The sequence below is a fragment of the Wolffia australiana genome, chromosome 2, assembly GCF_029677425.1.
Source record: "Wolffia australiana isolate 7733 chromosome 2, ASM2967742v1".
NCBI lineage: Eukaryota > Viridiplantae > Streptophyta > Magnoliopsida > Alismatales > Araceae > Wolffia > Wolffia australiana.
Window position 1 is genome coordinate 8,274,801 of NC_135836.1, and position 141,306 is coordinate 8,416,106.

Here is a 141,306-nt window from a genome sequence, read left to right on the forward strand (position 1 = left end):
GTGTATGCACGACCATCTCTGTCACAATTAGTGATGATATTTCATAATGCCTCTCACTCCATACATGCCCACCGACATCAGCCATAAGTAGGCGCTACTAAAGAGATGGCTAACATATTGAATTTGAGTTAATTAATTATATTAAAAGCTTTCTTTATTCGTTTGATTGATGTCCTGCGTCTGAAACTTACCTTTTAAGTTTTAAGGTGAAGACTGACAACATATTGATTATTAAATTAATATGGTGAAATTTATATTTTTCATTAAAATAATAATATATGGACGTTATGAAGATTAATATCACTTCAAGATGTGATATGAGGCCATCGATACTGGCCAATAGTTTATAAGTTTATCTGAGACTGCAAAAGTTATTGGACCACTTTTTAGACTATGCTGAAAACCTTTGAAGTTCTTGTCCAACGAACTAATGGAGGCTGGATCTTTAGGACCTTCAAATCTCCAAAAGTCTACAAGTGCTTCCACCCATGTGTGGCATAGAAACAATCTCGTATGAGTCAATAACATCAGAGCTCTACAATTCATGGGTGAAAACTATCTTATTTAATCCAGATGTAATTAATTTCATCCATGACGTGTGATTGTTTATTTTTTCTGTTCTTCATGTTTATTTGCACTAATTTCAGTAACAAGCTTTTATCCCGGTACCCCATAGCCTAGTCTAGTGAACTTTAAAGCTTATTTGGTTTAGTTGGAAAGTTGGTCAAACAATTAAGGCTTATTTGACCCTTCTTGATCACACTTTTCCTTTGATGCGTGTATGAAAGATAGAGAGAGGGTCTCAAGGGTAGAGGTGATGGAGATCTCAAGAGGGGAAATTTGGGTGGTTGAAGTCTGGTGAGGGAACTTGTCTCATTTGTGCGATAGCCTCCTTAGCACAGGTCCTTTGGACTGAAACCATATATTACTTCAGTAGGAGCCAGTGAGATATCACGCTCAACTTCTGTTTCTCTGTCATCGTCGGTCCTCCTTAAATCTCCTCTGTCTCTTTATCTCCTCCTTTTTTTCTCTCTCTGTCTCTCTTTTTCAGTATCTATCTCTCCACTTACTCTCTATTTCTCTCTTTCTCTCTTTCCCTTGCCCTCTGTCTTTACATCTCTCCATCCAAATCTCTCTCTCTTCAACTCTCTTTACCATCTATGTTCTTCAGTTGACGGAGTGGGTTTCTCTGTCCCTCATTTTCTTACGTATGATACTGCTGAAGAAGTGAGCTTTCCTCGATCATTGAGTCTTCGTGCTAGCGAGGTGACTGTAAGGATCGAAAGAACAAAATTAGCTGCATTAAGGGCACCTAATTTACCAAAAGATGTTCATCATTCTTGGGACTAATCTGCAAGTCCAGAAAACGAGTCGACACAGAGAGAGAGAGAGAGAGAGATAGATAGATATATAGATAGATAGGCAGATAGATTGAGAGAGAGAAAGGAGAGAGTAAGGGGAGAGAGAGAGAGTAAGGGAGAGAGGGAGAGAGGGAGAGAGAGAGAAAGAGAGATATAAAGATAGACAGATAGATTGAGAGAGAGAAAGGAGAGAGTAAGGGGAGAATAAGGGGAGAGAGAGAAAGAGAGAGTAAGGGAGAGAGGGAGAGAGAGAGAAAGAGAGATATATAAATAGACAGATAGATTGAGAGACAGAGAGAGAGTAAGGGAGAGAGGGAGAGAGAGAAAGAGAGATATATAGATAGACAGATAGATTGAGAGAGAGAGAGTAAGGGAGAGAGGGAGAGAGAGAAAGAGAGATATATAGATAGACAGATAGATTGAGAGAGAGAGAGAGTAAGGGAGAGAGGGAGAGAGAGAAAGAGAGATATATAGATAAACAGATAGATTGAGAGAGAGAAAGGAGAGAGTAAGGGAGAAAGAGAGAGAGAGAGAGAAAGAAAGAAAGAGAGAGAGAGTAAGGGAGAGAGGGAGAGAGAGAAAGAGAGATATATAGATAGACAGATAGATTGAGAGAGAGAGAGAGAGAGAGTAAGGGAGAGAGAGAGAGAGAGAGAGAGAGAGAGAGAGAGAGAGAGAGAGATTTTGCAGAAATGGATACAGGTGTAATGTCCCTCTGAAGCTGGTCCGGACCCTCTTACTCTACGACCAGCTACTCCACGGCGGCACGCCTCACGCGCTAAGATAATCTTGCCATTTACCCGCCGCCCGGATGAGGTGGCTTTCCAAATCCGAGCTTGCGGCCATCCTCGTCGCAGAAAATCTTTAAGGACTCGAGAAACGTCTCACGGACGGGGCTGTCCTTCGGTGAAGGTCTTTATAAGGACTCGCCCTTAGAGGAATTCCCTCCATCTCTCCATTCCAACTTACAGGATGGGCTCGGGAAAGCTTCTCTTCTTCTTTTTTATTTTCCATGGCATTATCTCTCTTACTGCGCTCTGCGCCGCGACTCGTTATGTGTTCAAAGTCAGCCGTTTCTCTCGTTCCTACGTTCTTTCTCGTCTTGCGATCTTATTCTCGTTTTCTCCTTCTTTTAATCTCGTCTTCTTCTTTATGTGCTCCTCGCCAAATCGCAGATCGAAGAAGCCAACTACACCAGGCTCTGCGTGACGAAGACTATCTTGACTGTAAACGGACAGTTCCCAGGGCCAACGATATCTGCCACTCGGGGGGACACTATCTTCGTCAGAGTCCTCAATCGGGCGAGCCAGAACATCACCGTCCACTGGTACGCGCAACAAGGCGAGAGAATCGTCATGATTTCGACGAACAAACCACTAAAAAGAACTCATGATAAGAAACAACAAAATCATAACATCGAAGGCAAGAAATATATTCAATCCTATTCCGTTTGATCGTTAAGTTTCTTATCTTATCTCTTAACGGGTCTTATGAAACAAATTGTGATTTTATCGTTTCCTTTTGTCATTTCTTTGGGCGCAGGCACGGGGTGACGCAGCAGAGAAATCCATGGTCAGATGGGCCGGCTTACATAACGCAGTGTCCCATTAAACCTGGCGGCGAGTTCCATTACAAGATCGTCTTCTCCCACGAGCAAGGAACGGCGTGGTGGCACGCCCACAGCGACTGGGCTCGAGCCACTGTGCACGGCCCGATAGTCATCTACCCGAAGCCCGGCTCCTTCGTTCCCTTCCTCGAACCAGACGCCCACATCCCCATCGTTCTAGGTCTCTCTTCTCTTCCACAAATCTCTCTTTCAGCGGTGTTTTTCTCAGACTTTGAAACGCTATCTTCTTCTCTCAACGAGGGGAATGGTGGAAGCGAGACGTGAACGCGGTTCTACAGGAGATGCTCCGAACGGGGGGAGCGCCGAACGTATCCGACGCCTTCACGATAAACGGCCAACCGGGAGATTTCTATCCATGCTCCGACAAAGGCGAGACAAACTTCACCATTCAAAGATAAATTATCGTCGTCTTATCTATCTTCTTCTTGATCGCGGCAGAGACGACAACGATAACGGTGGAGTTCGGCAGGAGATATCTCCTTCACCTCGTGAACGCGGCTCTGAACGAGGAGCTGTTCTTCGCCATAGCCCGGCACCGGCTCCTTCTCGTGGGGGCCGACGGAAGTTATTTAAAGCCGTATCTTACGGAGTATGTGATGATATCTCCGGGCCAGACCATGGACTTAATTCTGGAGGCGAATCAGTGCTCGTCGGAGGAGTATTACATGGCCGCGAGGGCCTTCTCTAGCGCAGCGGCCGTCGCCTACGATAATACTACCGCCACCGCCGTTTTGAAGTATTCTGGGGAGGGGAGAAGCGGAAGGCGGCCTGTTTTTCCTGGAGCGCTGCCGGCGAGCAATGACACGGTGGCAGTGACGAGATTCACCGCCGGGCTTCGCGGGTTGGGGATTTTCGATCGTCCCGAAGGGGTTCCCTTCACCGTCGATGCCCATATTCTCACCACCATCTCCATTAACGAGCTTCCCTGCCCAGAGAAGAACTGCGAAGGCCCCAACGGCACTCGGCTCGCTGCCAGCATGAATAATATCTCCTTCGTCACCCCGCAGGTTTTTTTTACCTTGTTTCTTTCTATTTTTTATGATAATATTTTGTTATCTTTTTTATCTTTATCTTTTTCCTTTCTCTTCTACAGTTTTGTTTTATTTTTATTCTTACTACTTTCTTATCTTTTTCAATAAAATTAATCTTTCGTTGTCTTCTTTAATCTTTGTCTTTTCTTATTTATTTTCATTGATGTATTTTTCTTTTTTTCTTCTTGATTTTTATTTTCATTATACTCATATATATTTATTTCATTTTTATTATTTATTTTCATATTTAATTATTATTACTTCTTATTTTATATTTTACATTTTTATTTCTCCTTTTACTTATCTTTTATATTCATATTTAATTTTTTTGACGTCTTATTTCATAAAAAATAAGTAAAAAATCAACGTAAGATAGAAAATGATAAAGATTAATTTAGTATTTATTTATTTTTTATTTTCGTTTAATTATTTTGACCTTATATTTCATATTTTAGGTATTTTATTTTCACTTGTACTTATTTTTCATATTTAAATATTATTATTTCTTATTCCTATTTTTTATTTTTATTTTTTCCTTTTTATTCTGTATCATAATATTTACTTATTTTATTTTTTATTTTTACTTTCCTTTTTCCTTATGTTTTCATATTTATCATTTTATTTTCCTTTTTCCTTATTTTATTTCCTTTTATTTTTTTATTTTTTATTAAATTTAGATGTATTTTTTTTGCAAAGGTGGACGTACTGGGGGCATACTACAGGAATATCAATGGAGTTATCAGAGGGAAATTTCCATCAAAGCCGCCGCTGTTCTTCAACTTCACGGCCGATGATCTTCCACCAGAGCTGTTGCCAGCAAAGAAGGGGACAAAGGTGAAGTTCATTGACTACGGCGCTAGTGTAGAGCTAGTTTTCCAAGGCACCAGCTTGGTCGCAGGGCTGAACCATCCCATGCATCTCCATGGGTACAACTTCTACGTAGTGGGCTGGGGATTTGGAAACTACAACAGGAAGAAGCACACACCGCTGTACAATCTGGTAGATCCACCATTGATGAACACCTTTGGAGTGCCCAGAAATGGATGGGCAGCCATCCGATTTAGGGCTCTAAATCCTGGTGGGCCTTGGAATTTTTCCCTAGATAGTGATTTTTTTACGTAGGTGATGATGTTTGTTTTTTCTTATGTTGCGCAGGGGTCTGGTTCATGCATTGCCATTTAGAGAGGCATATGACCTGGGGCATGGACACCGTCTTCATTGTGAAGGATGGGAAGAGACCTGAGGAACGTATGCTTCCCCCACCTCCTGATATGCCTCCATGTTAGAGGATGTTGGAGAATGGGGAGTACTTAACTTATACCTGCTTTTCATTACTGCATTACATCCATCATATTGGCAGATGAATGTACTAAGTTGTGCTACCATTTTATAGAATATTTTTAGAAAAAACTGAGATCTTCATCTCTAAGGAAAAAAGGCAGAGAAATGGGCAGCAAGAATCACAGGAATGTAACTGTCAATGAGTTGATAAATGGAATAATTAGTCTCACCAACTTAGAGGAATAAAGACTCTCTTCCCAAATATCAAGAGATGCCTCTCTAATATTGTCATAAGAACACCTTCCAAATATATATCCTGGACATCTATAGAACCTCTTACGAGACTTGGTAGTAAGCACATGACCCCCGAAATCTGGTGGAAACTCAGGCAAGCCACTGAAATTGCATAAGTTTAGTTTAGTTTCACGCATTGTACAAGTAAAAAGACCATGTACTAGAGTGCTATTAAAATATTACAGGGACACAATAATAGAAATTTCCACCATCATGTATTTATCAAACCTTATAATTTATTTTAACTTAAAATTAAAATAAAAACTGAAATTATAGCAAAGAAAAACTGAGCGATGACAACTATAAGCTTCCATTTAGAGGTGAATCTCAAAATATGTTTGATTCTTAATCTCAAAAATATGTCTGATTATGCTATGAAATTTTCAAACATGTTTATGTATTATTATCTTTATAGTTGGAAATGCATGTTTTTGTCCACTAGAATCTGTTAAGATATGAATGTGAGAGTCTCAAAATTGTCATATGGGCCATGACCTTGTAGTATAGTTTACTTCTTTGATACACTCCCTTATGCAAGTCCTCTCCATCAGATAAGGCACCAGCTTTTTTGAGGTTATCAGTGAAACTAACCACATGGAATTAAAGTATATTTTAGGATTAATTATGGGCCTACAATCAGAGTTAGGATAAACTGCTCATTATCCAAAAAATATGCCCAAAATTTTGATATTTGACACTAGGGTTCAAAACGTAACTTCTATTTCCTCTAGAAGAAGGATGAAAAAGAGAAAAATATTTTAAAAAGTTGTGCAAACATAATGCTAAATGTAAACCTCCTATCAGTTGGATATCATTGAAAACTCTATTTTTTGTAACCCTTGATATTCAATTCAACTTATTCATGAATCATAAATATGAACTTATGTCCTCTCAAGACGTCAATAATATATCTCCCATCATTTTAATGCTTTTAACAAATAGAGATTAGGCCACCTTTTGCCTTATCCATCGAATGGTGTACATGATGAATCTGATAATCATGGTACTACGGTCTCTCTTAAGTTTTCATTTTATTTTTCACAAGGATATCTACGTTCATGGATTTGGATCATGCAAAGAACCTTTTTATCTATATCTATATATTTGGATTCCCAATATGGGGTGCTTTTCCCCAATTCCATCATGGAAAAAGTATATTTAATACCCATTAGATTATCAAGGACAAAATTCCAACACAATTCTCAATGAGTAGAATGTTCTTTATGTACAGCAATATGAGAGTAATCATGCTCTCACTATTCTTCAGGTATACTCATGGTTCATCTTCATTATCCATGAATACATGAAATTTGACCATTATATCAAAACCATAATCAGATTTAGGAAAGCTTCATTCAGACCAAAATTAGACCATGAAACCTTTACACTTAAAAATTAGATATTCATGATAATGTAAAAATTTTAGGAAATTCATATTATGACTCAAAAAATTAATTTATTTTGAAGACATCAGAAAAATCCAAAAAAATGGCTAAAAAATTTCAAAATTAAACACATCATTCTAAAAAAATAGTCATCTTATGCTTGATGAATCACATGTATTGTCAAATTAGTGTAAATAACAATGTAAATATGTTCAATTAACTATTAAATATGCATATTATCATGTACATTTGACCAAGTTAAGCAATGACTCCTCATCCAATGAGGACATGATGACTTTTTATCTATACTGTATTCTAAGTCTACTTTTCTCCCACTAGCTTTTCATTGAAATTCTGTGTCTTCCTAGAATACATCCTTTTTTCCGACCAAAACCCATTTTTTCATCAAGATGATAAATGTAGTATCTAAAATTTCTAATTTGAATATCCATACAATAGATAACTCATAGTCCTCAACGCTATCTTATCTGAGTCATGCCTCATCTCGTGGCCTAGACATTTCACACTTCACTATAACTAAAGTTGGTTTTCAATCCTTTTTACACAACTCTTATGGATTATAATTCACATATTTACATGTTAAATAGTTCAATAAGCATGCAGCTATGATGAGTTCATACACACATGAGAATACTAAAAATTTTAAGTAGCTCGCACAGATTGCACTAGTTAAATATGGTATGATTCCACCTACTTGATAAACAGTTAAACTGAGACTTATGTGGCCAAGTTCTTTGATTAAATATATTATTATCCTCATGAACTATATAAACTCCATAGTCAAATATTTTTCTCCTCGATCTCATCAAAAAGTTTAAATACTCTTTCAGGTAGGTCGATACATACTTCACCCTCTATCAACCCTGATAGAGAATTTACATGTTCTCCATCTCTACTATTGGAGATACGGGTACTTTACCCATTAAATATGACTATCAAGACACATATGATTCAAAATCAAAAATGCTAACTATGCAGCACATGCATCTTAAGTACTTTACCTTTGTCAATGTTCCATAAGCTTATAAATACGTCTCATTCACATAGTTCTTGCTCTTCTTAGGAGCATTATCGTATTCAGATAATGTTAAGAAACATATAATACATACTTTCCTTGCCTATTGACGCCAAAGAAATTTCGAATAAATGGAACAACTATTTTCACAATACTTAGGAATATATACGTCTTTTCATAATAGATTTCATGTTCTTTAATTTTCTAGGAACATAATAAGTGTCTAAATACATCATATCTACAAAGGGAATCTTGAGGTTCACTATCCAAATTTTGATTATCATAACCATTGTATATTTCCAAGCGTCAGCTTCATATTGACTTTTCCTCAAATTTTTTCCACTTCTTAACAACTGAAACATCCTCATGCTTCAAGTTTCTCAGAGATATCTCAACTTGGTAGTACATGTAGTAACTCTACTAGTGACCTTTTGAAGCAATGTGAAACTGTATGCTTTGCATAAATCCTTTTATGGCAAATCTACCTTACTGTGGTTCACTATCTTCTTCTACACAAGGATATGGTATCCTTTTAATTGATCATACAAACTAAGAGATCATGAGATTTTCCTTCTAAAGGTTTACCCTTGGTATTATTGAACAATTAGAGTAGTTCAACCAGGTTGACTGAAAGCTTATTCATGCTAAGATTAATTATGAACTACAAATATGAGTCATGATGAATTGAATGATGAGGTAAATGCTAGTTTAAAGGGGAGGGTCATTCTCCAACCAGATCTCACCTCGTAGTCCATTCAATCATCTTCAGAACATCTGCATTTGCAGAATATCCTTCAACTATATGACCCTTGAAAATACTTTTGAGATTTTAACATCTATAAGTCATATTCCACTTATCAAAGACTCTATCGTGTAAGTTATCATGCAGTTAGATTCTACGTCTTCACACTTCAACAATCACAAACATCTCGCCATGTCAAAGTAAACTCCTCATTTCTAGTTCCTTCCTCATATCCCTTTAGCAACATTTAATGCCAACTCAACATTAGCATCATTTACAAGGACATTGGCCAAACCTCATACTTGAAAACTATCATCAAGTTCTTGAGCATGTCATAAATTTAGGGATACCTTGAATGGAATCCTAAAATATTTAGTTATTCAAGTGGTGTGATAAAATTCAGTGGCAAAATGTGTAGTATATCGAGCTGATTTGGCAGTCAAGCCAAAATCTATAACAAGAACCTTGAGTTTTCAATCTATAACCGACTAGATGATCCTATAGAGACTTGACCACAAATGAAAGATAAGCTTTTTGAGAAGTATGTGTCTAGCAACTTTCAGAATAATGGCATAATCTTATCAAAGTAAATGTCTAGTGAATAATTATATCATGCAGTTTGAATATTCCAAATGATATTTAAGGTTGAAGAGAGCCCTTTCGCCATTTCTCATATTCGGACAAACCTTAAATTCCTATATTGGGTTGTGATGAACCAAAAATTGGGGTTAATTTATGGCATTTAAGGGTTCTTATTTGTGTAGAAATATTTATATTTCACCCTTTCTAGCATAGAGTAAGGGGTAATAAAAAAGGAGAAAATACTAAATGGGTGAATCAACTTTAAGTTCCATTTATGATTTTTTATGTTATTTGAGTAATTAAATCTAATCAATAAAAGTAAACAAATAAAAATCACTTCATCCAAATTTTATAAAATAATTTTGGGAAATTTCTAATGAGAAATATTATTTGTATGTAATTAAATCCTTTGGCATTTGCTTCTGTAGTGTTAGGAGATGGTTAACATTTATGGGGTGAATGGATTGAGTGGATGAGTTTTATCCCTGCGGATATTGAAGGAGAAGGATGCAGGTACACCCTAGTGATTAGTAGAGTGGGGAAAGTGATGCCAATTTTTTCATTTCTAATGGTATAAACGGAGGCGGATACGTACCAATGAGTGATACAGTTGGAGGTCGGATGGTGACAACCTAGGCTATTGATGATGATAACACTAGGAAAAAGGATAAATATGTGACTTGGAAAAAGATGAAGACCACACTAACCTGATTCTGATGTGCTCCACAACCATATACTCGTTTTCCTTCACAAGTTTTCCTCTGTAATTAGATCCTTCAATGCTTTGCTCTTGGAATGCAAAAATGGACCCAAACGTGATTTTAAATAAGCAAATCACTCTACTAATCATAATTAGGAACACAATCTAGCATAACTTTTATACAAGGATATGGTTATATTTATATATCCCAGATGATGGATGGATGGAGCAGGTAAAGACAAAAATACCCATAAAATTTCAGCTCATAACTTCATTTTAAGTTGAACCAATCTAAACCATTTATTTTATCTCTTCTTCTTGATTTGTGTGGTTGGTTGTCAACATGGCAAAAGATTTTAGGAAGACCAGAAAATCTCAAAATACAATTTGAAATATTTTTAAAAATTCACATATTATTTTTCTTATTTTATTCAGGAATAAGCATCAATAAAATATTTTATGAAAAATACCCATTTAATATAAATAGGGGAAGGCCCTGAAAATTTTCAACTAGGCCAGAATTCATCCCAATGTGATTGCAGAGGTGTAATGATGACGACAGAGGGTGAATAGAGCTCATTAATGTGAAGAAAGAGATTCAACGTGCTGAGGATCACGTGGATACATCTATAGGTTGCACACATGAGCAGCTAGACATGATTCACTCGAGGATCGAACAAAATCACAAATATGGTACATGCCCAAGTGATTTGTTTCAATTATTTATGTCACTAAAATTTCATTTTAGGTATTTTATTGTGAATCATTATATGTTATCTGGTCTGAAATGACATGTTTCCAATGACAAAGGTTGGGTATAGAGCCTCATAATGCTCATCTAGATCATTGCACATTTGAAACTATTATTCCAAACATGACCATCCGATTGATGATCAAGCTATTAAGAAGTAATATTTCATGATTGGTGGTTATCTTGTTTCAAAATTTATTGATAATGATACTTGGTGATTTTATTTTTATCACCAATTTTCTTTCCCCCCTACCTATACATGACCCATCTTCTTCAGCTAGGAAAATATTCACTTCACTCTTACCCAGCTTTTCACAAATGACTTTACATTGAGGGTATCCATTTGTTATACTCCATGTTAATATTAGTGACAAGATGTGTAGGATATTATTAAAACAATGTCATTTCATATGTATTAATTTCATATTTGTGATTATCTTTCAGTTTCTATCCTCAGTGATATAATGTTTCATGAATTAATGCTACACCATTTCTGTGATAAATCAGCATCTCATTATGCTCAAAGTAAGATCATGGGAAGAAAAGGTTGAAGAAATTATATTGTTTTGCCCTTGGCCTTATGAGAATGATGTGCATCTTTGCGGTAGGAGTAACACCTGTTCCTTCATTGTTAAGGGCAAGAAGATGACTTAGCATCCTTACATCCTAAGATCTTTGGTGGCTTTCATATCAGCCACTATGAAGTCAACCTCAAAATGACAATGTTTTGTATTTACTACTACATCTTCCAACAATCCATAGGGTAGCCCAATGGACCCATCCTATAATTGAAGTTATAGAAAGATCGGCAAAATGTTTTGTATTTCTCTAAACCTTCAAAACTTCACTTTCTTTCAATTTGCCTCTTCAGGAGGAAGTGAGCTTAAAGATGTTCTTTACAAACATCGGGGGCTCAATTTATAGATCCAATCAATGTATAGATAAAGGATTAAAGACATACATACCCTAAAAAATTCAGCTCAATCCAAGATATGGATCATCTAGATATCAACCTAGAAGTTGGATGATTCCTAGATGTTGATTTTATCCAAATATTTCCCTCTCCTCATCCTCGTCAGCACCATCACATCATTCGGTTAGATGTTTATCTCATCTTAGTATGTAGATATTATTTTGGCTGAGATTTTTCCTCAGCATCTGCGATCAATGGTTCTTGTCGCGGCATGTATCACCCTGTGGAAAGAGACAAAAGAAAAGCATAAACATATTATTTAAATATATTATTTAATATTTAGCTCACATCTCATGTGGTAGTGTGTCTACACGCTCCACATAAGCATTCCCTCTTGGATTATCCAATGAGAGGGCTGCAAATAGGCACCAAGTGGACACATGTGTGCCACAAGTCATATGACAGCTCAGCGGGCGCCGCAATATTTTCCCATTCAAAGGAGAGAGGAAAAGTAATCATTTTTTGCCTCAGTCCACAAGCATTTATTACAAGAAAGTGTGCCTTTTTTATTCGTCCACAACATCCTATGCCAATAAAAATGAAGAGACAATGGTGTTATTATTAAAGGCAATATTGGCATTCCTAATCGTGATGCGATAATGTCTTAGTTAAAAGATTGGCCAACACCAATCATTAACTAGGCTTAATGCTTGGTTGTTGTCAATCATTATCCCTTACACTAATTTTTTGTTGTTTGATCTCCACTAAATTGTCTTAGTTAAAAGATTTTGATCCCCACTTGGAGAATGTTGGTTTCTCTGCTTATGTACAAGTGAGGGTTGTATGGTTCATAATTTTAGCGGGAGCCCTTATTAATGAATATAACATCTGCTAAAACTTTATAGGTCTTTTATTGACCAAAACACTCATCGTCAAGTAGCCCATTACATTGCATATTTGATGCAATTCATTGACAAGTAGATAACTTATGATGTGCACAAGAACTTGATGAGAGTCTTCAGGTTTAAAAGATTATCTTATGTCCTTGGCGTACAATGTCGATGTTGAGTTGACATTAGATGCCGGTGATGGGATAAGAGTAAGAAGCTAGAAGTGAAGAGTATGATATGGTTCAATGTTAACGCACCATCAATGAGTTTTTAGCTATTGAATTAGCATGACAACACAGAACCTAAGACCATGTAACAATATATGATAGTTTTTTGAAGAGTAGAATAAGACTTATGGATGTACAATCCAAAAGTCTATTCAAGGCTCACATGATCGAAAGATCTTATGCATATGAGGATGTGTCGAAGATGATTGAAATGACAAGAAAGTAAGATATACTTGGAGAATGGTTCTCCCTTCAATTTTCATTGATCTCATCATTTCATTCATTCATGACTCGTACTTAACTTGCTTAAGAATGTCAAAGGCAAACTTTTAGAAGGTAACATCGTGAAACAACTTATTTCCATTTCCTTGAGAAGGACAAAGGAAAAAAAACATGGTAAGGTAACCGTATCACACAAGGATATAAGCGACAACAAATGTTTGCACTATAGTCTAAAAAGTCATTAAAAGAGGAACTATGTATAGTAACACGTTAAGATTGCTCAGAAAAGTTGAAACATAGGGATGTTTTAATTTCTTCAAATGTGGAAGTAAGTGGAGGGAAATGAAACATAAAGTTCAGGCTAGGAAGTATCATAAAGGTTACGATGATCACTATATGGATAGTGAACTTCAAGTTTCATTTGGGAGATATGGTATCTTTCAAAGACAATCATGATCCTAGCATGAAGAAGAACATCACATTTGTTATGAACAGATTTGGATATTCTCCAACTATTTACAACATTAATTGTTCCATTTATTTGAGAAATAAATTGATTGATTTGACATTGATTGAAAGGGAATAATTCTACAAGATGATTCCTACTATTCTCTCAAAGTGATATTGCTCCTAACAAGAGAAAAAACTATGTGAACAATGTTCATCTTTATGAGCATACATATCATTAGTAAAAGGTAAGACAAATTATGATGCATAGGATGCATAATTAGCGCATTTATTTTGGGTCATATGCTAGATGTTAATCGTACCTTTTGGGTAAAGTACTCGCATAACTTATGCAGTGGGGAACATGTCAATGATTTGTTCTAGTCAATACATGAGGATATATGTTTCTACACACCTGAAAGAGTATTAAACTTCTAGATGAGATCGACAAGAATAATACTTAACTACGGAGTTCACATAGTTCATGCATGATAATGTTTCCTATCTTAAATTGCTCATCCACTAACGTCTGAGATGAATGGTTCATCAAAGAGATGGATTCACACTTTGTTGGACATTGTGAAATTCATGATGAGTAACTTACAATTTCTAATGATGTAATACGTGATAATCCAGGATCGATCGGCACGTATTACACTACAGATGTCATCGATGAATGCACCAGATATCTAGATGCCATGATGTAATTTGGAGAAGTAAAGACAAGTATGACAAATTAGCTTAAAAAGTATGAAGATCAGTTAAATTGGTGAAGCTCGATTGGGCACAATCGACTTCCCTACGTCCCTGTGGACCAAATTTGAAGCATGAGATGAGGGGTAGTCGCACTACCCGACAGCGTCCAATCTTCCTTGACAAGCAATTAGTGATTTACCGCAAGAAATTTAAGCTATCTCTCACTAAGGGTATTGAGACGGGTCAATAAGGGATTTCCTACTCTCGAGGCACGGATAGTAAATTTGATAAATACTGAAGGAAATATTGAACTGTAATGGGGGGGGGAGATAGAAGCACCTGAAGGAGCAACTTCCCGTCGTCGAAGAGAGATTCCGTGTGAACAAGCAGGTGGCTTAACGTCGCTCCATTTGAGCGTGACCAGGGTTCGACTTGACAAGGTGAAACGAGCAGGGCAGATTTGGTGCACTTGGAAGCACACGTGATTGGCAGCAGGAAACCCTTGGTCTTCATGGACAGGGTGTATGCGCGCTAGACCTGCAGTGCGCGCGCGACCAGCAGCGGGAGAGGAAAGGGCCGCCACACACACGTGTGCGTCACAAGCGGTGGGCACGCGCGTAAAGGCTACTTGAGGGCTTAACAGTGCCCATGTTTGTGGCGACGATGGAAGGTGTGCGCGATGAAAACACCACAGCGCTAGCAGGGAGTATGTGTCAGACGTAGCTGGCGGGCGCACATGCGCTCAGCGTGGATGGGCAGGAGCACGAGCGGGGAACTCAGAACTTGGCCTGTGATCTCCACGGTGTTAGACCTGGGCGCTTGAGCTCTCACGAACCAGTTTCTTGATTTTCTTGATAGTAAGTACCATCCCAAGGGAGTGGGTCTTGATCGTCGAATGCAAGAAACTCAAGAAAGGGGTTCAGGTTCTACTGGGCAAGAAACGATTCCTTCAAGAATTGTAGAGGCGGTAGGGATGGCGACTACGGTGTTGATCTGCAACCCCGACGGTATGGAGGTCTGACCAATTGGAATTTCTGATGCTTCAATGGGATTTTCTTGAACACTTTCTGGCAACGAGGACGTTCCAAAAGTGGGTTGTTCCTAGTGGCAAGATAATCTTCCAAGTATCAACGGCAAACAAAGGGGATGACTCACAAATCCTGGACGTGGAGGGAGGGCCACGTCCTACACCATCTAACTAGGCTTCCTAAGAACGATCTGTAAACTATCTATGGCTAAGAAACAAGATAAAAAAACAATACCACTTTGATTCTCAATGTCTAGTCTGTCTGTCCTCTTCGGCATGCCGTCCTTATATAGGGCTGTCGGCATGCCAATTGAGCGTAACTAGAGGGAATCATCTTAGGACGAGAGGTTCTCTCAAAATGACAAGAAAAATAAAATCATTTGAAATGGACAAGACAAAACATGACTGGCCCAGTCCACAATACAACAGGAAATTATAACAATAATAAAATAAAAATAAGCAAAGACTGAAGCGGCTTCAATTCATGCAGAATATTTGAACGATGTGTCGTAGGCGTCGGCTCGTGCGGCTCGATGAGGCTGCTGGCGCCATTCTGTCTTGATGGTGAGATGGTCCCCCATCATCTAATGAACCCATGTGTACCTGCACTCATTGTAGTTGCATGAATGATGACCTTGTTACCCATTTAATCTATGAATTCTATTCCATAAAAATGGAGAAATAGAGTCAATCAACGCTGTACAATTCAAAAAAAAGACTCAATAATATTGGATTCATGGAAAGGGAATGAGGCCCAACTTTACGAGTGGGAAGTCTAGCCCATAAGATGAGGCTTGACTCAGATAAGATGGAGTTGAGGACTGTGAGATTTGGATTTTAGGGTTATCCAAATTATAAAATTTTGGATACTACTTTTACCATCCTAAGAAGCAAAAGTGTTTTGTTAGCTAAGGGTTGTCTTGTTTGAAGACACATATCTACTATGAGAAGAAAGTGGGAGCAAAAGTAGTCTCATAAGGAATTCCTAGATTGAAAAATATCATAACCTCATTTGATAAGTAATTAGTCTTAAACTTCTTCACAAATATACCAAAGAAATTCATATGTTGAGTAGAAAGGACTGGATAACTCGATCATAATGTTGGACATCATGATTTTGAGTTATGTCAAAATACTCTATCTTAGAGATGGTTATCTCTAACATAGTCTAACTTTTGAAGCGGCTAGTCTAACTTTTAAAATGAGTGAGAACATATGGATTCTGAAATTTGGTCCACACACCTCAACCATTTTTTGAAATTGATCGACACTTTGAAGGGTATGGTACCCATTATAAGTGAACCTTTTGATAAAGATTAGGTGCTGACGGACAAATTGAAATTGTTCAAAGAAAAAGTTCATGGAGGAAGGGTTCACATAAGCTGCCATGATAAAGTCCACCAGAATATTTTTTCCATAGAAGCACACTATGATTATGGAATCTAGAAATAAATGAAGGTGTATACAATACAATCTAAAAGTATACATCCAAGTGCGCAAGCTGACATAATTTAATTATGGATTGAAACAACCATTCCTATGTCTTCATTGAGAATGAAGAGTAAGCCATCCAAGTATACATGAAGACCAGTGGGAGCATAAATACTATCATAATTCTCAAATTCTTTATGTAGAGTGCATTCTACTCAATGAGAATGATGTAGGAATGTTATACTCGATAAAAGAATGACTATCAAATATCTTCTCCATGAAAGGATTTAGGAGGAGTAACCTATGTGTTGAGAATACAAATCTATAGAGATAGGTTGAGAAGGTTATCAATATTTTCCAAATCCATAAACATAGATATCATCACCAAAAAGAATTTTGGGATGGAGAGCTCTGAGAGAGATTCATTGTACTATGGTAATATGATTAATCATGTACATCATTCTATGTGTGAGGCCTAAAGTGTCCTACGCTCTAACTATTATGAGCACTAAAAGAATATGAGATATGTTTTTATTGTCTTGAGAAGACAAATATGAGATATTTTAGATCATGGAGAAGATGGATTAAAACTTAAGGAACACATAAATTTTAGTTTTCAATAATATCAAATGACTAAAGGTCTAAATTTGAAGTTATGGTTCTATAGTAATGAAGTATCACCTATTGGAAAGTTTCCAAGTAGGCTAACTTAAAACTTGAGGAAGAGAATGGAGTACATCACTGTAGTTGGAGTCTCCAAAGAAGAAAGAGTGATTGAAATATTCATTACCCTAGATTTTAACTTGAACATAAACCCTATTCGATTATTGTGTGACACCAATGTAATTATTGCACAAGTGAAATAGTCTAGGTCTCATCTGAAAATAGAGAACTTCTTAAGACACTTCACTTGATGCGGAAGATTATTTTTAGTAGAAGTTTATAGGATAGAAGAATTCCATTGACTGATGTAACAGCAAATCCATGAACGGAGCCACTAGCTCAATGTATTTTGAGCATCACTCGAAAGCAAAAGCTTTGTTCACTAAGAGTGATTGCTTTTAGTCGAAGTGGGCAATTGATGGAAATATATATAGCCGGCAATTAAATCACATATTCCACATCTCGTTCTATGTTCATTAAATAGAACATATTCATTATAGTGCATGTGTGATAGTTATAATAAAGTCCATGAATACATGATCATACTTAGTGAATTATGATGAGATCATAATATGGAGATCACTAGTCTTTAAGCATGTGTTCTAAACATTCCTATTCGAAGGATACACGAGAAGGACATAAAGTATCTAAATAGATAGCACTATCTAGCCTCACTCATATGGTGAGTATGGCTGGTCATGTAGCCATTAATGTGGAGACACTAAGGATAGATAGTGGGTGCTCTTTCGTGGAAAGAGTTCACTGAATTGATACGTACGAATCCCAGAATTTTATTATGCTAAATTATCACTCATGTTGATTCACCTCATGGTTTTGTAAGTGGTCTTCAGTCTTGAGACACCAAAGATGTCTTGTGGACAAACAATTGTACTTTGACTATGACCTACGAGTCTCTAATCATAGGATTCTAAATAGCCTTTGTTCAAGTGAATGAAGAATTTCATGAAGATGATTGAGTGGTCAAGATGGGATCGGTCGCACTTGTAATAAGAAGTGACAAACGCAAGGAAGACGATGCGATGAAGTCCTTGGCCAAGGCAATGAAATATCGAGAGAAGAGTTCTCCGATGAGTTTCAAACTCATTAGTACTAACTCAGATGACTGATTAGGGTTTGACAATTGACCATACCCTAAGTCATCCTAGGAGCGTCAAGTGGTTGAGGGAATATATGTACAAGGTAACCGATGACGAACGGGTTCCATGAGTGAGTCATGTAGAGTCTTTTGTATCTTCTAGAGTATGAGGTGTAGCTTGGCACCCCACAGGTTGGAGACTAAACATGTCGTTCAGGTTAAATCAATATGACATTAACTAATATATATGATGATATAGTTAATTACTTTGGAAGGTCACTAGAGGTTATTCGGCCACTAGAGCTGTCAACTAGACTGATACATGGGCTTAGAGGGTCACACGCAGATGGTCTTTTGGATGTCGGAAGATATACTTAAGTTTTAGGGATTTTCATGAAAAATACTCACTCAATATAAATCAAAGAAGGCCCTCAATGAAATTCTCCTAGGCCAGAATTTGTCAAAGGCCTTCCCCTTCTTATCCCTTCTCCCCATGGATCCACTCCATTCCTAAATCTATCAGGACAATATAACGATGGCATAGGAGGTTCAATGGAGCTCGTCAATGTGAAGGAGGATATTTGATATGCCAAGGATTGTGTGGATATGTCTAGAGGTTGCACAAATGAGCAGCTCAACTCATCTCACTAGAGGATCCAAGAAATCAAAGATGCAATCCGTGCACTAGTGCTTCATTTCAAGTTTTTGTTGATACTAATATGATTCCATTTTATAAGTCTTCTGCTACATGGAATCATCATGTTCATCCAAATCAAGGCCTCTAGAACCCAACAAGGAACAAATCTGTAGCCTAAAGAGTGAATTGGAAAAACGGCTTTAAGATGAATGCATAATGAATCATTCTAGGTGAAATAAAGCCAATCATGAATGATATGAGGCTTCCAATAAATTTTTTAAGGTTTTTTGATAATTTTTTTCAAAAAATATTCATTTTCAAGCATTTACAATCGACAGTGAATGAACTAAACATAAACATCAACAGTTGTTGTGATTGTTTGTTTTTCAATGAACATCAATTGTTCGGTGCCAAACAACAAAGTTACAATCCCTATCTCTATCTTAAATATGTTGCTTATCTTTTTATGGTATTGCAAAGAGTATTTCTTCTTTGGCCATCTTTTAGGAACCAAAATTAGATTCTCAACGGCTTTTCATCTGCCAACCTATGGTCAAATTGAGGATAATGTGGGACATGAAAGCAAAATTCATGAAATTGTTGAATTAACAGCAAAATAATATCCATAAATTATTCTGTGAGGGTGATCCGAATGGGTTCAATCCAATAGAAGGGAACTAAGTTGGGGAGCAAGGATTTCACAAGGACAATTAGGGAATAGCTATTATATCCCTAACTTAATAGAAGTAGAAGATTCAAAATACCCAATCAAGTTTAGCACAAGGATTCAAAAGGTCAACAACCACTTCTAGAAAAACAACAATTATCATGAACCAAAAATTATCTCAAAGTTAAGATGTCACAAGGTACCTCGAAGAATGGAGCCAATAGCTTAGTTGTTATGTTGTTGAATGGTCTTGATTGACTTTGATATGATACTCCACAAATTGGTGAACAAGAATAAGAGAAGGTGTGGGAAGCCGATATAATGGGAGTGAAAGATTTTGTCAGCACGAGAAGATGTTAACGTGTAGCGAGAGAGGGGTGGAGACAAAGTGTGAAAAATGAACTCACAAGGTAGATGGGATAAGGCTTGATAGTTGATGAAGATAAGAAGAAGGGAGAAAATGAGAGGCTAGATGGAGATTATGAGGTTGAGATGAAGGTTTGTGCTCAATAAGGTGAAGGGTGAGATGTTAGGAAGATGATGGAGGATGATAAGGTATAGAAGAAAGGGAGGGAGAAAAGTATAGTCATTTATGTTGCTGTTATCACCAGAGAATCACTCTTCTATCATAAATAAACTTCACAATAATTCTCAAGAAAAATTGTTCATACAAGCACGCGCATAGCTCTTTTAAAAGAAAAAAAACATGCAGTTACAAAGCAAATAAACTATGGACGGTTTAAGAGAAAGTGGTAGAGAGAAGAAATTCATGAGAGACGGTAATGGAGATAGATTAAGAGGAAAGCTGATTTTGGAAGTTATAGTGAATATAGACAGAAAGAAAATTAGAGAGGGAAGAGAGTAGTGGAATATTCAGTAATAGTTGGCGGTTAAGAGGATGAGAGAGTGGACAGAAAGAAAGAGAAAAGGTGGAGGAGAAAAGTCAAAGAAAGGGGCTGAGTGAGGAGAGAGAGAAAGAAGGTGAGAGAGAAAAAAAAGAAACAAAAGTAGATAAGGTAAGAGAGGGAAATGCTAAACATTTCCCATCAGATGTTGTCAATAGGAGTCTAAGAAACCTTATATGGTCTTAGGTTGGAGATGACCTCAAATCTTGGGGCAGTCATTCTATGCTTCAAGATTTCCTAAAATGCATCTATCATCCCCAAAGCACTAACATGTGTCCTTTGAAATTGTAGAGAGTCATCTCCTCATGAACATACTGATTTGGATCCCATCTCCTTCAATGCTAAAGTATCAAATCATAGGAAGTCATTTGCAAAACATATTTGAAGTATGCATGAGGAAATTAATCATTGGATCATGAGTACCAATTGATTATATAAACAGGCCACAAGTTTGTATTATTATTTCTTCAGATTTTACTAAAGAAAATATGATGGTGAGGGTAAGGGCAAAGAGATTTTCTCTGGGGTGGGACACTAAGCTCCTGATCATAGTGTCAGACTGTTCCTGATCCTTAAATGAGTAGGGGTAATCTCTATGACATTGGTATACCCCTACATGGGGGATAAGCTCCACTTTCAATATCTTAGATTTGGTATTATACATAGCCCATTTCTTTAATTTAATGAACCTTCCCCCCGTGGCATTTTTAAAGACCAAGTTTGGGTTATCCAAATGTGAAGGGTCAAAGTGATTATGCACATTTTTGGTTTGATTTATCCAGTCCTATGTTGCATTTAGTCATCACATCCCCTGCCAAGCCTAGTAATACGATATCATCTGCCCATCCACATCCAATTTATCCATAACACACATACATGCAATCCATCCCCATCTAATATACATGTCATCATCATTTGCAGCACCCAATTATCACATTTATTTATATACATGAGTTAACTGTTCCATTAATATTTAATTATCGTCTCATCCATCTCATTGTATTCTTAACTTATTAAGTATTTTTCTCATCCCCTAATTTACTATTTGAAACAATCCCAATATATATGTTCCCAATGGAAACAATCATCACCAGCTAGTCAAATAACTTTAGGAATCAAGTTTTACAATTTTTTATTGATTTATTCAAATAATAACAAGAATTTTCACTCCAACTTTTAATTCATCACACCTTTGTGCTGGTTTTGCAGACACCTACATTCCATTTCAGTGTTCACCTATAACCACCCTATGACACTCCATGAACTTCCCTTTAGCACTATGCTAGCATCAAAGGCACAATAATTCCCCATCTTGGCTGATTAGTTTACTATATTTATTATCATCATTTTTGTTATCACCATCAGGATTTAGCAATCTATAGGTTATGTGTTCACCAGGTCCAAAATATTTACTTTTGACCAACTTGGTTTTCATGTACTGTGACATTGGATGACAGTACTCACATCCTCAAAAAAAAAAGGAGATGTCCCACATCCCTTAACCTATAAATTAAATATTTGAATCGTCTATGGTTCTTTATGGATGCTTATTTAAAATTCCCTAAACCACACAATTTTCCCTCCCTGTCCAACAACAGGGATGGCATTCTCATGGTCTAAATACTCAAGAATGATAACGAAGAGGGAGATAGAATATGTTACAAGGATGGGCTCAAAAGGAAGCTTAATATTGCTTTTATATTGACATTTGCGAATGTTTCCATGATAAAGGCTAATGTGAGCTATTTTTAATTCTATGATCATACATTATCGCGGCCTTCCTGTTGGTCCACTAGGCCTTTTAGTGATCAAGTTTCAGATATTGATGTGGGTCAACCTCCAACTATGAGTTTGTAGCCTTTACATTAGTCTATGTCACTGAAGATGGTCACCAATAGAATGGTATTGGGCCCTGTGATAGTAACCACATAAGACATAGTTATGTTCCAAGGAATTTAACCATATAATAATATATATTTGGTTAATAGGGTACTGAGCCATGAAACATATGTCTGACTAGATATGCTAAAAGCGATAATTATAAAGAATTTTTTGGGAGAATGCTAAAACCATTCTCCAATATGTTTTTGATTAATTCAAATGAAAAAATTACTCAGAATAAATTACTGAACCATAATGGCGTGATCAGATAATTCAACCCTATTATGAGGTATGAACACTTGAAAGAATATGGAAATAATTTTTGTTTGAAGAGTGATGACATCAAATTATATCAATAAAATTATTCTTTTATAATTATTTGACCACATATTTTAGAGTTTCACTAGTATTATTCACCATTTAGGGATAAATGATAAATTTATGATTTATTTTCTTAAGATCTATTTTTATATATTTTATGTATTTTTGAAACTAACCTCACTTGACTCCTTAGAGTTAAGTGGATTTCTCACATCTTCTTGGAGCTTTATTTGAAAAACAGTGTTTGGGTAAGTACAACGGTGAATTTACGATACAAACAAGAACAGAGTAGAAACCCAAGCTATATCAAAGATAATAAGAAGAGGCCTAATACACAAGGATCCCATTCTAGAAGCTCATTCAAATCTCCTTAAGAATCAGGTCAACTAAAGGCATGAATTGCGTAACTAACCCACAATTTGAATATGAAAGGCCTGTTTTCAAATTTGGGAAGGAGGGAACGTGGATATAGGCTGGCAATCATGTAATCGTACCCCTCAAAATCCTTGGAATTAAATCCAATGGTTGGGAGAGTTAGAGCACTTATATTTAATTTAATATCCCCTCTCTTTATATCTCATCTTGCAATTATGCTCCCAACTTGGTGTTGGAGGCCTCATGCATTAGATTGCTTTGATCCATTGTTATTCTACAAGACTATGGGATATAGCGTTCAATGGTCGATCAAGATTCTTGGAGAATGAGCCCCACTTGGCCCTTGGGGGAAGTGACAACACGGTTCACGTAATCTCCTGAATGTTTGATTTGAATTTTCTCATGTTTTTTCTAGGGAAATATTCCAGAGGATAGAGTAGACTTCAAGCTTTCCAACCCGTCAAACTGCATTGAAAAGTTTCTCCTAAAGGAAAAGTTATAGAGTTTTTCGTCTATCACCTTTGGTGACCAGTTCTCTAGAACAGGGAAGCACCATCGCAAGCAAATTCAGGCCAAATGTTCTCTACAATGTTAAATCTTATTTATTGCCCTAAAAGGTCGCCAAAAAACTCCTAAAAATATATCTAATTAGTAGAACTTGTCTAAAATAAATAAAGATATATTTAATTTATTTAACCTATTTTTTACTAGTTTTCATTTATTTCATTGATTTTCCTATTTAGAAATACTTAAAATCCATAAAATATAAAATCACCAAAAAAAATTTTCAAATATATCTGAATTGGAATTTACTCTCTCATTATTTGTCCTTGAGGATTTGACCCTTAACCTATTCTAAGTAAGAAATTTTTTATAAATATTGTTTCATAAATCTGAGAGTTAAAACAAGTTGTGTAACCCAAATTCTGGTTTATCAACAAAAATATGTAAAAATTGTTGGGTTAGGTGCGTTGGTTTGTCCATGGAAATCACATTTCCATGGATGCGGAAGCGTGGTCGGCCGATTCTCAATCAATCTTTAAAACAAAACATTTAAATTACCTTTTGGGGAAGTTATCCACCCTTGAATTTTCCACTCCAAGATCGTTCTGAAGCCGTTCACGTGTCTGGCCCCTAGAAGTATCCACGTGATCACTCGGCGCTTAGATCTCCACCTCTTCTTCTTCAACTCTTCTTGGACACGCTATCCTAGGTTGATGTAGAGAATGAAGAAAGGAGGGGGTCTCAAATTAGGCTAGCATGGGTGCTTCAAATGAGACCCCTTGCCATCTTTATATTTCACGTAAGGTTTTCTCAAAAACCCTAAGAGTAAAATATATCCATCCGCCAATGCCCTTATGACCTTATGTGTGTGATCCTCTAGGCCCATGTATCAGTCTATTTAATAGCTTTAATGGCCCAATAACATTTATTGACCTACCTTATTAATTAACTATATCAATATATAGATTAATTAAATAAGGATCGATTTAACCCAATCGATAGGTTAAGTTTTCAGCCCGTGGGGTGCCAAGATACACCTCGTGCTCTAGAAGATACCGAGTAGTTTCAAACTCTCTCATGGAACCTTTACCATCATCGGTTGTCGTATATGTATAATCCATCATCCGCGCGAGACTCTCGAATGACTTAGGTATGGTTTATCGTCAAACCCTAATCCATCATTCGATTAGTACTGATGCATAACGTGGATCATTAGAGAAAGCCTTATCCGATATCCTCACAACCCTGGCTAGGGATTTTTTCTACATTGTCTTCCTCAATTTAATCTCCTCTTATACCGAGGATGGATGATCCCATCCTGAACACTCAATCATCTCCCTAAGCTACTTACTACATCTGATATATAACTTATTTGAATCCCATGATTAGAGGCTTGTAAGTCATAGTCAAAGTGTAGTCGTCCACTCACGAGATGTCCTTGGTGTATCATGTCAATGGATCACTTATACAACCGTGACTTGAATCAACATGATTAACGTTCAGGTATAATACCATTCAGGGATTCGTACGGATCAATTCAGTGAACTCTTTCTCCAAAGAGCACCCACTATCTGTCCTTAGTGTCGCCACACTAATAGCTACATGATCAGCTATACTTATCGTATAAGTAGGATCAGCTGGTGTTATTCCATCTGGATAATTCGATGTCCGTCTCGACTATCCATCGAATAAGAATATTTAGAATACATGTTTAAAGACTAGTGATCACTATCTTATGCTCTCATCATAATTCACTACGTCATTGCACGTATTCATGAACTTCATTATAAACATCACACGGAATAATAATGAATGCAAATATTTTATCCAATGAACTTAAATAAACATGGCAAGGTGATTGGCTTGATGGCCACATAATATCCATCAAAAACTAGAAATTTACTCCCACATTATAAAAAAGAACGGCAAGGAAAAATCAGTCATGAATTCATGACTAAATTTTCATGTCTAAAAATAAAGTGGCAAGTCATTCGGGAGGAGACATGTAGTGGACCTATAGATGTCACAAAAGATGTTGTTTTCACATTTTTATTTTACATGGACTCTAATTCAATGTGCAAATAACTATTACTGATTTCAATTTGTTGATTTTTTCATAAAATCCACCCAAATTTTGAAAAAGGTAAAGGATGATATTTGATCTCATTAAATGAATACGCATACAAAGTATTATTTCTATTTGTTTCTAAATTCATATGCAAAAATGAATTCTTTTTTGTTAATAAGTTGAATAGTATCCATTTACATGTGCATCATTAATGCACCTGAAATGTATTCAAGACAAAACACTAAGAACTTCAAATGTTCTTATTTTTGTGGATATCGTTCACTTATTTTTACATTCTTCAAGTTTACAGATAAAAAATGCACATTGTCGGATTATCTAAGAATATATTATAATATTGAAGATTTTAAGATCTTAATGTTGATATAGGAAGGGCAGTTATTATCACGTTTAAAAAATTTTCAAATTTTGCCTAAACTACATATTTCCCCATTTCACCTTTTATAACAAAATATTTCAAGATTATTAAGCTTGTAAATTTTGTTTTGTTCTTCCACAATTTTCAGATGTTGAACTGGATTTGTTATGGAGAATGATGGAACTTAATCCTAGTAGATTTATGCTTTCAGATAGTCGTCTGATTCATATTGAATCAGTATGGTATATTTCTCACCTCTCTGCAACCTTACACATTATCAAAGTAAATATTTGGTATGTGAATGATCAACATCATATGATGTCATTTGATGAGTGTCATTAGATGATATCACATCACTAGATGTCACCAAAAAGATAGTTTATCGTATCATCATGATATGAAAAATCCAATCATAGATAACTAAAAAACATAAATCATAAATACACCAAATTGTACTCAGGGATTGAAAGTGTAGAAAATAAGCTGTGGTTTCAAGGGAGTGTCTAAAAGATGGTCTTAAATTTCGACATATAAACAATTGTTAATATTATAACGATATCTATGTCTTTGAAAACTCAAGTAAGATGATGTGAATCAAAAAACTATAATATCACCCTTTTTCATTTTGGGATGATGGACAGATCATACCATTTAAGCATTTTTCATGCTTTTCCAAAGGTTTGGAGAAAGAAGCAATTGACTTGAAATTGAAAAAGGAGCAGGTTTGAAAAAGGAGCTTTGAGTGTCTAGGTTTGGACGAGGAGGGTTTCTTTATGTGTAAGTATATATATATTCATATATTAGGCCAGGACTCTCGAGAACCTTAGGAATAAATAGCCCCTCATACTTGTCCCTCTTTCAAAACCCCCTTTCTCAAGAATTTTTTTCTACTGATTAGAATGTCCATCTAGTGGAGGTATCCACCCTCCCATGTCACAGGTAATTAGATCCCGCTATTGATTACAGAACTATACTGTTATCTTCCATCATTATATCAAAAGATTTAGTGTTCATTATTGTCGACATATGTTCAAATCATAAGTGGAAATACTATTTCAAATCATCATTCATATTTTACAAAAACATATAGTAATTTTTCAATAAAAAACTTTGAAAGTTACAAGATCGGGATATAATAGCATAAACCCATTAAATAATAAACCCAAGGCATATGAATCATAAAAGAACAGTAATATAATTAATTGTGAAACAATTTTGATTGTGGATATTCAAATAAATTGAATGAGGCCTTGATAAACTTATAACACTAATCAAGTATCACTTTGGAATCCTCTCAAATCCATAGATAAAATGATCGGATCCTATGGTTAAAAACTTAATTGGATTGATTGGGTTATAACACACACAACTTACCATTATTATAAAGGCAACGTATCTCAATCAAGATCGATTAACAACATAATGTTAAATTTTAGACATTATTTTTTATTAAGAAACAATATATGTAATGAGAGTCTTCTTTGGATTATTAAAATGTAGCCTTCTTTCCATAAAATATGTTCACAAATATTTGTTTCTTACAGCCTTAATAACTTACGCCGTGGTTTAATTACCCAAGAAAAAATTTGGCCCCAAATTAGAAGTGAAAATATTGATTTGCCCAAGCAAGCGTGAGTATAGCGCGGGGACACGGACAGGATGGTAATTTTCTCCGTCAACAAAAAAAATGGTCCCGTCCAGGACTTCAGACGATTGACCGGACGAAGTCTCGTTCTCCCGTCCCCGGACGGGACGATTGCTTCGTCCATGGATGAAATAACTGTACTAGGGCCTTGGGGGACAGGACGATTATTTCATCCTGTGGGAGTATAGTATGCGCCTGACACGTGCACATGCCTAATGCACTGCCGCGCCACGCGTCAATTTCTGAGTGGCCTACTGCTAACACCCTGTTCTTCCTGGGAAGTTGGATGGAATGAGAATTTCTTGGATGGGACGGTTCCGGATAGGATGGTACGTGGATTTAAAAAAAATGGGATGGGACGAACCCAGGACGGGACAATTTAGACGAAACTCTAAAAATTGGGACTTAGAATAGGACTAACTTTTTCCCATCCCGTCCATCATCTACGTCTGAGACGATTCTGAACTTTGCTGCGTGAGTATTGTTCCGGATCCTCCGGGACGTGGACGAAGGACGGGACGGGACGAATTTCGTCCCATCCTATGTCCGATGTTATCTCAGAGACGAAGGACGGGATGGTGTTTCGTCCACCGACAAAAACACCGTCCCGTCCAATAATCTCAGGACGGTGTTTCGTCCCATCCAGTCCTCCCGAGATGAATTTTCGTCCGAAAATTTGTTCCGGACGAAAAAATATATTTTATATTTTTAATATATTAATATAGCTTAAAATACAGGGACTTTGATGCAAATTGTCAAAGCGAGGCCACGTGGCAACATCTCAACCGTCGGATGTAAATCCAGCGGTTGTCCGTCCAGATTCGTACGTCCATCGTCCGGAGACCTCCAGAGGGACGAAAACCGTCCAGACGGTGGTCCTCGAGACGAATTTTCGTCCCGAAATTCGTCTACTATCCCATGACGGGACGATTTTTCCGTCCCGGGACGAAAAAAGCGTCCCGGCCGCGTCCCTCCACTATATGCGTGAGTTCAGGGTCAGAAGAAAAATCCCAAAGATCGCATTTTTATAGCGTAAGAGGAGAAGGGTATCCTTGTCATTCGCGCGGAGGAGCGTCCCCAGTCTTCAAAACCCTAATCGACTTCTTCGCCATAGACTTCCAGCATCTGGGCAGCGGCGGATCAGGCCAGCCAAATAACTCTCTGTCGTCGCGCCCCAAGTCGAGAATCGGAAGAGAATGGCGTACGCGGCGATGAAGCCTGCCAAGCAGGGCCTTGAAGAACAGGTGCTTGAACAAACCCACCGTATCAGGATCACGCTTTCTTCCAAGAACGTGAAGAATCTCGAGAAGGGTACGAACTCTTTCTTCTTTGGGGGATTTTCTTAGACGCGGGTCATCGTTTCTTTATTCGTTTTTCGGGTTTTGTTGCAGTTTGCGCCGATCTTGTGAAGGGAGGGAAGGATAAGCAACTCAGGGTGAAGGGACCGGTGAGGATGCCTACTAAAGTTCTCCACATCACCACTCGGAAGTCTCCCTGCGGTGAAGGTGAATCTCTATCTCTTTCTCTGTTCAAGTTTAATCTTGAAGAAACTTGGGGGGAAATTATCGTAGGAAATTATGTTGCGGTTGATTACGAAGGTTTCTGTTTATTTTAATGTCTGTCTCTGATCAGAGAGTTGTTTTGGTATTGTTCGACATTGTTCCAATGTAGAAAACGTCTTCACGAAATCTGTGATTAACTTTTCCTGGCGATTTGATATTTTAATTATTCGGTTACATGTCATCCATTGATTTCTTCGGCTATAGATGTACAGATTCAGTAAGCAATCGCATCCACTCTGACATTGTTTACTTACCTCGAGTATTTACCCTACTCGCGACTTGCATCCTGATTTACTTGCGTAATGGTTTTCAAAGGCGTTCCGAATTAGAAATCAGTTGTTCTTTGCCGCATTCCTGTGTTTATCTGTCTTTGGGAATGAAGAATATTATTTTTGCCCATACTATTATGAAATGATTTATTTACCTTCTACTTGATTCTTGTATAACGGTAATTGTACATGGGTTTTCTAATGGAATTTGTAATAGAAATCAACGGTTCTATCCATCATTCATGTTTTTTAATATAATCCCTTGTTTCCATGATTACATGAGAATGAAATTATTTCTTTCTCGTAACGTTATTAAGTATTGATATATTTGTGCACTGCTTGCTTCTTCCTGAACAGTGATCTCTTTTGACATTGGTTTCCACATGTATTCCATAATGAAAAGCATAGATCATATTTTTCATTTCTATATTTTGTCCTGTCCTTAAAGTTTTTTATCACAGCGAATAAATATATCCCTTTCACCAATTTTACGATAAATGATTTACTGACTACTACTTGTACGGTGTTCTAACTACTAACACATTTATTACTAGTTTTGCGGTGTACTATTTATATATTGATTTTGAATAGTTTTTTATTTAGAAATAGTGTTTCATAAACAGGATATACAGAAATAGTGTTTCAAATGTGTCATGAGAAAAGTTAACTTTCTTATTCTGCCTTGAACCATCATGGTTGATCTAATGTAATCAGTCAGTTGACTTGGGTAATTCATTCTACCTTGAATTAGGAACTAACACTTGGGACCGATTTGAGCTTCGCGTGCACAAGCGGGTGATCGACCTCGTGAGCACCCCCGAAGTGGTGAAGCAGATCACATCCATTACCATCGAGCCCGGCGTCGAAGTCGAGGTCACCATTGCAGAGGTTTGACGAGGGTTTTCAACTAGGCAGCGAGCTGTTTTTTTCAGAAATTTATGTGTTAGGCTTCCATACTTTTCTTCAAGTTATTTTATTTCTTGTAATATCTATTCTCAGACCGCTTCAGGGAATATGTTTTTTTGACACTTGAAGATTGAAAATCTCGTACTAAAGGTGCAATTGTCAGTCATTTAGCTTGGAAATGGTAATTTTATCTCCTATTAAGCTAATATTCTGGTAGTAGTTTATTTATCATTTATTTATCATTTGATCATCTCAGTCAGTAAGAAATTATTTCAGGGTAGTCACAAGACAGTGAATCTAGCAAAGTATATTGTATTACTCTCTCCATGTATGGTCTCCATGGGAGATATTTACAATTTGTTCAAAGTTGCTGGTGACTGCAAATATTAGTTAATTTAATTGTATCCCACTAAAAGTTGCACTAATATTGGAATTTGGAGGATCATTACCCGTTCAGCTCGCAATCATGTGTCTTGACGACGGAAGATCAGATTTTTTTACTTCGAGCATCAAAATAAAATACGATACTCAAATCAAAACATTAAAAGTGTGATGCTCATTGGATGTTTGAATAAAATATATTTCTCAAATGTTGAACTTTACATTCTTGCCTCCTGCTACAGGTTGAATAGCATCAAAAAATTAATACAATTAATGAATTTATGAATGTTGTACTATTCATGAATTTAACTCTAAATATTAGTACCATTAAAAAAATTATCAAGCCTGGTATTCACATTTCCTACAATTAATTAGTACTTTCTCTTATGAGAACTTTATATAAGTAAAAGTCAATTTATAACTCTTATTTAAATTGAAAGTTCATATTAATGGACTAACACAATGATAACTGCATTTGAACTGCAAGTAATGCTGATATTTAATGTGTGGAACTGTGAGCAACAGGCTGCATCTATACTACTACAATAGGAATTGGTTACCCTTCTGGCCTCTGATTGGCTGAAACGAGGGTGAGAAAGAAAAGAGAGAGTGAGAGAGCCTCTCCGCTGCCGCCCCGCCCTCCTCCCGGGGCCCCTCCTAAAATTTGCATCTTAATGGGAATCATCTGCTTCCATATAATCATACACTTATGAATGGTTTCCATTACTTGCTCAGTCTGATTATAGCCTACTATTCTCAGTCATCCTGCATCTTTCATTAGGTCTAACATGGGTTGAAGAATGGTCCATACTCAAGAAATCCTCCACCCTTTACCTGGTATAGCGCCCTCAAAGATCGAATTCCACCCGCACATCTGAGCAATCCTCAACTATAGCCCTAGGGTCTCATGCATGGACTGAAAAACGCAGAAATCCTTACTGTAGAATGCCCTCAGCTAACTAATCCCCTTGCCTAAACCAAAATAGTGAGCCAAGTTTTCCATTGAATTTCTCCAGACTCAGGGGAAGACCTGCCTTAAACCTTGCCACTCTAACCTCCAGCCATGTGTCATTCAGGACTTTCAATATCATATCCTTCACCAAATCATAAGTTTGCCCACCAACCTTGTTAGAAGTACCAGGGTCATTGTTTATACTGCAAAACCCTAGCCCCCCTAAATTGACATGTTTACAAATCACATCCGAAGAGACAAATGCCATCCCTCTACCCTCTCAGGATCTTAAGCCCTTCTAGAAAAACCTTCACATTAAGCCTTCCAATCACTTTCTAACTGCCATCAATATCTTAGAGACTGAGAGATTGAATAAAGGAATTGCAGATAGCACTGATTATGGTAGCACCGGGCTTCCCCCCTCAATAGTAATGTGGCCTGCCAACCCTCTAGCCTCCTCTCAACCCTCTCGGTCACTAGTTGTAAATGTGTTAGATAGTCAACCATCAGACATTGATGTACATGAGTCATTGAATGTGATGATAAAATTTATTTTATCCGTCCATATCTAATATCGATATCCGGATACCGGTTTCAATATCCGGATATCAAAATCTGATATCCGGTATCCGATACCTGTTTCGTCCTTACCCCCCCCCAATATCCGTCCAGACCTAAAGGATGGATATCGACCGTTATCCAATATCTGATATCAGACACCGTCCCGGTTTTTTCCGGGATATCGGATATCGGTTGTCCGATATCGGATATCGATTGGACAATCACTAGTGGTAGGCCCAAATAGCTCATGGATAATGTTCCCATCAGAGTCCCCAATACCTCAGAATATTGAACCCTTCCTCCTGCAAGAACTCTAACCCCATGAAAGCTGATTTGGCATGACCAATTAGGAAACATGAGAAATCCATAAATAAATCCAACAGCATGGAGGGATTCTTAGATTCCTCCCGGAAGCCCTCCATAAAAATAATGATATCGTCAGCATGTTGCAGTAATGGGATACCCTCTGGGAAGCTTGCCATCTGGAAACCCCTCGAAAGGTCGTGTGAGCAAGCCTTAGTCATACATATAGAAACGGTGCCAAGGGACATCCCGGCCTGAAACCTCTTTGCAGCTTAATTCAACCCCCCTCCAGCCGCTCATTTACCAAAATTGAGAATGATGGTGAAGTAATAAATCCCAGTCCAAGGACTAGTCCCCTTTCTCTGCCATGCATTTACTATCTCCCCTGCCAAAACAGCCTCATCCACCAATTATCTGCCCAAAAAGAAGGCATACTGAAAAGGTCCAACTATGTCTCCGATCACCACATGTAACTTCTTTGATAAGATCTTTGAGTGCTGAGGTATATGCAGTTGGACAGCGACCGGATTTTTACTTTGTTTGAAAACTATATGAAAATTTTCATCACTCGACACTGTTAAAATTAATTAAAATGTAAAGACATGTTGAAGCGAGTAAGAAACATGTTGCAACATCTTTTATTCACGAGAGAGAGAGGTCAAGAAAAATTAGAATAAAGAGCAAGTTGAAGGCTACCTAAATGTGGCAGGAACAAGAGAGGGGACTTGCCATGGTTAGTTTTTGGAGAATCTCTGAAGAACTTCGAAGAAATCCGGGAATGTCTTCCGAGTGCAGCCGGGGTCAAGAATGGTGACAGGGACGTCACTGCAGGCGGCGAGGGAGAAGGCCATGGCCATCCGATGATCATCGTACGTCTCGATTTCTGCCACGTCGAGCTTTTCTGGTGGGGTAATGATACAGTAGTCTGGGCCTTCTTCTACGGTAGCTCCCAGCTAGAGACGGGACACCAAAAGTAAAATTTAAAAGAAATGAAAGGTGATGAAACCTTCAACAGTTTTAGAGAGAGGATGAAACCTTTCTGAGCTCCGTGCAAATGGCAATCATCCTCTCCGTCTCCTTCACTCGCCAAGATGCCACTAGACAGAGAGAGAAAGAGGGCTCAGAGAGATCTTACAGGCAAGGGCATCATCGTGGAGAGTAAGTTTACAAGTGAAAAACATAGAGAGAGAAAGCACGGTAATCTCACATGCACGAGCGAAATCAAAGAAAAATGGCTGATAAGAGAAATTCTTAGAGAGAGAAAGAAGTGTTCACCAGTTGGGTTCACAAACTGAGACAAAAGCAAAGAAGAGAAATGGTTTTATAAGGCAAATGCTTGTAGAGAGAAAGAAGGTAATAAGAATGCACTAACATGGAGTAGAAGGATGGGTCTGTTTATCATGGAAACTTTGATTCTCTGACGTTATATAACAATCAGGTGCAGAAGAGCAGCAGAGGAATGGATTAACATGGGAAAAAATTAGAGAGAACTATCCAGCCCCAGATTGATCTAACGCGCAGGGCCAAAGCTGAGGGAAGTGGGCTTATCCAGAGAAAGTGACAGGTTCGGGCTCTTCAGATATGTAACAAGCTTGGGAAAAGTTACGGGAGAAGTAGATTTATTCAAAAAAGCAAAGTGAGAGAAAAGCGGATTCAAAAAGACATAACAATCATACAGACGGGCGACATAAGGGAAAAATAAACTGGAATCACTGCTTAGAGCTTGGAGAGACAAAAAGCTTCTCTCTAGAAAATCCTAAGAAGGCAGAATGACAAGTGAAATCTCATTGGATAAGAAAATTGTAGAGTGGTTACCGTCTCTTATGGCCGTGGGGCCATCCGCAAAGAGGGCAACGACAGCAAGCGTCATGGCCACATCCGGCATCTTGTTCATATTGACGTCAACTGCCTTCAGATGCTTACCGGATGACGTACCACGCGGTGGGCCGGTGACAGTAACACTGGTGTCCGTCCATGTCACCTTTGCCCCCATCATTTCAAGAACTTCCGCAAATTTCACGTCCCCCTGAGAGAACAGAGATTAAACCGTGTGGCACGCGGGCTCTGCACATCCCCACAATGTAGGCATGTGACATTGATATTGGTTGACGGTTGGCCAATGACGGCAACAAGATCGTCGTCATCCATACTTCAAGAAATTTTCCATCAACATCATCATCAATGGCCTATAGAGAAAATGGCCCGGGCATTTGGCAAACAGGGCATGATTTAAAACGTTGATACCTGCAGGCTGGTCAAGCCACAACCCTCTACGGTGACGGTGCCACCAGTGACGGCAGCACCAGCAAGGAAGTAGCTGGCACTGGAGGCATCACCCTCCACGTAGGCATTTCCAGGGGACCTGGGCACGTGCAAAGATTATAAGAGGGGCGAAATTCAAAAAGATGGTAGAATTTTTTATTTTATTAATTTATTAAGATGAAGGAAATTTAATGGTGAAAAACCCGTACTTGTATTTTTGGCCGCCTTTGACTAGGAATCGATCCCAAGAGTCATTGTGGTCAACGGTGACTCCAAAACGCTCCATAAGTTTAAGTGTCATCTCAACGTAGGGGATTGAGATTAGCTTGTCAATAATCTCGATCTCGACGTCACCCAGAGCCAGTGGCGCTGCCATGAGGAGAGCGGTTAAATACTGGCTGCTGATGGATCCGGAGAGCTTAACCTGCATAAATTTATGAAATAGAAATCGTCATATTTTGGAAATCCAGAAGAAAGCTGAGGAAGCGACAGACAGATGAGCTTAACAAGATGGATGGAATTATGGGCTGGGGTGTGGGGTGTGGGGTGTGGGGTGAGGTGGGCTGGGGTGGGATGGATGAATAGAGAAATAAACATTAGTAGATAAAGAAATGCACAAACAGATAGATAGAGAGATGAACTGGAAAGATATTTGTAGACAGAAAGATGGATAGAATGGACAGATAGATAAATATGCAGATGGATATAACAGATTGACAGGCAGACAGATGGATGGACGGATGGATGGGCAATATAGGCAGAGAGAAGGATGAATGGATCAACGGGTGGATGACGGATGAATGAACAGAGGGGCGGGCGGACTAATAAATAGTTGGATAGACAGACAGATAGGTATATAGAGAGGCAGATGAATATATAGATAGACAGAGACCAATCGATACATAAATAGAGACATTTATATTCAAATATACAAAAAAGATATGGAAAGACAGAGAGAGATATATGACCTTCCCGCCTGGAAGGCCCCCATTGGCATTTACAAGGACAGGCGGGCAATTAGTGCCCAAAATGCAGTCGACGTCCGCACCGAGTTGCTTCAAACCGTCAACCAAGTCTCCAATAGGTCTCTCCCTCATCCTTGGAACACCATCTAGAATGTATCTGGATTAAAAAATGCAGAATTTATTCATCTAAACAATACTATTGAAAATAAAAAAATAAAAAATCAGAAAACAAATGACCAAAACCTTGAATTTCCACCAGCAGCAGTAACGGCAGCGGTCAGCGGTCGCATTGCTGTCCCAGCGTTTCCAAGGAAAAGCTTGACCTCATTGGAAGACTTTCCAACCGGAAACTGACCTCCACTGCCTCCAACGATTGCTCTTTTTAGGGCACTGTCGTCCTCTACCGTCAGACCAAGTGTTCTTAATGCCGCAAGCATGTATTGAACATCATCACTGTATAGTAAGTTTTCCACGACAGTGGTTCCCTGGAAATGTTGGATCGTCATTTAAATAAAATTTCCGATGCAATAATGATTCAAGTAATTGTAAGATAGAACAATATTTCAAAACATAAATGCATATTCCAGTTAAGCAACCATACTGGGGAATGGCTGGCTCGCAAATTAACAGTACTGGAACCCCAAAAAAAAAGCGGAAAATATGATAAAGATTACTTCTGTTGAACAAATACCAAATGTGTTGAGGCTGGCAGATGTGAAAAATAAGGAATGACGATCAATTAAGAAAAAAACAGAATTGCAACGTGTATATGCACAATCGGAATAAGATACACCATCAAGACTCGCATAGAAAATTTTCTGCATTAAAAACATAATTCACATAATTCACACATCGCAAAATTCATAGTTTACAGGCCAAGTGCTTAATCAAACAAGTGCACTAACAAATTTAGACAAGGACAAAAAAAGTTCTGAGCCGGCGAAATCAAGATGCCAAAATCATGCAAAATCAATGAAAAATTTCCAGTGAATTCAGACAAACGACCTCCTTCCCAGAAAAAAAATAAAACCCACATAAAATCACCTCGGAAAGAGCCGCCAGGAGAAGAATCCGATTAGAAAGCGACTTAGACCCAGGGAGCTTGACCACTCCGGAGATCTCCTTGATCGGCTGCAGCACGATCTCAGGCACCATCGCAGGCTTCTCAACCGCGACGGCCGAAGAACCTGAAACCCTAAATCGGAGACGCCTGGGCGGCGATCTCGAGCGAGTTCCACCTACAAGGGCGCGTTCCTTCGTCGCGAACAGAAACGAAATAGCAGGCGGACAGGGCGAGCTCGACCTCGCCGATGCCGGGAGATCAGTGCAGAGAGAGGAAAGAGCTCCAAAACCGCCCTTCACGAAGCTGGCGTTCGCCATTACAGCTGCTCTTCTTCCCCTTCCTTCGAATCCTTCGTCTAGAAGAAGAAGAAGAAGCAGAGAGTACGAACTAGGAATAGATAGATAAACACCTACTTCTCTCTCTCTCTCTACTTTATCTCACCTAACAAAGGGAGTCCACGTCAGCGTGATTCTAGTACGTTGTGATTTTCACCGGAGCTGACGTGGTCATAGCGCCGCCGTCCGATCAAGATCTCCTGTACTCTCTCTCCCCCCGTGCCAGAGTGGTTGGTGGGGTTAGTTGGCGGCCCGAAAAGGATAAGTCGCCACGTGGCCGGTTCTGGGCCGACGGATTGTCCCTAGATGAAGATTAAAATGGTAGGCATATAAATATAGATATATATTTATATTTGTAGAGTAAGAGAGAATGGTATTTCGGGAGGTAGGTTGATAGATGGAAACAGGTATGATAATGGATAGAATGACAGAAAGTGATAGAAAAAATACGTTGATAAATATAGAGAGATAGATATTTAAGGAGAGAATAGATAGGCATGAAGATTGATTGATTGATTGATTGATTGATTGATTGATTGATTGATTGATTGATTGATTGATAGGTGAATAGGTAGCCAGGTGCTCAGAGACTGATTAATTGATTGTGATTGAGAGAGACAGAGAGGAGAGAGATATAAAATAGAACCATCATGTCACAGATAGAGAAAGATATTTATCCATTTGAAGCTAATAAAAGAGACCCATATGAAGCCAACTGATGTCAACTGAGGGGTCTAGTGACAGCAGAAAGAGATAGTATAGGTAGCCAGGTGCCCAGAGACACAGGAAAGAGACAGAGAGAGGAGAGAGATATAAAATAGAACTATCTTGTCAAGAGCATAAAGAGAGAGAACTATATTTATCCATTTCAAGCCAATAAAAGGACCCATTTGAAGCCAACTGATGTCAACTGAGGGGTCTGGTGACAGGAGAGAGATAGAAAAATAAGTGGAAATGGATAAAAATAAAGCGAATTTGAAGCCAATTTGATGTCATCAAGGAGGTGGTAAACCAAAGTAGCAGAGGCGGCGGTCCGAGGAGCCCCCACGAGAGCAGTCCTCGGCAGCCCAATACCGCGGCGCCAATATTTATCCAGACAGAAGACGAGAAGAAGAAGAAGAAGAAGAAGAAGAAAAGAGGACGAGTTCTCCCCTCCCTCACTTAGAGCAGAGACTTGGCAGTGGCGACGATGTTCTCGGCAGTGATGCCATACTCCTTGTAGATGGTTCCGGCGGGGGCGCTCGCTCCGAACCGGTCAATTCCGATCGCCTTCCCGCCAGACCCGACGTACCTCTCCCACCCGAACGTCGACCCGGCCTCGAGGCTCACCCTCGCCGTCACCTTCGCCGGCAGCACGCTCTCCTTGTACTCCGCCGACTGCTCTTCGTACAGCTCCCAGCTGACCATGGACACCACCCGCACTGCCCGTCCCTCCTTCCTCAGCTCTCCCGCCGCCTTCTCCGCGATCTCCAGCTCGGACCCCGTCCCGAGCAGGATCACCTCCGGCACCGCCCCCGCCGCCGAATTATCCGACACGACGTACCCTCCCTTCTCCACCGCCTCCACCGACGTCCCCGGCAGCTGCGCCAGCTTCTGCCTCGACAGTGCCAGCACCGACGGCCGCTTCCTGTTCAGCACCGCCACCCGGTACGCGCCCGCCGTCTCGTTCCCGTCCGCCGGCCGGAACATGAGGATGTTGGGCATGGCCCGGAAGCTGGCGAGGTGCTCGATAGGCTGGTGGGTGGGCCCATCCTCGCCGAGCCCGATCGAGTCGTGGGTCATCACGTAGATGACGCCGGCCTCACTGAGCGCGGAGATCCGCATGGCGCCGCGCATGTAGTCGGTGAAGACGAAGAAGGTGGCACAGTACGGGATGAGGCCCGGGCTGTGGAGGGCAATGCCGTTGCAGATGGCCCCCATGCCGTGCTCGCGCACGCCGAATCGCACGTTACGCTCCTCCGGCGACCCCTTCTGGAAGTCTCCGTAGGCCTTCAGCAGAGTCATGTTGGATGACGCCAGGTCAGCGCTGCCTCCCAGCAGCCCCGGAACCACCCCAGCAAGGGCGTTCAGGCACTGCTGAGATAGGTTCCGAGTGGCATCCCCGGGGCTCTCCGGCGTGTACCTCTGCAATGCATACCACGAGAATCAACGGCTGCGATCGACTGATGAATGATTGATTGATTGATTGATGAGATCAGGTTTGTGTGTTTACCGGGAGTGCGGCGTCCCAGCCAGGGGCAAGCTCGCCGGAGATGATGGATTTGAAGACGGCGGCGTCCTCGGAGTACTTGCTCTCGTACGCGGCAAGCTTGGAGTTCCAGTCAGCCTCCAGGGCAGCCCCTGCAGGGATGTGACGGCTCCAGTGGCTGCCAACAAGGAAGGATGTCGTCAGACGGGTTATACGCTCGTCAAAGTCAACATTATGACCCTTTTGATGATGTCTCAGTTGACGTTGACCGTCAAAGGTCAACTTGGTAAAATTCTAATTAAAATTTGTCAACCCCGTCAACGATTTATGTTGGCACCACCATAAGCAATGGAGCTCACCTTTTAACCTCGTCGGGGACTTGGAAGGGCTCGTAAGGCCAGCCCAGGTTGCTCCTCGTCGCATCCACCTCCTTGGCCCCCAGGGCGGCACCGTGGACGGCATAGGAGTTGGCTTTGTTCGGCGACCCGAAACCGATGGTCGTCGTCACCTGCCACATGGAAGGGCCAGATCTTGATGAGATCAACAGAGCATGACAAAAAAAGAGGGGAGAGAACGGACCTTGATGAGGGTGGGCTTGTCCTTGACGGCCTTGGCCTCCTCGATGGCAACGCGGATCTCGTCGTAGCCGGTGTTGCCGTTCTTGACCCAGATTGTGTGCCAGCCGAGGGACTCGAAGCGGGCGCTGACGTCCTCCGTGAAGGCGATCTCGGTGTCCCCATCAATGGAGATGTGGTTGTCGTCGTAAAGAGCGATCAACTTGCCCAGCCCCCAGTGGCCAGCCAACGAGCACGCCTCGTTCGAAATCCCCTCCATCTGGCACCCGTCTCCCAGGATCACATACCTTCACAGACACATGATCATTCGGATCAGCAAGAGTTAATTCAGAGTATATCATCACCCATGACAATGCCGAGAGAAAATGATGACGATGACGACGAAAACATCGACAACGATGATGACGATGACATTGATGATGATGATGATGACAACGACAATGATGATGATGATGACAATGATGATGATGATGGAAATGATGAAGATGACAATGATGATGATGGTGAAGATGAGATCTTGATCAGCATCATCCCTTGTCCTCGTAAGGATGAAGATGATGACATTGTCCACCAATTCTTAATCCCAATAAGATGATGAGAGAAAATGACAAAATCATCATCGGCATTCATCAGCGAAAGGATGAGGATGCTGAAATCGTCACCGTCGATTAACGATGAAGGATATTTGGATAGAAAATGAACGGATAGATGGATAGTTACGTGTAGTGGTCGACGATCTCGAGGTCGGGCTTGTTGAAGCGGGCGGCCAAATGCTTCTCAGCGAGGGCCAAGCCGACGGCATTGGCAATGCCCTGACCCAAAGGACCTGAAAAAGAACCCAAATTCACGGATTATAACCTTGAACAACGTCAAACAAATCCAAACTTCACATATTTTGTTGTTTGCTTATTCCTTTTTGAATTCTAATTTAGAAGAGAGACGAACCAGTGGTGACTTCAACTCCGGGAGTCTCAAAGTTCTCGGGGTGCCCAGGAGTAGTGCTTCCCCACTGACGGAAAGACTTCAGATCCGACTCCTAAAACACCAACACAAAGTCACAAAATCAGAACACAAGAACAAAAAACCCATCAAAAAAACCCCAAAATCAATCAACAAGAAACACAAAAATGGGAAAAAAACCCCCAAACCTTGACGCTATCGTAGCCGGCGAGGTGAAGAAGAGCGTATTGAAGCATGCAACCATGGCCGGCGGAGAGAACGAACCGATCGCGGTTGAACCAGTAGGGATTCTTAGGGTTGTACCGCATGACCTCGTCGTAGAGGATGTGACCCATGGGAGCACACCCCATGGGAAGACCGGGATGCCCGGAATTAGCCTTCTCGACGGCATCAATCGCGAGAAATCGGATAGTATTCACGGATTTCTCGACAAGCGCGGTCTCCGTCGACTCCACGGTCTCCACCGCGGCGGCCCGGACGGCCGCGCGCCGCCGTCCGATCCGCCGGCCGGGGGGGGTCAGGGCCAAGACGGACGGCTGAGATTTCACGGATTTCCCCGCGAGCGAGCAGAGAGAGAAGCCCGCCGGAATCGCCAAGTGCTCGGCGGAAGCTCCGCCATGCCCGCCGCTCGTAGCGCGAGCGACCACCGTCTGCGGAGCGAAGGAAGAAGCAGCGGCCATGGCGATCGAGCTCGGAAATCTCTTCCCGACTGCGAAGAAGAGAGAAAGAGGGGCGAGGCTTTTGAGCTCAAACTGTGAGAGAATATCAGGATTCAGGAAGAAGAGGTAGACGGGGAAGGCGGGCCTGCTGCCGTCCGATCTTACGCTCTGATCGAATCTCAGCCGTCCATGGAGGATAACAGATCCTCCGCCTCCCGTTTCGTAGCACCGTTCGTTGCCACGGATAAGGCTGCGCACCTGGCGGTGCCCCGCGCTGCGTACCGGGGTTTTTTTCTTCAGATAGTCTTTCCATGGCTGTGTTTCATTCATCATGTGATAATGATGGAATGTTCCCCGGATGATCCTCTGCCCTTTGGATCGAAACTTGATCGAAATATCTGTCGCTTTCCCTCGCCGTGTGGGGATGGATAGATGGTTGTCGTTGGACGGCGACGACGGCAACAGACAATGCCATGTATCGTTCCAGATCGTCCGGGACGTGGACGAAGGATGGGACGGGACAAATTTCGTTTCGTCCTACGTCCGATGTTAGCTCAGGGACGATGAACGGGACGGTTTTTCGTCCACCGACAAAAAAACCGTCCCGTCCAATAATCTCAGGACAGTTTTTCGTCCCGTCCAGTCCTCCTAGGACGAATTTTCATCCCGACGAAAATTACCCATTTTATATTTTTAATATATTAAGGGTTAATATCACGGTACAGCCCAAACCAGGTCGAAAGTCTGCGAGCTAACCTTAGCTTTTTATTTGGTACGGTATATCCCAAACTCACTAAGTCGTCTGCTATATATCATGGTGATGACGTGGAGTCCATCGTGGATGCCAGGTGGATCTCCGACCAGATTTTGACCTGGCGGAACCCACCTGGCAGCCACGCTGGATTCCATGACATCACCGGGATATGTCGACCTGCCAAGGGTTTTCCGATAAGAGAGAGAGGGGCATTCTAGAGAGAGAGAGAGAAGTGGCCTAGATAGAGAGAGAAGGAGAGAGAGAAATAGAGGTGTTCTAGAGAGCGAGGTGTTTTGTAGAGAGAGAAAGGGAGAGAGGCCCGACTGAAGTCCGGCAGAACGCCTCTCTCTCTCTAAAACACCTCTCTTTCTAGAGAGAGGTCGGGTCTCTCAAGAGCGCCTCTCTCTCTAGAGAGGTCCAACCGAAGTCTGGCAGAATGCCTCTCTCTAGAACACCTCTCTTTCTAGAGAGAGAGAGGTCGGGTCTCTCTAGAGCGCCTCTCTCTCCCTTTCTCTCTCTAGAACACCTCTCTTTCTCTCTCTAGAACCTCTCTTTCCTTCTCTCTCTATCTAGGCCGCTTCTCTCTCTCCCTCTCTTGAATGCCCCTCTCTCTCTTATCGGAAAACCCTTAGCAGGTCGACATATCCCGGTGATGACATGGAATCCAGCGTGGCTGCCAGGTGGGTTCCGCCAGGTCAAAATCTGGTCGGAGATCCACCTGGCATCCACGATGAACTCCACGTCATCACCATGATATATAGCAGACGACTCAGTGAGTTTGGGATATAACGTACCAAATAAAAAGCTAAGGTTAGCTCGCAGACTTTCGACCTGGTTTGGGATGTACCGTGATACTAACCCATATACTAATATGGATTTTTTCAAGTTTTTTAGGGAATTACTGAGGAGATAGAACGCAAATGGACATATCTACAATTATTTCTGAGTGGCGTCCATCCGCATGCACGTAAAAATACATGGACTTTGATGTACATTGTCATTGCGAGGCCACATGGCAACATCACATCCGTTAGATGTGAATCTGGCGGTTTTCCGTCGAGATTCGTCCATCCATCGTCTGAGACCTCCGGGCGGACGGTTTTTTCATCCCACGGAACGAAAACCATCCCGTCCGGTGGCCCCGGGACAAATTTTCGACCCGAAACTTGTCCCGGCACGAAAAAATCGTCCCATTGGCGTCCCTGCACTATAATGCCATGTGTGACGCGTATTGAAGATGGATGACGGATGATGGATGATGCTTCCTCAACGGCAAGGGTTTATTCACAATTTTGTTTTAAAACGCCGTGATTAATTCACAATTTCACGGAAATTTGGAGAAAATTATCAAGCTGCAGGCAGCGCAACAAGGAAGAGGGAAATACCAACAGGCAATACAGATTGTCTGTTCATCAACGTCTGCTCGTCAACATCATCTGGCGTACCGATCCCAGGCAATACAGATTGTCTGTTCATCAACGTCATCCTGACCTTCGACCCTGACACATGCATATTAGTTTGATCAGCCGATGCAATATTAGGCGGGTCCACGATTCAATTCGATCCGATCCGATCCAATCTGATTGATCCTTAAAGAGGGACCATGGGGGGAAAATTAGGGGAAGGACCTTGGTTGCGGGCAGCTTATTGGGCCAGTCTGGGCCGTTTGGGCCGAGGAATAGCGTCTCGAATGCCTTGGCTGGCCACCGAGAAGGAAGAGGACAAGGGCGGAAGAGAGGGCGACTTGTCGACCCGCGCCCACCGTTCGTTTCCTTGCCAGTAGAGAACTAACCTATTTGTGCACGCGTGCGACCAGCTCTCCCCTGCTCGCATTATTTTTTTTTCAAAATAAAAAATAAAAAAATTAAAAATTCATGAGTGTTCTAGAGAGAGAGAGATGTATATAATATTTAAGGAGAGAGAGATACCGAGAGCCAGGGTCAACTGGAAGGATCCATCAATGAATTTGGTGGTCACCTGATTTAGTAGCACGACCTGCTTAGAAGAAAAAATATTGATCAGAACCATAAGATTATGTCTCCTTCAGACAGAACCATGGTCAGATATATGTAGAGAGAGAGATACTTTTCTGGAACATTCGCCACAGGAGGCATGATTAAATCACGTCATGAATTTCAACAGATTTAAGGGAGAAGGATCCCAGAAGAAACCAATATATGAAAGGAGAGATGTTGTGATGGTACGCAATGAAAAGATAATAACAAAAATATACGGCAAAATCATTAATTTCGCACAAAGACTGAAGCTGCGATGGATCAAAGTAGTTTATTTCCCTATTTTTCCGCATTAAAATCAGAGAAGATGCCACGTCGAAAGACAATTACAAAGATTCCTGGTATTACTCAAAAAAAGTTGAGTTAATCGAGACTCACAGCTAGACCGAATCTTTTGGCGAGTTTCATCAGCTTCAGAGAGATTCCACTTAGCAAGCGCGTTCTGTGGGCGAAATCATCAAAATCTTGGCGAAAATGAAATGTTATGCTGTCGATGACAATGAGTTTTACCTGTTAAAAGCAAAACAAACAGGAAATATTATCATGATTAAAGTAAGAGGCCACAAAAGCGAGATATTTGGGGATTCAGGATAATGATAAAAATTACATCTTCATGCTCTTCCATGAATTTTTCCAAGTGGTTTATTACAGCGATTTGCTCGGTGCAGCTGCAAATACGAAAATAAAATATATTCGACAGGAAATTATTAGCCTGCATATTGTCTTCAACAATATGAAGATCAGTGATGCAAGCTTCCGCAATTTGGCTGGCCCGTTCGACCATAAAGCTTCCTTCTGTGTCTGTAAAAAGTGAACATCAACCGTAAACTGTAAGCCTACAGCCCTAAATTATAAACAAAGAACTTAAGCCGCAAACCCAAAACAAAAAATCTAAACTATATCTTGATGCTTAAACCCTAAACTTGAACCCTCAAGCCACAAACAATAAATTCTAGACCCTACATCGTACCCCAAAAATGTGTTAAAAATATTAAATCCTAAAACGCTAAACACTAAACTCTAAACCTTCAACCCTAAACCACCAAGGGACACTTAATTCCAACGGATGTGAAAAATACCTATATTAATTGCTTTTCTGCCAAGACTACCGTATCTAACTGGAAGCCTCGAACCCTAAATTCTAAAGAAAAAACATAAGCTCCAAACCCAAAACAAGAAAATCTAAACCATATATCTTGATGCGTAAACCCTATACTTAAACCCAAAAGCCTAAAACCATAAATTCTTTACCCTGTATCATAACCCTAAAATGTAAAAGAAAATATTGAACCCTAAAACCTTAACTCTAAAACTTCAACCCTAAACCACCAGGGGATGCTTATATTCAGAGGATGTGAAAAATACCTATATAAATTGCTTTTCCGCCAAGACCACCGTATCTAACTGGAATCTGGACGTTGACTGCAAGCTGGATCCTGTGTGAGGCGGCAACTGATGAGAGATATATGGATAGAAATCATACAGATGTTGCCAGAAGGAAAATACCCCAACTGAGTCTTTCCAATGCCTGGTACTCCACCTGTGGAAGAGTATCTAACAGAAATTGAAGAAATTTTCAAGAGACCCCCATCAATTTTGAAATAAAAAGTAATCTGGAAGTATCTTGACTAGCTTTTATGTTTTGGTTTTTATTGAATAAGAGTAACAGATGTACAACTGAATAAAGAATCAAATGGATTGAGACCATCGGCCACCTAAGTTTGCAATAAAATCTCTGATAACATAAATAAATAGATGCAAAGGTTCATAAAGAATCCACCTATTTCTGTAACCTCATTGCAGTGTATTCCACCACCAAGAATTTCATCCAGTTCTCCGCTGAATGTCGTAATATATCTCCTTCCCTGTTCATCTGATAGCATGTCCCAAGCAGTTCTTGCCGCAATATTACCAAGTGTACTTGATTCGGCAGACGGCCCTGCAAGGCCCAGTAATTTTAATGGGTATTTTCAGTTCAACAAACTCCAGCGTATAGTTAACAAGATAATGTCTGATTCCAGAGGTTCTAGCCTTAAAATCATAATCGTTACAAGTGTTTCATCATCAGCTGATACAACTGAGAAAACGTACAAATGGGAAACTTACAAATCGGATAAGCATGGAGGATATACCTTCATCCCATCTTTCCAGCCTACTCAATTGGGAAACCGCCTTGAGGATGCCTTTAGCCTCTTGAATTGGAATACTCAGCTCTGAGGAAAAAAAGATAGAAAGACACAACCGGCCGGTATTTCAGGATAATTCAACGATAATGAAAGAATTGAATAAATGAACGCTGACTTTCCCCAAAGATTCATTCCTTCTGATGAGAATAATAGCATCTCTGACAATCCAGGCGTCAAATAAATTGAGAAAATAAACGTGTAATTTTCCATGCTTGCTTTATTTTTTACTTATCGGGAAGATTGGTTGTTCACCCGAAAATATCAAGAAATCTTAAGGCAAACTCACAAACTCTGCAATGAAAATGACGGTCAAAGAAGACCAGGGATTCTACACGGGAAAGCAAACCAATAGTATGGAAAGAAGAGGAAAACATTCAGATTCTAAACGTAGGAGGAAAAAATATAACCCAAAGAAGAACACTAACCATTAGCCCTTAACGAGAGAGTTCCCGGGAAATGAGGAAGAAGTTGGCAGAATTTGCCATAAGTCATAATATAAAATTTTAAATTTCTTGAAATTAAGATTCATTGATTCATCTCCTCTGATATTATGCGAAATCATGACATGGAAAATGGGTGAATTCACTCCCCCTTCACAGTTCTAAATAAATGACGATACAATGTGGCATGGATCAAATGCTGCTTTACAACACGAAAGCAAGATGAACGATTCGAGTTCTTTGTCTCATTTTTTGTATAATTTCAGAAAAATAACGCGCTTTCTTGTCTAACTAGACTATTAGTCTTCGGCACATTAAAATTCAACATAAAGAGATCTAACAATAGAGGACCTGACAAAACAATCTACCAAAAACAAACGAATGCGATAATTCGAATTCGTATGTGTTCATTAAGAAAAAAAGTCATAAACCGACATCCCTTGCATTCATAAAAAAAACCCATTCACCGACATCCCTTGTCTTTCACAGAAGTCCAGAAAAAAAATTAAAAAATTCAAAGTATGCGCCGAAATCCCTTCTCTCAGCAGATAATATGAAAAATGAGATCCAGAGGGCATACCTTGGGCGAGTTTCTCGACGGAGATGGAGGAGAGGGACGCGAGAGAAGTGTAGCCAGCTGCGACAAGCTTCCCCCTGTGCGAAGCAGAGACTGGAAGAAGGTTCTGTAACTCCATGCTTTGCCGCCAACCTCTTCTATGCTAGAAACTGAAAATAATTAAAAAACATCTCTCCAAACGACTTGGGTCACAATTTGAAGTCCATTTCAATATGCAGTTATGGGCCATTATACGTAGACATGGTTGTTCTGTGCCGTTCGTTTGAAACGAACAAAAAAATTGCACAAAAGAACCGCACGGGGTCTTGTTCTTTGTTCTGTTCTTTAAAAAAAATGAACAAAATTCGCACATTCACACAAATTCGCACAGTCGCACAAAACTAGAACAAAATTCACACAAAGCGAACAAAAGAACCCCACACGGGTCTGTGCGATGTTCTGTTCGAATTCGTTTTTGTTATGTTCGGAAAACCGAACAGAATGCACAATTCGCACAAATTTGAACAAAAAGAACAGAACGATCGCGTCTAATTGTGTTCTAGTTTTCGCTTTGTGTGAATTTTGTTCTAGTTTTGTGCGAATGTGCTAATTTGTGCGAATGTGTGAATTTTGTTCGTTAAAAAAAAACAGAACAAAGAACAAGGCCCTGTGCAGTTCTTTTGTGCAATTTTTGTTCGTTCAAAATGAACGGAACTGAACAACCATGTCTATGGGCCATTATAGTTAATAGGCAGTTATGGGCCACAACTTGAAGCCCATTTCAATATGCAGTTATGGGCCATCATAGTTAATAGGCAGTCATGGGCCGCAACTTGAAGCCCATTTCAATATGCAGTTATGGGCCATCATAGTTAATAGGCAGTTAGAGTCCATTCCCATTCTATATTTTAAAAGGGAGAATGCAACATCTTATTGTCCATTGGCATCCATCGCCAATAGGCTTTCTCCAGCTCAATTTGGATGGTGCGACCAAAGAGAACCCGGTTCCAGCAGGTGGAGGTATCCATTGGCATCCTATGAGACCACACAGCGAGTATCATTTTTTGTTTTCTCGTCGTTCTATGGGGAACGGACTAATACAGCAGCAGAAGCTATGTCAATACATGATGGCTTGCTCCTCTATGAGGTGCGAAACCTTCACGATATCATCCTAGAATCAAACTCACAATTGTTGGTCAACATGCTTCGTGCAAGCTCATGCTCCCCATGGCGTCTCCAAAGAGTCTGGCAAGACATCATGTGATATCGCTCACGCTTGGCCAACATTCGTCATCAGTTGTGCAAAGGGAACCAGATAGCGGATGCCCTTGCCAACTATGTTGTATGCTCTCATGCCCCCCTATACATCACTTGGTAGGACCTTCCTTAGGCGGTTCCCAGCTGCCATAGGGTTGAGAGTCTCACCTTGCCTACTCTCCGCACGCGCCACATCCTGTCGAATGTTGGCCCTCAAGAGTGGCGTATTACATGGAGCACTAGAGGCGGGAGTGCGCGACTTTTTGCTTAACTGTTGTACCCTCTATGCACCTCCACGATGATATCTGATGATGACGCGAGGACCGCTTATACTCCATGTGTTACCACCTTTGAGGGACACGAGCACGCTATTGATGCCCGCGGTATAATTTTTGCATCATGGGCATGGGTGAGTAGGGTCCGGGTGTAATTGGGACATTTACGCTCGCTCCACACCTATAAACACTTCACTTAACATATAAAACCTCTATGGACGGCATCCAGGGCATGACTGGATCGATCTTTGCGCACAACCCTTGGGTTGGCCGTACCCGGCACCTTGTTTTTTTGCCAAAAAATATATTTTAAAAGCATTATTAATTATCTCCTCTGACGTTATAAAAACTAATTATATCACGCTCTTAGGATGTCACCTTCATCTCACAAAGATATTATTTCCCTTTAAAACTGTATAACGGGTATTAAGGTCTGAAGAGATCTTGACTCAATCAAATGTTCAAGTCTGGACAACAAAAATTTAATCTGAAGATTATGATCGTATGATTCTTAACTGACTAAAAGTTAATCTTATTTTTTTAGTCATCTATGCGGTGTTGACTTAGTCAAGGAATAGTCAACTAAACTTTCAAAAAGCCCTTCTGCTCATCACTTTTCTCGACTATTTGATATATTTTATTAATTTATGCAATCGACATAGGAATGGTCATGAGGTTGGGCAAGGAAATACAAACAACATGCCAAAAAAATTGACAATCCCAAACCTCTTTTCCGGTGGGCTGGATGATTGTGGGAAGAAAATAAATGACACACTTGCTTAAAAATCGCCCCCCAGATAGATGAGCAATGATAGATAAATAAAAGAGAGAGACATCTGAAGATGAGATGAGATAAGGAATAGAAAGAGATTCAGAACAGATTGGCCAACAAGCCAATCACACATTCCATATCTTGTTCAATATTCATCTATACAATATATATTCACTACAATACATGTGCGATGCTTCTAAGTGAAGTCCATAAATACATGCATTGACTTATGATGATATCATAACATAGAGATCACAAGTCTTTAAACATGTGTTCTAAACATTGCTTGAGAAGGAAGTCAAAATATCCAAATACAATAGTACTTTCTAGATCCATTCGCCATGATGAGTATGACCAATCCCGATGCATTAGTGTGGAGACAGCAAGGACATATATTGGGTACTCTTTGGGAAAAAGGTTCACTGAATGTATCTATTGTCAATACATGCATTGATCTGTATGTGTCCCTGAATGTTATTATACATATTGTCAATCAGGTTGATTCATGTTACGGTTGTGTAAGTGGTCCTTAGACCTGAGGGACCAAAGACACACTACATTGGACGGTTGTATTTTAACTACGACTAGCGAGTGTCTAACAAGGGAATCCCAAACCGTCCTACTTTGGATGAAACAACAAGTACACGAATGTGTCGAATATTGTCACCCCTCAGTGTTAGAGGAGATTGACTCAAGGAAGATGTAGTTAAATCCCTAGTCAGTGCAGTGGAAATATCATAGAAGTTGTTGTCCTATGATTTTTTCATGCATCAATACTAACTTGAATGACCGATCAAGGTTATATGATTAAATGTACCTTAAGTCAGTTGGGAGTCGCACATAAATGAGGAACCTTGATCAAATAGTGATGGACCCTAGAAAATAATAGGCAAGAAAAAATAAATTCAACATTCCTACGAGAGGGACCTTGATAAACAGGAGTTGTGCATTCCAATATTTAGCAAATAATAGACTATACACAATAAAATTAACACTTTACACAAAGGGGAGTAGTATCAAACATGGAGTGGATACTCCCTATCAAGATGGTTACGAACACAATATCTAAGGTCTTAGGCTTTTCCATATGGTATAAGTGGATTAGAAGTCCCCACACCTCAGGCAAGTCAAAGCTCTACCTTGGAATGAGTCATGGGCTTCCTGCTATAATGCCATGAAGGAATAAGGAGAATAGATAATATGATCAAACCAGGTGAAGAGTTGAAGAACCTCATGACCAGCATTGATGCATTAAGATACATACAATGAAAAAAGAGAAAAGGCATTGTGCAACCATAAAAGCATTGTTCAATTTCTTCTAATGATGTATATCTATACAATGTTATCTTGGATCCACCAACCAACATATAGTGAATGAGGAGTCATAGGTTCCAATAGACAAATAATAGGAGGACAAAAATATATAGGTTTGAGGTCAAAAATGAAAAATATTAAAATGGTGTCTTCTTTACCAACAAAATTACATCTCTAAGTTTATTTTGTTTTACCTTTTGAGATATTATTTTTTATTTTTTGGGTCCATTTCCCCGTCTTATCCTGATTCAATCTATGATCTTATATCACAACATCTGGCTTATCACCTCAACATCTGATCAGCTCTACTAATTGACAATCATAAATGTCGTGAACTTTTAGTAATCATTTCATGTATTTTCATGGAGGTGATCATAAATGCCTGTTATTGAAGCTTAAAATGATTTTTTGCACTCTTAGAATGAATCTCTGAATTTTCTGATTTGATGGTATTTTAACATAATTTTATGTCACTAATTTCATGAATAAAGTAATTTTACAATTCAGAAAATATTTTAAATGAATATTTAAATGAATATTTTCACGTCCTTCTATAATTTCATGCCACTCTGGTAGTTCACCACATGGATTAGAGGAGAGAGAAAATCAGAGTCGAATTGCTCCTAATTCAAATGATGATATCCAGGAGGAGTTTCAGGCTGAAATTTTGAGGGTAGTTTCATATTTACATTCTCAATCCATCCACATATCGGATCTATAAATGGAACATGCATCCTTTTAAAAAATATACCCTTTGATTTTATTCCTAATTATAATTTGCAAAATGATTTGTTCATTCAACATCTTGTTTGGGTCGGTTACCGCGTTCCAAGAGCGAAGGATTACAGGAGTGACATTCAGATAAAGACACGCGGAGAAAAAGCACCACTCGACCCATTGGTCACATGATGATAAGGTTAGTGTGATCTTTGTCTTTTTATGACTCATGTCTTCATCCATTTACTAGGTTATCGTTGCATATAGACTAGATTTTCATCATCCCGCATGTCTCCACCAAAGTATGGCACTCACCAATGTGTTCCCCCCTCATCTGTCGCCACCAATGTCAGTAAATCTGCATCACTTGCCCCCCTGTCTACACTTGTTAGTGCATATCCGCCACCATCTCTGTTGCAATCAATGATAGTATTTCATTCATCCTCTCCACTTTACTCATACCACCACTATCAATTGTTGCATGATACTCTCAAATCACATGCTAAGTTATTTTAATTACAATTAATTAGTAATTCCAACTATAAACTACCATAAAAATTTATAAATTATTCTATAAAATTTGAGTAAATTTGGTTACATAGGATTAATATTTTCTAGCATCCCTAAAGTTATTTTAATTACTTTTTGTCTAGTTTTCTTTCACTAAAATAGATTTAATTCCAAAAATAAACATGCGAATGGAAAATAATTCAAGTTAAAATTCACTTATTTAATACTTGCTCCTAGTGGATTCAACCCTTACTCTCTCTCTCTCTCTATGCTCGCAAGGAAAATTATAAATATTTTTGTATGAACTAGAACCCTTAAACATCATAATTAACACCAATTTTATGTTCATCGCAAACTTCCAAACGCATCCGTATTTTCTATGATACCTATTCTTCTAATTAAAAACCTTTGACTTCAATTTTTTTGTTATTTCATCTATCAATCTGCCATTTCAAATATTACTTTTCTGTCTCAATTTCGGAATAATTTTTTGAAGAAAAGTAAAAATCTATTTTCAGAATAATGAAATGCAAAATTCGAAGTTTCTAGTATCTCAGTTCAAACCACCAAACCTTCATGGATGTAGGCAAGCTTGGGAACTTCAGAACAAGGACATAACTGCATTTTGGAAAATTGACTGTCTTCATGATGTGACTAAAAGATCATATTTAGATGTTACTTTTTTATGAAAAGTGGTCTCACCCTTGGTCAACGTTAATTCATTGTTTTCCACTCAGTAAGTTTTTTCTCCTCCCATTAAGTATGTCAACTCTTTTAAAAATTAAAATAAAGAAGTTCAAATAAATAAACTCAACTCAAAATTTAATTCTCAAATTATCTTAGATGCACTTAGCACTGAATGTGTCACTACACGAGAAGGGAAACAATTTTGAAATCAACTAAATTCATCTCAGGTAATTACACTATCGAATTACTTGTTAGGCTAATCTTAAAATTTTTCTACTCTTCTAATTCTTTATAAAACAGTAGCATTTATCATCCATCTATGACATCACACATCTCGGACCTATGATCACGTCACATCACATAATCAAAACAGTCTGTCACGTCTTTCTTCGCATTGGGTCATAGACTTCTGAATCCCATCGTGTTTGCCATGGACGACAAAGACGTGACGGATGACAGATAGCAAACACTGCTTAATCAACTGACGACATCTCAGAACAAGCTCTTCGGCATATTACTTTACTAGACCCCGCCTATACCGGCTGATCCGAGTATATTAATCCTAATTGCATTAGATATTTTTTAACCCAAAATAATGAAAAAAGGGCAGAGAACAACCTAACCATTATACCAAAATTGGAGAAAATGTATATAAAATTATGTATTTCCTGTGCCAAAGAGATTAACTTCTTGTCAGGGGTTTAGAGGCCTGGATTATGGAGGTAAGAGATGGGTGCATGCGGGCGGTTTTGAGCGAACGAGCTTCGCTTCTCCCTGGATAATACTCGTCTCCCAGAGGCCACCTCGGTCTCAGATCCAGCTTAAGAAAAGCCATAAAATTAGAAAATTAAAAAAAAGAAACGATTTATATTATTTGAAAATACTTTACCAAACAGTAAGAAGATAAAAAGTATTTTTTAAAAGAAGGGTTACGAACCACGGAGTCCTCGGATTCATGGGCAGGCGGCGGAGGATCAAATCTACCCACTGAGAAGTGTTCAATCCCTGTCCAAGCAACCATCACGCCTGGAAATAAATTCCCAGGTAATAAGTTAGTTCCTGGATTAAACTCCCCAAGTATCAAAGAGCTTGCTTGTTCCCCAAGAATTCCACTAGAAGATTACTTTGAAGTTGCTGAGTTTCATCGCAGTAGTGTCCACTTTTCTAAATTTTTTGTTCAACTCAGTAATTTTTTCCTCAAAGAAAATAATAAGTTAGAGAATAAATTACAGAATTTGTGTAGCAGAAAAGGTTCGGGCAGAGCATTGAATGCTTTCTATAGCCATACGGGAACTCAATAATCAATCCTGCATGCCCTATATTCTATTATGATTAGATTCTAATGGATCATTCGATCGATCCAATCTTGATTGAATGAAATCATGATCACTCTCAAGGATGGATCAATCATTAACGAGACAATCTCTCTCAATCTTTATTTGCAATCAAGCACTAATGATGCACAGGATTCAGTAAGAATTTTGATTTCAGATGTTAATCACAATTTTGGCGATTATTAATGACGATATTTCCTAATTAGTTGCTTAATTATCTAAAATCGACCAATCATTGGCAACAGATTTCCCTTACTCTGATGATTATTTTTGTTTATGAAATCATGATCAACGAGTGGGGATATTCCTGGCATTATTGCCAGGATTTATTGGGTCCATTAGGCCATCCCAGATATTTTTTTTTCGAACTATTGAAATCTAAAATGACCTATTCCTGGCAACAGATTTCCCTAACTCAGATGATTATTTATGTTAATGAAATCATGATCAACGAGTGGGGATATTCCTGGCATTATTGAAATAATTGCCATGATTTATTGGGTCCATTAGGCCATCCCAGATAATAGGCCTATTCAATCTGTCGGATGGCCGATCATCAAATGCCCCTCTTGATTAGATCAGGTTGAGTCGATCCATCAACTAGGCCAATCTGATCATCATCCAAGACCGTTCTAATCAGGCTGATACGATCCAATAGCTGACCTCTATTTGCTATTGATCATTCAGCACAACCAGTAATTAATTGTGATAGCTATTTTCTTAGTCCCGCTTCTAAGAAATTGCAAATGCATTTAACATGAAAATCAAGAACAAATGGAGAATTACCATTGTCAGTGCAAAGACTTGGAGGAGGGCATATAAGGCTAAGACCGTTCTTGGTAACAATGTGGTCCAGCCGGCTTCTGACGTAGCGATTTGAAGCAACGCCTCCGGAAACCACCTGAAAATTTTCATTAATTATCAAATATAATTACAACGATGCTAAAAATTACACAAAATGTGCAGAAAATATCAGGAGACCAGATATTTTATTGCGGGCTCGATGTTTAATGCCCATTCAATTGCCCGTTCGCATCTCTCCTCCAAGTGTAAGACCGCAACTCGCTGAATGGGATGTAATTGCATGAATAATATAAATGTTCTGCTTAAAGAATATAATCAATAAACAGTAATAAATCCCAAATCAATGGTTTGAAACCTGGAATGAGGCGGCAATGTCAGCGCGCATTTTTCTGTCTTCAGGGGATGTAGAAGAAATGGGAATATTTTCCATGTCACTGGAAGAAGGATTGATCATGCTCAGTGGTTAGCACGCTAAGACAAAAACTGCATTTTAGAAACAAGATAAACGATAATTTTGGTATACTTAGAGTCTAGCTTTTTTTAGATCCGACCAGACCTGATGGATCGTGATCAGATCAAAAGGGTAGATAAATCAAACGGATCAGCCTAGCTTGGACCGAGTTGGCTGATCCGATACAAATGAGATGAACCTAGCTCACACATCATATACAATTATAGACAGAGTAATCTTTAGAGTAATTAAGAATTTTCTTGGTACAATATTTGCGTCATGATGGTGATTAGCTAAAATGCATAACATATCAAGGGCTAAAGAAAGCAACTCACATTTTTGTGGATTCAATAGCCAACCTAACTTGCGTTTTCAGGCCAGCATAAGAAAAGTTGCAGTCCTTATGCTGACGCATGGGAATCTAGAGGAAGAACAACAACACTTACCATCATTAATTATTCATATGAAATCATTAGCGATAATCAAAACATACTGAGAATTTAATGGAATTGGCATCTCCTTCCGTGGCTAATTCTTCAAGAGCAGGTCCGCCACCTTTTCTTAAATCTAAACCAAGCCATCTTGCTGTCTTGTCATAGGCCTCACCAATGGCATCATCTATCGATGTGCCAAGCTGCACATAATGACCTAGCTCGTGCGCAAGTATGAGGAGATTGTGACCTCCTTCAAAAGAAAAACCAACATTTAAAATTAAAAAAGCGAGTCCAACAAAATCATAAAACAGATTCGACCTTAATTAGATTTTTTATCCATGCCTGAAATGAGAAGGGCTAAGAAAGGGAACTTCAGATCCTTCTCCGTCAGCCTACAAAAGAAATCTAACAGAGTTAAGATGGAGGGAAAGCAATAACATCTCTTGCTATAAACATATCATTGCCCTCTGAATTATTAATTTGAAGTTTGAAACTGGAAACCAAAGAAAGAATTAAAAATGCTAGGTTGAAATAAATTGGGAATTCATATCTGGATGAATAGAATTAGACGTATGTTTTGACTATGCAAATGGATCCCTTCTGCAACAGATTTACTATTACAACCATAAAAGGTAAATATATTTATTACTCTTGCAAGTTAAGATAATCAAAACAGGATTCACCAGTCTCCAGTCAAATACTAAAATCAATTCAGTTGTCTAACTTTATATGACTATAATTTTGATTGGGGATAACTTAATCAGTAAGATATCACCAAGTCAATAAAATATTTAAGTATTCCTGAAGAAATTATGGATCACCACGCCATGCACTTTAAAAAGGTGAGACAATCAAATATGTGCAGGATATTCATAGATTTTTTTCTGAAAGAAAATCATAGAATATTAACAACCTAGCAACCAGCGCATGCGCCTCCATGTGATGCACTCCAACGATAGGTAAATTAAATTGTCCTGCAACTTTTCGAGCTTTCTGCACTCCAACTGCATCGTAAATACAAATAAAACAAACGATAACAAAAACTCTTTCAGACTATCAACATTATGTCTGGAAATGAAATTTTCTTGGTGGTTGAAAGCTCATTGGATATTATATACATAAACCTATCAAGTTTTCCTTTACTGAAAGAAGCTTTAGTTTCCCCTGCCGAGCATTAATAGATTAAAAATAAGAGGAAAAACAATTTGATTTGATGCAAAATAACCAAAACCACATGTTCCAATTCATTTCACAGTAAGTGCAACTGTTATCAGGATAGAACGGTTGCCAAAAATGAATATAGTCCATAAAACAGATCAGCCGCAACATAGCAAAGAAAAAGAGGAAAATATTGGATGCCTTCACAGCACCCCATGTTGTATTTATTATTTAATTCCTTTAAATACAATTAGTTAGATATGATGAGGGGGAAAAAAAAGGATATGCCTATCTCACATTAGGGAGGAGTGATTTACACAGAATGGACATGACATAATCGGTATATATTTCTCACCCCGAAGACAAAGGCTAAGTCCCGGACCAATCGTGACAGCAACAGCAGATAAATCCTTCTCCTTCAAGTTGGCCTTCTCAATTGCTTGTTGAACCACCTGCCCTTGGAGGATACATAGAATAATCATGGCAAAAAAAAATTGGCACTCACATTTCAACAACATAGAAGGGTAGCCAAGTTTCAATGCAGACCTCGTCAATAACTCGTGCATGAGCTTCCTCAGCCATCTTAGGGGCAACACCACCATACCGAGCTAGAAGTTCTGCCTTTCAAGAGAAGGCCCATTAGCCAACTAAAAATAGCCATTGATCCAGTTACAACGTTCAGAAAATCCAACTTACTTGGGAACATATAACATGACTAAGAATCTCACCATTGCTCCTGACCTAAACAAATAAGAGACAATTGAGGAAAATTTTCACTATTCCCGAGCTGTACACGTTAAAAGCAACTTTAGAACTCAGGTCAGGATGTATCCAACAATCAACATCAGATAAATTTTCACAAAAAATTCACCATTTCTCCTGACTTAAAAAATAAGAGATAATCGATGAAAAATTTCACTATTCCCGAGATGCACACGATTAAAAACAACTTGAGAACTGAGAAAACGATGATGCGTCCAAAAATTAAAATTAATAAAATAAAAAAGAACAAGAAAATAAAATTTCGCAAAATTTTTTCACCATTGCTCCTGACCAGAGAGAATAAGAGTTAGCCGGCTTAAATTTTCACTAATCCCGAGCAGTAAACGAGTAAATTCAAATTAGGCCTCCATAAAACCTGCGAAGACGACGATGCATCCAATTATAAAAAACGAACAATAAGCACTTAAAAAAACTTACGACCGCCGCAGCAGTGTCGTCGCAGCTGGTCTCGATACCGAGCACGATCAAATCCCCTTCCTCGCGGCTGCTTTGCTGTAATGACGAAAAACAGACATCCGAAGAGGAAGAAACTGCGGAAATGGATTGAATACGATGATGAACTGTCGGATGAAGCAGAAACAACGGCATGCGACTGAATCTTCCTTGCGCGATCTGTCTTGCAGAGGAATTTCTGCAACAACGAGTGAAGAAATTCTTCAGGAAACAATTGAATCGAGTACACTGAGACGGCGCGAAGATCACAGTCGAGTTCATCGTTAACGGCCGAAGTAGCTGTCGAAGAACGCAAACGCAAGCTTTATAAAGACTGTTCAGATGAGGTGGGCCAGAGGAGCGTTTCTTTGTTATTGGGCCGGGCCTGCCATATTGGGCTTAATCAATGTAAACATCAGATACAATGAATGTTAGGATTAATATGTTCTAATCATCTGGCATACTTAGAAGACATCTAATCTGGAATTGATGCCAGATAATGGATCATGGTCATTCAAACATAGTATAATTCAACCAAAAAAGGGTTCTTGGTGTGTTATTAAATGCGTGAGAAAAGAGTCATTTGGTGCTCGTTGAGTTGAGCTTCTCAGATTTTTTGTATTTGATGTTTACACAGCTATATTTTCAATAGTGATTTTTTTTTTTTAAATTATGTTATATTTTCTAATTTCATTGACTCATAGACAGCCAAAATTGATGGTTTTTAGAAGATATTCTACTCGTTTAGACTAAATGACGGGTCCTTTACAACATCATCTCTGTTTCGTCCATTTGTTGCTAGATGTCTTGGACTGGGAGAATGTATCACTATCCAGGAACCATGATCGAGTTCGGCCGATTGGTGTAAGCATAGTCTAAAAATATTTTCTTAGAAAATAGACGTTAGTTTATACTAGTTCAAAGACGTCATCTACTCTATCCCTAGCAGTTTTTTGTTGTATGTAACCAGACCTAATGACTAATAAAGGAAAACAATATGCAGGTATATCTCAAGGCCAATATTTGGTTCACTCAGACACTTTTACATCATAAAATATGACTTCCCCTTTAAAATATGATCTACAAAATATCGCTTGAAACTTATGATTCCTTCCAGCCCCCTTTCAATTGGAGAAAATTAGACATCATATCTTTATTTCCAAAACTAGGATCCAGTCTCTTTAAAATTGCCTCAAAATCCCCAATGGCATTTATAAAATTAGTCTCTACATATGTTTTGGCTGTTATGAGTATTTAAAATATAGTTTTGAGATCGTCAAATCTCAAACTTATAAAATAAAGTAAATAAAGGGAATATTGCTTAAGTTGTATAATAGGATACCTTATTAAAGACTTCCTTCAATCGACGAGCTGTAGTGGGTGATGGGTTTTGTGAGATAGATTGGCGATATGTGCATAAGTAATAAAATGAAATCAAATGGGTCCTATCACCTTCAGCAGAAAATATTTTTCTATCACTAGGTTCCTTGGACCAATCTCTTTGAGTTTCTCATACCTCAGTATCTCCTCATAGTTCCCTTAAGCAGCACCGCTTGAAATTCTAGAGTATCTCCTCACCTTAAAGTCTTGCCATAAGGCAGAATTTTGAGAGAACATCAGAATAAAGGGAAGAGAAAAACCAGGTCTAGCTCGTATGGGCACCAAATATAGATTCCCTCTCTTATTTGTACCCTCTAGAATCTTTTCATGAAATTCCTTAAAATTGGAGCATATTCACTAAAACGGGGGCCCGGATATTTATACTTATTTTGATTTTTTTAAAAAATACCTTATAATTTAATTATATGCACTAACATCCAAAGATCTTGTGCGTGTGAATCACTAGGCCCATATATCAGTTTAGTTTTTAACTCTAATACTCTAGTAACTTTTAACGTTTAACCATATTAACTAACTATATCAACATAAAGATTAATAAATCAATGACTGGTTTAACTCAAACATAGATTGATTTTTAGACAATGGGGTGCCATGCTACACCTTATGCTCTAAAAGGTACAAAGGATTATGTCAACTCTATCATGGCACCTTTGCAATTATCCATTTTTGTTTATGTTTAATATTACATAAACATGAGACTCCCCAATGACTTGGGGTAGGGCTAGAATAATCGGTCATTCTACTTTGTTGTGATGTGGGACATAAATCAACTGGGAACCCCTTCTACTACCTTGATTCAATATCCATGCCCTTGGCCAGAGATTTTGACTATATCTTCTTCCTTGAGATAATCTCTTCATATATCGAGGGCATGCAATCCCACCTTGATCACACAATTGCTTACATGGGCTTCTTCATGTATCCAAGCTGAGAATAATTGGAATTCAATCATTAGAGACTCCTAAGTCCCTGCTCTCACTCTCCTCTCTTGATAACGTCAAATTAGATCTGTAAAACAATGGTTTTATACTTAATTTTTACCTCATATTCTTCGATTTGCACTAGCATTATTCACCATTTGAGGATAAAATCAGAAATTTATGATTTATTTTCCTAGACTCTATTTTTATATATTTTATTGATTTTTGAGACTAACCCCATTTGGCTCTTTGAAGTCAAGTGTATTTCTCACATCTTCTTAGAGTTTTATTTGATAGACAAGACTTAGGTAAATATTATGGTGAATTTGAGATATAAATGGGAGGCAATTAGAAATCAAATGGATAATGAGAGGAGGCTCAATACACAAGAAGCCCATTCTAGAAGTCCATTCAAACCTCCTTAAAGACCTGGTCAACTAAAGGCAAGAATTGTGGAACTAACCCACAATTGAATTTGAATTTTCTATTTTGAAATCCGAGGAGGAGGGCACGTGGTTCCAGGCAGACATGGTCGTTCGGTTGGCTCTGTGCGAATCTGTGCCAATTGTGTGTTCTGTTCGGTTATCCGAACAGAAAAAAATTCAATTCGCACATACCCCTGTGCAGTTCGTTTTGTGCGAATTGAATTTTTTTTGAAGTTTTTTTTTTAAAAAAATGATTCTTCCCTCTCTGTGTCAAACTCTCAATCTCTCGGTCTCTCACTCTCTCTTTGGCCTGTCCTGTATCTCTCCATCTCTGTACTCTCTATTCTCCACTCTCAAGTCTCAACCTATAGTCTGTACGGTTTCCGTCGGCACTCGGCAGACTCGCTGCTCCTGCGCCGAATTTGGCTGCGGAGCATATGAAGCATAGTCTTTTGGATTGCTACATTTTTGGTACGTTTTTTTTGTTTTAATTTCAGTTTGTGTTAGATTTATCTTTCTGGGTTTGTACTATCTCTCAAATTTCTGCTTGATTTGTCATAATCTCTTGCATTTGTTACTATCTTGCGTAGAGCATTTGATTCGATGTAATAGATCATGCGGAAGAGTAGAATTTGTGAACCAATGTGACAAGTTCATTTCTCATAGGTCAATTGTTTGTTCTGTAAATTGTGTCATTTTGTGAACAGTGTAGTTGTATTGGTAGAGAATATGTTATTCTTCATATTTCGATCTAAGTTTGGAGCTGAGAAGTTGTTTACTTACTTTGTGAATTAGAGTTTCTTGGGGGGAAAATAATGCATGCGGGAGAGTAGAATTGTAAACCAATATCCCTTTTTTTTCCTTTTTGTTCAATACTTTGCTGTATGCATCATATCATTTTATAAAAACCATGAAGTTTTCCAGAATAAAAATGATAAAAGTACAGGATCTCAAACTACTAGTATTCACTACCTTTACTTCTATGGTGATTGTTTAATTTGTTTACAGATAGTACTTGATAAACCAAAAAATAGAGGTAAAATTTATGCAATTTTAACCCTTGTCGTTGTCAATTTTAGCTTATACAATAAAATTTATAAAACCTCACTTAAGATGCACAATGATGAGTGAAGGTATCGTCCAAGGGAGGCTAGTACGGAGTTCAATTCGATGATTTTTTTAATAATTAGGACTAACTTGATCTTTAATGAAGATCAATTTAACCTAATTAGAAAAGGGAATTTAGAGAGGGAGGTAGAAGAGATGGGAAGAGTAGAATAATTTAGGGAACTCTAAGTTGAATTAATTGATCCAAATGAGAGGATCAAGGAATTCACTTTAGAGGGATTTAAGAAGAAAGTTTTGATTTGGTTTGTTTGTTTTTGTAGATTTGATAATTCAGAACTGACTACAATATTAGATAATAAAAATAAAAATAAAACAAAGTTTTAATACCCTAGAATTCAAAGTTTTTTTAGAGTTTTCTTTGGGCATGCAGTTGAATACCTAGTTAAATCTCTCAATTTCTCCTCTCAATCCTAATCAGGGCTTGTACATGCCGCTCAAGCCAAGCGATTTAGAATTTCAGACCAGAATCAAGAAGAACAATCAAGAAATTGAACTAATTTCATTCAAAATGCACCAAAATTCAAATACAAAGAAGGGAAATGTACCAAACAGGTTGATCCAGGCTGGGGCTCCTCTCTGTCTTGCAGCTGTGATAGAGAACCATCAAGAATGACCCCTCATCTCAAAATTCGGCTTTTATACCTAGGTAAAATGGAAAAATTACCATTTTACCCCTAATGAATAATTAAATTTTATCTATCAATGCAGATCTCAATAATCCAACATATAGAAGGAGGGGATCAAGACGAGCAAATCTGTAAAAAAATCATCTCGATCGGACTTCTGGATTGAAAGTTATGAATAAATGAATTTAAACCAATATTAGCCATTGGATTAAATCATTTATTTAATTTTTGTCTTCTTCTAACCGCTCGCTGAGGTGTCGTCTTTTCATTGGCGGTGACGTTTCAACTTCTTCAGGCGGGTGCCTTCTTGTTGCGCCACGTTCCCCCTGGCAAAATATAAAAATAGACAGAAAAAAGGTAAAACAAATCAGGAGTATAAATATAACACGCACGTGGCACATGCCTTTCTCGCCGCGCGGGCGAATCTGCAAGCGCCACGTCACTGCCCGTGCGTGTTGTACGCATCACACGGGCGGTGAACTTACCTCCTGGCGCCGACCCCTCCTCAAGCGCCGTCGGATTCTCATCCGATGGCCACAATGACGCCACGTTGACAAGCAAAAAACTCTTTGGCCTTTTTGCGGCAAAACCCATTTTAAAACAAGCAATTACGGATGGACGCCGCCCAAAAAATATTTGTGTATATGCCCTTTGGGCATTCTCTCTCCTCCTGTTTTTTTCTAAAATATTAAAACAAATATTAAATCATTTGCAATAAAACCCTAGAAAATTTTAAATAACATCTTTACGCCTGCAACCACGACCGAGAGCTGTTTTGAGGGTATAATTGCAACAAAAATTTACAATAAACCCTTCGAAGTTTGAAAATTATCTTAATACTCATTTGTTTCCTTATAAATGTATCTTTTTTTCTTAGAAAAAATGCATTTCCTCTTCAAATAAATCTCAGAAAAATCCTAATAAATCGTAAAAAATCCTAGAAAATTCTAGAAAATTCATTGATTCATCCCCGTACTGATAAATCTCAAAATTAAATATTAAACTTGCCATTTTCAAGCTCAAATAAATCCCTTAAAATTCATACAATTAATAGAAAATTAGGGAAAAATTAGAAATCACTTGAAAACAGTTTTTTCATGTAAATGGATGATAACAACCCCATTTTAAGCTCTTTAAATGCATAAAATTGTAGTAATAGCATGAAATAAAGACCGAATTTAGGGTGTTATCAGTACTGCTATGTTTGTCGGAGCAAAGTGTTACCATTAGGGTATGTCAACTCTATTTCAGAAGCAAAGGAATCTCAATCTAGTTCAGAGCTGAGAAGTCTCAACCTACAGTTTGTACGATTTCCGTCGGCACTCAGTAGTCTCGCTGCTCCGGTGCCAAATTTGGCTGAGCATAGGAAGCAAAGTTTTTCGGATTGCTACATTTTTGGTAAGTTTTTTTATTTTAATTTCAGTTCGTATTAATTTTTCTTGCTTTGATCTATCTCCCTTTCTCTAAAATGATTTCCCTCTCTCTCTCTCTGTCCGTGTTAATTTTTGGTTGCAATGATCATTGCATGGAAACATCGATCTTACTAATCCAAATCTTCTTTTGAGAAATATATTGTGCCACAAAAAATTATGTGAAGTTTGTCATCACCTCTATCCCAGTGTGAGAATTTTACTGAAGCCATTTTCGGATTTCTTCTCATGTTCAGACTCCCTCAATAGAGTGTCTTTAGTCATCAAAGAGCTCCTAAGGAATGCAATTTTCTCCAATGGATCGGTGTTCACTACACCCAATTTTGGATCCTCGACCTCTACATTAGGGATATTGATTTCCCAAACTTTATCTTGCCGCATTGAGCGGGAATTTCATTTCCTCATGAGCAAGGTCAGAAAAGGAGATATCAATATGAATAACTTCACAAGGATCCATAGAGGTCTTCAAAAAGGTTCATTTCCAGTTTGTTATGCTGCCTTTCTTTGGTTTCAATTGGCTTTAGCTTTATAGGTCACCTCAAGTGTGATTTGAGCTCCATTTGTAGCACCCATGGAAACTTCTAGAGAGTCCCCTCTCTAGAAAAGATATACACCCTTCTAAAAAGTTAGAAGCATTCATAAGCTTCTATAAGGGTCTAGAATACTTCTTGCATCTGCAGAACATCTGAGAGGTCATATAACAATCTAGGAGACTCTACAATATCAAAGAAGAAGCTTACTGACGACATGGTTCCAACTGAGGTTATTCTTATTGTTTTGTCCATGTGATCACATTGATCTCATATTCTATTTGTTCAATCAGTGATAGACCTCTATTCAAAAAGTTTTATGTTCTCCAATCTGTTTCTGGGTTTGGTTTACTCTCCCTGTACTTTTGGAGGTTTCTTGAACTTTGTAGGATTCATGTTGTAGACTCCAAGTCAGGATGGAAATTTTTGGAGTTTAGTTTTGAGGGCCTTATTTTAGCCAACGATGAAAACTAATTTTGATAAGAAGATAAGTTTACCCTTTGATAGACTAATATGAAGGCTATTTTCACCCGTCAAGGACTTCATAAGCACTCTTAGGGATTTGGTAATATGTCTAAAGCATTCAGATGAGGCTTTATGTTATTCTGTTGTGTCTATCTAATGGGGTGTTGAATGTGATAAAAAGAAAGCTTCACTAGATTTATGGTCTTTGTTTAAGTCACTGTCTAGGACTATAAGCCTTACTGGAAAACATTGTTTGATGCAAAAAAACTATCATGTAAATAGTTTCTAATGGAGTTTCCATCATATATTTTGAAGATTTACCTACATTGTCACCTACATAATGAATGTTGATGTCAAAATAGCTGAGCTGGATTGAGCTCATCCATTGTTTTGTTAATTAACCCCTTTGTACAAACATTTCTATGAGGCTTTTCTTTTTTATGAAAACTCCCTTTGTACCCCATTTAATTACTATACATGACGTGAAAAACGACCCTACTATCCAAGGACATTTTAGATAAGGAACTAAAACATTGGAAAATAGAGCAGCCAAATTTTGAGTCTTTTGTGGTCAGAATTTGCTTAGGAGTAGAAACATCCATGATGGAGGAAGAAAGAAGTGAAGATAAAAATCAGGAAAATAGTTATAATTATTTTCACTAGAAAGGTCGCATTGCACACTTTTAAAAAAATATCAATGCATGGATAGAAATTTGTATAGAAAAGCCAAAAGTGCGGCGCAGGAGAATCTGGCTTAGGTGGAGTATGTGAATCAGTTTTTATGAAGAACATCAGAATGTCTGTTAAGATTGGATATTTGATTCAGTATGTTCAGATTACATGATGCCTAACGGGGAACTTAGTTTCCTGTATACATCTCTCTCTATGATCAATCCCTCGTTTTCTCTGTTGATCTCTCTCTCTCTCACACATTCTATTTCTATCTTTTGATCTATCTTGATTGTACGTTTCTGTTGATTCCTCTCTCTTTGTCTCTCTATTGATCTATCTCTCTTTCTCGCTATTGATTTCCCTCTCCCTCTCTATCTAATTGTTGATAAGTGAGAAGCATATCTGGGAATCTATAATCTTTGCTGCCTTTTGATACAGAGCTCTACGCGGTGTTCTCTGCCTTCTCCATAACGATAAGAGAAATTCTTGAATTTACCGTGGAGGTATTTTATAAGGTGGTTAGATATGTGAAAAATGAGGCACGGATCGTATAATATTTTTTGTCAGTTAATTGTCATATATTTCATCTATTTTGTTTCTTTGTCTACCCGGATGAAGACGAATCTACATTTCAACATTATAGTTGTCATATATTTCATATATTTCAATTTACGGCTCTGCTTGAACATTTCTACTTTATAAGTGCATATCAATCTTTGTCGGACATTAGTTTGGTATTGGATGAATTATTTGAGAAATTTACATTTTCAATTGTAATTTAGGATGCCTAGAACACCTCTCTCGCATGCTTCTGGTTCCTCTAAGAGTTCTGCATCGTCCAAGGGGAGCGTTGGCCACAGCCAAAAGAAAAGAAAGAGAAATAATGAATGCGTTGCACGGATAAACTTCACAGAGAGGGCGCCAAAGGTTTTCACATGCAATCTATGTGCGACTCATACTCGGGGTCATGTTGTGACAATAGAACAAAATAAGTATAGTTGCAGTACGATCCTATGGCGACATTTGCTAAATGTGCACCATAAAGAGTATAACGAATTGAAGGGTCGAGAAGGGAGCTCTTTCAACCAACCATCTGTGGCGAACATCTTTGACCGACAAGGTACTGAAAAATTGTACTTGACTAGTCGCACGTCAGAGACAACAAAAGAAGAGCTTGTACGTTTCATCTGTCAATCAGCCTCACCATGGAACATTGTATGTAAAAAATACTTCATACGACTGCTTCGATACATCACACAGGAGGAGATATCCATTCCATCGACAAGGCCTATGAAGGAACAAGCTTTCAAGCTTTACATTGAGTTAAAGACCGGTATTTGTGACCGATTGGAGAGTGTTGATAGAGTGGCCATCACTCTAGATTGTTGGACTTCTGTGAATGGAATCTCATTTATAGATCTCACTGTTCATTGGGTAGATATAGAATGGAAAATGTGTGAATGTGTCCTTGCTACAGGCCAATGGGAGGGCTCGCACACAGGGGAGTGCTTGAGCGAGATTGTGTTGGAGGTTCTTGCAGAATTTAAGTTGAGTGTGAAGGTATGGGCAATTATGACAGACAATGCTTTGAGTAATGCAACAATGATGGCGACATTAGAACGAGAGTTATGAATAGTGAACCCCCGTTTTACTACAAAGAGACATGTCTTGTGTATTGCACAGGTGATCAACTTAGTTATGCAAGCCAGATTGAAGGCGCTCGATGTTGTCGACGATGAGCCCGAGTCAAGTTTCATTGATGAAGTAGACCTCATAAACCTTGCTAATGTGTTAGATGTAGAGAAGTCGAATCCTCCTATAATTTCCTTAGGGGATGTTGTTCGACGCCTAAGAGAGGTGGTCATCGCTATACGAGGTTTGTCGCGGAAAGAGGGAAAGTACTTTTCCTACTATAGACAGTTAAATATGTCAAACACGAGGAGGATCCCGATAGATTGCCTTACAAGGTGGTGCTCCACTTTCGAAATGCTACGCGGGTGCATTGAGAAGAAAATTGTTATCGATATGATGATGTCATCCGCTCTTCGAAAACATGCTTTACTTGATGTAGAATGGGACATAATAGAAAAAATTGTCGACTTACTCTAACCACTCCAGCACGGTACCTCTGGCCCTATTCGAAGCAAGGCACCGACATCAAATGATGGTATAGTTATTATTAAGGGATTGATAAGGTATCTTGAGCGAATTAGAGTAGGAGTAACGAACTCTTCCCTGCTTCTAGTTGGGCATGCTACATTCGCTAGGCAAAGGAACGCCTTATCTAATGTATGTTTCGCTATGCGAGTGAAGCTGGATAAATATGTGTTTGTACCAACACAAAATGACGCTTTCACTATCGCCTCTCTACTTGACCCATTTATGAAGCTTCACTTGATTGATCCATAGGCTAAGAATGAGGTTCTATCTACTATCCGCAATATTATGGAGTCACATTCAATATCCAGAAACATTGGGAGTTGGCCCATCGAATGATCTGCTTTATCAACAAATTCATACAAATGGAGCTCAAAGAACTACTAGATGTGTCTGAGCTACCATAGAGAGTTGATCTGATCGAATAGCTTGATGTATATGCGATGACACCATCATCATTTGGTACAGCGGTGTTGCATTGTTGGAAGACGACGGGTATCATATAATTTGGATTTTTTATATTCAAACTCTCGTGCTTTCTTTATTGAATATTTGATTACTTTTACCCCCATAACAGGTTTGCTTTCTTACCCCACGTAAGCATTGGTGGAGAAGGAATTCCTGACAGTTCAAGCGACGAGTGTCGCGTGTGAGTGTCCATTCTCAGAAGGGCGCTGTGTAATCAGCTACAGGCGATCAAGGCTCACGACAGAGAGTGTCGAAGTCCTGATGATGTTGAAGTCATGGTACAAGAACGATGATTTGAGAGCAGAAGAGGGCAAAGACGGTGATGAAGATCGATGGAAATATATGTGGCTGGCAAGCCAATGACACATTCCACATCTCGTTCCATGTTCATTAATAAAACATATTCATTATAGTGCACGTATGATGTGTATAATGAAGTCCATGAATACATGATCAGACTTAGTGAATTATGATGAGATCGTAATACGGAGATCACTAGTCTTTACGCAAGTGTTTTAAACATTCATATTTAAAGGATACGTGAGAAGGACATCGAAGTATCTGGATGGAATATCATTATCTAGCCTCACTCATATGATGAATATGGCCGGTCCCCTAGCCATTAGTGTGGAGACACTATGGGTAGATAGTGGGTGCTCTTTAGTGGAAAGAGTTCACTAAATTGATCGGTACGAATCCCTGAATGGTACTATACCGAAGTGTCAATCATGTTTATTCACATCATGATTGTGTAAGTGGTCTTTAGACCTGAGACACCAAAGATGTCTTGTGGACAGACAGTTGTACTTTAGCAGTGGCCAACGAGTCTCTAATTATGGAATTCTAAATGGTCTTAGTTCGGGTACATCAAGAAGTTCACGAAGACAATTGAGTAGTCAAGATGGGATTGTCCACCCTCGATATAAGAGGTGACAGCTCAAGGAAGATGATGCGATGAAGTCATTGGCCAAGGCAATGAAATATCGGAGAAGAGTTGTCTGATGATTTCCGAATGCATCAGTACTAACTTGGATGATCGATTAGGGTTTGACAGTTGACCATACCCTAAGCCGTCCAAGGAGCGTCAAGTGGATGATGTATTATACATATATGGTAACTAATGACGAACAGGTTCAATGGGTGAGTCTATACACACTCCTTTGTTTCTTCTAGGACACAAGGTGTAACTTGGCACCCCACGTGTCGGAGACTCGACCTATTGATTGGGTTAAATCAATCCGATATTAATTAATCTATACGATGATATAGTTAATTAATTTGGAAGGCCAATAAAGGTTATTGGGCCATTGGAGTCATTGACTAGATTGATACATGGGCCTAGAGGGTCACACACAAATGGTCTTTTGGACGTCGGAAGATATACTTAAGTTTTGGGGGTTTTTATGAAAAATACCCCCTTAGTATAAATAGGGGAAGGCCCTGAATGAAATTCAAAGGCCCGAATTGTTCAAGGGCCTTTCCCCTTCTTCTCTCATCTCCCAACACCCCCTCTCCATCCCCGATGTGATTGGGACAACGTAACGATGCTGATGGAGAAAGAACGGGGCTTGTCAACGAGAAGGAGGATATCCGACGTGCCGAGGACTGCGTGGATACGTCTAGAGGCTGCACACGTGAGAAGCTTGACTCGGCTCTCCCCGGGATCCAAGAAATCATTGATGCGGTCCATGGAGAGGTATTTCGTTTAATGTTTTTGTTGTTGTTGTTTGATTCGTTCAAGTCTTCCGCTGTGAATTGTTTTTATTTATTCATTCATGTCAAAGGCCTCTAGAACCCAACAAAGATGATGGGCCATTTGACATTCATGTGAATGCACCCACTGGTTAGACTTTGTCGTTGTTCCTGGACTACTGTATTGAACTATCAGTTTATTTACAAATTTAGAACTCTAGTATTGCTCCTTGCCTTGGTGAACAAAAATCATAAAGATGTGATGGCAAATTATTTCATTTTTTCATCACGCAGATTAGTTGTCCAACACACGTTATCAGCGACAAAGATGGAAGAAGACCACGAGCTAGACGCGAGACTCCTCTAGAATTCATGTTGAAAACTAATCCTCCATCCAATGTCGATAGCACTCTATAATTTCTTTGCCTTGGATGATTTTTCACTCAACTTTCTTGCACATTTGAATTTATCTTTTTGGAATGTAGCTGAGTCGTGACCCTTGTATCTATTTTCTATTTTTAGTAATGCTTTTTTCAGTAGCACGGCGTCGATCACATTGAGAGCACCAATCTCACACAACATCACAATCCGGTAAGGGTAGCATAATTGTCTGCTGAAGTATCTTGGATTGATCCATTGTCACTGACAACCGTCTGAAATTTTGGGGTCATAAAATTTCATTATATTTGTAAGTGCAATACCATGTAGTTTGACCGTGGGCCGATGGATAGAAAGCCCATGATTGGGCCTGGAGGTAGTGAACCCTCCTCTAATCAGCCTTGAAGGCTACATCTATCTCATCCGATTCTCATCCAAGGATCAAGAGGAAGGGGAATGCCACTTCCTCAAGCTGGCCATAAATTGAGTCATCCTTACCATAAGGGGAAATGATTGGATGTAGATTACTCTGAGATGGATGCCTTTCCTGTCCCTTCATCTTTAGAAGCGGTTGTACGGGGGCATTGGACTCATGCTACTCCTTTCACACGAGGTCAGATCCCAAAGCCCTTGCCTCCCGTTAGCTTGCATAGAAAGCCATTTAATCGCAACAGAGGTCCACCGGAAAAGAGATCCACGGCTGCAATTTAATCGCAGCCGTGGGACCTAAATGGAGGCGATCCAATGGTCAAGGGCATTTTGGTCCACCTCTGCCCCTGACCGTCGGCTCCGCCGGCCGGAGGCCGTTCTCGGCCGGCGAGGGGGGACCAGCTGCAATCCAACGGCCCAGGAGGGCTCGCAGGGCAGCTCCCCATCGTCAGAAGGTCTCGGGGGTTCCTCCTAGGCCATTAAAAGGGGAGCCAAGAGCCCTAATTTCATTATCTTCCGACCAATCTTTCGACCACCAAACCATTACGCTGGCGGAGAACCGATTCGGCAGCGGCGAGAGCAGAATGAGGGGCGTGACAACTCTCTAACCTCTCTTGGAACTCCGGAAGGTGCCGAAGAGAAGCCGAGTTATCCTGGATTCGCACCAGCGTGGAGGAGACGAGTAAAGATACCGCATACCGAAGTTAGGCGGCGGCGATCGGCGCCGCCACCTTTGCTCGTCGAATCAGGGCGATTCAGGTAGCATTACGAATCCCCCTCAGTTGATTTTTATTTTTCCTTGATACTCTGTTGGAATGATTTGGTTCACGATCTGATACTATTCTAGTTTCGTAGAGTTTTAGCACCGCGACTTCTCTCGAGCATTTCATCGAACACTTCACGTGTTCGATGAATCTATCTTGATTTACGTAAGTTTGATTCCCCTCAACTTTATAAAAACTATAAAAATATACATCGTCTTCTTTTGGGCATTCTGTCGAACACCTCTCGGATGTTCGACAGAAACACCCTCGTATCTATATAATATCTTCGTAAAAGAGATAAATATATATATATATATATATATATATATATATATTATCCCGTATTCCGTTTCCTTTCGGGCATTCTGTCAAACACCGCACGGATGTTTGACAGAAACACCCGCTAATATCGACACTCTATCCTAAAACCTATATAAAACATATCAAAAAAACTTGCTATTACTTAAATACAACGAATATCTCTCCAATTCTCGAACTCCTTTCGAGCACTTAGTCGAACACCTCTCGTGTGTTCGACTAAATCGACATATTAATGATAAAAACCGAAGTTATAAGCAATATATGAGAGTATAAATAATATAAATAAATATATATAACTACCTAAACTAAATTTAAATAAGTATTCTACCTCTTTATATAAGTATAAATACTTACTAAGTTACATTATCACCTCTATATCCCTTCCTTATATCTGTCTATACTTACCTAAATCCTTACTTATCATATTATAGTTAGATACTCTTCTATATAATTCTTCTTGCTTCTAACTTCTTATTACTAATTAATCTTATTAAGTACTCTATATTTCTTAAATAGCTACTTAGTATCTTAATTCCTTATTACTCACAGTAACTATAAAAGATATAACCATATATTTTTCTCTTCTCTCATATTCTTATTAAACTAATATTCTCTATACTTTCTTATTACTTATCTCTTCTCATTCTTATTAGATTTAGTATTATCATTATGTTTTAGTAAAGATAACTCAACTATTGAATTTAAACCTAAAGGCCAGTCCCTGTGGAGACGACCTTACTCCAACTATACATTTGAGTAAGTTTCTATTTTATAAATTTTATTTGATTGTAGGCAAATTAAAATTACAACGACAATTAAAAATTTAACACCCCAATTTGCCTCCATCAGCAGGCTGGAAATCAAGAAAACCTAGCCCTCCAATCCCTCGGAATTAAATCCAAGGGCTGGAAGAGTTAGCCCACTTCTATTTATTCTCTTCTCCCCTCTCTTTGTATCTCATCTTGGATTTCTGCTCCCAACTTGTTTTTGGAGGCCTAGTGCATCAGATTTCTTTGATCCATTATTGTTGTACAAGATTGTGGGAGAGTGAATTCAATGGAGATCAAGATTCTTGGAGAAAGAGCACCACTTGGCCCGTGGGGGATGTGACAATAGGGTTCATGTGATCTCATGAAGGTTTGATTTAAACTTTCTCATCATTCTGTCTAGATAAACATTACTAAGGATAGCCTAGACTTTGAGCTTTCCAATGCACGATCGTTTAGTTGGTTCTTGGAGAGAGTATAAAACTTAATTCAAATATATTTTGAAATAACTTTCTTTGGATATTCCATATATTTTTGGATTTTTAACTATTTTCTAAAGAGAAAACCAACAAAACGATAGAAAAATAGTTAAAACTATTTGAAATAAATGATGTAATTATTTATTTATAAAATTCCTCATGTAGCAAAAGTTACAGCGATTTTTGTCCTCTACTCATTTCTGTCGCATTTTCACCACGTGAAATGCAGCCTAAGGTTCTATTTATCTTTAAAGTTTTTCTTGCCCTAGAATTTTTTTTAGAAATCATAATAAATTATTAAAAGTTATAATAAACAACATCAATACTTATTTTATTTATTTAAAACAGTTTTAACTAGTTTTATATCGTTTAGTTTTTTTTCTCTTTAGAAAATAGTTAAAAATCCAAAAATATATAAAATCACCAAAGAAAGTTATTTCAAAATATATTTGAATTAAAATTTACTCTCTCATTAACTGCTCCTTGAGGACTCGGTCCTTACTTACCCTATTCTGAGTAAGAAAATTTTTATGAATATTGTTGCATAAATCAGAACCTTAAGCTAAATTCTGGTTTATCATCTCTCCCTCTCCTTCTCTCCCTCTCGTTCTCTCACTCTCTTCTCTCCTCTCGTTCTCTTGTTCTCATTCTCTTCCTCTCTCTCTCTCTCCCTCTCTCATGCTCTCCCTCTCTTCCTCCCCTACTCTCATCCTCTCTCCCATTCTCTCACATTCATTCTCTCTCTATCACACTCTCCCTCTCTCTCGTTCTCACCCTCATTCTCTCTCTCTCTCTCTCCCTCCCTCCCTCTCTCTCTCTCTCCCCTTCTCACCCGTTCTAATTCTCTCCCTCTCTTCCTCTCAAACTCTCTCCTCTCACCTGCTCCCTCTCAGCCTCTCTCTCTCCTCTCACCTCCTCCCTCTCAGTCTCTCTCTCTCATCTCACCTGCTCCTTCTTTCCCTCTCGCAGTCCCTTTCCTTTTGCACTCTCTCCCTCCCACTTCCCCCTCTCCCTCCTTCAATCTCTCCCTCTCACGTCCACCACTTATCATCCTTTCCTTCCCATCCATCGTCCCTTACCTCAGGACAGGACAATTTTTTTCGTACGACGATTGAAAAAATCGTCCCGTCCTTTCGTCTGGGGATGAATTTCCGTCCCGGTGTTTGTCCAGTCTTGCGAATGGGACGATTTTTTCATCCTGGGACAAAAAAACCATCCAGTCCGCATCCCTGCACTATTGCCACTACTTGGCAAAGTTTTACTCTTAGCAAGGTAACATCAGCAGTGCAACCTCCCTAGTGGGCTTCACACATGGTGCGTGTGATTTAATTTTCTTTTAAAATATTCATTTTTAAATCTATTTTTAATTTATTTTACCCTTGAAATATTCACCACCAAAACTAATGCTGATGCCGAAGGTCATCGTCATCTGCAACCCTATAGCCAGTAGTATGTATGAAGGCTAACAAAAAATCACAATTGGGATCTAACAACATCATTGCCATCACCATCATCATAGTAGTCTACAGTGTTGAAATGGATCATTATGGACGGGGATGGGTGGATGGCTATGGACAGTTTTTGTTTCATCCCGCGTCCCATTTTTTTGGAGTCATCTGAAACCATCCTGTTCAGAATCGTCTTGTCCAAAAACCATGCAGTCGGGGAGCCATCCTCTCTGAAAACTTTCATGTCAGGAAACCAGCACACCTCTGGCATGCTGATGTCGGGTACAGAAAACAATAGAAGTCCTAAGTTGTAGATATTCTTAAATTGAAGAAAAAATCATAAAATTGGAATTTCAGTACATTCGTACCGTTCGTCAATCAACACTTGCTGACAGTCTCCGTCTCATTAGACGTCCGAATCCCTGGACGGGACGGCTTTTTCGTCCCAGGATGAAAAAATTGTCCTATCTCCCTATGTTACAAATGACAGTTACGAACATGTCATTCTCCTCGTCATCCTAAGACAGACGAAGGACGATGACGACGACAACTAATCATTATCCTCATTTCCTCTCAAATATGTTAGTAGGTTGGGTGCCATACATAGGCAAAAAAAACAAACTATACAAATTTTCATTCATCTTCATCGTCATCGTCATCCAGGCAAGAACAATTCAACACCAGACGAGTCGTCATCGTCCTCTCATTCTCGTCTGCGTTGACGGCTTCGACTGCACGGTCAGATTTAAAGTGGGCCAGGCGAGCTGTCGTTCCCGCCACAAGAGCAACATCCTCGACGAGGGACGGTTGACGGTAACGAGCTCTGCTCTTTTAATGGCGTCGCCGTTCTGCGAAATCGGAGAAGACGACGTAGATCCGCTCTTCCATGGCCATCTCCTTCAGTTCTTGCCATCGTTCATGGCGATTTCTTCGGCCGAGCTCCGTCGTCCCTCGCAATCGATGCAGACGGCTCTCTGTGAGGTGTTTGATGGGATCAGACAACGGGAAGGCTGTTGAAGGGCCTGCTTTGATTTGGTTCAAGCGCGATCTCCGATTGGATGATCATCCCGGGCTCGTCCTCGCTGCTTCCCGTCATCCAGTGGTCGTTCCGATTTACGTGTTCGACCCAAGATTCCTCCGCGGTGAGCTTTTCTTCTTGAATATATGGAATTTTTGGATGGAGGGGATTATTTTTATTGGTCTTTTCTTTACGCTTATTAAGTACAACCAAAATATTTTTTATTCAATTTTTTTTCTCTGTGAAGAAATCATCGGATTCTCTTGGATGATCAATTACTTCTGAACTTAGTAGTGCATGAAATGATTCAGGTTTCTGTGTTTTCTGTGAATTGAAATTATGTAGAACTTTTGGGTCTCTTTTAACTTGTAATGGCGATGCACAAATATACGATGAGTCCCTTCTATTATAAATTCATAAACAGAGGTCCACAAAGTCTATTGCACATCCGATAATCTATAGTAAAAAAAATTTGGGCGAGATTCCTTCAAAAAAGAACGACTTTCTGGTTGCAGAATTTATGTTGCAGCATCATCTCCTGCAGGCTATGGAGACGATATTTTAGAATTGCTTCTGTTCTCATTACATGACCTTCGCAAGGCGTTGAGGGATCAGGGATCCGATTTACTTCTCGCATTTGGAGATGCGTCAGATGAAATTATGAAAGTTGCAAATCAGGTCTTGAGCGTCTAATATGCTTTTATTTGGATAAAATTTCCGTGTTTGAAAATTTTGGGGAAGAAACCCTTGAAACAGATATTTATTTTTTTCAAATGTAACAGGTAAAGGCTACCCATATATTTTCAGAAGAGGAGGTCGAGTATAACTTTCGTACAGTCTCCAGCCTTGTGAAGTCATCTTTATCCTCTGCATTATTTTCTTGGGGAAGGCTTGAGTTTTCCACTTGGGAGGCTCCGTTGTATGACATAAAGGTTACACAATGGTGTTAAAATCTGACGCCATAAAATTCCGAAAATAATTTTTTTTTTGCTTTCCAATTTTCAGAGCTTCAGAGAACTTCCCACTTCCTACCGAAAATTTCAAAAATTGAAAATTCCAATTAATGCGCCAGTTTCACCTCCAGTACTGCCCCCCCTGCAAATTGAGCTGTTAGGAGGTGAATTCTTGACAAAGGTCTGACGTCATATTTATAGCTCATTTTTGTTTATCATTTCTTATATTTACGTTTCTTGCAGCCGATTTACCTACACTTGATAATCTCAAGGATTATCTACGCTCCACTGGCTCATTGTTGAACGAAAGCTGGACTTCCATCAAGGGAAAACCAGCTTCATACGTTTTAAGTCGTGGCAAGGTCGGTCGAGGCCTTAAAGAATCGATTCCTGAAGCGGGCATAGGCTCTTTTTCTGATACAAAAGCCACGGCAAAAGGAAAATCCGAACCTTCTGTTTTTCTATCCAGAAAGAGTAACGTTGTAAGGGGAGGCACTGATGTTTTCCTGAATGGATTTGCGGCATACCTGAGATATCTGGAGGGAACAGCAAGGGGCGATTGGCAAGAGTACGTATTTAATCCTAGTAGAATTTGTGATTGCTTCCTCATTCTTCTTCGCCTCTTGTTTTTTTTTCTATTTCTATTTGGGTATCAACATACAAATTAAAAAGCAAAGAAAGGATCATTGATTTTTAATGCCTGTTTTAATCAAACGCAAAAAAGACCGAGTCGAAAAAAAAACCATGCGCCTCCTTCATGATGTGCATGAACTTTAGCACACACGATGTACCTTTCATGACTTCTCTTCTTTCAGCGTTTGAGAATTTAAACCCGCTACATAGAACATAATTTTGGGCTCAAACTCGCATACTTAAAATTCATTCAGTGTGACTTCAACAGGCCGAAAGGTGATTACAAAATTATATCAGAAAACCCTTTTTAAATTTGATGAATCGTTTTCCGGTGTCGCCTAACAGCTTCCAATGTTGAAACGCCTCTCAAAAAAGAAGAATTACTACAGAGAAGTTAAGAAAGATGGATTGGCTCGTGGAAGAATAACCCATCTGAATTGGCTTGTTATCTGTTATGAAACCGGTTTTATGAAGGTTCCGCTTCCTCCTTGAAAACTGATTGATACTGTGTTCTCCATCATTGATGTTTAATCTTACCGGGATGACGATGACAAAATTACTATCGTCATTGTCTCTCATCCACAGGTATGATGACTGCGACGATTGTGTCTTGTTATTGCCTCTCATCTCTCTACCTCTGTCAACCTCTTAAAGATGGCGAGAGACGAGGACAAAATGGTCATGGTCATTCATCTCTGGCCAGGATGAAGTCATGAAGATGACAAAATCATAATTGTGCTGCGGACTATGACGATCATAGCTTTTGGATTGTCCACAAACACTACTTGTACATCCCAATCTATTGTTTCTCATTTACATCCCACAGAATTAAGTACTAATCCATAATGCAAAACCAACTTAGACTCAATGCGGAAGCTCTTTTCATCATTATTACTTTGTTTTTTTCGCAACCAAAAAGTTTTCGGTTGATCATTCTGTGCGCACATTTTAGGGTAATCCAAAATACTCAATGCATGATTGTATGGATCTAGCGTTTATTACTCACCATGTTTTGACTTTAATATTGTGAAGGCTACACGAGAAATTGCGTTATACTGAAAGCAGAGTAGGGGCATCGTTTGGAGCGCTTTTTGGTGCTGCTCTTTCATTGGGAATCGTTTCAAGAAGGAGAGTCCATTATGAAGCTTTAAAATATGAAAAGGAGCGGAATGGAGGTTTCTTATCTCCATTTGGTTATTCTATCTTTACAGTTTCAGCTGCAGTGGATGCGGCTGAGTCGATAGAGGTAATAGTAGGAAAATTTTGAATTTGATTCTCCATTAAATTTAATTTTTTATTCTACATTTTGATTTATATTTCTCATTGCCTTTTGTCTCAAAGCGTACGTAAGACACTTGAGACATTATTCTAGTCTCTCTGCAAAGCTAAAACGCCACCTCTTCATAGCATTTGCTTGTAAAATAGTTTCCATGATTTTAGAGACCAAACTTTGAACCGAGCTATTGTTCCTTGTGGAACAGTGGTATTGGCTGCTTGCCATGAAGAGTCAACTGTATGAAGAAGGCCGCCATCCCATTCGAATATGGCGTTGGAATGGTCACTTGATCCAGGTATTTTCCTTTCCCAATTGAGTTTTGTTAGGCCCAATTAACAGATTTCATACCTTTGTTGGTTTCTGTCATGCAAGTGGGCAGGCCCATTGGGCCTTTGTCCTCTCTCTCTCTCTCTTTATTTTTGTACCCCTCAAGGCTACTGTTTTTTTGAGAAATTACGTTCTACGCATATCTTTGCTGGTTGTGGTTGAGTATGCCTTTTTGATCGAGAAATATGTGCCACATAAGTCCAAGCCCGGAGAAAAATGTCCCAAATCCAATAGGAGATCTATTGGGCCCACTAGAAGAAAGAACCAGGAGATAGTGGGGCCCACCACAAAAGCTAACGGCTAGTGAAAACTAGCCGTTAACTAGCCGTTGGGTGACTGCCCAAACGGCTGCTATAAGTACTGATGAAAAACGTTCATTCATGTACCGTTTTTGTGTGAAATAAAATTATCTCTTTTTCTTACTTTTCTCAACTATCTGCACTTCGACAATCCTCAGCATATTGACATGGTATCAGAGCCAACCAAGTGACTTCTGAAGACTTTCTGCATCAAAGTCATCCCACGGGAGGACTGATTTCGTTCTAAAGGTCAGTATTTTTCCTTATTGATTAGCTACAAAAGTCATGGCAGAGAACATGGCCAAGATTTCGTCTGAAGAAGTAATGCCACCGTTGGGGAATCAGATGATTCTTACCGATAGATGGATTACCACACTTCCGGTTATGGAAAAATGCAATATTTTCAATGGCAGAAATTTATTGTTGTGGGAGAGGACAATTCAAGCTGCCTTAAAGCCCAGGAAGTTGGTACACCATCTTACTGAGGTTTGTCCACCTGACACTCATCCGAATTATCCAAGATGGGTAGTCGAAGAGGAGTATGCGTTTGGGTGGATGTTGGATTCAATTGCTGCAGAACAATTAGTTCAATATTCATCATATGGAACTGCAAAAACACTATGGGAAGCTGTTCATCGAAGTCATTCCAAAAAGAATGACAAGGCCAAAATTATTGACCTTATCATACAAGCTTATACACTCAAACCAGGAGATATGAATGTTCTGACTTACTCAAACAAGCTGAGGGATATCCACAATGAATTAGATCATTGAAGGCCACCCTCTACTGATCCAGTAGCAAGGGCACACGAGGCAACAAATCGATTATGTCAGTTTTTGCAAGTACTTCGGCCAGAATTTGAGACAGTCAGAAGCCAACTCTACAATAGAGAGGATGAGCCTACGTTTGATGAAGCTGTGTCCAAAGTCATGCAGGAGGAAAGCAGACTCAACTCAGCTAGAGGAGCCATTGAAAGCACAGCACATGTAGCAAGAACTCAGAATCAACAAAAGGGTGATTTAGAAAGACCTGTCAAAGATAAGAGCCTGCCCCACAACATGCCAAGTTAGGCCTACACAGGCCCTAATTTGGCCTCTAAACGGGCTCCAAATCATGCCCCAAAATCGCTCCTAATCGGGCCCACTTACAGCCCAAATCGGGCCCAATTCCCAAGGCCAACGGCTAGTTAAACTAGCCGTTGGAATTGCCAGGCGAGAGCCGTTGGAGGGTCTGCATGTATTGGCATCGGAAGTCTGCACATCCAACACATTGGTGAGTTAAAACATGTGTTGCATGTACCAAAACTATCTATAAATCTAGTATCTGTACAGCAACAAGCAAAATGTAGGGAGTATAATATCCTATTTGATAATCTGGATGCTTATTTATGTCATAAGGAGCTCGGGTGGAGGATTGAACTAGCTAGGGTTCATCAAGGGCTCTACTACCTTCCCATGGGACACCCAGGAGATACACCCAAGGTGGCAGAAGTGAGGCTATCTCGTGAGGAAACAGCTATAGAGACGCATCAAAGAATGTGTCATCCATCCTATCATCTTCTGAAACATTTGTATCCAAATTTGTTTAAGAACATTCTTGTTGAAAATTTCGTTTGTGAGGCATGCCAATTGGGAAATTTTAAGAGGGGTACATGCCCACCAAGTCATACACGAATGCTAAAGCCTTTCCAGATCATTCACTGTGATGTCTGGGGGCCATCTCCCCAAGCAGACATACTAGGATACCGGTACTTCCTAGTATGTACGGACGATTATAGTAGATAAAGTTGGGTCTTTCTATTCAAACATAAGTATGAGGTTACCAAAAATCTAAAAGGATTGTGTAACCTCATAAAAAGGCAGTTTGGTGATCAAGTTCAAGGATTAAGAACAGACAATGCAAAATATTTTCTTAATACTGAGCTCACTGATTATAGTAGATAAAGTTGGGTCTTTCTATTCAAACATAAGTATGAGGTTACCAAAAATCTAAAAGGATTGTGTAACCTCATAAAAAGGCAGTTTGGTGATCAAGTTCAAGGATTAAGAACAGACAATGCAAAATATTTTCTTAATACTGAGCTCACTGAATTCTTTATGTCTGAAGGAATAAGACATGAAACATCATGTCCATACACTCCACAACAGAATGGTGTAGCTGAAAGAAAAATAGGAGATATTGTGGATAAAGGAAGAACATTCTTAATCCAAGGGAATGTTCCTACAAATTTATGGGGTTTTTCTGTTATGACATCTGCACACCTTATCAATCGACTTCCCTCAAGCATTCTAGCATTCAAAAGTCCACCTGACTTGCTTGAGGCATACTACCCAAATGTGAGATTAAAAACAGGTTTACCCCCAAAGATATTTGGTTGTGTTGGTTATGTGTAGAATCACACACACAAACAGAATAAGTGGTCAACAAAGGGGTTGAAATGTGTATTTGTGGGATATTCTATTACACAAAAAGGATATAAATTCTACCATCCTATCACTCGTAAGTACATAGTCACCAAGGATGTGATCTTTGATGAAAAATATTTTTATTACAAACCAAGAGGCACTGAGTCACACTTAGATACTGCTTCTATACTCAATAGTGAGGCTGCAAGACTTGAATTACAACCTGAACATACTCCTGAATCAGTACAATTTCCAGATAGGTATCAAGTATTCGACAATGAAGTCAGAACAAGTATCAGGGATAATTCCCCGAGAACTGATCAGGAGCTCAGATTAATTGAACCTAGGATAGAGAATGTAGCTGAACAAACTTCCACATCATCCCAACTTACTCCATACCCAAAATACTACCAACGAAAGAAAAAGGATCGTCAACCTGAAGACACGGATTTGGGTGAAGGGGAAGAGGTAGAGGTACCCATTGAAGGGGGAGTAATCTCTGAAGACGCAAATAATACTGACCCTATAACTGAACGAGGTCATTGGCCAATTGCTCTGAGAAAGGGGACTCAAAAATTTGTGAAATACCCCATGGCAAACTGTCTAAACTATGAGAAAGTATCATCCAAATACCAGGTATTTCTAACTAAGATCCAAGACATTACTATTCTTAAGTCCACAAAAGAAGAAATGAACAATATTAGTTGGAAAGGAGCAATGGATGAAGAGATGAGAGCACTAGTACAAAATAAAACCTGGGAAATTGTGGATCGTCCCAAAGATAAGAAATCTGTGGATCGTAGATGGGTTTATACTATAAAGTGCAACTCGGATGGAAGTTTAGACAGGTACAAAGCATGAATTGTAGCTAGAGGGTTTACTCAGACATATGGAATTGACTACCAGGAAACATTTGCCCCAGTTGCTAAAATGAGCACCATTAAAATTCTTATATCTTTGGCAGTTAATCTAGATTGGCCAATAACCCAATATGACATTAAAAATGCTTTTTTACATGGAGACCTCAAGGAGGAAATCTACATGAATATTCCTCCAGGATATGAGAACCAACAGAACAAAGGAAAGTGTGTAGACTACAAAAGGCTTTAGATGGTTTGAAACAACCACCTCGAGCATGGTTTGGAAGATTTACCCAAGCCATGAAGATGTTAGGATATAACCAGTGTAATGGAGAACACACTATGTTTTTTAAACATTGTACAACGGATCTACTAACTATTTTAATAGTATATGTAGATGACATAATAATCACTGGGAACAATTTGGAAGAAATAAAGAGACTTGAAGAACACCTGAATGAGAACTTTCAGGTTAAACACTTAGGACCCTTAAAAGTATTTTTTAGGCATAGAGTTTGCGAGATCAAGTGAGGGAATCTTAATGACACAACAAAAATATATATTAGATCTTCTAAATGAAACAAAACAGGTGAACTGTCAAATAAGTGAGACACCAATTGAGGTAAATCATAGGCTAACTTTGAGTGAAAGTGACCCAAAAGTAGAAACTACTTCATACCAAAGTCTAATAGGAAAACTTTTGTACTTAGCATATACTTGACCAGATATAAGTTATGCTGTGAATGTACTAAGTCAATTTATGCACTCACCTAGAAATTCGCATTTTCAAGCTGCTAACAGAATTCTCAGGTACCTAAAGGGAACACCAGGCCTGGGCATTGCACACCGATGAACAGGTAAGATTGATCTTATCTTATACATTGACTCTGACTTTGCTAGTTCTCGACTTGATTATAGGTCAACTACGGGATATTGCACAATTCTGGGAGGAAACTTAGTTACATGGAGGAGTGTGAACAAGAAAACACTACTTCTTAATAAAGAAACGAAAGAGATTACAGGGTTTTATAGGAAGCCCTAATGGGCTGACTAGAGATAGGGCCCTTAATGGGCTAACAAGAGAGAGAAAAATACAGAAACGATAATAATCATATCAACACTCCCCCTCAAGCTGGAGCGTGGATGTTTTCCACACCCAGCTTGGAACAGAGCTCCTCAAACCTAGGGGCATGAAGCCCTTTGGTGAAGATATCTGCAAGTTGTTCAGCGGACGGAACATATGGCGTGCAAAAATCTCCCGATTCAAGCTTCTCTTTGATGAAATGGCGATCGATCTCAATGTGCTTTGTACGATCATGCTGAACGGGGTCATGAGCAATGCTAATCGCCGATTTTTTGTCGCAGAACAGCTGGACAGGGGAGATAACTGAACACCGTAGCTCACGAAGAAGCTGGGTAATCCAAAGTGCTTCACACAGACCATGCGCAAGGGCACGGAACTCCGCTTCAGCACTCGATCGGGAGACCACCTTCTGCTTCTTGCTCCTCCAAGTAATCAGATTGCCGCCCAAGAAGGTGCAATACCCAGATGTGGACCGACGATCAACCACAGAACCGGCATAATTGGCGTCGGTGTAGACTTCAAGACGCAGGCCGGTATGGTGACGAAAGAATAGTCCACGGCCAAAGGTGCCCTTCAGAAAACGGAGGAGACGATGAGCAGCATAGAGATGGCTCCTGCGAGGAGTCTGCATAAACTGACTCAGAACACCCACTGAATATGCAATGTCCGGACGAGTGTGGGTGAGATAAATCAGTTTGCCCACAAGTCTTCTATATGGTCCAGGCTCAGCAAGCTCATCATCCGCATCGGCACCAAGTCGATGATTCGCATCAATCAGTGTCGAAATAGGCTTGGAGTCCTCCTTTCCAAGCTCACAGAGAAGATCCACCGTATATTTTCTCTGACAAATGAAGATCCCGTCTGAAGAATAGGCCACCTCGATGCCAAGAAAATACCTCAACGGGCCAAGGTGGCGAATAGCAAACTCGGACGAGAGATACATAGCCAGCTGAGTAATGGTCTCTGTATCATCACCCGTGATAATAATGTCATCCACGTACACAAGAAGAATAGCGACTCCCCCTGACGTGGAATGGCGGTAGAAGAGGGTATGATCTCCATTACACTGGCGGTAGCCCCGGTGCTTCATGGCCATTGTGAAACGGCCAAACCACGCACGAGGAGATTGCTTCAAGCCATATAAAGCTTTCTTCACGCGACAGACAACTGACTTTGGAGTCGACGGCACTACGGAAGTATAGCCAGGAGGTAGTGCCATGTAGATCTCCTCAGTCAAATCACCATGCAGAAAAGCATTTTTAACATCATATTGCTGCAAAAGCCAGCTACGATCTGCAGCAAGAGCCAAGAGAATCCGGACAGTATTCATCTTGGCGACAGGAGCAAACGTTTCCTGATAATCAATGCCATGCTTCTGTGTGAACCCTTGCACCACAACACGTGCTTTGTGTCTCTCAATAGAGCCGTCGGAATTGTGCTTCACAGCATAAACCCAACGACTACCCACCAAATGCTTGCCTGGCGATAGTGGAACAAGATCCCATGTCTCATTTAGAGCAAGGGCGTGGAGCTCCTCCTCCATAGCCTGACGCCAATGCGGAAATGAGAGGGCAATGTCCACCGTCTTCGGAAGGGAGATGGCATCAAGGGAGGTAAGAAGGGCATGATAGGATGAGGAGAGACGATGAGAGGAGGTAGAGGCTTCTAAGGGATAGAGGGGAGAAGGAAGAGGGGAAGACAACATGGCTAATGAGGAGTTTTCTGGAGGTGTGGAGGAGGAGGGAGGAGGGACGACTGGAGAAGGGGCAACCCGAGGCTTGCGACGAGCAAGGGTGATACCGTAACGCTTTTCAGGCGGGCAGCGGCATATAGGAAGCGGTGGGACCGAAGAAGGTTCGGCAGGAGTGGAGAAATCAGCAGTAGGAGCAGGCGGAATCTCCATAGAAGGTTCGGACACGGGGGCTGGTGGAGAACTGGGGAACACGGTCTCTATAGGAACCACGAGAGGAGACGCGCTTGGAGGAGTAAACGAGGAAGGGCTAGGGACTGGTGACGAGGAAGAGGGTGGAGGAAGAATGAGAAATTCAAGTGGATCGGGTTGAGGTGAAGAAGGTGGTAGAATTGGAGGAGAAGGAGAGTAATATGGAAGAAGTTCATCAAAGGTGGCATCCTTGTTGACGATAAAACGACGAGAGAGTGGATGATAACAGATATAACCTTTTTGGGTGGAAGAGTATCCAACGAACACACACTTGAGGGCACGAGGGTTGAGCTTATCACGACCAAGTTGATGGTTAGGCGCATAACAGACACATCCGAAAACACGAGGGGTGAGATTGGTTCGGAGAGAGAGGTTTGGAAAAGAATGCTGAAGACGATCAATTGGAATGGAATAGTCAAGCACTCGAGATGGGAGGCGATTGAGGAGATGGAATGCAGTGGAGACGGCTTCACCCCAGAAATATTTAGGCACATGCATGTGGAAGAGAAGGCTCCGGGTCATGTCAAAGATGTGACGGAATTTTCTTTCTGCAACACCATTTTGTTGGGGGGTATATGGGCAGGAGGTTTCATGGATAACGCCTTTTTCTTGGAAGAAGGTGCTCAACGTGGAGTTGACGTAGTCTTTAGCATTGTCGGAGCGGAAGCGACTAATGGATGTAGAAAATTGGGTTTGAATAAGAGAATAGAATTGGGGAAAAACACGAGATATCTCCGATTTATTCTTTAAGAAATACGCCCAAGTGAATCGAGTAGCGTCATCAATGAAAATGCATAACCACCGAGTGCCGGAAGTGCTATGAACTGGGGATGGTCCCCACACGTCGGTGTGAATAAGAGAGAAGGGAGTCGATGAATGAGAGGACGAGAGAGGATACGTAGTACGATGATGTTTTGCCATTCGACAAGCGTCACAAACAAACCGGTCCACAGAATGACCTTGAAAGAGTTTGGGAAATAGACGATAAAGAGTGACGAAGGAAGGATGGCCGAGACGTCGATGGAGAAGCCACAAACGCTCGTGAGAGGCCGAAAGGGAAACGGCGACAGCAGCAACAGCAAGAGAGGTCGAAGGAGGCCGAAGAAGATAGAGCCCCTCATGCTCCTCAGCAATGGAAATCGGCTTCCCCGACACCTTATCACGATAAAAACATGAAGTAGAAGAGAATGTAAGATCTTGGTTCAAATCGCGAACAAGGCGAGATAAGGAGAGAAGATGATGGGTAAGACGGGGAACATGAAGGACTTTAGGTAGAGTTATTGAAGAGGAGAGGGCCACACGACCAATTCCTACCACGGTGAGAAGATCTCCGGAAGCAGTCTTGACTTTGGAAGATCCAGAGACAGGTTCATAAGTCACAAAGGTTCGGGGATTAGGTGTCATGTGAGCGGTAGCACCGGAATCAAGAAGCCAAGCGGAAGATGAAGAAGGGTTTCCGGAAGGGAATGGAGATGTAGGAAGAATGGTGGACATACCTGCGTGGGCCAAGGAGCATGAGCCCACGACTGGAGGATCAAGCAATCGGCGCAGACGTTCCATTTCCTCCGGAGTAAAACTGGCGGGCGAGGCACTTGTCGGGAGAAGACCATACGGCAGCGGTACTTGACCCGGAGTAGGCACGTGACTCACAGAAGGTGCGACAGTAGCAAGATTGCTCTGTTGCATGCGTTTTCGTTGAAGCTTGTAGCACGTCTCTTTGGAGTGACCTCGCTTCTTGCAGTAGTTGCAAAAGAGCGAAGGATCACCCTTAGGAGACTCCTCGGTCCGAGCAGTCGGACTACGCGGCAAAGTGCCGGGTGGTGTAGTCGTCGATGGGCGCGCAGACGAAGAGGACTGTGCTACAAGTGCCGAAGCCGAGTTCTGGGTCTGCTGAAAGCGAGATTCTTCAACCCTCACACTGCGGAGTGCATCCTTGAAGGTAAGACCAGTCTCCCGATGTATAAGCTGAGCCCGTACCGCTTCATGATAGACCGGTCCACTTGACGCAGGTTGGCGGCCCGATGCACCAATTCGTACAGAGTCGCAATGTTGTGCTTCTTAGAGTGGCTCTCGAGTGCCGCTTCCCAGACCGCCCAAGCCGACTCTAGAGACAGGAATTCACCCTTAACATTGGGTGAAATACTGTCCAAGAGCCATCGATGAACCACCCCCTCAATGTCCAGCCAGTCATAATACTTGAGATCGGTCCGGGGAGGTCCGTCTTCTAGAAGATGGCGCATGAGACGCCCCTTTAAAGTGATCTGGACGTACTGGCGCCATTGCAGAAGATTAAATCCAGTAAACATGCCATCCGGAGGCATCCTAGGCAGAGAAAATGGTCCAGGGGAGGACGACCAATTCCCGGACTCAAGAGGCACCGCAGATGCATGTGGTGTCGATACCGGCGTCGAGTCTGGCGTAACAGTAGAGGTCTGGGCTTCTGGCGAATCAGCAGCAACCGGATTCGTCATTGTAGGATCCGGAGACTCAATCAGAGTAGACCACGGTCAGAAGGTGCTGCACCGAGCAGTGGGATCGGCAAGAGCTGATGGCTCGACTGAGGCAGATACACGGCACGGTGGATGACGCGGCCGAAGCAGGCAGATACACGGCGCGGCTGACTGCTGCGCTGCGCACGCCGGCTGCGCTGCGTGGCTGGCTGCTGCGCGCTGCGGCTGCGGCGCTGGCGGCGGCGCTGCGCGACGGCTGGCAGCTGCTTGCGGCGGGCGGCTGCTCGCGGCGAGCGACGGAAGATGGCGCACGGCGAACTGCTGCACGCGACCCCAGATGCAGGGTACGGCGGACGGCGATGGACCGGAGCGCGAGATCAGGGGGACGTGAGAATCGCCAGAGATCGGAGCGCAAGGTCAAGCCCAGGAAACCCAGATTAGGGTTAGGGTTATGGCTCTGATACCATGTGAACAAGAAAACACTACTTCTTAATAAAGAAATGAAAGAGATTACAGGGTTTTATAGGAAGCCCTAATGGGCTGACTAGAGATAGGGCCCTTAATGGGCTAACAAGAGAGAGAAAAATACAGAAACGATAATAATCATATCAACAAGGAGCAAGAAGCAGAGCGTAGTATTAAAATCCACCACAGAAGCTCAATTTCGGGCAATGTGAAAGGGAATTGATGAAGCAATGTGGATCAAGAACTTATTAGAAGACTTGAAGATGACTTTTCTAAAGCCAATTATTATCCGCTGCGACAACAAATCGGCCATCAGTATAGCTCATGACCCAGTGGATCATAACCGAATGAAGCATGCAAACATAGACAGATTTTACATACAGGAACACTTGGAACAAGGAGACCTGAATACGGAGTACGTGAGCTCTGAAGAACAATGTGCAGATATTTTCACTAAAGGGTTACCAATCAAGAGAACCAAATATTTGAGATCCAAGCTTGGAATGATAAGTATACATTCCTGCACTTGAGGGGGAGTGTTGAGAAATATGTGCCACATAAGTCCAAGCCCAGAGAAAATGGCCCAAATCCAATAGGAGATCTATCGGGCCCACTAGAAGGAAGAACCAGGAGATAGTGGGGCCCACCGCAAAAGCTAACGGCTAGTGAAAACTAGCCATTAACTAGCCGTTGGGCGACTGCCCAAAAGGCTGCTATAAGTACTGATGAAAAACGTTCATTCATGTACCGTTTTTGTGTGAAATAAAATTATCTCTTTTTCTTACTTTTCTCAAATATCTGCACTTGGACGATCTTCAGCATATTGACATTTTTGTACCCCTCAAGGTTACTTTTTTTTGAGAAATTACGTTCTACGCATATCTTTGCTGGTTGTGGTTGAGTATGTCTTTTTGATCGACTTAGTGAACATGATATTCAAGAAATATTGGAGAATAAAGTCAGAGCCTATTGAAATGTTTCGGATGTTAGAGTCCTGATAAGGACTCATCACAGAAGGCCTGGTCAACAGGTTCAGCCAGTTACTGAGCCTTAGGTGAGAAAATAACTGATTCTTGAGAATCTTTGGGTTATAAATACTCCCCTATTAAGGTCACTAGAGACACCTGTTGATGAATGATCATTTTATGGTTTCTTCACATGAGGAGCTGTATCGGGCTGCCGTTAGGGCAAGATCTCCCGATTTAGAAGTTCTTGAGGGTTCATTAACTTATCGCTCTCTCCTCTTTTCCCATTCTTCTTCCATCTCTCCCATTCTCCTCTCTTTCTCTCGTCACATTTCTTGATTTTGTAAGATCTACATGGAAATCATAACATCCGAAAACATGATTGAGAGAGTGGCAGGGCGATGGGAAGGGCCCACCACCCTGAGTGCCTAGATAGATATACTGATAAAAAAACCAATGGGAAGGGCTCACTGTCTATGGTCTCATCTTCTCTACTTATTGAGAACCATTAACACTGAAGAATATCGTGATGTATTGGAGAAAAGAAGGTGGAGTAGATAGACAGAGATAAGAAGAGAAAAAGAACCACACTTTATTTACAACACATCGTTCTTATATGTACATATCAGCCATAACGGCTAGTTTGCGATTAGCCCATAACGGCTAGTTTGTAACGGCTAGTTTGACTAGCCGTTACTTACCCGATTTGGCATTTAAGTAAATCGGGTAATCTTTTATTGGGGCCATGTGTACTATTTGTGGGCCTGATCCAAGTCCGATTCACAAATGTATACATTTGACAACACATTCGACAACAAACTCCAACACCGAAAAGACCCACAACCAATTCTCTCTCGCTTATAACAAACTATGTACACCATTTTACAGGGGTGTGGCTTAACTTCAGGAGCTACTCATCATTAGACTGAAAAATGCATCGAGAGATGAAATTTTAATGTTTCAAAGGATATTGATTCAATCCCACATTTTTCAGAAAACACGAACGTTCATCTTTATTGGTCTGCTCTAAATGTAACTCTCTCAAAGCAATCAATTTTTTTCTGTTGTTAAATGCATCATTTATCGAAATTATTTGAAGAAGCACAGGTTTCTTAAATGATGAGGATGAAACTGGAAGCTGTGTCTCATTTCAATTCATAAAAGATGGTGCTGATCCTGATGAATCATCTTTACTAGAATGAACATTGTATTGCTGATACAGCCCAAACGTATCAAAAAACATCCTCCCAGTAACAATCAAGAAACATAGGTAGGTCGGAGGATCCGACTAAAGAGAGGTAGTTCACATGCAGGTAACTGAAACAAATAATCAGAAATCAGAGATACAGAGATAAAACAGGGGAAAACTCGATAGAGCTTGCCTTCTCTGGTTCAGCAGGCTCGTTCCTGATTCTCCAGCCTCGTTGACCCTGCAACTGCCGTTCTTGAAAAGGGCTTCCAGTAACCATCTATCTGTCGCACTCCCCCCCCTCTTTGGTTGACCATTCTTCCTTTTGTCCCTTCTTTGATAATTCTTGAATAAAATGTATCAATTACTCTGACTTCATGGCATCAGATTGTGCATTCTCCATAGTCTCACAATCTTTTTGGAAATCCGCTCAACATTGAGGTTGTTTTGCATATCTGTCATAATCATCTGAAAAACCAAGAAGTTAAATCTGGGTGTGGAAGAAAAATCCCTCAGAGCTACAAAATTTCATGACTTGGTAATTTTCCTGATGCAGTACACGGCTGTGGGGACGGAGGGTCCTGCAGTTCTCATGGTTCACGGATTTGGCGCATTTTCCGAGCATTACAGGGACAATATTTCAGGAATAGCTAATGATGGGAACAGAGTCTGGGCAATCACGCTTTTAGGATTTGGTAGATCGGAGAAACCAAACGTGAGGTACTCAGAACTACTCTGGGCTGAATTAGTGAGAGATTTTATTGTAGATGTCATTGGAGAACCAGTCCATATCGTCGGTAATTCAATCGGAGGTACTTGTTAAATTTTTTTTTCTCAGAATAGACTTCTCAGTTTACATTATTCCTTTTTTAAAAAATAATTTTATATTATTTGATATTTCGTTTATCCCTTGGGCTTCCCTGCAGGCTATTTTATTGCTTTGGTAGCTGGACTCTGGCCCGAGTTGGCTAATACGGTTGTCCTCTTGAACACCGCTGGTTCAGTTATCCCTGGTTATTCATCTCCGCTATTAATGGAAGAGGCAAGGGAATTTTATCCTCAAAAATATTCCGTGTGAATTATTGCATGGTTTAGTATTTCGCATGTTCTTATACATCATTAAGCTATCTTCAAACTTACTCTTATATTCTTCACGAATTTACTCTCTATACGAGGAAATTGATCATTCCTTTCATGAATGGATTTTTGTACAAACTTTCTGAGTTTAGCTGCAATTATATTATGCCTTTTTCCCATTACGCGACCCCTAACCATAACATCATTAATAATTATTAGAAATTGGATAAATTTGGTTTTTCTATACTAGTATTGTGATATCTTAATGCCTCAACTGTGAATTTATTACTTTTTTTTTCAAGAATGATATTTTTTTGGCTGAATGTATCCCAAATTTGGCAACTGTGCTCCTCAATCTTCAGACTAAGTTCATTTTTCTCTCAGACGAGACCATCATGGTTGACATGGATAGGCTCTCGGCTGCTGCTGGCATACCTGAAGCTTAACGCCGAGAGCATACTGAAGAAATTCTACCCCATTGTACAAAAACTCAAATATTACCAGAAATTTGCTGCAATTATCATGTACCTGTTCTTAATTTTTCTAAATTCTTTCGCAGAATCCGACTCGAGTGGACGAACCCCTCCTCCAAGAAATGCTGAGAGCAGTATCCTCACCCACTAAGTTCAATATTGAGTACATAGCTTTCTTTACCGAGTGTCGTTTGTCCTTTACTTAGTTTTGTAGTCTGAGGACCCAGGAGTGCTCATTGTCATGGAGGGCATCTTCAATTTCAATTTGGGCATTCCTCTAAACTATCTCTTGTCATCTTTCGGTGGGAAGGCTCTCATCATTCAGGTATACATCTCTACCCCATTGATGTAGGTTTTCTGATCCAATCAATAAGACTTTAATATACTTCCTCTACTTGATTCAAATACAAGGACTTCGGCATTTGATATCTCTCTCCAAAGTAGGGAATCAAAGACTCCAATTCCATACATTTCCTCTACCTAGCTGATCCCTCTCTCCTCAAATTGTAGGTTTTCTAACTCAATTAAAAGGGCTTTCTTGTATTCCTCTACCATTCCTTGACACGGACAACACAAATTGATTTCTCTCTAAACGAGGGAATCAAATACAGATTTACATTTATATTCCTCTAAACTGTAGGTTTTCTACACCAATCAAAAGACATATGTAGTTTTCTCCACGCAGTTCTTGAACACGGACAGCACCATTTTGATTTACATCTCTTAATTAGGGAATCAAAGACCAGACTTCTATTTATTTCTTTTACCCGATTGATATCTTTCAAAATCCTAGGGTTTTTAAATCAATCAGAAAGACTTTAATGTATATCCTCCACCCAATTCCTAGACAGGGATAGCAGCATTTGATGCGTCTTTTATAGTGATGAATCAAAGACCCGACCTCTACATATTTCCTCTCTCTCTCTCTCTCTAAAGTCTCGGTTTTCTAAACCAACTAAACAGATTTTTATATATTTCCTCTACCGAATTCTTGGACGCCGAAATCAACATTTGATGTATCCCTCTAAACTAGGGAACCAAAGACCCTCTACCCAATGCCCTGAAGAGACTATCCATGATCAGAGAACATTGCAAGGGAGTCGCCATCAAAGAACTACATGCAGGTAATTATTATTTATCGCCGACCAGAACAAATTATTCCTCTCATAAATTTAAAAACACCTGCAATTCTCTTCGTTTCTTCGTCTAGGTCACTGCCCCCATGACGAGCAGCCCAAATTGGTCAACTCAATCATAATAGAATGGATCAATAAGGCAGCCGCTGTCTCCTCTTCTTGAAATCAAAGGTGAAATACTCTGTAAAATTTCTCACCAACCAAGCAGAAGAAGCTTCAGAAGAGCCATCCGTATGTACAGCCCGTTCTTCGCCTGCCTGAAGTACGCGGCCCTCGGATCAGCATCCACATCATGTGTAATCTGAAAAAGAGGCAAGTCCAAAGATAAATTATTCCTCTTGTTTGAGCAAGACTAGTGCATGCCCGCCGCCTATCAGGCTTGGATAAATTATTTCTCACCAGCGGCATCGTCATCCTATCTCTGCATCGATGACGATGCCAACGATGAACTTGTCATCTTCATCTTCATGCCAGATGAATGAGGGGAGATAGAGAAAGTCACATTTAGTTGGAGAAAACTATAGTACATAAAATACTCTTCCTCCTCTCGTCATCATCTCGTCTGCCTCATTTGTCTGTCTTAAGGATGACGGGGACGAAGGCGAATCATCCATGTCAACCTTGTCTGCAGACAAGGGATGAAGACGATGAAGATGATCTTGTAATTATCATCCAGTTAAAAACAAATCATGAGCAGAATGACTGCAAACCCTCCTGCCTATATACCTCATCTAGCCTTGGAAGAGGATGCATGATGACAGACTCTTTGGGAAGAACATCAAGAACATTCCTGTCCACTATATACTTTCCCCGGGCTTCTTCGTAGAGATCTATCCTTTCCCCAAATCTTTCCTTCTGGATCCTTGTCTGGTAGATCACATCACATTTGGAGGCAACCTCCATCAGATCATCACTCTCTTCCCATTCCACCCCCTTGCCGGTGAGATACTCCTTTATATCATCCTGTCAGAGAGAAGAAAGAAGTTTGCTTCTGCAGACTATGGGGATGAGGAGCTGATGCCAAATGGGGAAAACTTAATACCTTCATCTTCACGACATCTGGAGACACAAAGTAGATCTTTACGCCTTTGTACTTTGCGATGAGGTAGGCCAGGGACCTTACAGTCCTTCCATGAGCGAGATCTCCGACTAGCCCGAGGCTTATGCCGTCCAACCTACCAATTTCTCTCTCGATGGTGTACACATCCAGCAGTGCCTACACATGATATGCATAAACCCTAAACCTTAAACCCTAAACTCTGAGTAGTTCAGAGCACAGGCAACAAAACCTGAGTGGGATGCTGGCCTGGGCCGTCCCCGGCGTTGATTATGGGGATCCCAGCTGCGATAGCTGCTCTCCGGGCTGAGCCGCTCTCAAAGTGCCTCATGACAATGATGTCTGCATAAGCCTCCACTGTCCTTATTGTATCTGCGCATAGCGACCGTAATTCTTCAGATTATTTGATCAGACTTTTAGCAGACAAGATATACGTAGATGTATATATATATATATATATATATACATCAATATAGAGACAGAGACTTGGAGTCCCATATCACAGTAAGATACATTGGATGAATTTTCATGGATTGATTGCTGATATTGACAGACGGATGGATGGATACATAAAGTGAGAAGTATGAATCAATGGATGGTTGGATGGATCGACTGATATATACATACATATAAATAGATTGAGAGAGATGGATCCATATAGTTATATAGACTATGACACCAATCGATGAATGAACAGATGGATGGGTGAATAGACACACATCAATCCATACGCGGAGAAAGATAATATACATTAAAAGATGCATATATTTATTTCGAGAGAGCTATATTTTTAAAATAATTTACTTAGAGAGAGATTTTCGAGAGAAACGGATGGATATATTAATTTAGAAAGAGACATTCAGGAGCACCACAACAATAGATTGATGAATAGATCGACAGATTATAAGACACCACATATTTGCAAAGATGGACGGATCTTTAGATGCAATCGATGCAATAGATATATCTCTAATGGATCAACACATGCAGCATCATAGATCAAGGCATAGATGGAGGAAGAGAGAGAGATGAACCTTCGAGGGTTTCTCCCTTGGCGGCGGAGGAGAACTCCCTGGCGTTCTCGGTGGTGAGGACCTCGCCGCCGAGGCGCTTCATGGCGGACTCGAAGGAGAGCCGCGTCCTGGTGGAGGGCTCGTAGAAGAGCGTGGCCATGAGCTGCCCCTTGAGCATCTCGCTGCCCTTCGATCCCATCTCTATCTCCTCCATCTCTCTGGCCACCTCGAAGATCCTCGTCAGCATCTCCCTGTCGAACTGCTGCGCCTCCACGACGTCCTCCAGCTCGAACCGCCCCCCCTTCGCGGTCAGACCGCAACGAGCTCCCCCGCGCCATTGCCGACCGCCGGTCCGGACCCTCGCCGACCGAGGGTTCGGTCGGCCGACCGTAGCCCTCAGCCCCCCGGGGACTACCTGCCTGGACAGCGCCGCCATGGATCTCTCTATCTTCCTTTCTCTACTATCTCCTCTCTTTAATAGAGAATCAGTGGCCCACTGATTCTCTATTAAAGAGAATCAGTTCCCTAGGTCCCAGTATAGTTCAGGGACGCGGACGGGACGATTTTTCGTCCCGGACGAAAAATCGTCCCGTCCGGGGTTACAGACGAATTCGGGCCGAAAATTCGTCACAGGGACGAAAAAACCGTCCGTCCGGAGGTGTCAGATGATGGACTGACGGATGTGGACGAAAAACTGCCGGATTCATGTCCGACGGTTGAGATCTCGCCATGTGGCCTCGCTATGCCAATTTGCATCAAGGTCCTTGTGTTTTTTAGCACATGCAAACTGACGCCGCTCAGAATTAGTTGTATATGTATCCATTTGCATTCTCTCTCCTCCATATTTCCCTTAGAAAAATCTATATTAATATATTAAAAATATAGTGGGTTTTTTCGTCCGGGATGAATTTCGGGACGAAAATGCATCCCAGGAGGACTGGACAGGACGAAAATCCATCCCGAGATTATTGGATGGGTCGGTTCTTTTGTCGGTGGATGAAGAACCCTCCCGTCCTTCGTCCCTGAGCTAACATTGGAAGGACGGGACAAAATTTGTCCCGTCCCGTTCTTCGTCCATGTCTGGGACGAACCAGAACTATATCAATGGGACCTAGGAACGCTAGGGACGTGACGGCCCAGACATGATGAAACGGATGACAAAACATGACGGTGACATGACGAAACATTCATCACATCAACGTCCTGTCCCAGCATATAAGAACTCGTCATGTTCCCGTCACCGTCCCTCCCTACGGAGTCCCGTTACATCCCTTCTTGAACGGAGGGGTATATCTCCAATTATTCATAGGCGATGACGAAAATCAAAATGACCATGTCACATGGCAAAATCTCAGCCATAGGAAAGATTAAAAGTAATGATTTTTATTCGTATTTTCTTTCTGTTTTAACTTTTCAAAAACTCCATTACGGCCGTAACCCGACCGTCCCATCACTGTCTCGTCCCCATCACGGCCACTTCGTCATCCATCACCGTCACAAACCTCTAAAACCATCACCGTCGCCGTCACATCATCTTATTTCCGTCAAGTGACGTGACAGATGACCCGTGGCAATCTCTAGTGGGACCCGCAAAAATCTCCTTGTGGGCCAGAAAGGCCCATCTGTTTTTTCAGTGGATTTCAAAAAAGGAAAAGTCCAAGATAGATTATCATCATCATCATCATGACGTTATTATCTCTCTCTCTACCTTCCGCCTCCAAACTTGCCCATCATCTTGGCGATGATGGGTGCTACCTTTGGATTGGCCTGATGCTTCGCGAAGTTGGCCGGGTTCTTCATCACTGCAAAGTTGGTATAAACAAATTTTTTAAAAAAGGAAAAATCAGAGATGGAAAAATGAGGATTCTTTTATTACCATCTTGCAGAGCGGCCATGATCTCTGGGTCTTTGAATGCTGCCATGAGATCCGGATCCTGAAATACCAGGCCGGCCTTTGTTTGTTAATATAAAATTCATAGCATATGATTTCTATGCTGCCCAGAAAATTACTTACGTTTAATATCTTGCTCATATCTGGCATTCCTGGCATGGCACCTGGCATTCCTGGCATGGCACCTGGCATTCCTGGCATGGCACCTGGCATTCCTGGCATGCCACCTGGCATACCTGGCATGCCACCTGGGAATGCTCCTTGGGGCATTCCGCCAGCAAAGCTGCCAAAGCCACCAGGCTGGCAGTCAGATGGGCCGCAATTAGATCCACCAGACTTGCAGCCAGACGGCGATTGCTCTGCCTTTTTGGCCTTTTCGTAGGCGGCCTGAAAAGAAAATAATTTAGAAAATTAAGATCAGAAAATACGAATAATGCTTTAAATTATACCTGAGCTTCGGCTCGGCGACGTTGTCTCTCTCGTTCAGCCTTCTTCTCAGCTCTTTCCCTGCGGAGACGCTCATACTTGCGGCGATGTTCTTCAAGCCTGTGCGCGTTTGGTTCAACCTGCACCAAGAAATCTCAGCGTGGTGGCTTCAACATTGAGCTATATACTTAAATACTTGTGCCATTTATATATTTAAATTCTTGCCTTTTTCAGCACAGCGGATGTCTCTTCATCGTAATCTAATTTGCATGCAGTGTGCAAATCTTTTGCGGCTTCTTCCCATTTCCCAAGCAGGGCCAGCGCCATTCCCCGAGATTTATACCCTTTTGCCGAATCCGGGTTTATCTTGGAAAAATAATCATGAATATCAAATAACATATATCTTTGTCATAATATCACTCGTCAAGTGATTAAGTTGGAGAGATTACCTCCAAGGCAGCATCTGCATCGCGAATAGCTGCATTTGGCTTCTTCATCTTGATGAAAACAGAAGCTGCATGATAATTTCTCGGAATATTGATCAAATAAGCAACTGGGTATTTGGTGGAAATACATAAGTATGAAAAGGATGTTACCTCGGGTAGCATACATGATTGCAGAGGATGGGTTTAGCAGTACGGCTTCAGTGAGATGCTCAATGGCCTCGTCCAGTTTGCCTGAGTATCATTCATCGTTTTTATAAAAGGAAAGATGAACCATGATTTATGATCTAGGAGAGAGACATGAGATATACCATCCGAAAGCGCTTCCATGCCTTTGCCCTTGGCCAGTTGAGAAGCTTCACGGTTATCGTCGCTCACCTCAACAGATGCATCTCCCATCTGTTGAATTAACATGATCCAATCAAAATTACAAGAAGCAGAATTCGAATACATTGAAATGAAAACATTGAAGATAGAGCAAAGAGCCACCTTCTGAGGAGGATCATGGTCGGGTTCAACAGTCTCCCCCTCCAGTTCAACGTCAGATTCCACCACTTCATCTTCATCTGATTCCGTATGTTTGTGAGAAAAGTCCTCATTCTTCGTTTCATACGCCGACGCAGGAAGCTTGCAGCCGAGACTGGAGCAACGCAACAGGAAAACAAGAAGGAGCCAAAAATTAACACTCATTTTTCATTCATTTCAATGATAGAGTGAATAGATCCGTCAATTATTGAAATTTCACTTCTGAATCCCCCTTATTCCGGACATAGAATGGATAACATAAATCAAAAAATGGATTTTTTTTTTCGATTTACGAAATCTTATTGGAACTATCATTAATCTATCAAAAGAGGACTCGTCCCTACGATTACTAATTCTCCTCTACTCTAAAATCAAAAAGCGGAGTGTTCAGAAAAAGCGGAGGAAGATGATTGAAAGCAGAATAAATCTAGGGTTTCAGACAAGCCGGAACTCGAAGAACAACGAATTCGGCTGTGACAAAAGGAATTACCTCTCGAGATAATCTCTAAAGAAGGCGATCGAAGGATCGGAGAGGACGGAAGGATTCTCCTTGCATTGTTCGACGAAATTCTTCAACTCTATCACCTTCGCTGAATCCATCTCGGAAATCTTTGAATATTAGCCAAGTTCGCCGCTTTATATACGAGTATCGCGCCTTCTAGTAGCTTCCACTCAGGATGATCCTCTCACTTTCCACGTCGTCTTAGCCACACCCACGTGGCAGAATGTCGACAAAGCCAATTTAAAATTGAAAGATGTCCTTCTATAAACAAAGATATTTTAAAAATACCGAGAATCGCCTACACTGATCGACGGTACAAAGTCCTGCTTAACTTGTTCCGGCGCTCCAGCAAAACCGGGATTAAGTTAAACCTGCGAGGCAGCAGAGTCGAATGGTTAAAATCCAAGCCCACGTGGCAGAATGTTCAAAAATCCAATTTAAATTGAATAATGTCTTTTCTATAAAAAAATATTTTAAAAACGGGGAAATTGCCAATTTGTCATCGATCACCGTTACAAATTCCATGCTTAACATAGTCCGGCGGTACAAAGTTCGCGCAGAGAGAAGGCGTATTACGTTAAACCTGCGGGACAGCACACTCGAGTATTTAAAACCCGAATCTCGCTTGAAAGCCCAAGTCTTAAGTGGGCCTTTATTAAATGGATTCAGGTCGGGCCCGTGGGTGGGGGGCCAGCCCTGTCCTCTTCCAAGAAACCCTAGCTCGCTCGATCTTGATCCTCTCCCTCTCTCGCGGATCGACGAAAATAGCATGATTCGTGCAATCGAGGAGTTGTAATTTGCATAATCTTGTCGGATCGCGGCGGGGATCAGGCGTAGGTCCGTTTTATTCTCTTTTTTTCTCGTCTTTTAAGGTTCTATGACGTGTTGGATGTGGTATTCGCGGAATCGTTGATTTGAAGGGCTTGAGGCGCGTCGATGGCTTGTTATCTCGCTTTTCCCGCGCGGATGGTTCTCCAGGATGAGAAAACATGGGGATTATAAGTGCCGCAGGGTCTTGCGGGAGTTTTCGGATCGAGATTTGGAGGAAATTGGGTCTTCCAGGACTTTTCGCCCTCGGGGGCGCCCGAGATCGATGCCAGCCGTGGGAACGAGGAGCTCGACCCGGGTTTTCGTCCCCAAGAACATCTCAAAAGTGTCTCCAGGCGGCTTGAGAATATTGCGATCAGGGAAGCGCTTAACGTCGCCGAAGATCTTCGAACGGAAGGCGGTTGGCTATGCCGATGGTGACGCGAAGAACCCCATTATCTTGGACCAACAGGACTCTAAGACTTGGAAGGAGGAGTTGCCTGTTGATGATTACAAGGATGAGAAACATAATCAAGAGAAAATCGTCTTGTTCTCCTCCAGAGACGCAGATTTTGAAGAGTACCCAGAAAATACACCTCCGAAGACAGTGCCCAAGCAGAACAATGGTTTTCTTCCTCAGCAGGAGAAGTCTTTTGGGATATTCTACAGCAGGAAGAGGCGAAGACCCAAGTCATTTGATCTTGATTCCCCATCCTCTGTATCAACAGTAAACGAAGTCAGCGGAGGAGTTTCCTTATTGCCTGATGGGTCGATCCCTCTGACGACAGAATTTGGGGATTTCAGCGGTTCTCGCTATGGAGTTGTGTTTGTCCGGAAACCTCGTTGGAAGAGGCTAAGGCTGCCGGCGTCAGAAGCAAGAACCCATCTCAGGTTTGGGCGAACCCTGAGGATCCCAGATAGAGACCCATGGTTTGAATCTGCAGCCACAACGATCCTCCTTATCCTGCAAAACCCAATTGCCCGTACCAGTTCCGATCGAGTGACTCGCCTTATTCTTTCTCTTCTCACCGGAATCATGAAGAAAGACGTTAGCTTGTTTGAATGCGCTGCGTTTTTGTCCTCCGGTGCTTTGCCCCGGGTTTTCTCCTCTCAAGGGATCGACTTCTTGCCAGTCAGAGACTGGCGCAACGTAAGTTTAATCCGCTCTTGCTTAATTTAATTCATAGGTATTTGATTTTGGAAAATATCTTTAACTCTCTTTCTCTTATTCATCAGGATTCCCTGCTTAGGAGCGCAGCCGGTGATTCCGGAGTTTGCATTCTCTTTGGTGCTCGCCAGTCTATTCCCTTGGTCAGCATTGATTTTTCCTCTCTGCCTTTCTTCTTCACCAACTTTCAGTTCCAAATGCTCGGCAGTTCCTTGCGTCCCTCTGCCGCCTTACGCTTTGTGGAATTGTATGTGAGTGTTGAGGAGCGCCGTTTATGCAGCTTCAAAGCCAGAGAAGAGGAAAAAAACTTTGAAGTGCCCGTCAATCTACAGTCGTCCATCTCTGCATTTAGGTCCCCTGTGACGCCATCTGGGATAGGTAGTAGACTTCAAAAGAGTCAAAGAAAGAGTTTTGGGAATTCTAGCAGAGGTTCTCGCCGTTCCTTAAGCAGGTACCGCAGAAAAAGATCTATGCCAAGGCAAAATGGTATCTTGAGAAGGAGCACTGATTCAAAAGTTAGTCTGTCCGATGAAAATGTCCATAAAAAAAGAAGGAAAGTTGGGATTAAGGGGTCTGATTTCAAGTCTGTCACATCAACTGAGGTAGATCAAAGCGTTGACTTCCTGTGTTGCACTGCAAATGTTTTGGTCATTGAGTCTGATAGGTGTTGGCGGGAGGAAGGTGCGAGCGTGGCATTGGAACCGACAAGCTCAAACAAGTGGTGTATCATTGTCAGGTCGGCGAAGGCCGCCCGGTACATATACAAGGCCCAGGAAGTGAAACTAAGTTACACTAATCGGTATACGCATTCGATGATTTGGGCTGGGGAAACTGGCTGGAAGCTTGAGTTTTTCAGGAAGAAGGATTGGATTGTTTTCAAGGAGCTGCATAAAGAGTGTTTGGAGCGTAATCTCCAGGTTGTTCCTGTTAAAGTCATTCCTATCCCAGGTGTGAGAGAGGTGGCTGGCTACGAAGAACGCTTTACTTCTCTTTTCGCTCGCCCTGGTTCGTATATCAGGACATCGGGTGAAGTCGAGAGGGCGATGAAGAGTAAGATTCCCTGTTATGATGCAGACTCTGGGGACGAAGAGTGGCTGGGGCAGTTGAATTCTAGTCATTTGGGTGGTGGGTCTGACCATTTTGCCTCAGCATCACTGGATACCTTTGAGAGTATCATATTTTCTCTGGAAAAAGCAGCTTATGATCATCCAGAGGGTCCTGAATTGGAGCATGCTGTCGAGCTTTGTTCCGATTTGGCGAGTCGGGATGTCATCGTGTCTGTCTTTGATTATTGGACGAAGAAGAGGAAACAACGGCGGTCCACTCTTATTAAAGTTTTCCAGGTTAGTTTTTACGTCCTTTTACTCGATGTCCTGTTTTTATATTTATAGCCATGTGAGTTTTATTTTTTGCAAAACATTACGGATCAGGCACTGCCTCAGAAGAAAGTACCACTGACCCAGAGCTCGCTTCGAAAGAGGCGGTCTTTCAAAAAGCAAGGCAGCCACGTAGGAAGGGGGAAGAGAGATGTTTACGTAGAAGGTATGTTATTCCTCGCCTTTTTGCATTATAAATCTCATTGAAACTGCAGCTACATGGTTGGTCGTATATTTTAGGGTTCGTTCTCGTTTTAAATTTTCTTTTTCTTTGGCTTCCTAATCCCTTCTTGATCATTCTCTGCTCCTGCATTTTCTCATATCTGTGAAAATTGGTTCTTCCCATCAAGTTACGATTAATTTTCTCATATACCCAAAACCCTTCTTGGTCTTTACACCATTTCTCTCTTCTATGATTTCTCATCAAATGTGACGTCTGCTGGTACATAGAATTTCCTTGTCTTAGGATCATAGCATTTGTATCCCTTCTTTTCTTGCAAGTACCCAATGAATACACACTTAACTGCTTGCAGACTGAGTTTATCAGCTGGACTATGTACATGAACAAATGCTGTGCAGCCAAATACCCTGGGTTTTAACTTAGTTCTCAAGTCAATATGAGGAAAGAATTTAGAAAGTACCTCAACTGGACTGTCATAGTTTAGTACTCTTGATGGTAGTCGGTTAATCAAATGTACGGCAGGCAGTATAACCTCACCCCAATAGAGCTTGGGAACCTGTTGATGTAAGAGGAGCGTCGGTGCTGTATTTACCACATCAAACCGAGTCTTAACTCGGATGCAGAAGTCCTTGACTACTTTCGCCGCTTCTGATTTCTGTTTTAGGAGAGGTACCCAGGTTAACCGCGTACAGTCATCGACAAGGATGAGGAACCATCTTGCCCCTGTCAATGGCGTAACAGGTGAAGGTCCCCACACATCACAATGAACCAAAGTAAGAGGAACCCAACTTCTTTCACCATTCCCATTATAGGACACTCGCTTATGTTTGCCACATTGACAAGAGTCGCACACAATTTTAGAAATTTCAAGGTCTTTAACAAAAGTAGGAAACATTTTCTCCATTAAAATAAAAGCTGGACGTCCCAAACGAAAATGTAAGAGTTTGAAATCTCCAAGTCGATTGCTTCTCTTCTCTTCAGGCTTCCAAGCATCCACCATCATCCCAGCCTTCCAAGCATCCTTGACGTAGATCAACCCATTACGCTCCTCAAAGGGTGAAATTTTCTGGTTCCTTGCCTTGTCATACACAAAACACCCAGAAGAATCAAAGATTAGTGTACACTCAATATCCGGAGCTAGATGTTGGGGTGAAATTAATTGAGCCTTGAGATTAGGCACGTGGAGAACGTTCATAATAGTTCCCACGCTCTCTACTTTTACGTTACCTATGCATGTGACTTGCACTGCTTCTCCTCCTGCAGTGAATACTTTCTTAATTCCATCACAAGGGAGTATGTATAGAATTTGGCATGATAAGGCGTCATATGGTCGGTTGCTCCCAAATAGAGAATCCAGTCTTAATAAATTTGGTTTTCTGGATAAGAAGAATTACCTGATCTAGTAACCGTGCTTGCCATGGACGTAGAACTGACTAGGGCCTTCAGCTTTTCAAGCTCTTCTCTGAGATGGCTAACTTCATCATTGTTTGGTTTCACAGCATATTTAACTGTCCCTTGATCTGATGATACAGCTCCTCCTGGATCACTTCCTCCGGTATGTGCAGAGTGAGAATGGATTTTCGAGGTCGTCCGTGCAAATCCCAGCAATGACCTTTAGTATGCCCTCTCCGCTTACAATAATGACATATAATGGGACCTTTAGTGCCCCTAGCTCCTTGACCTTTATGGCCTTGATATGCTTCATGCCCATCTTGCCCGATAATTTTATCTGCACTCTTAGAATCTGCTGCTCCAGTGGCTGCTCCAGTCTTTTGGCCCTTCACTTTGGCCATTGGTCCCAAACTGTTCTCCTCCTTCAACGCATTACTAGCAACTTGTAATCGGCCTTCTTCCTCCAACATGAGGTTGATAGCTTGTTCCGGATCAGGAATATTCTCTTGGTTCAAAATCTGACTCCTCACTGACTCATATTCAGGGTTCAAACCCATCAGGAATTTGAGCATTCTGTCCCTGAGAGTATACTCCCATTCATCTGGATTGAGAATTGGTCGATAATGATCCAATTCCAACCTAATAACTTGTAGTTCGTTCACATAATCTGTTATACTTGTCACCCTGCTGTAGATTCCAGGCTCTAATAACAAGCTCATACGTCCTCCACAAATTAATCCTTTTAAGAGCATTCTTCTGAACATAATTCCAAATTTGCTTAGCTGTCTTCAGAAATGACATTTTTGGAAGTTGATCTTTAGTCATACTGCTGAGTAGAAACACATGTACAATTGCATTGTCTTGCTTCCATAATTTATAAAGAGGATCAGATGGGGCCATTTCTGAAACTAGATGATCGCTCAGCTCCCGCCCAATCAGAGTAAGCTCTACTACTTGATCCCACTGAGCAAAATTTCTCCCATTATATCGGAGTGGCTCAGCAACCGGTGGAATCACAGAGGGAAGAAAGTTGTGAGGCTCACCTGAGTTTCTGTCTTCATGAGTCCCACTCGTCGCCATAGATGATGCCTCACTAGCCATCTTCTGATACGCTAGCTGGTCAATGATATTAACCAACTCCCCAAAAACTTTATATCCTGCTCGGCCGACAAACAGGGCCACAAAGATCGAAACAGGCAAACAATCACAATGCCTGGACGCCTAGCAGGAATGGACAGAACACTTTCTTCTTCGATTCAAGGTAAAGAGGAATGTTAACCAACCTGTTTTCCTTCCGAATGAAACCGATTGGAAGTGCCAAGAATCCACGAAATACCAGGAAAAGTTGAAACAGGCAGACACAATCACAATGCCTGGACGCCTAGCAGGAATGGACAGAACACTTTCTTCTTCGATTCAAGGTAAAGAGGAATGTTAACCAACCTGTTTTCCTTCCGAATGAAACCGATTGGAAGTGCCAGAATCCACGAAATACCAGGAAAAGTTGAAACAGGCAGACACAATCACAATGCCTGGACGCCTAGCAGGAATGGACAGAACACTTTCTTCTTCGATTCAAGGTAAAGAGGAATGTTAACCAACCTGTTTTCCTTCCGAATGAAACCGATTGGAAGTGCCAAGAATCCACGAAATACCAGGAAAAGTTGAAACAGGCAGACACAATCACAATGCCTGGACGCCTAGCAGGGACATACGGAAACACTTTCTTCTTCGGATTCAAGGCAGGAGAAATACAAGCCAACCTGTTTCTTCCGAATGAACTAGGTTGGAAGCGCCAAGAACCCAATAAGCACCAAGAGATTCCATGACACGCCAAGCCCAATGCCTCTCCTCTCGTGTCTTCCACACACCCACAGATCCGAAGCCACGCCACTGCTCTGATACCATGTTGGCTTGGTTGACCTAACCCTAGGTCGTGAGACGAAGAGAGAGAGGGGGCAGAACAGAACAAAAGAACACAACTTACTTAACTGATGTCTTCCCGTGTACCCTTTTATAAGGGGTACATGGATTGGGTACAGTTAATGGCCCCATTACTCATTAAGTAATACAAAGTAAAAATAAAAGAAGACTCTCCAGTTAACACACCTGTCGGTTCTTTCTGTTCAAAGACTTCCGGAAATTCCATCCCCTCCTTGTCTAAGTGGAATTTGTTAAACTTTATATGTTTTGAACTGTAAATAGTATCTTTCTGGCTCCTTTTCCCTCTTGCCAAATTTCTTTTGATTTCGTTGCTGTTGTCTGCGTCTTATTCCCTCCATGATCTTCAAGCCCCTCTTCTCCTTTGTTTTATAATAAATCCTAGAGCCTAAATTCGAACCTAAACCCTTATGGATTGTTCATTCATCCTCTTATCCTCTCTATTTCTTATATATCTGAATAATTGGCTCTTCGCTCTCAATTTCAAGCTCCACAAAAAAAACCTTTCTTAAAAAAAATATTTCGGCCCAATATCATCCCCTCTAATAGAAGTGAATTCCATCGCAATTTTAATATTTTGGACTGTAAATTAACGCTGGTGTTGATAATGACAGGCCGAAAATTCCATCCCCTCCCACCAAAGTGGATTTAGTTTCACCTTATATGTTTTGAACTGTAAGTAAACAATGGCGTTGATAATATCAAGCCGATTATCCTCTCCCCCATTGAACAAAGTAGACACTTTTGCATTCTTAATATTTCTTACTTAAATGATATTGGGCCGAAAAAGTGGGCATTCTTAATATTTCATATATACTTTTATGTTTTGATCTGTAAATTAACAGACGGTGTCTTTGATAATATCAGGCGTGGATCCAGGCGAGATTGTCAAGGTTCAGGCAGCCGAGGCAAGAGCAAGCAAAGCTATCTACTCTGCCGTTCAGCTGAGGGCTCGCGCGCAGCTGCTCATGGCCAACGCTGATTGGATGATGTTCAAGTCGGTGATGGCGGCGCGGCTGGCCGAAGCTGCGTTCGCGGCGGAGGATCTTCCCGAATAAACGGATGTTCGGCTGCTGCAGATTTTATGTACATCAAAAAAATGGAAGTGGGCAAGTATGGTCAAAGGTGATTTCTGCTGTTATGATCTTCTGAGCCCAGATTTTTCCTCGTCTGTTTTTTTTTTCTTTTCCATGGGAATTATACCCTTGTACAGCGATCAAAATTGTAGATTCTATGAGTTCGATGGACATAAGTAGGATTAGTGACCTCTGCTTTAACTGAAAATCTAAATGGAATATAACTGCATGTTTGAACGGCATCGGATTTTAATATGGTGGGGTTGCTGTGATTATGCTGAAGCTTTGAATAAAACCTTCGTTGTTTATGCTAAAATTTTTAGGGATAAACAACTTACGGACTACAGGGTTATTGGGAAGATAGTGTCTTCCTTTTTGAGTGGTTACACCTGGGGATTGGGGATTCAATCTGATCAATGATGTTTGATTGGTTCATGCATTCGACCAATCGAATGCATGCCTTGATAGTCGAGTCAGAAAGTTGATTCAGACTCAATCCACCCATTGGGTCCGTTCACATTCAACAATCTGGCCCAATGTTAATTACTTCCATTCAAACTATCCGGCTTGGATGGGATAGAATAATTCATATTATTTAATAAAAAATATGCATTATAAATAAAATGAGAGAGAGGGAGAGAGAGAGAGCTAGAGGGAGAAAGTGAGAGAGAGCGAGAGGGAGAAAGTGACAGAGTGCTAGAGGAAGAAAGTGAGAGAGAGCAAGAGAGAGAGATCTGGAGGGAGAAAGTGAGAGAGAACGAGAGCAAGAGAGAGAGAGCGAGAGCTAGAGAGAGAGATCTAGAGGGAGAAAGTGAGAGAAAACGAGAGCAAGAGAGAGAGCGAGAGCTAGAGAGAGAGCGAAAGGGAGAAAGTGAGAGAGAGAGCGAGAGCTAGAGAGAGAGCAAAAGGGAGAAAGTGAGAGAGAGAGCGAGAGCTAGAGAGAGAGCGAAAGGGAGAAAGTGAGAGAGAGCGAGAGCTAGAGAGAGAGCGAAAGGGAGAAAGTGAGAGAGAGCGAGAGCTAGAGAGAGAGTGAAAAGGAGAATGTGAGAGAGAGCGAGAGCTAGAGAGAGAGTGAAAGGGAGGAAGTGAGAGAGAGCAAGAGCTAGAGAGAGAGCAAAAGGGAGAAAGTGAGAGAGAGCAAAAGCTAGAGAGAGAGAGAGCGAAAGGCAGAGAGAGAGAACGAGAGCTAGAGAGAGAGTGAGAGGGAGAAAGTGAGAGAGAGAGAGAGCGAGAATGAGAGTTCAATTTTACTCATTTATTTTTCCTCTTTCAATCAAACGGTTTTTGAACGATTACAATTGACTCTCATTCCATCAAATTTTGAATGATCTAATTTATTCAATCCCTGATCCTTAGTTACACAAATGGAATAATCTGATTATGCAATCCAAGGCCAAGTATGTCGATACAAAATATCTCCACTGAATGTTTTATTGGTACTAGATCCATAAATACAAGCAGAAAAATATTGGTCAATGAAAGAAAGCCATAATCACAAAGAGTATTGCAAGCCTTTAAGCTTTGATTTTGACTCACTTTTTATGACAACTTGAAAACTTCTAATACTTCATACTTCCCACTAAGATGTCCTTGTAAGTATTGAAACATTAGCCATTATCACAAGGTAATACACTGTACATCCTGAACTTGTCAATACAGATTGTCAGTACAGTTCTTTTGTGTCACTCAATGCTGTACAAGCATGTAGAGTAAATTTCTCTTTGTAATCAAACATATTTGTCAGTCGTCTTACAAGGTCTTTCATAAACTTAAGACATCTGTTCCAAACTTATTTGTCAATCACAAACATTCAACCTAAGCTTTGTAAAATAATAATCAATTTTGACATCTATATTCACACTCTTTTAGGCCTAAATTTATTCCAAATTTCCAGCCCAAGTCAATAAATTAAGAATTACTTAACAAAGTCTGATCTTGAATCACTATACCCCTATTCAAATCCAAATCCAACATCAATCTATCTCAGTCAAATGATAAAGCAGAATTTGGGTTAGTTAAGTCATTTTAAGACTCCAATTTATGCAACAATATTTAAAATTTTTTCCTTACTTTGTATAGGGTAAGGGTTGAATCCACAAGGAGAAGGTAATGAGAGAGTAAATTCTAATTCAAATATATTTCAAAATATTTTTTTTGGTGATTTTATAAGTTTTTGGATTTTTAACTATTTTCTAAAGATGATGGAAAACTAGTCGAAGCTATTTTATATGAATAAAATAAATATTTATGTTATTTCTACTAAGTTCCAATAATTTATTATGATTTTTTAAAAAAATTGGTATTTTTTTAGGGCAAGAAATAAACTTAAAGGACAAATAGAACCTTAGGCTGCACTTCCCACCGTGAAATTGCAGCTAGGCTTTGCCCGTCCCGATGCCGGTGTCGGATGCCGGTATCGGGACGGATGCTGTATCGGAATCTTTCTCTCCACTTTCTAGTTCAATTCTCTAATCGCCAAGCGCTATCTATTTCCGCAATCATTGGTCAGATCTTCTTCTACTGTACTAATGTTTTTTCTTAGCCAAGTCTTGTCGATTATAATTCGTCAAAGACTGGCGCTAATGTTTCTGTAGAAAAAATCCATACCACTATGGCTGGTAGACCTGAAGCATAACACGTTTAATTGTATTTATGCTAACTTTAAGACCAAGGAGATGTCCTCCCCTGCGTTTCCACGGAATTTGGAGTGTATGAGAGATTTCGATAATCTTCTTGCATCGTCTATCTCTCTCTCTCTCTTTCCTTCCGTATATCTCTCTCTCATTCTCTCTCTGTCTCTCTTTCTCTATCTTTCTGATGCTCTCTTCAACTCTCATTCACTCTGCTCTCCTTCGCCCTTTCTCATGTTCTTTCTCTCTCTCTTTCTATTGTTATCGCATTTTTTCTCTCTGTTGGGCGCAAACACTCCTGGAAGCGTACTTGGAGTGAACAACTGCGGAAGATGCCAGGACGATCCCAAGACCATACGAGGAGAAACACCGAGGCGTAGTCGTTAGCCTCTGGCTCTGTCTTTATCTTTGTCTCTCTCTCTTGGTCAATCTTCCTCTCGGTCTCCGTCTTTATCCTTCTCTTTCTCTCAATTTTTCTCCTCTTGGTCAATCTTCCTCTCGCTGTCAACCATTTCTCTCACTCTCTGGTTCTCTCCCGGTTTCTCTCGCTCTTTTTCCCCCCTTGGTCAATCCGAGGAAGATTGGCCGAGAGGAGAAAAAGAGAGAGACACCAAGAGAGACAGAGAGCGAGAGAAAATTTGATGCGAGAGAAAGAAGCGATACCGATAGAGAGAAAGAGAGACCCATAGGGAAAGAGCACGAGAAACAGAGAAACAGAGCCAAAGAGAGGGCGAGTGAGATAGAAGGAGAGAAAGAGAGCCGAAGAGAGATCAAGTGAGACAGAAGGAGAGAGAAAGAGAGGGAATTCATGATGAATCTCGAAGTTTTTCTCTCATTCTCTGTCTCTCTCCCGGGTTTTCTCTTTTTCTCCGCTCCATCAATCTCCCTCTCGCTTTTCTCTCTCGCGGTCAACTTTTTCTCTCGCTCTCTATTTCTCTCACGGTTTTTCTTTCACTTTTCTCCTCTGGGTCAATCATCCTCTCGCTTATTCTCTCTCTTGGTGAAGTTGGTGACTGATTAAAAAATGTTGATGTTTCTTACTCAAGAAAATGTGCATGGACGAGGTGCCTCTCTTTCATGCAGATGGTTCTTTTGTATCGTGCAAGATCTTCCGGGACAACCCCGGCATCCTAGACGTCTATCAGCAGATACTCTCGCCTCAAATCATGGAGTTTTTGATGGGAAATTCACATCCCATTTCCTACGTGCGCTGGCAGTGGCCCGGCCGGGTGTGAGCTACCCACCACTAGTAATGGAGGTCCCTTCAGTCCAAAGACCCCTGCCAACCTTGAACACCACTCGCGCACCTGAGACACTCGACTTGACACCTGCGGCGGGCAAGAGAAAGAGGGAGAGAGAAGGAAAGCATCAGAAAGATATAGACAGATAGAAGGAGAGCAAGAGAAAGGGGGAGAGAGAAAGAGAGCATCAGAAAGCTATAGAGAGAGAAAGATAGACCTAGACAGAGAGAAAAAAGATATGCCCAGAGAGAGAGAGAGAGTTAACGAGCTCGAGAGATACAAAGAGAGAAAGAGAAAGAGAGAGCGGAGTGAATGAGAGAGAAAGAGTGCATCATAAAGATAGAGAAAGAGATGCCGAGAAAGAAAGAGCGAGACAAAAAGAGAGAGAGAGAGAGCGAGGACGCAAGAAGATTATCGAAATCTCTCGTACCCTGTAAATTCCATGGAGACAGAGGGACGATATCTCCTTGTGTCTTAGAGTTAACATAAATACATTCAAACGTATTATGCTTCAAGCCCACGGGTGAGAGAGGGATGGATTTGTTCTACAAAAACAAGCGCCAGTCTATGACAACCGCTAATCGTCCGAGACTTGACTAAGAGAAAACTTTAGTACAGTAGAAGAAGATTTGGCCAAGGATAGGGATTTGCGCAGAGAGAAATGAACTAAAAAGTGAAGAGAAAGATAGAGAGTCATCCACGGTTTAGGAAAAATGAAATGAGAAAAGAAAAGGTTTAATATCCTTACTGAGGCCGTCAAAGGATTGGACACTGCTCAGGGCCATACGCAGGCCCTTGGACCTGGCACATCATCTTGGGTAAGAAACATCAAAAGTTTAACCAGTCTCTCACCAGAACTCCACGCTCGGGACCAAATAGAGAGATCAAGACAGATGTAGAAAAAGACAGAGAGAGGGAGAGAGAAAGAGAGAGAAAGACACCAACAGAGAGAGATATCGAGAAAGAAAGGTGCGGATGAAGGCAGCATTTATCCTGATGATCGAAATATCAATCAGAAGAAAGATTGCCCGAAATACTGATCTTAACCACTTCAGTTTTAGTTTGTTTTTTATAGCAAAAAACTGGACTGTTTGATCATGGCGAATGGTTGTATTCACTCTAATTGGGCCACGCGGGACGTGGGGTGAAGTTTGTTTTCACCTGTAACGATGTAATTTTCTTGTAGAACAAGAAACTTGTTGTCACTTCCCCCAACGGCAAAAATCGATGTAACTTTTGCTAGAGGAGGAATTTTTGAGTGGTGTTTGATGCATTGGAAAGGTTTGAAGTCAAGGATATCCTTTGGAAAGTTTACCTAGCCAAAATGGTTAGAAAATTCAAATAGAAAATTCAGGACATCACATGAACCTTGTTGTCACTTCCCCTAAGGGCCAAGTGGTGCTCCATACTCTTGTAGAACAAGAAGGGATCAAATAAATCTGATCCACTAGGCCAACAACAACAAGTTGGGAGCAGAAGTCCAAGAGGAGATATAAAGAGCAGGGAGAAGAGAATAAATAGAAGTGCCCTGACTCTCCCAGCCATTGGATTTGACTCTAAGTGTTCGGAGGGCTAGGATTTCTTGATTTACAAACTTGACCCACGTTCTCTCTTCTCCAGATTTAAAAACAGTACTTTAAAATTCTATTTGTGGGTTAGTTCCACAATTCTTCCTTTAGTTTGACCCGGTCGTTAAGGAGGTTTGAATGGGCTTCTAGGCTGGGTTTCTTGTTTATTGAGCCTCCACTTATCATTTATTAGATGGATTAGGTTTCTACTTTCATCCCATTTGTATATCTAGTTCACCATTTTGTTTACCTAAGTCCTGTCTTTCAAATAAAAGTCCAAGAAGATGTAAGAAACCCATTTGACTCTAAGGAGTCAAGTGGGGTTGGTCTAAAAAATAAATAACATATATAAAAATAGAGCTTAGGAAAATAAACCATAATTTTCTCATTTTATCCTTAAATAGTGAATAATGCAATTGAAAATAAAAAAATATTTGGTAGAAACGAATTATAAAAGTATAATTTTATTGATCTATTTTGATGTTATCATTGAAATATGATTCAATAAAGTTTTCGAACTCATTTATATTCACAAGCCTTCCCATTATGATTCAAAACATACTAATTTTATATCTCCCAACTCAATGAATTATAAAAGTCTCTCAAAATTTATTTCTGAAGCCTGAATTTCAAAAAATTTTCAAATCCCTTTTCGATATCTGTTCCATATCAAAATGTTCCATTATTCGCCTGGTTTACTCGATTAATTATCCTTTAAATATATTTAAAAAATCAATTTAATAATCAAAATTAAGTGTTCATATTGTTAATTGTTTGTGATTTTAAACATAATATTTATTTTACTTATATAATTTTATTTCGTTATTATATATTTTTTATTATATTTTTTTATCTTTGATATTTTTGATTGAAAGTGTCAATAATTATTGTTAGAGATTAAAAAAATTAGTAAAAACCATCATTAAAAGAATTTATGCCCAAATAATGTTTCCCAAAATGATTCAAAAATTAATTCTCATTTGTATCTCTTCTTTATCTTCTGCTGAGCTGCTTGAAGCATAGATTTATCTATCAGGTATGAGACACACTCAATAGTAAATTGGTTCCAATTTAGAGTAAATAGTATTAAAATACTGATCAAAATCAATTGATAAAATGGAATTTGAAAACTTATCTTTAACTCCTCACCGCAGGAGAAATATCTTATTTATACACCTAATTATATGAACTTTGTTGCAGTAAAATTTTACTTGATTTTTATAAAAAATTTTCATTTATGAATTAATATTTTAAGATGTGTCCAGAAGTAAATTCGTCTTTTGATAGATGGAAAATGGTTGATAGGCCACAGCTAGAGGGAAAAAATGGTAATTAAATATAAGGTATTTAGAATTTATCTATAAAATTACCAATGATAGATACCAACAGAGTTCAAGATTGGAAAACATATAAAATTTGGGTCTATCTAGGCTCCTAAGAACAAGAACCAAACATTGAGATTCCATCACTAAATATAAAGTGGAAAGTGTAACTCCATAATCCAAGAACCAAACATCAATATTCCATCACCAAATATGTAGTGAATGATGTGGATATTAAAATTTTTTAGTTTCATTGGGCCAACACTCCTGGAAATCCAAATATCTATAGTGTATTAAAGAGAGATTTTTATATAGATATTATATAAAATAAAATTACCTTATCTAATTCCCTACTTTTTGTTACTTTAAGTGGATAAGGAATAACCTAAGGGGGTGGGGGTTGAATTAGGTTCTCTCTCAATTTTAACATAGTTCAGTAATCTAGGAATTTTCTAACTAGGAAATGAGGTGGAGGAGATGGGAGACACATTTTTTTTTTTGTAGACAGCTTATGCTAATCATTAATATTGTTTGAGGGTATCCATCATGAGACGATGATGTGCCCTTAGGGTGTTTGTTTGATTGCCCCCATGCAAATCACTTGGAAATAGGGTGAACAAGGATACCAATAAAAAAGAAAAATCCGGTGAACCTCAATCCTCCTTAGCCCCAAAGTCTTTCATGAAGCAACGATCCTTGACCTTCTTCAACTTGGTCACTAAAGCCTTCTCAACTGTGGTTGCCAAAGGTTTATTCTTATGGCTCTCAAAGCCTTAACCTGACTTACCATAAAGATCTAAAAAGACAATATATTTCTGAACAATATGGATTTCTCCCCTCAACAACGCTTAGTATACAACCGGTCTCTGTAGGTGGTATTCAATACAAGTTCGTAATTTCATGTATTTCAACAGGAATACTCTTTCAGATGAGAAATTTGTTAATTCAGTGATAAAAAAGGTAAATGTAATTATGACTTCCATGCAACAATACCTACCTATGTGTGAATGCTCTTTCCTCTAGTCCTCTTCTGCTGTGTTTCTCTTTGGATGAAATTCATTGATTTGTGTTTGGCCTTTGGTGCCTAAAACTAAAACAACTTCTTAACTCATTTCCACATTCTCGAGAGGTCTATCTTTCCAGATTCTTAGTCAAATGCTTGATGCATTTGCGTCCACAACAAAACTCTTGTAACATTTTAAAATATGACATTCCAAAATCTGTGGATTTTTATGAAAGTAAAAAATAAACCTAGAACTTATATTAACAATATCAAACTTACCACAAGGGTTGAGGACGTGCAAAATTAAGAGGAAATCTTTCTTTCATTTGAATCTTGAATCTCCCTGCACCAAAAAAACATGATTCTAAGTCCTTTGAACTCGGATTGATGTTAGCAAATTTTGTTTTGAAGTTCTCAAAAACTGCTATAAAAGTACTTCAGGGAGTAAAAGATCTCTCTTGCTTTTGGATTATGATTTTTGAGAGAAAATGGGAACGAGAATTTGAAATTAGGGCTCAAAACTGTATATATGGACTTAGAAATATAGAAAGGCATAATTATTGATTATGATGAGAAAATATGAAAGACTAATCCTCTTAATTCCAAATATTTATATTTACTATTTTTCCATGAGTTCAAAACACATCTCAAGTGTTAAGAGAAAAACTAGGCATTATGCCAACAATCTCAGCTTTAAAAAATCTGGAAATTTCACTTATGTTTGCTACATTTTTTTCAAGATATCATTGTTGGATAGTAATATCTTCCTGTATTTGATCTTCATTAAATCATCAATAAATTCAGCGTGAAATACCCAAAGGTAATAATCACGAATTTAATGAAGTCATTAAACCAATCAAATGAGATCAAATCCACACAAATATTTGAACATTGTTAGAGTATATATTTATCTTTACGTCATCCAAAATTGAAGTCCTAAATCAGCTGGTCTTCACTTTCAACCAGCTAACAAGTTGATTGAGGATGCATTGTGCATTTTTTGGCTAAAAACACGATGTCGGGTAAGGCTAACCCAAGGGTTGTGGCCATACACCGATCTAGCCATACCCTGGAAGCCACCCAGGGAGGTTTTATATATTAAGTGTATTGTTTATAAGAATTTATAGGTGTCGAGCGAGCGTAAATGTCCCAATTACACCTGGATCCTACTCGCCCACACTCATGATGTATAAAAGAAAAAAAGAAACAGAGGTGATACTTGTGCAGCTCCCGGAGAAGGCTGTGGTTGCCCATAGCGTGCTTGTGTCCTGCTGAGGTGGTGATGCATGAAGTATAAGCGGTCCTCGCGCTATCATTAGATATCATCGTGGAGGTGCGTAGACGGTACAATAGTTAGGCGAAAGGACACATTGTGTTTGATCACAACACCTATTAATGATGTATTATTTTGAACATTCATCAAAATACATATTAAATGATTTTAATTAAATGCCCTTAGGGATTAATCTTTAAGTTTCTATAAAAATTATATTTTTCAATGCAGTTGGGCAATTTTTGCTTCCCATGTTGGCGATAAATGAATCTTTGAGTTATGGAGGAGAACATAATATATGGCCAACTAGCTCCAACTTTTGGCCCAACTCAGATCATTTCAAATACTAACTCTTCGATATAAAAACTCTATTTGGTATCCCTTTATCATATCATTAAGCCCAAAATATTTTTGGTTATGTATAAAAATTAATACACACATGTCTTTCACTTATATAAAGTGAAAGAAATTTTTATATTTGAAACTAACCTGGTTGGCTCTAATGATGTCATACATGGTTAGTCCATAGATTTGTATATATCACTCTGAGATGCACATGACATATAGGAATTATTATTTTAAGGGATTGTATTGTTCTATCGCCATGATCTTAGAATATTGAAATAAAAACTATAATGATACAAATGATTCATTAATTGTAAAAATTGGATTTGACTTATTATTTTAATATATGGATATTACATGAAAATTAAAATATGTATAAAATGCGAAGATAATTTTTTTGATTCCCATATACATGATAACAAAATAATTTATCGTAGTAGGAAGTTTGGATTGAAATGTAGGCTTGAGCATTTCATATCATAGTCAACCTCAATTCTTTGTGTAAAACTATATTTGGGCATTGTCTTGCCCATCTATATATCCAAAGTCATATCTTACCTGTTTTGTAGATGAAAATACAGCGTTGATAATTTTGAGATATTAATGATACAAAAATGGTTATTTCTAAGATACGACACATGATGTTATATGGATCAATGGTCATAGTTCCTGTTCTATACAGGTGTTATCTAATCAAGATTGTGTACTTGGGGATACATATTTACTTTCCTTGAAACCCTCTTACTTGTGACTTGTTGTGTATGATGGAAATATATGTGGCTGGCAAGCCAATCATACATTTCATATCTCCTTTCATGTTCACTTATAAAACATATTCATTCTACTGCATGTGTGATACTTATAATGAAGTTCGTGAATACATGATAAAATTTTAATATATTATGATGAGATCATAATATGGAGATCAGCAATCTTTAAGCATGTGTTCTAAATATTCCTATCCGGAAAATACTTGAGAAGGACATTGAAGTATCCTGATAGAATATCACTATCTAGCCTCACTCATATGATGAGTATGGTTGGCCCCGTAGCTATTAGTGTTCGAACAATAAGGATAGATAATCGGTGCTCTTTAGTAAAAAGAGTTCACTAAAGTAATCCGTCCAAGTCCTTAATTGGTATTATATGAACCTGTTAATCATGCTGATTCATATCACGGTTGTGTAAGTGGACCTTAGACCTGAAACATCAAAGAAGTTTTTTGGATGGACAGTTGTACCTTGACTATGACCTACGAGTCTCTAATCATGGGATTCAAAATAGTCTTAGTTTGGGTGCATTAAGAAGTTCATGCACGCGCCCGCCGTGCCCCCGGCCGCTCTCGTAGCCACTTGCCGTCGCGCACACCGCGACATCCTGTCAAAGCGCACGTCAATCACCAGCACCAACGATTCATCAAGAATCTCTCGCATCGTCACGACGCACTACTCTAGTCCCGAGGTACTCTCTGCACTCTTTGGTGATCGTGTTCTTCATCCATTATTCTTTGAGTGTTTATCCACTACCGTCGGATTTGATTTGGATTTTAAATCTTCAAGCGACTAGTTGAATAGGCCTTTGAATCTTCTCGCAATCGCCATCCGCATTTATTGAACATGTTGCTTTGTTTTCATCGCAGTGGTTGAAGACGGTACTCCCGCCCTTGACGAGGAAAGGGGCTTCACCATCACTATTTCATCGGATTTAATTCTTCGGAATCGAAGGTGTGATTTGTGGTCTGGTTTTATCCTACCCATTTCTTAGTCGTCCAATATCCTACACCCATCGTCATCCCGCCCCGTCTCCTCTAGTCATCCTACATCAACCCGTCCCGTCTCCTCTAGTCATCGTGCATCACTCCCACTCCTTTATCCTCTCCTTCTGCCACCATTGCTGACGGTCGGACATGTCTAGTCCGAGGTCATGGTGATGCTATTGTCTCATCACACCTACCCCTCACCCATGTACTCCATGTTCCTGGGTTTCCGACCAATCTCCTCTCAGTTAGCACCATTACTCATGCTCTCTAGTGTTCTTTCACATTTTACCCTACCTATTGTACTTTCCAGGATCTGCACACCGGGCGGAGGATTGGCTTGGGCCGTGAGAACGGACGTGGGATGTATGAGCTCGTCATTGATGACATCCACTTGAGCCCTCGGGCGTTTCTGTCCACCCCTACTTCCAAAATATCTTCTCTTTTTTGGCATCAATGTTTGGGACATCCTTTTTTTGAAAAATTAAAGAATATATTTCCTTCTCTCAATGAATTTTTGTGCAAGTCATGTCAATTAGGGAAACATCAATGTTCCTCCTATCCACGCCGTGACAGACCGCCTACATCCTCTCCATTTGACCTTGTCCACTGGGATGTGTGGGGTCCTTCCCGCATTCCATCTATTTTTGGTTACCGATACTACATCGTCTTTATTGATGATAATACCCGAGGCAGCTGGACCTACCTACTCTGTGACCGCACCGAAGTCCCCACTACAATAACTCACTTTTTCAATGAGGTACAAACACAATACTCCACTACCACTAAAGTCTTCCGCAGCAATAGCGCCCTAGAGTTAGTTCAATCCTCAATTCAAAGCTTCTTTGCTGATTCTAGTACCATTCATTAGACGTCATGTCCTCACACCTCACAACAAAATGGCATAGATGAACGTGAACACCGCTCCCTTCTTGACATAGCTCGCACATTACTCATCGAGATGCATATTCGCTCTTACTTATGGTCTGATGCTATCCTCACTGCCAAATATCTTCAAAATTGTCTTTCCTCTTCAACACTCAATGACGACATTCCTCTTTGTCGTCTACATCCTATTTCCACTCTTTCCCCTCTACCTTCGCGAGTGTTTGGATGTGTTGCCTTTGTCCAAGATCACTCAATCTCTCTCTCCAAACTTTCCCCTCATGCCAAAAAGGGGATCTTCATTGGCTAACCCCGGACGCAAAATGGGTATTGCGTTCTCTTTCTCGACACTCAGACCTCCGTCATTTCCCTAGATGTGACATTTCATGAGGAGTCCCCCTTCTTTTCTCCAGAGACGGCTCCTCCTCGTGTTCCCGTAACATCTCCACCAGGTTTCTCTCCTCCTCTTCTCATCTGCCCAGACTCCACCTCCTCAACTTCCCCTAGTCCATCCTTGGCTCTGTCTCCCTCACTAGTGCTAGATGCAGATCCTCCCACCTCCGATGGTGACTCAACCACCGCCTCTCCAGCCCCAGCGCCCGCCTCTCCAGCCCCGGAATCTTCTTCTCCCGCTGATGATCTTCACCTTCCCATTGCCCTGTGCCAAGGTACCCGTGCGTGCACTCATCACCCTATCTCTCATTTTGTTGCCTATGATTGTCTTTCCCCTTCTTTTCGTACCTTTGCCCTGGATGTGGCCTCAAAGTCAATACCCAGGACATATGATGAAACCGCACAAGTACCTGCGTGGAAAGCTGCCATGGATCTTGGAGTCCAGGCCCTCATTTCTCGCGGCACATGGAAGTTGGTTCCTCGTCCGCGCGATGCGAACATTGTCACTTGAAATGGGTATTCACGGCGAAGCACAATCCCAACGGGTCCATTGCCAGACACAAATCCCGATTGGTTGCTCGTGGCTTCACACATGTCTATGGGATCAACTATACGGAGACTCTCTCGCCGGTCGTTCACATGAACTCTATTCATGTGATTCTCTCCTTTGCGGTCAATAAGGCATGGTAGGGATTGCCCAACCGATATCTGTCCGATATCCGATATCGGACAACTGATATCTGATATCCGGGAAAAAATGGGACGGTGCAGGATATCGGATATCAGTCGATATCCATCTCTGAGGGGGTAGACGGATATCGGTATCTGATATGGGGGGGATGAGGATGAATAGGATATCGGATACCGGATATCGGTTTTCGATATCCGGATATCGGAACCGATATCCGGATATCGATTTTTGGTACCAACCGATAAAAATAATCTAGATTTGATATTCTACCTGTTAGTATTAAACACGTTGCATTGTTTTGATTTATATTCAATGTCCGTTAATATATAGAATGCAAACTTTTTTTTTCTTCCATATGGGATAACAGGATTCGAAGTTAATTTAAACTCTGAATCCTGCTATCCCACATGGAAGATATTAGAAAATTTTCTTTGTATATATTAAATGAGGTCGATAAATTATTAATGTTAAAATAATATCTATATCAATTATCGTTGTAGTTTAAGAGCGTTATATATAAAAAATAATCTATTAATTAATGAGTACGCCGTCCAATAAATAGAGACAAAGATTTCTATTTCCTTCCATATGGGATAAAGGGATTCCGAGTTTAACACAAAACCCGAACCCTATATCCCATATGGAAGAAATTAAAAATCCGCGACTGTATATAAGAAATGAGATGTATGACCAAATAGAAAGCTCTCTTGGTATGCCGGTGTCCACGTTATCTGTGCAAAATGCTAGATAACTTTTAAATAAATTTCTTTTTATTATAATTTGATGCGGATATCAATTTTTGATATTCGCATCTGATATCTGATATCGTCATCTGCCCCATTGAGACGGAGACGGATGCCGACATCGAGACAGATATCGATACCGGATATCGGCACTATAGCAACCAATATCCAGTATCCAGATATTGAAAAAAATAGATACCAGAAAATGCACTTCCGGTATTCGATACATCATACGTCCCGATACCGGCATCTGGTACTGGTATCGGGACGGGCGAACCCTAAGGCATGGGGTATGCATCAGCTTGACGTCTCTAATGCTTTCTTATATGGTGATTTGGAGGAACATGTGTTCATGGAGCAACCTCTGGGGTATGTTGCTCCGAGGGAGTTATCCAAGGTGTGTCATTTGCGGAAAGTGATTTATGGGCTCAAGCAGAGTCCTCGGGCGCGTCACTCCGTGTCAAGCCAACCCGACTATGCTTACCAAATGCACACCTACAAGTATTATCATCATCTCCATCTATGTGGATGTTATGCTCATTACAGGCAGCGACACCGAGGGCATTCAGACCACCAAAGCCTATCTCTAGCACCATCTAAGTCTTCGTGATTTGGGCACTCAGTATTTTCTTGGTATCGTGTTCGCTTACTAGGGCGATAAAACTCTCACTCTCCTAGTGCAAGTACGTTCTGGATATACTTCAGGAGACATGACTTATGGGGTGCAAGCCTGTTTCCTCTCCAATGGAGATCTATCCTCTATTTTGGGACACATCTTCACCAATCCTTCCTCAAGCTGATCAGTAGCGTCGACTCATTGGGAAGCTCATCTATCTGATAGTGACGTGTCCCGACATCACATATGCAATTAGTGTTCTTAGCCAGTTCATGTAGGAACCACGTCAAGTTCATTGGGCAGGAGCTTTACGGGTACTTGCATACATCAAGAGTGCACATGGGGGAGGGCGTCTTTATCAAAGACATCGTCACCTTCGCATCGAAGCTTAATCAGATGCATCATATGCAGCTGACCTAGGGGATCACAAATCCACGACTGGCTACTGCACTAATGTCGGCGGTGATCTGGTTACATGGCGATCTAGGAAGCAGAAGGTGGTCGCTTGCTCTAGTGTGAAGTCCGAATATTGCACTATGGCCTCCACATCACGAGAGATGGTATGGCTTAAATTTTTGTTACATGAACTCGGTGCAGAGTCTCCAACACCTATGCCGATGTATTGTGACAATCAAGCTGCTATCTTCATTGAGGGAGACTGCCATTATATTTGTGATAAAGTAATGGCAGGGATCATATCGACTCCATTTGTTGCATCTTCGCAGCAACTTGCACACGTCTTCACCAAAAGCTTGTTGTGCATATTCTATGACGCGATCAGCACCTAGCTGGGCATGTTCAATTTTTATGCTCCGGCTTGTGGGGGAGTGTTAAACAAGACTCCTCGTTATGGGACTGTGTAAGTGGGGCCAGCCCACTTACTCATTTCTCTCTCTCTCTCTCTCTCTCTCTCGCTTTCTTTTCTCTTTTTATTGTATCGGGCACATAGTCACTTAAAGCCCAACATTCTTTCTTCTTGTATCGGCCACGTTCGCAAACCCAATCAATAGGTTAAGTTTCCAGCTCGTGGGATTTCACGCTACACCTCTCACTGTAGAAGATACCGAGTAGTGTTGGACTCTCTCATGGAACCTTATCTGTCATGGGTTACCATATATGTATAATCCATCATCCGCGCAAGACTCTCAAAAAACTTCGAGTATGTTTTATCATCAAACCCTAATCCGTCATTCGATTGGTACTGATGTGTAACGTGGATCATTGGAGAATGCCTTCTCTAATATCCTCACTACGCTGGCCAAGGATTTTTCTGCATGGTCTTCCTTAAGTTGATATCCTCTTATACCGAGGGCAGATGATCCCGTCTTGACCACTCAATGATCTCTGTGAGCTTCTTACTACATCCGAGCTATGACTTGTTTGAATCCCATGATTAGAGGCTCATAAGTCGTAGTCAAAATGTAGTCATCCATCCATGAGATGTCCTTGGTGTCTCAGGTCATTGGATCACTTATACAGCCATGTCATGAATCAACCTGATTGACATTTAGGTATAATACCATTCATGAATTCGTACAGATCAATTCAGTGAACTCTTACTCCAATGAGCACCCACTATTTGTCCTTAGTGTCGCCACACTAATAGCTGCATGATTAGCTATACTGATTGTATAAGTATAATCAGCTAATGTTATTCTATCTGGATAATTTGATGTCCGTCTTGGCTATCCATCGAATAGGAATATTTAGAATGCATGTTCTAAAACTAGTGATCACTGTATTATGATCTGATCATAACTCACTAAGTTATTGTACGTATTCATGGACTTCATTATATACATCAAATGTAATAATAATGAACTTAAATATTTTATTCAATGAACTTAAATAAACATGGTAGTTTGATTAGCTTGACGGTCACATAATATCCATAAAAAACAAGTGGGAAAGATTTTATGAATGGAGTTTATGTAAATGAGGGAGTAAGATAGGTGAATACCTAAGGGAAGATGTTGGATGTAGACGATCAGCTATAATGGAGATGGGCGATGATGGTACTTAATGGTTTATCATTAAAATTGAGGAGAGAACAAAGGATGAGATTGTGAAAACATATATATTATGTGACATAGATGATGGATGGTTATGGATGTTGATGGATTAGAGTATAAGTGATGAGGAAGGTCATATGGATTTAACTAATGTATGTGATACAGAATGACAATCTAAGGCAAGAGACCAACCTTAGATACTACTTCTGTTGGGATCAAGGTGATTTCTTGATGCAGATCAGCCTCTCTAATTAAATCCTGACCTTCTCCAAGCACTTGAAACACCAAGAAAATCATCATGGACCATCAAAAACCTCACTCTCTTTCAATTTTCCTCTCTAGGAGGAAGTGCGTTCAAAGATTATTTTACAAACATCTACGATTCAGTTTATGGACTTAACTGTATGATGGATAGAGGAGAGCAAGACAAAGTTACCCTCCAAATTTCAGCTGGATCAGCCTTCTTGCATCATATATCAAGCCGTGAAGTTAGAGAATTCGTGGTCGTTGATTTAACTTATTAATTCCCCCCTCCTCATCCTCGTCACCCCCACCACATTACTATTAGGGTTTTTTTCTTTACTTTGGCATTAAATGTGATGATTGAACAGGATTATTCTACACCATCGTTCATCAATGCCTCCCATGGTGACATGTAACAATGCAAGAAAAAAGAGGAATGAATGATGGTATATAATTATTGTGTACCATAATAATAAAATAAGGAAAATACATGTGTAACGAGGTAGTGCATCAGCATGGCCACATCAACTTGTTTTTTTAGAAGCTTTATTAGTGATGGAAACATCAGTGGCATGTGTACAATGGTTCCATGTTTCTCATGACATGTTAGAATGCATAGTACGAGTTTGTTAGAATGGCTCGAAGAGGCCACACAAAGAGATATTGATGAAATCAACCCTGACAAGTGATGTTAACCAAATATATGAAAGCAGTCATAACTATCAACTAAATATCTACCAAATTTGAATCAGAAATCAATCTTATTGTACTTGATTCAGAGTAAGGTAAGAGCGTCGATTGTTGCCCCTAACTTTGGTATGCATACATGCTTGTCTTCCCCCATGATGATTCAAGTCCTAGGCATTTTGGGCCTCTTTTATCACCTTCCTGAGAGAGCCAAGCAGTCTTAAAGGTGTCATGAGCTCTAATTTGATTTGAGGAGCTCCAAACGGGTCACTTTTGTCGCTCGCGGTTTGGTTTGGAAGAGCTCCAAAATCCTTTTTAAAGCCTCTTGATGATCCTCATTGGCCGTAGATAGGATGCTCCATCCATCAGGGCCCTCTAAAGGCCGTCAGATCGCTTTTGGTAGACCCATGTGGCTAGAAATTATCTTTAAACTGGTGAAGTTGACAGTCAGGGCTGGAGATGGATGGATCTTTCCCGAGTCATCCCATATCTTTTATAGGGGATTGAACGACTTGATTAAATGGCAGACAGATGTGGACCTTAGTTAACCTGGTGCCCCCCCATCGCTGCTACAACCTCCTTAGTAGCATGCCTATCAACAACCTCCTTGGTTCATCACAAGCGAGACAGAGAGATCAAGAAAGAGAGAGAGAAAGCAATATAGGGAGAAAATAAAGAAAGAGAGATATAGAGAGAACACAAGAGGGAGGGAGTTAGACATAGGAGTGAGAAAGATTAAGTAAGAGAGAGAGGGCCACAATGTGTCATCACATGATTCATAATAATGAAGTTGGTTGATGATTATGAAATTTGTTGAGTTTTATAAGAAAGTGAATACACAGACTGAGACTGCACTATAAATCTTGTCCACCTCATGGTACAAGGGATGAGATGTTGTGTATGACAAGTCCGCAAGACAGTGGTCCTAGATGATGCTTGTCCCATATAGGATGCCAATTCCTTAGTTCTATTAAGCCATTCATCCTTGATGAAGGATCGCTAAGTGCTATTAAATCATTCACCCATGATGAATAATGAAATGGATGTTAGAAGTTGTTGAGGTTTTTGTGTTTTAATGTACACTAAATTACATTAATATCATGAATTTATAATTAAGAATCTAATTTATAATTAGAGCTTAAAAATGTTTTAAGATTATGTTTTTAAACTGGTTTAAAACTATAAAATAAACTAAAATAATCTTAAAGTACTTGGGAGAATGAAAAATATTTTTTAAACTTTCTGAAAATACTTTTAAAAGTATTAAAATATTATTTTAATACTTTAAAATATTTTAAAAGGTCATTTCATATTTAAGGTATGTTAAAATTATTTTCAGAAGCCTTAGAAATGTTTTTAAATATTGAAAACTACTTTAAAAATATTAAAAGTATTTTTCTGAATTTTTTAAAAATTAAAAGCCTTTTAAATGGTGCAAAATTGATTTTTAAATTTTGGTATTTTAGTCCCTTTAAAGGGGCCCAATAAGGCCTTAATGGGCGGAGCCCATTAACTCCTAAAGGCGGACCCGAAACCGGATCCGTTAAACCGGGTCGGGTACGCTAAAGAGAGAAAAAGAATATTTTTTTGGCACTCTCTATCCTCGAACCTGCGACCTCCCCTTATGCAACGTGGCATCTCACCACTGGGCCATGTTTCTCTTTGAATACAATATAAAAAATATTGTATTTGACACGTGGCGCGCCACAATTTTTCAAATGAAAAATTCCGGCGCGCGAAAGACTCGAACCTGGGATCTCAAAGTCGGCGAAACAAAAAAAAAATTATCTATTTTGCATGTGGGTTTTATTTATAGAAAGAATTTGTTTATATAAATAATTAATTAAGTTAAACTTAATTAAAGAAGGAATTTAAAGGGTCAAAGGGCGGGTCCGACGGTTGACCTTCCGAAAAGGTTTTTATTAAATGCCAAAATTCAAAATTTTCTGACTTTTGACATTCCCTCATTAATTTCATTAATGGGTAATTAACGTCATTAATGAAACCTTCCAAAAATCTTTGAAAATTCATAAAAAATTAAATACAGCTCCGTTTGAGCTTGAATTTTTTTTAAAATTCTCAGAAAATTACAACCTACCCCTTTGGCCCTATAAATACCCCTTCAGAGCAAGGGTTGAGTATCCCTTTTTGAAAACCATCTCTCTTGTGCTACTCTTGAAGAAGAAAGTGCTCCTTCTTGTGAAGTTTCTCCCCTGCAATCAGTGTGGTTGTGCTTCTCCATTGATAAGGGAAGTTTTTCATTTTCATCATTCATACATTTAGTGAATAGAGTGATAGTTTCCTTTACATTCTTGTTATTAGTGGGGAATTTGTGTGATTTCTTGAAAGAGTGTGAAGGATTGATCTTGAATCCTTGAAAGAAGTTTTTAGTGGGATTGAATTTGTGACCTGAGTAGACATTTTAGAAAGCAAAAGGCTGACAGATTGATCTTGATATCATATCTTGAATTTTAGTGTTGATTATCCATCATACATCATTGAGAGCGGTGATTGACCTTTGATCAATCACGGGGAGCGGCATAGCTTCTGCTTCACTAATCTTAGCAGGTGACGAAGATCGAGAAGGAAGGGAGGTGACGTTGGTGGCACCAAGGACGTGACGGTGACGAGGGAAGAGGACGTATGAGGAAGAGTTCATGACGGTCTACCCGAAGGTGATTCGGGGTTGAAGCTCGTGCACCAAAGAACGTGACGTGCCATCGGAAGACTTCTCTACAGAAGCATCTCTAAGTTGGGTTAGGGTACCTTACAAGGGAGGATCCTTACTAAGGTTATCCTGAGTCCTAATTTGGACTCAAAGGGGGGCCTTGGATTGACTCGATCACTAAGCAGATCAAGGAACCAAGTAAATCTAAGTGTTTGAGAGAAAGAAGGTGAGAGTCAAATCAAGGAATCTTAAAAGCTAATTAGGTAAACAATAAGTAGATAAGCTAATTCACCCCCCCCCCCCTCTTAGCTTCCAACAGAAGTCATGGAAATGACTCCTCCCTTTATCAAGCTCACTCATGCTCTCCCCTTCTATACTTGGGCACCCATTGGCCATTGATGTTGTTGCCACCATCTAAAGCATCCACGTAATCACCTGTCCACCTGACCACACCTCTCTCTCTCTCTCCATCTCACTCTCCCCCGTATTCTCTCTTTCTCTTTCACTCTCATTCATCTTGGATGGATAATTGATGACAAATAAAATAATAATGACTTTATCAAGCCACCTAGCCACCAATTTGATAGATGATGGGTAAAATATAGGGAAAAATGGGATGACGATTGATCATTCCTGACGAAAATATGTGGCTGGTAAGCTAATCACACATTCCACATCTCATTCATTATTTATTAATACGATCTATTCATTATGAAGTCCATGAATACATGATCGAATTTAATCAATTATGATGAGTTCATAATACATAGATCACTAGTATTTAAATATGTATTCTAAATTTTCCTATTCAAAGGATACTCAAGAAGGATATCAAAGTATATGGAGAGAATTACACTACCTAGTCTCACTCATATGATGAGTATGGCGGTCTCGTAGCCATTAGTGCAGAGAAACTGAGGATAGATAGTGGGTGCATTTTAGAATAAAGAGTTCACTTAATTGATCCATACCAAAATCTCAATTAGGTTGACTCACACCATAGTTGTGTTAGTGGTCCTTAGACTTGAGACACCAAAAATGTATTGGGGACAGATGGTTGTACTTTGACTATGACCTATGAGTAACTAATCATGGAATTCTAAACAATCTTAGTTTATGGGCCATCAAGAAGTTCACAAAGATGATTGTATGGTCAGGATGGGATCACCGCCCTCTGTGTAAGAGACAACTCAAGAAAGAAGATGTGATGAAATCATTGGCCGAGGTAGTGAAATATTGGAGAACAGTTTTTCGATGATTTCTAAACGCATCAATACTAACTCAGATGTCGATAAGGATTTGACAATTGTCCATACACGAAGTCATCTTTGGAGCGTCACATGGATAAAGGAATACACATACGCGGTTATTGATGATAGACAAGTTGAACGAGTAAGTCAAAACACACCTCTTTGTATCTTCTAGAGTGCGAGGTATAGCTTGGCACCCCACGGGCTGGAAACTCGATGTATCAATTGGGGTAAATCAATCTATCATTTATTAATCTGCACGGTGATATAGTTAGTGAATTTGGAATGCCATTAAAAGTTATTAGGACATTATGGTCGTTAACTAGACTGATACATGTGCCTTGAGGGTCACACACAAATGATCTTTTAGATATTGGAAGATATGGTTAAAGTTTGGAGGTTTTATGATAAATACTCATTTAATGGATTGTTCAGAGCTCTTTCCCTTCTCCTTTCTCCTTTTGGATGCTCTCCATTCCTGATGTGATCAGGACGACTGTTGAGCGTGAATGGGGCTCTTCAAGGTAAATGAGGAGATTTGATGTGCCAGTGATTATGTGGATTCATGAGGGGATAAGTTTATAATATGTATTCGCAATAATATGTTTTAAAATGCCATGTTTTATCCACAATATCATGGATTTTTTTAGAAAAATATCAAAGGCGGGTGGTGGGCGATGATCACTCAAGTGAGGAAAGGAGTAATAATTTCAACCAATACCAGTGGGTGATGATTGCTCCAGTGAGTGGTGAGTGTGATGTTCTCCAAATACAATGGGGAATGGTGGACAGATATTATTCGGGCAGGCTCCTGGACTTTTGCGTTTACATCAATGTCGATGACGATGAATTTTAGGGACTCCACAGACAGAAAAAATATCAATCATGGAAATTCACAATTCTCCATGACACCAACGTCGATGTGTGTTGATGACGATGCCTTTGTCATCCATTCATCAGTGCTGATGCAGTAGTCATACATCGCCTTCTGAACATACCAGTACCTAGTGGGATAATTATGAAATGGAAATAAATTCAATTAACGACCTCATTTATTCAAAATGAGACATGTATTCAGAAAATGTGGATTAGCCCCTAATCTTAAAATTTCAATTTCCGGTCTATTAACCAGACAATAAAATGAGGAATTACTTAACTGATTGATATCTGTCTCGATATCCGTATTACCAACAGTCCTGATTTTTTTCTGGTTATGGGTTATCGGATAGCGGAGGGCCGTTTACTAATGTGGATTAGCCCCTAATCTTAAAATTTTCAATTTCCGGTCTGATAACTACACAATAAAATGAGGAAAAATTACCCTAGCAAGCTATATATAAATAAATGCCGCCACGCGGCCACCCCAGAAGCCGCTAGCGCCTGCAACACTAAGTCAGAGGTTCGTTCCGTTTCAGCAGGCGACCTCATAACAGCTTTGGCGTGATTGAGGAGGTGTTCCTGATGTTTTTGGGTCAAAAAATGATGATTTTTTAGCTTGTTAACGAAGAAAGATTGAGCCTGCGATGTGGAGACGGTCAGCCTTGAGTTTCTCTTCTGTTTCTTTACCCGCAAAAACTGTTGTGGTTTCTTTGTTTGAGGTGATATGCGGCCGTTTTTTCTTTAGACTATTTCATTCTGTTCTTTTGATCATCGTGTCGTGTTGTTATTATACTTTACGACTTTCTGAGCGTTTCTCTGTCTAATTCTGCGTTCTTGCCTTTGAACGATTCCATTTATGGCCAATGATGAACGTATTTGTAATATAAGCGATTTAGACTGTGCAGATGTCGTGCGGGTTGCAATCTGTGGAGCGGTTTACATCTGGAGTAGGGAATCTGGTAGTATTCTTGGATGTCTTAACGTTCTTGGATGCCATTGTATGCAATCGGATGAATTAAGGACGCATTTACCTCACATTAACTATTTGTGATGTTTTTTAATGCAGAGAGAAGGTTCCGATTCTTCCAGCAGCAAAAAACCTGTCATAGCCTTTGTTCTTGGTAAGCGTTGTCCTTTACTTTATCGATTAGGGCAACATTGACGCGCATTTCCTGATTTAAAGTTTCAAAAAAACTTCCTATGCGATGGAATGCGGATAAATGTTTTAAGTACTACCAGAATCTGGAGAAAAATCAGCAATCTGAGCAATCTGTTTACACCAATATTGGACTTCGTGGGAGCGTTCATAGGGGAATTTTCGCTTGTGTCTGGTGGGAAAATTTCGGTGATTCTGCTGACAGAACGCATACAATATGGCTATCATATTATGAGCGCCTATCTTATCAGCAATCAAAAGCTATTATCTCGGCAGAAAGCTTTGATTGAGTGGATTTTTTTGCATTGTTATGAAAAGTTTCATTGCACCCAGGTGGCCCTGGCAGTGGGAAAGGTACACAATGTTCCCGGATTTCCCAAATATTTGGGTTTGCGCACTTCAGTGCCGGGGATTTATTGAGAAAAGAAATTCTTTCTAACAGCGAGAATGGGTATGTTTGTTGCTGTGTTCTCCTGCCTTTACGATTCTTCTTCAGTTATCTTATTTCCAGTTCATGAGGATAATTTTCAGCCATCTCTGACAGATTATTGATATCTAACATCATAAAAAACGGGCAAATTGTTCCATCGGAGATCACTGTCCGATTGATTCAGAGAGAAATAGAGTCAGCCTCTACGAACAGAGTTCTGATTGATGGCTTCCCGCGGAGCGAGGAAAATCGAATTGAATTTGAGAGAATTGTGAGTTTTCCACTTCACACAAGTTTATCTTATTTTCACCATCACTTGACACAAGTGTTCCAATTTATGTTCTCTTCAAAAAAAAAGTGTTCCAATTTATGTGAATCACCTGGTATATTCAGAAAAGGAAGAAAAAAAGAAAATGATTTTCCGTTTAGAGATGTTAATAACGTGGTTGTAAAATCTGTTTCGCCTGAACTCTCACAGGTGGGTGTTGAGCCGGACCTGGTGCTTTACTTCAACTGCCCAGAGGAAGAGATGGTTAAGAGGGTCTTAAGCCGCAATCAGGTGGCCTTTTGTTGGCTCTCAATTTGGCTTTAATGATTGGATCAGATCGAAATATTCGATTGATCAAAACAAGTCTGCTGGAATTAAGATCAAAACGAGTTGGCCGATCTGATCAATAAGAACTTTTGACAATCGAGTGGCCAAACCAACCAACAGGATTGGCTGGTTCCTGAAAATTTCAGGGTTTCTAAGGCATGAAGTGGGAGAGAAAACAGATCAGTCATTCCGATAGATCAAGATACTAGATTGATCGATCAGGTCTGATCTATGATCGATCAAAACCTTCATTGGAAATCGATTGATCAAAGATCTGATCCATCAGTGATCCGATCAATAATCGTACTCGCTTTCTTTTCAACAGGGAAGATCAGATGACAATGTTGAGACCCTGAAGAAACGCTTCAAAACCTTCACCGAACTTAATCTTCCAGTCATCAATTATTATCGTGCAAAAAATAAAGTCTGCGAGGTAAGTTTCTATCATAATTAGAAACTTCCTGCATTTCGTTTTTCAAGTCTGCTCGGCGTTTCTGTCAGATCAATGCTGTGGGAACTGAAGAACAGGTGTTCGAGAAGCTTCGCTCAGTCTTTGACGATCTTCGGTATGCCCCTTCACTGCTTGCATGCTATTTTCTTTCCAAGTTACGTACATGGATGCAAACGGGATGGTTTTTTCGTATTGGGACTAAAAAAACTAACTTGTCCAGGGCAGCAGATGTCAGAGAAGATGGGAATTTGTCTGCCGGATAAAGAATGGGATGTTTTTTCTTCCTAGGACAAAAAATCGTCCTGTTCTCAGACAAAAGGGATGAATGTACCAAACTCCATTTTATGATTTTTTTGTCTCAAATTTTAGAACTTCTATGATTCATAACCTATATCATTCTCAAATTTTCGCCCTGAACAGAATGGTTACAGCCAGGACAATTCCCAAACTTGGATATTGATCAGATATCATAGAGCAAACATGGTTCAGTTCCCGGACTGGCCAGTAGGTAAACCTGTTCGATCTGTCCGATATCTAGTATCAGACATTGGGACGGATATCGTGATAGTCAGGACGTGGGAGGTGCCAGTACGGCATATCTGAATCCCATAGGATTACAGCTATTGAAATCTGTACCGAAAAACGGTATCCAGACATTGATATCCAATATCCTTATATTGTTTTGAAATCTAAGGACCCATTGACCCATATGGAAAAAAAATTAGATTCAGTTTAAATAGTTCAATGGGAGATCTATAGTGAAATAAACTGAGATCTATGAATCATCTGCTGACCAAGTCCAACTGGACCTGGAGTTTGACGAAAAAAGCCCATGTTAGGCTGGGTCCGGCTACTAAAAATCAGACTTGGATTTTTACAAAGCTCCCACAATTTCTTAATCGCATATTTAAATGTGTAATAATAAGTTATTTCGACTTTAATTTCATGTGACATCGAAGAGGCCAATATCCAACCCCAAATCGGATCCTGTCGTCCAACCCCTTAGACGAAGACAGATGCCATTATCGGGACAGATGACAGTATCATTTCCCATTTCTGATATCTGGTACAGCATCCGTCCCGATATTGTCGTCCAATATCAGGGTTGGGAAAGCTGAACAATGACAGATGGTTCCAGAAGGTTCTGTCACTGGACGGTGTGTGATGACCCGTGAAAGAACTATCCCGTCCTGTCCCGTCCCAGACAATCGTGCACTCCATTATCGGGATAGACGACAGTATCAGTTCCCATTTCTGATATATGGTACAGCATCCTGCTGATATTGTCATCGAATATCGGGATCGGGAAGTACGAACAGTGACGGACGGTTCCAGAAGGTTCTGTCACAAGTATAGTGCAGGGACGCGGACAGGACGATTTTTTTGTCCCAGGATGAAATTCATCCCAAGACCTCCAAACGGGATGGTTTTCGTCCATTCCGAAGAAAAAAACCGTCCCGACGAATTTTTGTCCCATTCGCGTCCCTGCATTGCTTTCGGACGTCGGAGGGGACGATCTTTGTCTTGTCCTGTCTATCGTCCATGTCCCGGACAATCCGGAACTACTACTATTGCTGCAACGTGGACGGGACCGTTTTTTTGTCCCAGGGCAAAAAAATAGTCCAGTCCGCGAGGTTGGACGAAAATCGGGGCGGAAATTTACCTCCAGACGGGATGGTTTTCATCCACTGGGACGAAAAAAAACCGTCCCGTCCAGAGGTCTGGGACAAAAAAACCGTCCCATCGCCGCCCCTTCACTGATTTCGGACATCGGAGGGGACAATCTTCGTCCCATCCTGTCCATCGTCCATGTCCCGGACAATCCAGAACTATAGTCACAGGACGGTTTGTGATGACCCATGAAAAAACCGTCCCGTCCCGTCCCGTCCCGGACAGTCGTGCACTTCATTCCGACCGTTGACCGATTTGCTTTCCCACTATTTGCAGGTCCAACGTTGACTGAATTGACCGTTGACGAGCAGCTCTCCGTTTCCCGCGCTTTTTGTTGTCTGATTTTTATCCCATATCGGGCGTGACGCGGACATGTCGTCGAATGGGCTGCCCTATTTAAACCGCCTCGTTGTTATAAGACAGGGGTCCCCTCCGACTGAGGTGGCGATGTTGGTAGTCTCTTCCAGGCTTGGGCCGTCGTCTGCGATCGCGGGGATGCACCGCCGGAGAACGAGCTCCGCCGCCGCGAGCGCGGCGGCGGATCGGGAGAGGAGGCGGCGCCAGGCGGAAACCTACCACGACCAGAGCAAGCACTCGCTCAGCGCCGGCTTCGCGCGAGGCCCTCGCGGCCTGGACTGGGCGAACCAGCCGAGCCCCTTCCTCCGGTTCGTCTCCTCCCCTCTCGTCCCCCTCCGGCAATCTCCCATCTCCGATTCTCCTCCCTACTCCTCCCTCTTCTCCGATCCACCCCCCCCGCAGCCCATCTCCCACGCCTCCCTCTCGGAGCTTCTCTTCGATTCCATGGCGCTCTCCGCCTGGAAGAAGGCCGGCAGCTCCACCTGGTCCCTCAGAGTAAACCCTAGCTCCGGCAACCTCCATCCCACCGAAGCCTACCTCCTCTCCCCTCCCATTTCCTCCTCCTCGCCCTTCGTCGCGCACTACGCGCCCCGGGAGCACGCGCTGGAAGTCCGCGCGGCCTTCCCCCGCGATTTCCTCCCCCAGATTTTGCCCCAATCCTTCCTCGTCGGGTTCTCGTCCATCTTCTGGCGAGAATCGTGGAAGTACGGCGAGCGCGCTTTCCGGTACTGCAACCACGACGTCGGCCACGCCGTCGCCGCCGTGGCAGTCGCCGCCCGCGCGCTCGGCTGGGACGCCAGGCTGGTCGACGGCCTCGGTTCAACCGATCTCCGCAACCTCTTCGGCCTAGGGTTAGGGTTAGGGTTAGGGTTTCCAAATGTGGAGGCGGAGCATCCCGACTGTGCGTTGCTCGTCTTCCCCGCTGACTCCGTCCCCGTCCTTGATTACGCCTCCATTGCAGCCCAGATCTCGAGCCTTCCGCCATTGAACTGGATCGGGAAGCCGAACGCCTTGAGCGAGGAGCATGTCCGCTGGGACGCCATCTACGAGACTGCGGAGGCCGTGGAGAAGCCCACCGCCGCCGGGGATTCCTTCTCCGTGGAGGAATTTCGTTGCAGCGGGCTGCTTTCGCGAAGTTTGTACAGGGATTTGACTGTTCGGGAGGTTGTCCGTGGGAGAAGGAGCGCTGTGGACATGGACGGGGCGACCTGCTTGGAGAGAGATGGGTTTTACCAGATTTTGCTGCGTTGTCTTCCTTCCGGCGTGCTCAATTTGGGGGAGAAGCAGGGGAAGCAGCAGGCTCTGCCGTTTAGGGTTTTTCCTTGGGATGCGGAGGTGCATGCGGCTTTGTTTGTTCACAGGGTCGTGGGATTGGCCAAGGGATTGTACTTCCTGGTGAGGAATGAAGAGCATTTCGATAGCCTGCGGAGCGCCATGAGGGCTCAGTTTGAGTGGGTGAAGCCAGAAGGTTGCCCTGATGGCCTGCCCCTTTACAGACTCGCCGCGGGCGATTGCCAGAATCTCGCCAGACAGCTCTCTTGCCACCAGGTAATTTGGTTCTTCATTGATAGAATCTCGATTTTACCTTGCTCTGCGACAGTTCTGGATTGGCGATCTCTTTGCTTTCTCGATCCATTTTCTTGATTTGTAGAAAATCTTAGAGCTAGGGGCAGAGAATTTTATACAGGTTTTAGAAAATTTTTAGCTCTTTCCAAAGAGGTTAAAAGGAGAAGTTTCTTTTAGGAGAGCGGAAGGGGATCTCTGCTTCTCTTACCCAGGTTGTGAAAAAACATAGGTTGTCTTTATTTTTCCTTTTTTTTTTCTTTGGATCTCTTTGATGGGTTCGTACTTAAGATTTTCACCGAAGTTTTAGACGGAAGGGAAATTATTGAATTTTTTTTATTTGTTAGGCAGACTTTTGCCGTGTCTTGGCATCTATCCATCCTTTGTGAGCCAATTATTTAATGAATACGGTTGTTGAAGAAATTTTGATTCTGGAAATGCAGGATATTGCGGCAGATGGATGCTTCAGCCTTGGCATGGTGGCAAGGTTTGACCCGGTACTTAGTGAGAGAGGTGCATGGATGTATCCACGTTTATTCTGGGAGACTGGGGCTCTGGGTCAGGTGCTTTACCTCGAAGCTCATGCTGTCGGGATATCTGCAACAGGCATTGGATGTTATTTTGATGATGCGGGTATGCGTTCCTTTCGTCCCCATGAATTAACCTTCTCCGTTCGCTTTAGTTATATTATTGGGGAAACTCTTCCATCTCCTTCTCTCTCCATCCCCATCCCTGATGTCTTTCTCAAAAAAATCAGGTTGCATCAAATAATCGAATGTGACCGATTGGATTGATCAAAAATCTATACTGGCTCAATGGATCAATCGATGACCTTGTTGATCTGTATGGATAAAGTATCTGATCCTCAATCAACTGGGTCCATTGATCAATCTTATCGTTGAAAAAACCCATTTGTTCCTAGTTCTCTTTCTCTCTCTCTCTCTGTAGCCTCCCCCTCTTTGTTGTTCACTGCTGGCTTTTTCGGTTGAAAGTCTCTCTCTCTCTATCAAGCCTGTTTATTGGGCTGATCATGTGGCAACACCCAATTGGACCCACCATCCCATTTTACTTAATGGACGATGGTATTAAATTGACCGATCCGAGTGGTCAGATTAACAAACCAACTGTGACACGACCCTCTTGATCAGATCAGCATACTGAGTCTAATCTTTATCTGGCTCAGTCAATCAATAGACTTGGTTAATCCAATCATTGATCCTGGCTGTTTTACTGATCTACTCTGTCGATCAACTCTAGATCCAGCCGATCAGTTAAATCGTCAAACCCTACATATGATGATTTCATGTGATATCTAAGTCTAGATAATATCTGAGAGTGGCTATAGGTTTTCTCTTCTTGCTCTCATTTGCCGTATAATTGGGTCTTTATATTTTATTTGGTTGAGTCCTTTACAATTTAATTGAATTATTGGTTAAATATATCTCTCGTTCTATTGCAATACCTTAAGGACTTCAGCTTGTTTGACCTCCTAAAACTTTTTATTGGTGCAAACAGTGCACGATGTTCTTGGACTAAAGGGGAAGGAGTTCCAAAGCCTTTACCATTTTACTGTGGGCGGTGCGGTGCAGGACAAAAGAATAATGAACCTCCCAGCATATCCAGGTCCGGATATCAATGCTTGATCTCACCTCCCCAACACCCCAAACTTTTGTATAGTTTTCTCCATTTTCATCTCAATTTTTTCCTGTAAGAGATGCATGTAGATTTGTGATTTCTTTTTTTTATTATTGGCAAAAAATACGGTGCCGGGTACGGCCAACCCCTGGGTTGTGCCCGCAGACCAATCCATCCGTGCTCTGGACGCCACGCAGGGGGTTTTTATTTATAAAGTGGAGTGTTTATCAATGTTTTTAGGCGTGGAGCGAGTATATATATCCCAATTAAACTCGGATCCCACTCGTCCACGCCCATTTTAAAGGAAAGAAGAGATACATGGATGATACCTCGCAGGCGCTCGGGAAAGTGTGCTCGCCGTCGTCCCGCCGGAGCCGCTCCGTGATGACGATGTATTGCGGAATGTGTCCTCTCTGTCGTCGAGAGGGATCGAGGAAATTTGTGTTGACGCGCTAGTCGAGGCGGGCACTGTCCACGCCTTTAGCTCTAGCAATCCACGCAATCCTCTAATCTCGTGGGTTTGGTGTCACGAGGATGCGCCGTGTGCGGAGGGTGGGCATGCAAAGACAATCGATGCGATAGCAGCCGTGAGCCGTGGGTGGGAGCGCCTGCCAAGTATGAAAAAGAGAGGAGGGCGTGTACCGTGCGGTTGGTGAGGGCATCGACTGTCTGGTTGCCCTCTCTCAGCTGATGACGAAAGCAGGCTATGCGGGAGCGGCATCGCATGATGTCTTCCCACGCATGGCTGAGTCGCCACTAGGAGCATGTACCTAGATGAAGCATATCAACCAATGTTTGTGAGTCCGATTCTACGACGATATTGTGAAGGTTTCGTTCTTCACAGAGGAGTAGACCATCACGAATCGCCATAGCCTCGGCTACTGTATTAGTTTGTATGCCATAAAAAGAAGAGAAAGCAAAGAGTATACTCCCCGTATGGTCTCTGAGGATACCTCCTCCCCCTGTTGGCCCCGGGTTCCCTTTAGCCGCGCAGTCCACGTTCAGTTTGAGAATGCCTATTAGCGGTGGGAGCCAATAAACAACTCGATACTGGATGCGGGTGGCGGCGGGGGTCGCCGGGATGCCAATTGAGCAGAGGAGGTCTCTCGCGAGTGCTGAGCGACCGTCTCGACAGGGAAGCAGAGGTTGGATGCGCCGAAGCCACAACTGAACTCGACGCATGATGTCCACAGCGCGCATGGGTGAACCTGCAAAAAGAAGAATTTCGCCTCTTCCAAATCTCCCATAGAAGATAAGCTATGGTGATGCGGAAGATGGGGCTCCGTGCAGAGCGGGTTGACGAGAGGATAAACTTGCCAAAACACTTAGACGGGGTCAGAGGACGAAGACGATCAGTGATGAGGCGCCAACATTCCACAACTGTCTCGCTGTGGAAGAAAAGATGGTCCATCGTTTACGTGTGTGGGAGGGTGGGACAACAATGGCAGTGGGAACTAAGAGAATATCCGATCCGAGTCACTCGGTCATCAGTCGGGAGGCCGCGGTGTAAAAGTCTCCAAAGGAAAAGGAGACGCGCGTATGGATCGCCGGATGCCATATGCGGCGACCACAGTGCTGTAGGGGGGATTTCACACGAAAATACTCTCAAGAGGAGCGGTACGTGTAGGCTCCATTGGATGTGAGTGTCCAGATAGCACTATCATAACTACAGTCGAGTGGCGTAGTCGAGACCTCAGGTAGGGTGTCCAAGGAAAGACCTTGTTGCTCCCATAGGTATGGCGTGTTGCCTCTAAGCAACTAGGTCATAGTGAGTCTCACTTAGTGTGGTACAAACTGTGGGTGGGAAGCGAGTGGCGCATCAGCATGCCAGGTATCGTACCACGCGCTGATGTCCCCTCGGCCGATATGCCAACGTATGACTTGAGCCATCTAAGCCAGTGCCGCTGCCACGTCCTCCATCTCTTAGGGCGCCGAATATCTATCTCGCGACAGGCCCGTTCGCCGTATTTGGCTAAGATGAGACTCCCCAATGGGGAGTGTGTGGTACGCCTACGCCATACTAGTTTCTTTTGAAGCATGTCCTGAACGTCCGAGAAGTGTTTGATCCCTAGACCCCCTTCATCCGTCGGTCGACTCACTTTCTCTCAAGAAACCCAATGGTGACGGCTCTCTCCCTCGAGGTGACCAGACCATAGGAAACGCGCACATAGGCGTTCCACAGAGCGGAGAACAATAAGAGATAGTGAGTAGACCGCAAGAGTGAGTAGCGGGATACTCATGAGGACATGTCGGATAAGCTGGATCCGTCCTCCTGGGGATAGGAAACGAAGTTTCCATCCCTCTAATTTCTTTTTGAGCTTGCCTAGCACGACATCAAAGTAGTGATGACGAGTAGGGCCAAGAAAGATAGGGTATCCAAGATAGTCGAATGGGAGGTGTCCTCGTGAGTATCGTGTATAAAGTTGGAGTATCTCAGAGCGCCTTATAGTGGTGGAAGGTCCCACGTTAAAGCTACTCTTCGAGGCGTTGACGAGCTGGCCCGAAGCTTGCTCGTAAGCTGTAAGGACATTCATAAATTCCTTAATGAATTTTTTAGATCCATTGAGAAACAAGAGGGCATCATCAGCGAATAGTGAGTGTGAGGGAATCGGGCAACCCCTCTTTGTAAAGTAGGGTTGGATGAGGCCTTGGTCGATCGCTCGGGTGAGCGATCAACTGACGACCTCCTCCATCATTATAAAGAGGGTAGGTGAAATAGGATCACCCTGCCTGAGTCCCCGCGTGGAATTTTCATCCATCAGGAGAGAGAAATGGTTCTCCCTAATGCAAGCATCGACAAGTGCGATGAATGCATCCGTGAATCCGAAGCGCCGCAACACTTCGAGGAGGAAATTCCACTCAACTCGATCAAAGGCCTTCTCCATATCATTGGAGGCCCGGATATGAGTGTCTATGGACTGGGCTAGCTCATGCACTAGTGTGATACTGTCATGGATCTGTCTACCCTTGACAAAATCACACTGTTCTGGCAAGATAAGTCTGTTAAGGAAGTGCCCTAGTCGGTTTGTAATGATCTTAGATGCGACTTTAGAGCATACATTACAAAGAGTGGTCAGGCGGAAGTCTCGGAAGGAAGTTGGAGTGTCCACTTTTGGAATGAGCGCCAAAAAAGTGGATTTCCAACTCCTCGCGAAGACTTTACGCCTGAACACCTCCTTGATAGCTAGCACCAAGTCAATGCCTATAATATCCCAGCATGCCGTATAGAATTCGGCGGTGAATCCATCCGGTCCTGGGGCTTTGTTACGGCCCAAGGAAAAAACTATCTCTTTGATCTCCGCTTGTGTTGGGGGGCTAGCACAAGTGCGTTGTCTTGGTCAGTCACCAGGTAAGGTATAGAGGAAAGAAGATCCTCGCTTATAACTATGTGTTGTGAGGAGAGGAGTGAGTGATAGTACTCCACTTCGGCGGCTGCCAGCTGGGCAGGGTCCTGGCCATACGTCTTTAGTAGGGTCGCATAATTCGAGCGCACTCTGTGACGGATCGAGGCGTGAAAGAAACACGTGTTTCTGTCACCCTCTCGCAGCCATTGGATACGAGATTTCTGGAGATAAAATATCTCCTATCGTCGCATGACATCCTCAAGCTGCTCTTTGAGACGTAGATGGCGCTCTCCCATATCATTTGTCTAGCACTCCTGTAGTTGGCGGTCAACATCAACTAATTCATTCTTCGACCGGTGAATGAACGTCTCCAAAGACATGACGATTCCACCATTTGAGATGAAGCTTGAGATTCCTCAATCGATAACTGAAGTTCTCCATAGGTGA

At 40.8% G+C, this 141,306-nt stretch overlaps 12 protein-coding genes across 22 annotated transcripts; 6 read left to right on the forward strand and 6 right to left on the reverse strand.

Annotated features, from left to right (window-relative positions):
* The first annotated feature begins 1,830 nt into the window (after positions 1-1,830).
* Positions 1,831-5,546, forward strand: LOC144715105 (laccase-15-like). The gene is made up of 7 exons (XM_078589999.1): positions 1,831-2,426; positions 2,537-2,688; positions 2,904-3,148; positions 3,229-3,357; positions 3,427-3,995; positions 4,716-5,097; positions 5,175-5,546. Exons 1-7 carry the CDS (start codon positions 2,334-2,336, stop codon positions 5,303-5,305), a joined length of 1,701 nt encoding a protein of 566 aa, XP_078446125.1. The 5' UTR covers positions 1,831-2,333; the 3' UTR covers positions 5,306-5,546.
* A 23,292-nt stretch (positions 5,547-28,838) lies between these two features.
* Positions 28,839-30,667, forward strand: LOC144716709 (small ribosomal subunit protein uS10y-like). Its single transcript, XM_078591922.1, has 3 exons — positions 28,839-29,092; positions 29,173-29,286; positions 30,364-30,667. The coding sequence occupies exons 1-3, from the start codon at positions 28,978-28,980 to the stop codon at positions 30,504-30,506; spliced, it is 372 nt and encodes a 123-aa protein (XP_078448048.1). The 5' UTR covers positions 28,839-28,977; the 3' UTR covers positions 30,507-30,667.
* A 2,631-nt stretch (positions 30,668-33,298) lies between these two features.
* On the reverse strand, positions 33,299-37,407 carry LOC144716708 (RNA 3'-terminal phosphate cyclase/enolpyruvate transferase, alpha/beta). The gene is made up of 8 exons (XM_078591921.1): positions 36,987-37,407; positions 36,186-36,427; positions 35,946-36,099; positions 35,187-35,401; positions 34,960-35,077; positions 34,531-34,741; positions 33,751-33,812; positions 33,299-33,668 (listed from the first exon to the last, which is right to left on the reverse strand). The coding sequence occupies exons 1-8, from the start codon at positions 37,320-37,322 to the stop codon at positions 33,450-33,452; spliced, it is 1,557 nt and encodes a 518-aa protein (XP_078448047.1). The 5' UTR covers positions 37,323-37,407; the 3' UTR covers positions 33,299-33,449.
* An 870-nt stretch (positions 37,408-38,277) lies between these two features.
* On the reverse strand, positions 38,278-41,811 carry LOC144716710 (transketolase, chloroplastic). The gene is made up of 7 exons (XM_078591923.1): positions 41,252-41,811; positions 41,049-41,139; positions 40,824-40,929; positions 40,108-40,390; positions 39,888-40,036; positions 39,553-39,706; positions 38,278-39,464 (listed from the first exon to the last, which is right to left on the reverse strand). The coding sequence occupies exons 1-7, from the start codon at positions 41,741-41,743 to the stop codon at positions 38,502-38,504; spliced, it is 2,238 nt and encodes a 745-aa protein (XP_078448049.1). The 5' UTR covers positions 41,744-41,811; the 3' UTR covers positions 38,278-38,501.
* Positions 41,812-43,723: 1,912 nt separating this feature from the next.
* RAD51C (RAS associated with diabetes protein 51C) lies at positions 43,724-47,861 on the reverse strand. The gene is made up of 10 exons (XM_078590009.1): positions 47,698-47,861; positions 46,624-46,704; positions 46,272-46,430; positions 45,998-46,031; positions 45,857-45,927; positions 45,099-45,292; positions 44,870-45,001; positions 44,405-44,471; positions 44,105-44,299; positions 43,724-43,975 (listed from the first exon to the last, which is right to left on the reverse strand). Exons 1-9 carry the CDS (start codon positions 47,810-47,812, stop codon positions 44,121-44,123), a joined length of 1,032 nt encoding a protein of 343 aa, XP_078446135.1. The 5' UTR covers positions 47,813-47,861; the 3' UTR covers positions 43,724-43,975; positions 44,105-44,120.
* Positions 47,862-53,814: 5,953 nt separating this feature from the next.
* Positions 53,815-58,893, reverse strand: GCP1 (glycoprotease 1). 5 transcript variants are annotated; one of them, XM_078591925.1, is made up of 13 exons: positions 58,590-58,893; positions 58,083-58,127; positions 57,933-58,007; positions 57,742-57,838; positions 57,142-57,232; positions 56,571-56,620; positions 56,288-56,478; positions 56,130-56,215; positions 55,699-55,777; positions 55,521-55,604; positions 55,326-55,440; positions 54,143-54,231; positions 53,815-54,025 (listed from the first exon to the last, which is right to left on the reverse strand). In XM_078591925.1, exons 1-13 carry the CDS (start codon positions 58,881-58,883, stop codon positions 53,888-53,890), a joined length of 1,434 nt encoding a protein of 477 aa, XP_078448051.1. In that variant the 5' UTR covers positions 58,884-58,893; the 3' UTR covers positions 53,815-53,887. The 5 variants fall into 5 exon arrangements, with proteins under 5 accessions (XP_078448051.1, XP_078448050.1, XP_078448053.1 ...); XM_078591924.1 differs by having other exon boundaries at positions 58,587-58,893; XM_078591927.1 differs by having other exon boundaries at positions 57,933-58,003; positions 58,587-58,680.
* Positions 58,894-75,910: 17,017 nt separating this feature from the next.
* Positions 75,911-94,004, forward strand: LOC144716713 (DNA photolyase). Its single transcript, XM_078591929.1, has 14 exons — positions 75,911-76,243; positions 76,664-76,797; positions 76,902-77,051; positions 77,125-77,236; positions 77,316-77,640; positions 78,738-78,951; positions 79,187-79,276; positions 91,525-91,780; positions 91,895-92,010; positions 92,430-92,525; positions 92,605-92,652; positions 92,733-92,843; positions 93,552-93,642; positions 93,729-94,004. Exons 1-14 carry the CDS (start codon positions 75,988-75,990, stop codon positions 93,815-93,817), a joined length of 2,088 nt encoding a protein of 695 aa, XP_078448055.1. The 5' UTR covers positions 75,911-75,987; the 3' UTR covers positions 93,818-94,004.
* On the reverse strand, positions 93,619-96,187 carry PYRB (PYRIMIDINE B). Its single transcript, XM_078591931.1, has 5 exons — positions 95,746-96,187; positions 94,944-95,083; positions 94,697-94,870; positions 94,381-94,617; positions 93,619-93,955 (listed from the first exon to the last, which is right to left on the reverse strand). Exons 1-5 carry the CDS (start codon positions 96,158-96,160, stop codon positions 93,848-93,850), a joined length of 1,074 nt encoding a protein of 357 aa, XP_078448057.1. The 5' UTR covers positions 96,161-96,187; the 3' UTR covers positions 93,619-93,847.
* A 1,133-nt stretch (positions 96,188-97,320) lies between these two features.
* Positions 97,321-99,660, reverse strand: HIP1 (HSP70-interacting protein 1). Its single transcript, XM_078591930.1, has 10 exons — positions 99,500-99,660; positions 98,974-99,124; positions 98,796-98,883; positions 98,638-98,718; positions 98,491-98,555; positions 98,267-98,407; positions 98,065-98,181; positions 97,739-98,002; positions 97,601-97,658; positions 97,321-97,526 (listed from the first exon to the last, which is right to left on the reverse strand). Exons 1-10 carry the CDS (start codon positions 99,607-99,609, stop codon positions 97,429-97,431), a joined length of 1,173 nt encoding a protein of 390 aa, XP_078448056.1. The 5' UTR covers positions 99,610-99,660; the 3' UTR covers positions 97,321-97,428.
* A 510-nt stretch (positions 99,661-100,170) lies between these two features.
* On the forward strand, positions 100,171-107,692 carry LOC144716716 (uncharacterized). Of its 2 annotated transcripts, XM_078591933.1 has the most exons (5): positions 100,171-101,468; positions 101,555-102,829; positions 102,917-103,028; positions 106,991-107,051; positions 107,244-107,385. In XM_078591933.1, the coding sequence occupies exons 1-4, from the start codon at positions 100,491-100,493 to the stop codon at positions 107,026-107,028; spliced, it is 2,403 nt and encodes an 800-aa protein (XP_078448059.1). In that variant the 5' UTR covers positions 100,171-100,490; the 3' UTR covers positions 107,029-107,051; positions 107,244-107,385. The 2 variants fall into 2 exon arrangements, with proteins under 2 accessions (XP_078448059.1, XP_078448058.1); XM_078591932.1 differs by lacking the exon at positions 106,991-107,051 and having other exon boundaries at positions 107,244-107,692.
* A 22,445-nt stretch (positions 107,693-130,137) lies between these two features.
* On the forward strand, positions 130,138-134,419 carry LOC144716718 (UMP-CMP kinase 3-like). Of its 6 annotated transcripts, none has more exons than XM_078591938.1 (9): positions 130,138-130,376; positions 130,554-130,616; positions 130,724-130,778; positions 131,147-131,264; positions 131,358-131,514; positions 131,722-131,802; positions 132,164-132,271; positions 132,340-132,404; positions 134,237-134,419. In XM_078591938.1, exons 1-9 carry the CDS (start codon positions 130,302-130,304, stop codon positions 134,250-134,252), a joined length of 738 nt encoding a protein of 245 aa, XP_078448064.1. In that variant the 5' UTR covers positions 130,138-130,301; the 3' UTR covers positions 134,253-134,419. The 6 variants fall into 6 exon arrangements, with proteins under 6 accessions (XP_078448064.1, XP_078448063.1, XP_078448061.1 ...); XM_078591937.1 differs by lacking the exon at positions 134,237-134,419 and adding an exon at positions 132,510-132,678; XM_078591935.1 differs by lacking the exon at positions 134,237-134,419 and adding an exon at positions 132,515-132,678.
* Positions 134,333-137,691, forward strand: LOC144716717 (nitroreductase family protein). Its single transcript, XM_078591934.1, has 3 exons — positions 134,333-135,865; positions 136,324-136,513; positions 137,396-137,691. Exons 1-3 carry the CDS (start codon positions 134,333-134,335, stop codon positions 137,521-137,523), a joined length of 1,851 nt encoding a protein of 616 aa, XP_078448060.1. The 3' UTR covers positions 137,524-137,691.
* Positions 137,692-141,306: the final 3,615 nt, after the last annotated feature.

Bases quoted from the DNA above. Each gene is read 5' to 3' on its own strand.
- LOC144715105 (XM_078589999.1), top strand. From the start codon at position 2,334: ATGGGCTCGGGAAAGCTTCTCTTCTTCTTTTTTATTTTCCATGGCATT. The intron at 3,149-3,228 runs GTCTCTCTTCTC...TCTCTCAACGAG, and splicing joins CCACATCCCCATCGTTCTAG to GGGAATGGTGGAAGCGAGAC. The intron at 3,996-4,715 runs GTTTTTTTTACC...TTTTTTGCAAAG, and splicing joins TCTCCTTCGTCACCCCGCAG to GTGGACGTACTGGGGGCATA.
- LOC144716709 (XM_078591922.1), top strand. From the start codon at position 28,978: ATGGCGTACGCGGCGATGAAGCCTGCCAAGCAGGGCCTTGAAGAACAG. The intron at 29,093-29,172 runs GTACGAACTCTT...GTTTTGTTGCAG, and splicing joins CGTGAAGAATCTCGAGAAGG to TTTGCGCCGATCTTGTGAAG. The intron at 29,287-30,363 runs GTGAATCTCTAT...ACCTTGAATTAG, and splicing joins GAAGTCTCCCTGCGGTGAAG to GAACTAACACTTGGGACCGA.
- LOC144716708 (XM_078591921.1), bottom strand. From the start codon at position 37,322: ATGGCGAACGCCAGCTTCGTGAAGGGCGGTTTTGGAGCTCTTTCCTCT. The intron at 36,100-36,185 runs GTTTTGGTCATT...TTTTTAATCCAG, and splicing joins GCTGCTGGTGGAAATTCAAG to ATACATTCTAGATGGTGTTC. The intron at 33,669-33,750 runs GTTTCATCCTCT...TCCCGTCTCTAG, and splicing joins TTTGCACGGAGCTCAGAAAG to CTGGGAGCTACCGTAGAAGA.
- LOC144716710 (XM_078591923.1), bottom strand. From the start codon at position 41,743: ATGGCCGCTGCTTCTTCCTTCGCTCCGCAGACGGTGGTCGCTCGCGCT. The intron at 41,140-41,251 runs GTTTGGGGGTTT...TTGGTGTTTTAG, and splicing joins CCGGCTACGATAGCGTCAAG to GAGTCGGATCTGAAGTCTTT. The intron at 40,037-40,107 runs GTCCGTTCTCTC...TCCATGTGGCAG, and splicing joins ACAAGCCCACCCTCATCAAG to GTGACGACGACCATCGGTTT.
- RAD51C (XM_078590009.1), bottom strand. From the start codon at position 47,812: ATGGAGTTACAGAACCTTCTTCCAGTCTCTGCTTCGCACAGGGGGAAG. The intron at 46,705-47,697 runs GTATGCCCTCTG...TTTTTTCCTCAG, and splicing joins CGTCGAGAAACTCGCCCAAG to AGCTGAGTATTCCAATTCAA. The intron at 44,300-44,404 runs GTATCTCTCTCT...TAATGCGAGCAG, and splicing joins CCAGTTGACCCTGGCTCTCG to GGGAGAGCTGGTCGCACGCG.
- GCP1 (XM_078591924.1), bottom strand. From the start codon at position 58,883: ATGAACTCGACTGTGATCTTCGCGCCGTCTCAGTGTACTCGATTCAAT. The intron at 56,621-57,141 runs GTTGTTAATATT...TTTCTTTTGTAG, and splicing joins GCGCATGCGCTGGTTGCTAG to GCTGACGGAGAAGGATCTGA. The intron at 56,216-56,287 runs GTATGTTTTGAT...TTCTTCCTCTAG, and splicing joins CCAATTCCATTAAATTCTCA to ATTCCCATGCGTCAGCATAA.
- LOC144716713 (XM_078591929.1), top strand. From the start codon at position 75,988: ATGGCCATCTCCTTCAGTTCTTGCCATCGTTCATGGCGATTTCTTCGG. The intron at 77,052-77,124 runs GTTACACAATGG...TCCAATTTTCAG, and splicing joins CTCCGTTGTATGACATAAAG to AGCTTCAGAGAACTTCCCAC. The intron at 79,277-91,524 runs GTATTTTCCTTT...TTCCTGATGCAG, and splicing joins GGAATGGTCACTTGATCCAG to TACACGGCTGTGGGGACGGA.
- PYRB (XM_078591931.1), bottom strand. From the start codon at position 96,160: ATGGCGGCGCTGTCCAGGCAGGTAGTCCCCGGGGGGCTGAGGGCTACG. The intron at 94,871-94,943 runs GTTTTGTTGCCT...TATCATGTGTAG, and splicing joins CAGGCCAGCATCCCACTCAG to GCACTGCTGGATGTGTACAC. The intron at 94,618-94,696 runs GTATTAAGTTTT...TCTCTCTGACAG, and splicing joins CAGATGTCGTGAAGATGAAG to GATGATATAAAGGAGTATCT.
- HIP1 (XM_078591930.1), bottom strand. From the start codon at position 99,609: ATGGATTCAGCGAAGGTGATAGAGTTGAAGAATTTCGTCGAACAATGC. The intron at 98,884-98,973 runs GTGGCTCTTTGC...TTAATTCAACAG, and splicing joins ACCATGATCCTCCTCAGAAG to ATGGGAGATGCATCTGTTGA. The intron at 98,003-98,064 runs GTATAATTTAAA...TTTTCTTTTCAG, and splicing joins GTCGCCGAGCCGAAGCTCAG to GCCGCCTACGAAAAGGCCAA.
- LOC144716716 (XM_078591932.1), top strand. From the start codon at position 100,491: ATGAGAAAACATGGGGATTATAAGTGCCGCAGGGTCTTGCGGGAGTTT. The intron at 101,469-101,554 runs GTAAGTTTAATC...CTTATTCATCAG, and splicing joins CAGTCAGAGACTGGCGCAAC to GATTCCCTGCTTAGGAGCGC. The intron at 102,830-102,916 runs GTTAGTTTTTAC...ATTACGGATCAG, and splicing joins CTCTTATTAAAGTTTTCCAG to GCACTGCCTCAGAAGAAAGT.
- LOC144716718 (XM_078591935.1), top strand. From the start codon at position 130,302: ATGTGGAGACGGTCAGCCTTGAGTTTCTCTTCTGTTTCTTTACCCGCA. The intron at 130,617-130,723 runs GTAGTATTCTTG...TTTTTAATGCAG, and splicing joins CATCTGGAGTAGGGAATCTG to AGAGAAGGTTCCGATTCTTC. The intron at 132,272-132,339 runs GTAAGTTTCTAT...CGTTTCTGTCAG, and splicing joins CAAAAAATAAAGTCTGCGAG to ATCAATGCTGTGGGAACTGA.
- LOC144716717 (XM_078591934.1), top strand. From the start codon at position 134,333: ATGTCGTCGAATGGGCTGCCCTATTTAAACCGCCTCGTTGTTATAAGA. The intron at 135,866-136,323 runs GTAATTTGGTTC...CTGGAAATGCAG, and splicing joins GACAGCTCTCTTGCCACCAG to GATATTGCGGCAGATGGATG. The intron at 136,514-137,395 runs GTATGCGTTCCT...TGGTGCAAACAG, and splicing joins ATGTTATTTTGATGATGCGG to TGCACGATGTTCTTGGACTA.